General features: G+C 54.8%; 5 protein-coding genes across 6 annotated transcripts in view; 1 reads left to right on the top strand and 4 right to left on the bottom strand.

The window, feature by feature from the left end:
- The window catches only part of ONECUT3 (one cut homeobox 3), a 24,119-nt gene extending 23,201 nt beyond the window's left edge, over positions 1 to 918 (top strand). Inside the window, exon 2 of the mRNA XM_068420743.1 lies at positions 626 to 918. Within this exon, the coding sequence (XP_068276844.1) occupies positions 626 to 918 (293 nt within the window). The remainder of the gene's footprint in view (positions 1 to 625) is intronic.
- Positions 919 to 11,017: 10,099 nt separating this feature from the next.
- ATP8B3 (ATPase phospholipid transporting 8B3) lies at positions 11,018 to 37,743 on the bottom strand. The gene is made up of 29 exons (XM_068420930.1): positions 37,532 to 37,743; positions 36,929 to 36,978; positions 27,834 to 27,908; positions 27,124 to 27,215; positions 26,808 to 26,921; positions 26,227 to 26,325; positions 25,694 to 25,755; positions 25,008 to 25,080; positions 24,834 to 24,904; positions 24,191 to 24,273; positions 23,494 to 23,652; positions 22,896 to 22,984; positions 21,826 to 22,019; positions 20,942 to 21,150; positions 19,103 to 19,137; positions 18,512 to 18,668; positions 17,910 to 18,098; positions 17,348 to 17,460; positions 16,781 to 16,945; positions 16,366 to 16,477; positions 15,962 to 16,037; positions 15,366 to 15,504; positions 14,642 to 14,909; positions 13,913 to 14,136; positions 13,229 to 13,312; positions 12,688 to 12,927; positions 12,330 to 12,468; positions 11,927 to 12,057; positions 11,018 to 11,251 (listed from the first exon to the last, which is right to left on the bottom strand). Exons 1-29 carry the CDS (start codon positions 37,741 to 37,743, stop codon positions 11,018 to 11,020), a joined length of 3,888 nt encoding a protein of 1,295 aa, XP_068277031.1.
- Positions 37,744 to 37,789: 46 nt separating this feature from the next.
- Positions 37,790 to 81,768, bottom strand: REXO1 (RNA exonuclease 1 homolog). 2 transcript variants are annotated; one of them, XM_068420667.1, is made up of 16 exons: positions 81,473 to 81,768; positions 65,971 to 67,376; positions 61,705 to 61,806; positions 59,095 to 59,296; positions 58,255 to 58,418; positions 56,266 to 56,403; positions 55,164 to 55,287; positions 53,952 to 54,065; positions 52,749 to 52,886; positions 50,786 to 50,899; positions 50,062 to 50,135; positions 44,768 to 44,878; positions 44,276 to 44,391; positions 43,964 to 44,102; positions 41,334 to 41,454; positions 37,790 to 40,643 (listed from the first exon to the last, which is right to left on the bottom strand). In XM_068420667.1, the coding sequence occupies exons 1-16, from the start codon at positions 81,651 to 81,653 to the stop codon at positions 40,555 to 40,557; spliced, it is 3,333 nt and encodes a 1,110-aa protein (XP_068276768.1). In that variant the 5' UTR covers positions 81,654 to 81,768; the 3' UTR covers positions 37,790 to 40,554. The 2 variants fall into 2 exon arrangements, with proteins under 2 accessions (XP_068276768.1, XP_068276767.1); XM_068420666.1 differs by having other exon boundaries at positions 65,596 to 67,376.
- A 6,860-nt stretch (positions 81,769 to 88,628) lies between these two features.
- ABHD17A (abhydrolase domain containing 17A, depalmitoylase) lies at positions 88,629 to 95,955 on the bottom strand. The gene is made up of 5 exons (XM_068420543.1): positions 95,820 to 95,955; positions 93,354 to 93,869; positions 91,342 to 91,536; positions 90,497 to 90,676; positions 88,629 to 89,594 (listed from the first exon to the last, which is right to left on the bottom strand). The coding sequence occupies exons 2-5, from the start codon at positions 93,665 to 93,667 to the stop codon at positions 89,369 to 89,371; spliced, it is 915 nt and encodes a 304-aa protein (XP_068276644.1). The 5' UTR covers positions 93,668 to 93,869; positions 95,820 to 95,955; the 3' UTR covers positions 88,629 to 89,368.
- A 2,772-nt stretch (positions 95,956 to 98,727) lies between these two features.
- LOC137674914 (AN1-type zinc finger protein 5-like) lies at positions 98,728 to 109,551 on the bottom strand. The gene is made up of 7 exons (XM_068420727.1): positions 109,450 to 109,551; positions 108,625 to 108,966; positions 107,307 to 107,480; positions 105,211 to 105,304; positions 104,376 to 104,494; positions 102,599 to 102,709; positions 98,728 to 99,494 (listed from the first exon to the last, which is right to left on the bottom strand). Exons 3-7 carry the CDS (start codon positions 107,455 to 107,457, stop codon positions 99,346 to 99,348), a joined length of 624 nt encoding a protein of 207 aa, XP_068276828.1. The 5' UTR covers positions 107,458 to 107,480; positions 108,625 to 108,966; positions 109,450 to 109,551; the 3' UTR covers positions 98,728 to 99,345.
- Positions 109,552 to 121,765: the final 12,214 nt, after the last annotated feature.

Below are 121,765 nucleotides of genomic sequence, written 5' to 3' on the forward strand. Positions count from 1 at the left end.
CTTTCCAGAGCAGGTGGAACCACAAATGGTCGTTCCAGGCTGTCTGCCGTGGGATGTGGTGGCTGCAGACCAGCCTTTTCACAGTGTCCCCATCCCTGGCTCTTCCCTGCATTTCAGAGGTGGCAGCTGGATGTGATGGCCAAGAGAAACCAGTTTCCTGAGTCCTCCAGCGAGATCCACAGAGGTGATGAGGAGGCAAGGGAGACCATGCCAGAGTGCAGCAAGGGAGGGAGGCTGATGGATACCCCCCAAAATTTAGGGCTGGAGCAGGTCCCAGTAGCCAGGCTGTGGGAGCAGAGTCAGCCCAGGAGTTTCCTCAATCTCTAGTCCCAGGGTCAGCTGGAGATGCTGAGGTTTGGGCCTTTCCTGGGCATCTGAAGAGGTGATGGGCTTCACTCAGGCTTTTCTCATACTGATGTCGCAAGAGGCTGTTGTCCCATCTCAGCAGATGCTCAGGAGGCACAGGGAGGAAGAGGAGGGAGGTAGCCTAGGGAGTGGTGGGCAACAAGCCAGCAGGTTTACTGGAGGGAAGGGCCTGGTTTTTGGGAGGCAGCCAGGCAACATGCAAGCGGGCCAGGGTGGTGAGCGCCAGTTAATGGCCCTGTTCTCTCTTTTGAACATCTAGCTTGCAAACGCAAAGAGCAAGAGCAGCAGAAAGACAGGAGCTTGCAGCCCAAGAAGCAGCGGCTGGTCTTCACGGACCTCCAGCGCCGCACCCTGATTGCCATCTTCAAGGAGAACAAGCGCCCATCCAAGGAGATGCAGATGACCATCTCGCAGCAGCTGGGCTTGGAGCTCAACACTGTCAGCAACTTCTTCATGAATGCCCGCCGGCGGTGTATGAACCGCTGGCAGGAGGAGCCAGGCACCAACCCCGGAGTCCCCTCTTCTTCTACAAGCACTTTCTCCAAAGCATGATGTCCCCCAGCCCTCCCTGCCCCTTCCCAGACATCCTCCTCATGACAAAGCCAACCCCAGACTCACACACATGGCCCGAGCTGACCAGGGTGGGTGCTTTTGGATGCTCTGGTCCATCAGCCTCCAAAACCCTCAGCCAGGTGTCACCCCTGGACATGGGCCTTGTGCCACATCCTGCTGCCACATCCTCCCAGCTCGTGGAGCAGGGATAGGGTTTGCAACCAGGTCAGCTCTGTCCCCAGGAGGGCTCAGAGGAAACCCCTGTGGAGCAAGGGATGATATAGGATGGAGGGAGAGGGCAAGGTGCTGTTTGGAAGTATCCCTGGTCTTCGGGGACCACAGAACCTTGTCTTCACCTGCCCACCAAGGTCTTTGGGGAGAGTGGCACATCCTGACCCCCCCATCAACCTCGATCTCTGCCACAGCCACCCTTACGGCTCCCACAGTGGAGGGGTAAAGGTGAGGGAGACACAAGAAGTGGAGTCATGGGTCTGGGCTCTGGCACAACCCCACCGAGCCAGGGCCAAACCCCCCATGGTTCAAAGGGGGACGAGCAGGGAAAATGCTCCCTGTGTGCCTGGAGGGTGACCTCGGGCTCCTGCCAGGCCTCTGGCTGCTGAAGATTTTCCCCTCCTGAGGTGCAGTGGGGTTCCCCAAGGCAGCCAGGCCCTCTCTGCCTTTGACACACGGGTGTTTCTCTCTCTCAAAGGTTTTGAAAACCTTTCAAGGGCATTCCTGTAGCCCCAATATCCTTCATGGGCATCTTCCTCTGTCCCCCCCGGACATCCCCAAAAGCACCCACACTCCCCAGCCCCCCCCACACACACATGCACCCCGACCCACGAGAGCACCCATCCCTGGATCCCTCCCAGAGAACCTCCACGGCAAAGGAGACGCCTCGCCCTGGCCGCCCGCCTCCGTGCACCCGAGCATCCCCCAGCACCACGGCCGAAGGGGGACCGCGGCTGCACCGCGTCGCCTGGCGCCCAAGCAGGTCAAAGAAGCACATTTTAGCTACAGAAATCGGGTATTTAAAAATAATAATTGTTTGAAAGGAGATGGGAGGAGAGACTTGGAGCGAAGGATCTGATCTTTCCTGGTGACTGACTCCACCATTCACTGCTGGGTTTCTGGTTCGCTTTTCGGTTGAGGAATGGACTCAGACAAAGCAGATTTGTTGGCTTTGTGTCTCGCCCCATCCACCCCTCGACACATACTATTGCCCCCTCCCGTCCCCCCTCTTCATCTCTGTTACCAAAGAAAATTAGAAAACCAAAAAACCCAACAACAAAAAAATTCCCTCCTGGGAACCAACGTCGGTGTACGGTGGGAAAAGGAAAATCCGAGGGATCTGGTGGTGAAACCCAGCCCTGGGTGTGAGAAGGGGAAAAACTCCCCGACGAGATCGAAAGGGAAAAAAAAAACAACCCCCAAAAAAAAAGGAATAACAACAGAAACCACAACCAAACAAGCTCAACGCAAAGACCGGCAACTTACCAAAAAGACGCCAGATTTTTTTTTTTGTGCCAATTAACAACCTGCCTTAAAATGCGAATTCCTGGAGCAATGGTACTAGCTTCAAAATGATCATTTCCTCCGAGCTCTCGATGGTGACTTGTGCCATATAAAAAAGCAATCACGAGGCCAAACCCTTACAATCAACCCTCGTCCCAGCCTCCCCGTGGGCTCCTTGCCAGCCTTGGGGTGTCCTTGGGAGGAGCAGGAGGTGCCGCCGGGGACAGGGAAGAGCTGGGAGAGGCTTGGGGATGGTGGGAAGGCAAGGTTCCCTCCTTCCCCCACCTCTTGGGGGGAAAAAGAAAATAAATCCTCCAAAACCAACCATCAACCAACAAAAAAAAAGGGACACTACTGAATTTATGCGGGTAAAATAGTACCATCTGTGTTCTAGCGCTATGGTTTCTTCGATTCACTTTACTTTGAGAGCGATCTGTTGTGTAACAGGAAGGCACCTTGTTGAAAAGAAGGAAAAAAAGGAAAAAAAAAAAAAAGTGTATGCGTTCACCAAAAAAGCACCCCAAAAAAAGAGGAAAGAAAGGACAAAAGAATGAAAGAGAGAAAGAAAGAAAAAAAAAAAAACAAACCCCTGCACATGAAGCCCTGACCGGCCGCAGTCACCGGCAGGGTTAGAGGACGTCCTTAACCAAAGAGCTCCTGGGGTAGGTGGGTGGTGGAGGGGTCGGGGGTGTCAGACCGGTCACGGTCACACCAAACTAAACCAATTTGTTGGTGGAAGGAGAGGGTGGGAGAGAGGGAAGGGGCAGGTGCCACAGCGTATTTTGCCAACCACAACCCAAAAACTAACGGCAAAGCGAATCTCATCCCCCCAGGACCCCACTCCCCGCCACTGATTTTTCCCCCCTAACGTTGTTTCTTCTTGTCTTGTCGTGACGTGGTGACGATGGTGGTGGATTCCTGAACCCCATCGAGTAGTATTCAAGGGCTGAAAAGCCAGGAAGGGGGCCTTGGTTTGGGAAGTGAAAAACACACAGAAAAAAAAATGGGAAAAAAAAAAGGAAAAGAAAGGAAAAAAAAAAAGAAAAGAAATAAAAAGAGTAAACGCCACAGGCCCTCAAGGATGCAAAGACATTTCTAGTGAGAACCCGAGAATAAAGGCTACCTCACTTGAGTTTTCAATTTTTGTGATTTGAAAATCACGTCTGATACCAAAGATTTTGTTGCCTTGTCTGGTCTGTGCTGGAAGCGCCACTTTCCCTGCTCCCCACGGACGGGCCGGCCAAGAGCCCCCCACCCCGGCCGAGAACCCCCCCGCCACCCCCAAACCCCCCCTTCGCAGCCCCATCGAGTCCCCAGAGAGCGAGGGAGAAGGCGAGCGAGCGACCCCGGGATGGCAGCGTGGTAGATGAGTGCCTTTTTCTTGTACCAAAGGTGTGTGGCCATTTCTTTGCTCCTCTGCTTTGATCCTAAAGACTCACTATTACCTCAGCTCTCCAAAGGGATGGATTCTGGCAACTCTTGTAGTCTTGGGGTGTTGAGATGAAGATAAAAAAAAAAACAAACAACCCTTGTCCTAGATGAAGAAAAAGCATCCCCCTTGCGACCCGCTGTGGGAAAGGTGCTGGTTCCCTGGCGTGTCCTCCCTCTCAGATGTCCCTGTGTCCCCCAGCCTGGCGTGGTCCCCAGGATCCCTCCATCCAGCCCCTCTTGGCCCAGGAGCACTGACCTGGTGTCTGGGTTCCTTCTCGTGGGGCATTGCTCCTGGGGAAAGGCTTTGCTCCATGTCCTTTGCCAGACCAGCTTGGTGCAGGAACCTTGCAGAAGCCCACGAGACGAAGACATGGGTTTCATCATGGGGAGTTTCTTCCTTGCTCAGCTCAGACTTGGGCTTTGGTTTCCATTTTTGGTAGCGCAGGGAGGGCTCGTGGCATTGCTGGCTGGGAAGATGAAGGCAGGAGCAGTGGAAAGTCTCACCCTGACCTTTCTCCAAACCCCTTCTTTAGGGAACACTTTGGAGCTGTGAAACCTTTCAGCAGGAACCGTTTCCAAGTCCCCACAGGGGCATTTTTGTCTTGTTGGAGGAGACACTCAGCTTTAGCAAAAGGCAACGGGAGGACCCACTGGAGAAGCTGCTCTTCCACAGCAATCTCCAGAATGTCTAGTTTAGGGAAATCTTGGGTTGAATTGTACCTACTTGGGTTGGGCTCCAGCCAAGGCGGCTCCTTTTGAGTTGGACCAAACTTGCCCAGGGCCAACCCCCCTGGTGACAGCAAGCCCAGCCAGGACCCCTTCAGGGTCCTCCATCCCACTGGGCAACCTGATAGAGCAGGTCAGAGCATCCCCAACCCCATCACCTCCCTGTCCCCCCGTTCCCTCTCCACACTATTGCCTTGGCCAAATCTTGCCCGGCCCCGTGGCCGCGCCACCCCGCTTCTACCCGATACCCACATGGCTTGTGATACCAAAGACGTTCTCTATGCAGGAGAAAGCCTTCTTTTCCACCCAGCACAGACCTTACAAGCCTTTGACAATGTTCTCTGAAATACCTCAAAATATTTAATGTATAGTTTATGTGATAAAAAAAAAAAAAACAGAATTACTTAGCTAGTTTTTGGAATTTGTGACTTGAAGCTTTATACTGTTAAATTATAATTTTGCAGAAGACGGCATGTTCTTATTTCTTTGACGCGTTCAATGGGAGACATATTGAATGTTAAGGAAATGAAAGCTGGATAGTTTCACGATTTAAAAAAAAGAGAGAGAAAGAGAGAGAGAAAGAGAGAGAGAAAGATTTTAAAAAGGACCCTTGGAGTTTACAGATTTCATATTTAAACAAGTCCTTTTAAAAAAAAAAAAGAAAAAAAAGAAAAACTAATAATGATGACGATACCTTTGCGTTCAGATGTGTTTTACTTTTCTCTGAGTCATGTCGTACAAGAGTATTTATTATATGTGTTCTGTGTTCAAATGTAATTTAAAGAAGACAAAAAAAAAGACAAAAAAAAAAAAGACAAGATGAGAATTTGATTTATGCATGGAAAAAATATACTCTTTCTTGAAGTAATGTAATAATTATTCGGGGAGGGGTGGTTGGGTGGGAGCGGGAGGGGACAAACTGTGCTTTTTTTGTCCACGAGTTTTCGGTTGATGAGGACTTCTCTGCATGGATCACTTTTTTTTTTCCAACTCACGCAACCACAGGAGAGTCGTCGTTTATCCCCTCGGTTTCTTCCTTCACCACTTTTCTTCCTTTTCTCACCCTGAGAATTGCGTGGCAGTGATGCGGGAGCTGCTCGGAGGACCCCCGGGGAGGACGGGGCGCACGCCATGGCCCCGTGCCTGGCAAACAGGGTAAGGGTATCTGGGGCCCGGGCCCCCGGCGTGTGCGCCCACCCGTCCCACCTGCTGCCGTGGGGTCCGGCTCCTCGCTGTGCTTCGGGTTTGGGGTTTTTTTTTGTTTTTTTTTTCTTTATCCAGCTCTGTGGGTCAAACCCCAAGTGCAGATGAGAGAAGGAGAGACAATCAGCCACCACGACCTGAGCTGGCAAAGCCGCAGGGCTCCTTGTGTGCTCTGAGACACGGGAAACGGCCCCCAGCCCCCCCAAACCTGCCCCTGGGGCTGAGACCTTTCCAGGTGGTGCTCCCAAGTGCCCATCCCTTAGGGTGACCTCGCAGACCTGCCTCTCCCCCTGCCCTGCATGGGAAGAGGCACTGAAGATGGTGCTGTGTCAATGCCCAACTGGACCCAGGGATGGACTGGAGCGACCCGTTTCCGAGGGTTTTCTCCCCAAGGATGTGGTTTGGGGCAGAGGCACCACCCAGCACACATCTACCCCTGCCAGGCTTTCCTGTACCACCCAGCCCAGCTCTAGCCCTGCACAGAGACACCCGCTCTGGTTGAAGGGTAAGAAGAAGAAGAAGACAAAGAGTTCAACCAGTGGAAGAGGTCCTGGAGGACCCCAGCCTACCAGCAGGTGTCAGGGGACTTTGGAAGGTCTCCCTGCCTGCTCTAGGCAGCCAGAGAGCTTTCTGCAAATGTCCAGAGAGCCACTCCTGAACAGGGCTGCATCCCCTGCTCCTTCCTTCCCCTGCTCCTCCTCCTCCCCTTGCTTAAAGGTGAGAGGAGAGTAGCAGTAAGGAGCCATGACTTTGGAGGTCAGAAAGGTGGTGGGGGCCCAAAGGAGGCAGTGGTGCTGACTTCTTTCTGCTTCCCCACCATTACCAGAGCATTTACCTTAAAATGCTGATTCCTCATCCCTCTCCAGCCTCTTCACCACTCCATCCTTCGCCCCCATCACTAGAGGTGGCCCCAAAGCTCAGCCCACTGCGAGGAAAGACATTTCAGCTTCTTTGGGCCCCACCAAAGTGGCCCTCAAAAGCAAAGTAGGGTTTTTTGTTTTGATCTGCATCTCTTGTCTAATGCGGTGTCTCTGCAGCCTTTGCCTTCTTCATGGCTGCCACAGAGATGCTCAGTACCAGGTGGTGGTGGAAGACATGGGACCCACTTACCTGGGTTGTAGGAAGAGATTATGTTTATTCCAGCAGCACCATCCATCTGCTAACCAACCCTCCTGTCCTCCGGGGAGCTCTGCATCCCCCCTGTCTCCCATTTCCTGCTACAAGACCTTTTCCAGCAAGAGAAGCTTTGGTACTTGGAGGCCAAGACCTCGTTTCCAACCGCAAGAAGATCTCACCAGGCTTGGATGCAACCCACAGTCACAAGTCCTTGGACCTTACAGACACCAGCTAGTTTCCATCACGGGGCATGAACCGAGTGGCCTGGGAAACCCCAGAGAAGCCAAGAGCCAAGCCCTCTCCCCTGTCCCTTAGCCCACCAGGACTTGCTGGATCAACTCGCTCAGATCTGGCCGTGCCCGCTGCCCACAGCTACCAAAACGCCTTGAGGAGCAACTTGCCACGATACCAAAGATTTTTTTTTCCCTGCAGGTAATGACAATCCGAGCTCTGTCCTAAAGACAATTCTCTCAACCAGGGTTGCCCCCGAAGGGTGTTTTTGTGCTGTGGGGAGCAGGAGCAAATCCAGAGCCCCAGGGGCACCTCCAAGGGCGATGGAGAGTGGACTGTTGGAGGGTGAGGAAGAGGAGGGGACCTGGGATCTCCCACTGAGACCTGCTGGTTCAGCCTGGCCACCATGTCCTGCTTCAAGTGTGGATGTTTTCAGGGATTTGGGTCATTTCATCACCTGTGATGCCCCCCGGGCACTCCAGTTCTACCTTGGGTGGAAGTTTTCTACCGATGGCTTTTGTGCTTTGAAAACCCACCATCAGCAGTGGGACAGTGCTGTCCCCATCCCGTCGGGCGAGCAGGAGGAGCGCGCGCTCCTGGAGACACCCGGCTGGGTTTTAGCCATTGTCACCCCACTATGGCACAGCCAGAGCTGAGCTTTTCTTGCTCTAACGATGGCTCCACTGGTGGGACATCAGCACAGAGTGGGCCAAGAGCTGGCGTTCCTCTGTGCTGAGAAATGGCTTTGCAAAAAAAAAATCACCACTTGCCCCTTTTCCTGAGCATCCAAAGTCTGGGTGGGGAAGATGATCGGCTCCTCGTTACTTCTCTCCACAGCCCGCTTTAGGCCCTGTGAAGATGCCAGTGGGCTGGGTTGGCTGCCAGCACCGCACCAGCCAGAATCACAGAATCAATCAGGTTGGAAGAGCCCTCTGGGATCATCAAGTCCAACCACTGCCCTGACACCACCATGTCAACTAGACCAGGGCACTAAGTGCCATGTCCAGTCTTGTCTTAAACCCCTCCAGAGATGGTGACTCCACCACCTCCCTGGGCAGCCCCTTCCAATGGCTAATGACCCTTTCTGAGAAGAAATGCTTCCTGATGCCCAACCTGAACCTCCCCTGGTGAAGCTTGAGGCTGTGTCCTCTTGTCCTATCGCTAGTTGCCTGGGACGAGCTGCCCTTGTCACCACCGTGTGTCCCCAGCACTAAATCATCTCCTTTTCCCTTGTCTCAGAGGACACCCGCAGCTGAGGCAGCGCTGGCAGCCGGTGATGGGGCTGGACCTGCAGACGCTGCCACGCAGAATCCGGTTCCTCTTGTGTCTTTGGTTGGAGTTTTTAAAGAGAGGAAATTAAAAACACAAAGAGCAACATTCAGGTTTTTGTTTGGTTTGGTTTTTTTTTTCTTTTTCCTCTTAAATTTCTAAAGGAAAAAAAAGAAGTCAGACAGAATCAATCCCGGTCAGGAAGAACCCGCAGCCTTGGGTTTGCCAGTCCAGCCACCTCCAGAAAACATTGCTCATTTTTCTGTATAGCAATAGGCAACGCTTGTCCTTGTCCCACACGGTCCGAGGACCACATCTCTGAGTTTTTAAATGACTTTTTCCTTCTAATTAAATTGAATTTTTTTTTTTTTTTGCTGCTGCTTCATTGTTACTCTCATGGGATAGGTTTTACTCTACAGCGAAATGCAATTGTTACTCCTCTGTGTCTTGCAACTATATTTGTTTAAGCTATTTACAAACATTAAAAAAGAAAAAAAAAAATTAAAAAAAAAGAGTCTTATGTGTCAGGCACTTTATCCAAACTGTGCTGTGTGCTCTGGAGTTTGTTCCTTGTTCTTTGCAATGACTCAAGCAGGGGAAGTTACCAGGAAACTTAACTCCAGCCTGTCAACAGGTTTTAAAACAGAGAAAAAAAAAAATTAATCTCTATTTGTTCAACCTCTACTGGTCATGACTGTGTTGTATTTCTGCAGCTTTCTGTTTCTTCAATAAATTATTTTCTAGTCATTCACCCTGGCGTGTGGGTGTGTGTCTGGCAGTGATGCTCGTGGGGCAGTTCCCTCCTGCCCCAGGAGCTGCTCGGGCAGGACTAGGGCTGTTTTGGAGGAGCAGCCCCGTTTTAACCATCTCAGCTCCGCTCTCTAGTCCTGGCCTGAGAGCATCAGGGGGAGATTTGGGGACCGTGCCCAGGCAGCTGGGAAAGGTTTCTCCCCCAAAATTTTCCACCTTGTAGTTGCAGGGGTGAGGGCTTTCCCAGAGGAAGCCTCAGATACTTTTATTTCTTGGCACCATCAGCACCCTTCTGGCCAGAGCCCAAAGAAAACACTTTAATTCTCACAAACGTGGTGCAGATGAGGCCAAAGCACTTGTTAAACAAACCCATCAAGTCGTGTGTGCTGCAGGCAGGTCCAAGCCCTCATGGTTGATTTAATTACCCATCTTTTTACCCAGATATCTTGTCCTACCATGCGTTTTGCCATGGCACAAGTGCTGGCAGGTGGCAAAGAGCTGGTGGCACACACTGAGGGACCTCAGGACCTTTCTGTGCAGCTTTCTCCCTTGGTGGCGCAGCAGAGATTTACAGGAGAGGAGACAAAAGCTAAAGTCGTTTTAATTAAAAAATAAAAACAATAAAAAGGGTGATCCAGTCACCAGTCAGTTGTTCACACACAACTTCTCCAGCAGCTGCGTCTAGATGTGGTGCTTCAGGACATGGTTTAGCGGGCATGGTGGCATTGGGTCGATGGTTGGACTTGTTGATCTTTTAGGTCTTTTCCAACCTTAACAATTCTATGATTCTATGATGTCCCTAAAGCGGGGCTCTGCAGGACGTGTGCTCCCATGCCCGCTGGGCAGAGCTGATGCACGTCATCCCGATGCTTTGCCCTCCCCCCAAAAGTACTTTTCAGGGCTTTGCAGCAAACAAAGGTGTCCCCAAAAGATGGGGTATCAGTCCTGGGGGAGTGGGACATGGCTGCTGCGGAGATGGGGCATGGCACATAGCAGACACCACCGCTGTGTGCACCTCGCGCAGGGATGGTGAAGACAAGGAGGTGGAGATGGCGGGGAGCAATGAGGAGAGGCTGCAAGAATTGGGCTGCTTTGGCTGGAGAAGAAAAACCTGCAGGTAATCAATCATACATAGGTCCTTCTCCAGAAAATCGGAGGCATTTTTAAAATTATACTGCCCGAGTCTGATCTGTTGGGTCGATGCATGTGAAAGCCACAAGGGCCAGGTCCAGCCCTGCATGGGAAGGGTGGCCGGCTCTGCCCTGTGCTCCTTGCAGCCGTGGGAAAACAAGACGAGGGTCTTCATGCAACCTCTGCAGCTCAGCCACGGGCACAGGAGGGAGCGAGCAGGGGCAAGGGGCTGCACCCGCCACCCAGCCCCACCGCTGGTCTTGCATCAGGGCATTTTGTTAATTCAGAGGTGGGATAACGAGCCTGGGGCAGCAGAGTTGGTGCTTGTGGGTCCAGCCTGGAGCAGGATCAGCCTCAGGCAGGAGGAAGCCCCAGCTCCGAGGGGGGTCAGCAGAGCGAAGGGGGCTGGGGTGCCAGCCAGGGAGTCGTGGGGCAATGGGCTGAGGTTGGTGGTTTTCAGAGCTTTACAGGCTCCTGCAAAGCCCACGCACACACTGTGTGGGGGAGATGGAGCTGCTGGTGGGACACGTCCCAGGGCTCAGTGCCCGGACCAGCAGCCCCCCCAGGCTGGGCCAGCCCCTCTGCAGCCACGGGGGCCGCCAATGCTTCAAAACCATCCAAATAAGATTTAAAAAATGCTCATAAAAGGACAGAGGCTGCCAGTTCTGCGCCTTGACAGCACCTCTGCTGTCCCAGCGTGGTGGGAGGTTGACACCGGCCAGGGCAGCTACGCCGAGGGGCTGGGGAGGGAGGACAAAGCCAGGGTCACCTCTGGGTGCAGAGACGGGGTGGTGCTGCGGGTGCCCCCAGCGCGCAGGCTGTCCCCGCGTGTGATGAGGCCGGCGTAGCCCTCCTGGTGGGAGAAGGCATAGCTGGAGCGGTGGTGGAAGGAGCCGCGGGGGACATGGGCACGCAGCTCCACCGAGGGCTCTGGCTCCTGCCTGGCCTTCAGGCGGATCTTCTGCAGGGAGACAGGGAAATCAGGGCTGTGGCCACCTCCCAACCAAGCCCTCACCCCAAGCAGGGACATGCAAGGAGAGCAGGGATGCCCTCTACCAATACACAGCTTGGCTTCCAGCTCCACTATGACCTGAGTTGATGTGATGGGATGCGTAACGTGGGGACCTTCATGGGGGTCTTCAAAGCTCTCAGAGCTCTGGAGCACAATCTCAACCCTGCTCTCATCTGGGACCTCTTTGTACCACCGGCAAGGTATGACCCACAACCCAGATGGGGATGAGCTCTACCAAAGCTGGGGGTGGTACCGAGACCTGCACCAGACTCCAGTGCCTCCTAAGCGGCAGCTCCATGGAGTGCTGGAGGGCAGTTCCCTACTGCAGCCAAAAGCAGACCCTTTCAAGAGCTGGAGCAGGTCTCTTGCCTCAGGGCCTCCTCTCAGGCCATCAATTGATTTGGGGAGAGGGTCCTGGAACCAGACTTGGACACCAGTATCATGAGAGACCACCACCAGCTGCATAGTGCCACCAAGCAGAGAGGTGACATCCCACCGCTACAGCCCAGGCAGTGGCTTCCCTGGGGAACCTCACCCTTCCCCAGCAGCGCCCTGGCCAGCCCCGGACACCGACGCCGGCAGGAGGCAGACCCCTCCCCACACCAGCCCCCATGCAGCCCTCACCTGCTGGATGGTGGTTTTGCCCATGATGGTGCGGTACAAGCGGACAGTGAGCGAGGGGACGGTGTTCACCACCAGCGACAGCAGGACCACGAGCAGGACATAGGGGTCAGTCAGGGTGTTCAGGCTGGCGTCTGTCAATGCAAGAAGTCAGTGGGTGATGTAGGGAAGGTGGAGAGGAGAGAGGGAACAACTGTCAGGGGACAGGCCCCCACCCACAAAGGTGTTGAGGGGTCTAAAGAGGAGATGACACCTAAACTGGAGTCAAAAATCAAGACAGCACGATCAAGAAATGGTGACAAAGAGATGATCTATGAGGTGGGAAATGGCTGGTAGCACCAAGCCCAGGCTGAGCTCCCCTGGCTTGGGGAAGGGAGGGACCATGGGGATCCCTGGGGCATCTGACCTGGGAAGCAGAAGATGGCAGGGGCTAGCCTGAAGGCATCAAAGCTTTGGGTCAGGAAGGAGAAGAGGCAGAACAGCAGCAGGCTGGCTGTGACCATCAGGAAGGACAACACCGTCCAGAACTTGGTTTCCAGGATGATCTGCAGGGACAAGGGCAGAGCACACAGTGTCTCATGGAGGCTGTGGGGACCCTCTTCCATTCAGCCACTTGTCCCAGATTCCTCCCCTACCCCAAGGGAGATCACCCCCCAGCCACAAAGCTGCTGGAGGTGGTGTCAGAGAGGCCAGGGTTGAGCCCAGCTGTGGTCCCTGAACATCTGCCCCAGGGCCAGGATGGAGAAGGGCAGCTCAGCGCTCACCTCCATGAGGACCGACAGCAATGCTGACGTGGCCACCGTGATGGCGAAGGACTCGTAGTCACCGACAACCTTGCTGCCAACGCGGTCCTCAAAGGCCCAGAGCGTGATGTAGAAGCTGGCGAGCGAGGTGCTGACCCCGTGCAGGAGGGTGACACCGAAAACACGGTAGTTGAAGAGCTCATCTTGCTGCCCAAGCACGTAGAGCTCAGGGAACTCCAGGCTCTTCTTGGCACTCACATCCTGCCGGAAGGGCACCAAGCATCACCCTCCCCACGCACAATGGTGAGCAGAATTGGGCCACCCCACCCAACACACCCTTTGGGAGAGCTGCAGCGAGTACCTCTGCTCACTTGCCCTGGGGTGACAGGGAACAGAGGCACCCCAGGACCAGTGCTGAGCTCCAAATGCCCCTCGAGCTGCTTGGTACCACACCTCAGCACACAGAGCCATGATGGAGTGCAGCGACCACCGGGCTGATTCACACCCACTGAGGCTGCAGCCTCTGGGCACAGGGGCTGGATGCAGCCTGGTGAACCCGTACCTGCTCCAGAAGGCCCACGGACAGCACGGGGTAGGCGGTGTAGAAAATGTTGTAGAGTGCAAGGAACCAGCCTTCATACAGAGGCTAAAAGGGAGGAGAAGGAAGTGGCTGTGAGCTCAGTGGTGCTTTGGAAAGACTCAGAAAGGATGCCCAGGCACCAAGGGTGAGTCCAAGAGACTCACATCCAAACCCTGAGGACATCCCCTTGGGCTTGCCCCAGGCTCTGCATCAGCCCCGCTTTGTCTGCAGCGATCGGTGGGGCCGTGCTGCAGACGGAGACAGGGGGCTGGAGGCACACAGTGTGGGTCAAGTCACACTGGTGGCCCTTGGGATAAAAGGTCTCATTTTGGGGGGTAAACAGCTTAATGCCTGTGGGATCTTTCCCTGCGTCTGTCTGGGACTGAGCTGCAGCTCACAAGGACATCCCAAATCTCCCCAGGGTGCTTTTCCCAATCCAGGCAGGTAAAAAGCAGATAACCAGTTGCATCTCAGCCAGGCAGCCCCAAAAAACTGGACAGCCCAATACCAGGACAAGGGAGAAAGGACACCAGGGCAGTGATGTGGACCATCAGGCAGTACCAGGCACGAGCCCTGCAGGGGGTCCTCAGCAGGGGAGGGTTGCAACATGGGCGTGCAAACCTCCGTGGGATGGATGTGACCCTTGCTGATGGCAGCTTCCCTCACCTGAGCCGTGAACCCGCTGTGGAAAGCGAACCAGACCTGGGCCATGAGGCCAGCAAAGGTCTTGTAGAAGAAGTAGCGGAGGAACTTGCAGACGCGCAGGTATGCCCAGCGGCCGTGGACGAGCAGGAGGCGCTGGAGGTGAGAGAACTGCGCCAGGGCGTAGTCGCTGCATTGCACGGCTTGCATGCCCTCCATCCCGCTGATGCCCACCCCGATGTCAGCAGCTGCAGAGGACAGGAGGGTGTGAAACGCAGGTGGGGAGGTTTTGGGGGAGCTGGGCGCTTGATTTCCCTGTGGGTTGCCCCCCAGGCTGATGGGGTGAGGGTGAATCCAGGAGTGACAGCCCCCTCCGTCACACACCACGGCTGCGGGGTGACATGCCAGGCATGGTGGGGCGTGCAAAGAACACAGCCCCATGTCAGGGCTGCTGGAGAGGGGCAGGGACATCTCTGCCAGCTGCCCAGGTTGGGGCTCGAAGCTTCATTAAGGTTCATCGCAGCTGCCAAAGCAAGTGGTGTACCCTGCTCTTGTCCCAGGGTGGTCCTGGTTCTGTGCCTGTCGTTCCCCTCCTGGCACAGCAACGTGGAGAACTGGTTTGGGGGTTCCCCTCCCAGCTCCTCACCTCAAAGGAGAGGGTGAGGTGGTGGAGATGGCAGATGGGACACCACCACTCCCCACCAGCAGGATGCACTGGCTGAAACCCACACTCCCCCCTGCCCTGAGCCTCACTTTTGATCATGTTGACATCGTTGGCCCCATCCCCGATGGCCAGTGTGATGGCCTCCTTGTGCTTCTTCACCAGCTGCACGATGAGGGCTTTCTGCTTGGGGGTCACCCTGCAGCAGATCACCGCCTGGCAGCTGGTGGCCAGGTCCACGAAGGCCTTCTCCACCAGACTGCCCGGCTCCTGCGAGCTCGTAGCCTTGCAGCAAGCCAGCCGCTGCCACAGCCGCCCCTTCTTCTCCTTCAGCACCTCTCCCGTGTGGAGGATTTTGTCCTTAGGGGAGAGCACACATGGTTGGGACCTCACCCATAGCCTTCATAGCATGAAGCCCCAGCTCCTCAACGATGCTCTTAAATATTGGAGATGCTACAAAAAAGCGACCCCAGTTTTCTCCAAGTTCATCATGCAGCAGGCACTGTGACCATGAGACCAGTTTGTCCCAGTATGACCAGAAGAGCATGTGTTTACTTGCCAGCCTGCGTCATCCCAGAAAACCGGTCGGGCAGGTGTGGTCGAAGACCTCCAACACCAAATGATCAGTGCAAGGTTGTCGCCCTCTCCACTCTTCATTCCCCAGCCCAAAAACGGGCTTTTCCCACCCGTTGGACAGGAGGGGCATCACGTCCTCTGCGTGCTGGTGCCACCCAGGACTTTGATAGCACCAGGGCAGAAATAGCCACCTGCCAGGGCAGGCAGGGAGCAGAGAAGAGCATCCAAGTGCCACCTTACCAGGAAGTCCCCGCTGATGATGATAGCTCTCTTCTTGTGGCGTGAAGCCTCTGGGCACTGCTGGGAGAGACGGCTGCTGCACAGGGCTTCCCCGCTGCTGCTGAGGTGGTTGGTCACCCGGTAAGCCTGGAGGATCTCGCTGTGAGAGGAAGGAGTGGTTGGAGCTGAGTTGGGGACAGTGGGCACGCTGCCTGGATTCGACTGAGACCTACAGTTGGCCTTTGCCATCTCAAAGCCAGCTCCAGGGAGACGGGGCTGGTACCCTGTGGTGGCAACAGAGGGGATAGAGAGGAAGCCCCAAGGGCTTACTGATATCAAAAATTAGCGTCTCTCCCTGTAGTTTAGAGACTGGAGAGACAGCTTAAGCACTTCCTGGTCAAAGCCTGCCAAGGAAGAGAATGCTGTAGGGACAGAAACAGATGGGGAGGCCTGGAAAAGCATCAGCAGATAAGGGCCAAGGCCATCCAGGCTGGGACAGGGAAGGAGAAGCATCTCTGGCAGAGTCGAGCTCTGCCCACCCTGCACAGGTTCCTATGCCCTCAGATGTCTTCAGTGGGGACAAAAATGTCCTGAACGAGGAGGTCACGATTCCTCACCTGATCTCCTTCTCCTCCAGGATCTCCATGTCGTCCGTGAGCAGCTTGCACGCGTAGCCAATGTTCATTGCGGTCTCTGCAACACGCAGGTGTCAGTGGCCGATGGCCACATGGTGCTGACCCCCCCCCATCCCAGGGCAGCCCCCAGCCCTCGGGTCCAACAGTCCTTGGTGGGCAGCAGCTGCCGTGGGCTCTGCTCCAGCTCTGGGTCATCACGCAGATGGCTTCCCCTGCTTCAGTTTCCCCATGGGTGACATGATCCATGGGACATGATATTGTTTTATATCAAAGGGAACAGCAGAACCTGGTTGTTGCCCACTCCCAGGACTTCATATCTCTTCTCTGGTCCTGGTTAGGGGAGAAGCTGAAATGTGTTGGTGGGATCTGGGGGTGCCTTCACTGACCTTGTTTGTCTCCTGTCAGCACCCACACTTTAATGTTGCCCAGTTTCAGCAGCTGGATGGTCTCAGGGACTCCATCTTGCAACTTGTCCTCAATGGCCGTGGCCCCAAGCAGCTGGAATGAGGGAGAGTGAGTGTCATGACATGGGGCAGGGCAAGATGTGGAGGTGGGAATTACCCCTGGATCCAACCAGGGGTCCTTGCCCATGGGTGGACACGACCTGACAGATATCTAACCCAGCGTCTACTAGCATGTCACAAAGTCACCCCTCGGGGGGAACTCCACCTGCCCTCCCACCCAGCGGGTGGGTGTTGGGTTGGACAGTTCACCCCCTCATCGCAGAAAGCCGAACCCCACACTCCTGCCCTCTGTGAGACCAGCGCAGCTGGTTCCTCCTAAACCCCGGCCTCATCCCACCTGTAGGTTCTGCTCCATCTCCTCGTACAGCTTGTCCAGCTCCCGTGCGCGGCCCTGCAGCAGGACACTGGCCTCGCGGTGCCTCCTGCTCCACTCGCTGTACTCGGCCTCGCTCACCTCCTTGCTGGCCAGGCATAAAGTCCTCAGTGTCTCCTCTGCAAAGCGCTGCAGAGATGAGACATCAGATCTCCCTTCCCTTGACCAGGATGACTCTCATGGTGGACCAGGGCATCATGCCAGCCAGCCACAATGCTTCCATGGGCAGGGCCAGAGATCCTCCAGGATCTAGAGGTCTCCTTCTGGGTTCTGACTCCCTCCCCCATCCTACAGCAACCTCATGAGCATCCTTGCAATGCGACCGGTCCATGCAGAACACTGAAGGTGGATTTGATGCCCTCTTAGCCCCTGTCCCATATGCAGGTGAGGCTCCTAGAGCAGAAGGAAGAAAGAAGGACCAAAATCCTGAAGCCAGAGGGAGAAAGAGTAGCAGGGGACTCCAGGACACCCGGCCCAAAGCCAGCAGCAGGGACACCAGCCCTTTCCGCCTCAGGCTGGCATGGGACTCACATCCAGTGCCATCTCAGTGAAGGTCTCATTGGGCCCTCGCCTCTGCAGTCTCTCCAGGATGACTGTGTCAGCCCCCTTGGTGTAGAGCCGGATCGTGCCCTGGGGGTCTCGCACTGGGAGGGAGGGGAAGGACAGCTTAGAGAGACCCAGAGAGATGGCTCCCACTCATCGCTGTCCCCATGCGATGGCCATGCTGCAGAAGGCACCGCAGGGATGCCAAGTGCTTTTCTGCTCACGGTCATAGGAAGCACAGGAATGTCCCCAGATCTACACCACCACGAGGCAGGCCTCAAGGGCTGTCAGTTCCTCACACACCTTCTCTAAGGCCCTGATTTACTCGCTCCCTCTTGGCTGCTCAAACCCTTCTTGGATGCCTTCATCAAGGTATCAGGGGGAGCAAACCACAGGGATGACCCTGATGATCCTTAGGAGCCCCTGTGCCAGTTGTGGACAATCACAGCCATCTCAGTGCCATCCCTTGTAGGTCTGAGCATGGAAGGGACCCTCTGTGTTCCTGGGGGGACCCTCTGAGACGTCCCCTGAGATACCCTGTCCCGCTCACCCAGGACAGACATCCTCTTGCGATCGCTGTTGAAGTCCAGCATGGCCAGCACTTTGTACGTCCTCTTCATCCCCAGCTCACTGAGGGTGATGGTGTCTTGCGTTCGGGCCAGAAAGACGTACCCCAAGTTCCTGGCTGCCAACACCAGCGCTTCTTCATCCGGTGAAGCTGCCTGATAAACCAGCTGGGCTGCAGAAGAGGAGTAGGGGGTTAGACAAGGGGACTCCCAGCCAAGCAACACTTGGACATCTGAAACACCCTGTTCTTGCCCAGCACCAACATTATCTAAAGTCCAAGCCACCAGGCTGGGGAAACTCAGTCCTGCTTGTCTCATCTCTTCTGTTCATTGCGCCAGCAGGACAAGTGCCCAGACAGGGACGGATTATCCCCCCTGTGCTTCTGTTTCAACTAATTAGCTTTAAAACAAACCCAAACGTACACATCCGTGATGCCAGGACAGTGGCCCAAAGAACCCCCAGGCTCTCACGCCACCTGCTCCCCACACAGCAGAGTTTTGTGATGGAAAAAGCCTTCGCAGACTCAATGCCTTGAACAGCAGCTCAACCCCACCCCCAGCACGTCAACCACCGCGGCCAACCCACCTCCCTTCTCCTCCACCATGACAGTGTGGCAGAGGGCCAGCAGCCTCAGGAACTCCCTCAGCACGGGGTCGCGGTCCCGCCGGGCAGCTTCCACCAGCGTCGCGTCACAGAAGTCCAACTTCTTCTCTCCATGGTGGTTCCAGGTCAACCCCGAGCCCTGCAAGGCACACAGGCAGGCTACAGGCACCCGAGAGGCCGAGGACAGGCTCTGCACCGGGGCTGCTGCTGGGCTGCGATACAGCAGCCCTGGGCTGGCACGGGCCGATCCAGCTCAGAGCCCGCAAGCCGAGCTCTGCGTTGCCTACAGCAAGGGGATGAGCATAAAAAGGTTGGGAATAAAAAAAAAAATAAAAATCAGAACTGTGTTATTTTATAAACCCAGTTCCTCTGTCCTTAACCAGCAGCTGAGGACCAGTAAACTCGCCAGCCCAAGGAAACTCATGCCACTGTCTTGGAGCAGGGGACCCCGTTGTCAGCAAGCTGTGCTCCAAAACAAAAGGCTGGCTGGCTGCTGGTGTGATCAACAAATGCTTGGGCCCCACGAGGAGCAGCATCTGGCCCCGTGTTACGTGGGAGAGGGGAGTTACGCACCGACGGCTGTTTGTTCGCAGGGCCTGTGCCTGGACCTGCCAAAATAAAAATAATTCGATTAATAGAGAACATCACTAGCGGGGGCATCGGGGAGTTTCTCTAGAAGGGACTGCTGCTTTTGCTGGCCAAAATACTGGCAAAAAGGGACAGGTTTTCAGCATCTGCTCGGTGTCGGTCATGAGCCAGGCTCCGTTGGGTTATCCAGGTTTGATTTATTTGGCTCTTGGACTGTTCAGACTTTCAACATGGTTTTGATGTTAAAAATTCAGGTCTAGCTTTCACTCCGTGCTTCACAGAATCCCAGAGAAGTTAGGGTTGGAAGGGGCCTCTGGAGATCATCCAGCCCAACCCCTGCCCAAGCAGGGTCACCCAGAGCACGTTGCACAGGGTCGTGTCCAGGCGGGTTTGAATATCTCCAGAGAAGGAGACTCCCCACCTCCCTGGGCAGCCTGTGCCCAGGCTCTTTCCTGGGAGACTCTGCAGTTGGCCAAAGACTGGTGGCATTACGGCGATACTGCTGTCACAGAGGTGCAACACGACACATCAGGCAGGGGAATACTGGTTTTATTCCTGCTTAAAAACTTTGCTAGTTTGTGTTTCCCCTCACCCCACCTCTTTGCTTTTATCACTGTCCATTTGTCTCAAGTGCCTGATACTTATCTCAGGAAAAAGGAGCTCCATGCTAAAGCACTGGCCCTCCCTGCTTGCTAAATTTCACTAATTAAGCCCTGAGACAGCTCCCAGAAGCCAGCTGAGAGCTCGACTAAGCATAGCAATAAGAAGAGGAAGGGTCTTGGCAGTTCTTGGGTTTCTAAGGGGAAAAATAAGCAGAATCATTAAAAAAAAAGCAAAGAGCAATTCCATGCATTCGCTGTAAAGAAACAACATAAGGGGAATGATCATTTCTTTTCCTTCTCCACCTGAAAGCCTCAAAGTGCCCAGACTTGGAAACCAAACTGGAGTTTCACCAGAAAACAATACAAAGAAGAAAAGCCAAACCTCCTTTTTCTCTCCAAGATCTTCACAGAAAATATCAATCCATGGGCTTCACTGGCCCATCACCCTGTGGCTCCTCTGCATGCCCTGTCCTGGCCACCTGGGCCAGCATCAGCTACTTATTCCAGGTGGGATCCACCTCACTCAGACTGTGTGTTTGCCATGTAGCTGTGCTGGGTTCCTAACCCCAAGCCTCCTTTTTTTTTTTTTAATCAGGGAAAACCTAGCTGACCTCAGCTGAGTTTGGGGCATGATACATCTCCTGAAAGGCAGGCACCCATTTTAGGAGGGCAGAATTGTGCCCTGACTCCAGGCACTGGGACCATGAGACAAGTGTGACCACAGGCATGGTGGCCCCTGCAAAGCACTGATAACATGGGAGATGATGAGAACAAGCTGAATTCCTACAGCATCTTCTATCTACATGCTGGACCACCAAGATCAATCACAAAATCACAGAATCAACCAGGTTGGAAGAGCCCTCTGGGATCATCGAGTCCAACCATTGCCCTGACACCACCATGTCAACTAGACCATGGCACTAAGTGCCATGTCCAGTCTTTTCTTAAACACCTCCAGAGATGGTGACTCCACCACCTCCCTGGGCAGCCCCTTCCAATGGCTAATGACCCTTGCTGAGAAGAAATGCTTCCTGATGTCCAACCTGAACCTCCCCTGGCGAAGCTTGAGTCTGTGTCCTCTTGTCCTATCGCTAGTTGCCTGGGAGAAGAGGCCAACTCCACATGCCCCAAGCTTCCTAGCAAGCCAGGAGGAGTGGAAAGAACCAAATCAAAGTTTACCTAACTCATGAGTCCCTACAAACTTGCTTCCACCAAAAGTTACCATAGATGGTCCCATTGATACAGCATTTCTTGAAGCTCATGACGTTTTGTGTCAAGGTGCCAGTCTTGTCTGAGAAGATATATTCAATCTGGCCAAGCTGATCGTTGAGGCTGGTGCTTCTGGCTTTTGCTGGAATGTCCTTGACAGCATAATACATTTCCAGATCCCAGTTGATAAAAAAGCTGTTCACCAGATAGATGAATTCCAACCTAGGGAATCCGATAGAAGAAAACTTATGCTGAGGAAGGAGATTACGTTACTCACATCCCAGGGGGTCTTGAGGATCTGACACAGGAAGAAAGGGCAGAGGGGAACTCCCCACCTGGATCCTATTGCTCTGAACTTGGGGCAAGCAAGAGGGTTTTCATTGTTGGTGGCCAGTTTTCCAGAAGGCTCATCACACCAGACTGAGAGCCCACTGGGTCCCAGGTGACTGGGTTCACCTCTGGAAATCTGGCCCTTGATGACAAAATTCATAGATCTGGAGATTCAGTGAAGGGCCTAAAAATTGGGAAACTGCTTCTTCCAGAATAAATTGTGGGCTGTGTCCTTCTCTTCCCCACCCTGCTGCTGCTCAGTGGGGAAATACCACCTTCACCGGTCTCGTCCTCAGCCTGCCCACGATTTCTAACATCAGTACGTGTCTTTGCATCTCTTTTCCATCTTTCCTCTGAGAAGATCTCAAAGCACATCATCAGTGTTTGTAAGATACATGCTCTATCCATCCTTACCCTCTTATGGCTAAGGGAACACGGGAATGACTTGCTCAGGGCCACAGCTGGATCTTTTGTGCAGCCCCATTTTGTGGCTGCAAACTAAGATGCCAAATGATGGCCGACGGCAAGGAGTGAGGTACTGATCTCTGATCACTCTGTTGTTCTTACGTTATATACATGGACATGGGTATGATGATGCTCAGGAGAATCATGAAGCTCCAGAAGCTGAAGAAGGCCTGCTGGGCAGGAGTTGTGTGCTTGTAGAGAGCAGAGAGGTAGCTATGCTTCTCCTGGAACATCCTGGCCCAGAACCCAGAGGCAATGGCGAGGCACAGCGACGTGGCCAACAGCACCAGGAAGATCTGAAGATGGGAAGCCAGGATGAGAACGACCCATCACGCAGAGCCCACCAGACCCTTTTCTAGGACCAACCATTGCCCCTTCCAGATTGATTGTCTCATTTATCTGTAAACCTGCAGAAAGGTGACCTTGTGCCTGAACTGAAGCTGGTTCTCAGAGCTCGTCCTGCGCCGAGGTGAAGGATCACAGCACGTATTTCAGCTTGACACATACACACACACACACACAGAGCAAAACCCAACTTTCCCACCCTCCTAATTGCCTCAGGCACCATCTCCCTGGACAAGGGGTGTCCTGCAACCTTCCTGCTGAAGTTACCAGCAAACAGAGGAACGCTAGTGGCTGAACTGAGAAGTGATGACACTCAACCACCAGGAACCAGAACAAGAGCCATCCAATTCGTTGTTTTATGACACACTGCTTTGCTTCCCACAGAGGAAAGGCTTCTCCTTCCCCTATCCTCCATCTACTCTATGCTGAGCCACAGCCTGCAGGTCCCTCAACACAAACCACCTCCTTGGACCTGCCTGGTTATGGATGAGTAAAGCAGGCCAGGAGGGGTTGGAGATCCTGAATCCTCCAGCTCCCTGGTTTGAAACAGGCTGGTCCAAGGGGCTGCTCTAGAGCTGAGGACTCAGAGCTGCCAGGGTCCAGAGCTGAAGCAACACAACCACCACGCAGACTGCTCCAGACTGCCACTTCCTGGGAACATCACTTGGTATTTGCCCTTAACATGTTAAACCCAAGACACTTTGAGCAAAATATTGCAAGCTTAAGAAAATCAGCATCACCCAAGCAAGCAGCCTCTCATGAGAAGACTTGTGAGCAACCCCAGGAGGCCAGCGGACCAGGGCGGGAGGTGTTTGCACCACACTCACTATGATCACCAGCCGGTCCATCATGCGGTCCAGCTTGGTTTTCTTCCGCTTGATCTTTCCACAGTTCCTCATAATTTTGGAATCAAATCCTGGACAAGAAATATTTTAGAAGTAAAAATGCAACTCCACGGCCCCCAGAAGGTTGACTTGCAGCTAAGTGATGCTGGTTTCCTCCGTAACAACATCTCCCCACCTCTGAAGACTTCAGAGGACCACATCCCTTGAGTAATCAAGCTGTGGCTGTACACTTGGAGAAGTGCTGCTTACACCAGATCTTACCCCTCCCCTCTACCCACAGCTACTCATGGCCAAGCTCTCAGCTGCACTGAGCCACAAAGTGCAAGAAGCCACAGAGTGGAGTGGATCCAGGACGTGAATAACCTGGGATGAGTAGAGGTTTGGTACCACCACATCACCTCCCTGCCAGCAAGCCCAACACAGCAAAGCTTATGACAAACTTCTGGGGGCTTCATTGCAGCGGCAGGTCCTTCTGCTTTGTATCAACTCAGAATGGGACCTGCTGATGCCAGAAGTGCTTGGGCAGCTTAAAATCCCCAGGAACCTGGGGACCCTTCCTGATCTGGGCCTGGACACCCACCTGCGTAGATAACCAAGCCGTAGCAAACATCGGTGTTGCGAAGCTTGCAGCCTCGCAGCAAGATCCTTTCGCTGTCAAGCGAGTAGGTCTCGCCCCTCCACTCCAGCGTGCCGGTGAAGCTGTGCATGCGGCTGTTGGGCTCCTCGCAGGTCACTCTCCCTTGAGCAGAGGGCATGATTCAGGTGATGGCTTTGGGGGAAACGAGAGGACCTTCTTCTCCCCTCACCCTCCATGACTGCCCCCTTCAAAGAGGGGTGCTGGGGGCTTCTTGGGGAGAGTCAGGTTTTGTCAGGGCATCTCCAGATGCAGTTGGGATATGGGTGGCTCAAATTAAGGCTAAGCTGGAGGGCCACCCTGCAGTGCTGGGAGGGTGCTCAGTCCAGGAACCGCATTGGGCTATAAAAATGGAGAAGGTACAAACACAACCCCCTTCATCCCCAGAGCCTCTGAGAGGGGAGTTTGCATCCTGTGGAGGTTGGGTAGGAAGAAGGTGCACAACCCCTGATGGACCCATCACAGAGTCACTCTGCTGGGGAAGGGCCTCCACACATGGACTTTGGCTCCTTGCAGGCAGGAGCAAGTGCAACCTCCCGTTGGACCAATGGCACTTGGTGCCTGAGGGGACAGAGGCTTCCTGAGGCTGAACTCATCCCATCCTGGCAGGATGACCACATCCTCGCCCATCCAGGAGACTCACCATCAAAAGCAGCCATGCTCTCCTCGCTCACCAGCTCCTGGTGGGTTACCAGAAGGGCTTGTCTGAACTTCAGGTTTGTTTCCCTGTGAACAAGAGCCAAGGAGGGAAAGATAAAACAACACTGTGGGGTGACAGAGCTGTTAATTCTGCTGTTGGACCCATGGGACAGAGATGGCCATTAATTATTGGGTGATTACTTGAGTGATGGCAATGAAAAGTGAGATAGGGACCTATCATGCCAGATGTCAAGCACTCATGGAGGGAGAGAGCCCTGGCCTGGAGACGCTGCCATTAAATCATCCTGAAGATGAAGGTAGGAGGGATGGGCAGCCACTGTCCTCTGCCTGGCTGGGAGGGAGCCAAGAGATGCCTGAAGTCACCAGTTGCTTTGTGGAAGCCTCAAAAGTGGTTTTGGACTCCCATTTTCAAAATTTTGGGCTCAAATCCCATTTCTGGGGTGTCTGTAGGTTGAGCTTTTGGAGGATCCCCCACATCCCACAGTTTCTGCTGGACTTGCAGCCCTCCTAGCGTGCCTGACCCCCCAATGCCAGGGAGTCCCAAGACCAGAGGCTTTGGCCATTGGCTGGGAAGTCTCTGCCCCTCTCCCCCCATGGCAATAGCGGTCCCCTGCCCCTCTCCTCACCCATCGATGTCAGCAGTCTCCACGTAGCACAGGCTGCTGGGCTCCGAGCTGCACAGCAAGAGCATGTCGGCCTTGAAGAGCAAAAAGGGGGAAAGAGCACCCGGCTGAGACCCTCCTCACCAAAACTCCCCCCTGCTGGCCCTGACATGCGGCCAGCTCTGGGGCTCCACTCACCGGGACGAAGCTCTCCTTACGCAGGCGGACGATGTCCCCAACACAGATGTCACGCCATTTCTGCCAGTGGAAGCTGCAGGAGAAATAGGAGGGACATTTTTATCCTTGCAGAGCAGTAGGAATGGGGGCCACCACTGTTTCTGTCCTCTGGACCAGCCTGTGTCTGTCTCAGCTTCTTGCATGAATGGGGTCTCCAGATTGTTGGTTCCTCTGCCACCGTGGTACCACTGCATGACCGAAGGACGGCTGAGCACCGAGGATGGCACGGGAGCCATTTGTCACATCCATATCCCCTGTACCTACAGGTGGCAGGGACTTTCAGCCCCCTGGTCACAGGTGGGAAAAGTTGGTCCTTCCCTGGACCAGTGTTTAGCAGGAATATGACTCTGTGGGTTAGATATGAAGACCTGGAGGAACTTCTGTGGCCAAGAAACCCTCCTCCCAGCATATCACAGCAAATTAGGGCTTTTTTTAGACCTGTTGTCTGTGACTGGGATACAGTCATTCCTACAAGGGAACAGCTGGACCTGCAGCAGATTTTGGGAGGTGATGGGAGGTTGCAGAGTCATGGACATTCCCACCAAAACCCTCTCAGCTGCTATGCTCGAGGATGCTCAGCACTTCAGATGAGCCATCATTCCACACAGGCCTGGAAAACATGAGTACAGCTCCCCAAAGGCCCTCACCTCTTCCCAGACAGGATTTCACATGGTCTGCTGTTGATGTTCCTGTCACTTTGGTGACGGCCCTGCACAGAGGAGAGAAAACAAGAGGCCAAAAGAAAGGAATGGGCCATGCCAGACTTCCTTGTCCCAGGAAAACAACCCTCTTAATGCCACAATCTGCCTCCTCAGCCCCAGGGCAAGATCTGCTTTCTGAAGCAATCAATCAGAAGATGTATTCTGATGAATAGAGAGGCAAAATTCCCCCAGGATATTTCTGGGGATCAACCTGGAAATACAGCCATCGGTTAAGATAGTAAAGGTGACAGAGATGGGGGTCTAGGACCCAAGGAGAGCAACCCACCAGTCATATCCTTCCCAAGGGAAAATACAAAGCGTTTTGGACATGGCAGAATTGATGGTACCTCGGGAATGACAAATGCCAGCAACTCCCAAGCTTTTCAGTTCCCCCCACAGCAAAGGGGCCCTTTCTGCTGACTGTTCATCACAGGACCTATGCCCAGCACTCACAGCCTTTCACTCCAACCTGTACTCACAATGTCATCGATCAGGTCTCGTAGACCGCGGATGGTGAGAAGGCAGCTCAGGGGGAACAGCAGAGTGTACCAGGGCACCGTGGAGATCTCAGGGAACGTCTAGAGGAGGAGAATTTTACACCACTGACACAACTTTAATCCCATCTTAGGACACTTTAGGTGACTGAGTAACTCCCACTTGCTTCCAGCTTCCCTCCCCAGCCAGCGCCTGAGGATGGCAGGAACCCATCTAAGATGAATCAAATCAACATCTCTGACTACACGGAACCATTTTTGTTGGATTTCCACCTCTTTTTAAACTGGATGCATGAAATGCATGTGGGTCACTGAATTTGGAGGGTAGGATTTCTGTTTAGGCATGGTCTACATAAGCTTAGCTTACATCCAAATCCAATCAGTTTAAAGTAACCGAACTTAATGTAGGTTAAATCCCTCAGAGTTCATGGAAGACAATGAACACCACTGAAAAGCAGCATCCTTGCCACCATTTTAGACCAAGGTCCCCTACTCTAAACACCAGGCAACCCTCCTTTGCTAGACAGCCTCGCACACACTTGCTCTTACCTTGGTGTCCATCTCACCTGTAAGAGGATGACAAAGACAAAGTAGACATTGGCCATTCGGTGGAACTGCTCGTAGAGGTTCAGCGGCAGGAAGGTGAAGATGTTGTACTTGGCTGTCTTAATGGCATTGCCCTGCAGGAGAAAGGCAAGTCAAAGCCACAGTGGGAGTTCAGCCACGTGATATCAAGGATGTGATTGAAGATTACGTGTGTGACTCTACATCCTACTGGAGATCACTCTGCAGCATCTCTGTCATGTCACCCACAACCACCACCAGCTCAGGAATCAGGGGCTGAGTAAAGAAATGGCCTAGGACTGGCCCAGGCTGACTCACCGCATACTTCTTCTTGGTTAGACAGAAGGCAAATTTCTTCTTGAACTGCGTGTGGTAGTTTCGGTCGTTGGCCCTCACCTCCCAGGTGAAAGCTGGAAAAGCAAGTGGATATCCACCAGCTCTAATCAGAGCGAGGCCCTGGCCATCAGCCTCTGGCCTCCAAGGACACAAGGACCAGTGATGGTGCCACTGGACTCATGGTGACCCACTGCTGGCAAATGGGCTTTCCATAGTGCATCTACAGCTTGAGAGCAGCTGGAGGTACAACTGGGGCAGAGCTGGATCTTTGGGGTCAGCTGCGTCACAGACTGGACAGAGTGGGCAGGAGGCCAGAAGCTTTCAGAGATGTAGGACTGCTGCATGCACTTCCCCTCTGAGCCCCAGGCTAACCGTGTGGGCTCAGGTTTTGGTTCAACAGTATAATCAGCCCAGGTGAAGGACAACTCCTCCAAGCACAGTCTTTGCTAGTCTGAAGGATGGTTGTTCCTCTCCTAATTTCATTTTTGCTATCCCAGTGCAGACACTGCCAAGCAAAGGACATCCCAGCCATATTCCCCTGCTCTTGCACCCCAGCTGATGGTCAATCCTTCCAGACCATTTCACCCCAAATCTGCTTCTTCCCCATCTCACAACCCTGTCCCACATTCAACTTTCTTATAAACTGTCCAAAAAAAAGGGAAAACCCTGAAACACACTCATTGCACACTGACCTGGCAGCTGCTTCTTTTCATGCAGGCAGCCTGAGGCTGGGTCTTGCGCAGCCATGCTGGCGCCGCTACCAGGGTCTAGGAACAAGGACAACCAAAGACAGTTGTAACGCTGAGCTATGACAGCGTGATCCCACCGGGATGCTCCAACATCCCAAAGCTGGGCCCTCCACCTCTCCAAGGCAGGACATCATGCAGGAGGGACACTCTTCTGGGCACAGCTGGGGATAAGTGTCTTTCCTGAAGCTGCAAACTGACTTAGACCTTTTGACTACCCCAGAGATGTAAAACCCCACGTTGACACGCAGTCCTCTGTAGCCATCTGAATGTCACGGATCGGTGACATCAGGCTGAATATTTGTCACCAGAAAATGTCTTTCTCCCTTTGGCTCCTGATGTTCTTTGCCCTGCCGTTTGCAGGACCAGCCACAGCTCAGATCTGAGTTGAAATCCACTCCACCCTGGTGTTTTTTTTCCAACAGTCACAGATTTGCCCTTCACGGGTGCCTTACGCTTACTCAAACCTTGGGTGGGCATTGGCACTGCAGGTTGCCCGGCCTTCTCAATGTCCTCAGGGATCCTCAACAGCTTTGATGTGTGTCATCATTCAGACCCACCTTCACCCAGTCCCAGCTGCCCATGACAACTCAAAGACATTTTTCCTCTCTGAGGAAGTTATGGGAAATCATTTGAAGTCATCAGCGAGGAAGAGAAACTCTCCCTGTCTTGCCATCACACCCGAGCATCCGTCGTGCCTAGAGAGCAGCCACCTTCGTCAATGACAAGGTTTCCCTTACGCTCAGAAGCTCAGTGACCTTCCCTGCAGGGATGGTAGGGAAGATTAATTAATGTTTGTGAAGCGCTTTGTGATCCTGACATGAAAGGAGTCAGTGAGGTACAAAGCATTAGTTACCTTATTATTAAATAATCCCACACAGAAGTCTGTCCCTGCCATTATTTTTTATCTCACTCCTTTGATCACTTCTTTTTTCCATTCTTTCACCAAAGTGTCTACTTCTCTCCCTATTGCTCCTCATGGTACAAGGCAAGTTTGATATTGGTTTGCCCCGACACCCGACGCTGCCCTGAGACGCTCTCGGATGCCACCAGCTGAGCCAGAGCTGTCACCTCATCCCAGGTCAGAGACTCTGAACAGCAACATGGGCAGCACTTTGGCTTCTGAGTCCAAGAGCTTGCCCAAAAAAAGCTTTGATCCACAACATCATCCTTCTTTACGACTAAGGACTCAACAGTTGTCACTGTACTTGGATCCTAAATGACACCCCTGAACTCAACACATCTGTATTTTCACAGCATGGCTGAGGAGGAAGGAAAGGTTGGAGGGAGCAGCTGTGTGTGGTGGGACACTCGTGCTACATCCCATGGCTCCAGCTACCGTTTGTCCCACAGATGAGAGGGAGTGGGAAGAGCAGGGATACCTGGAGGGATGAGATTTCTTCCATACCCAGCTGCACAGAAGCCCCTGGGTGCCCAGACTGGCTGTTCCCACTTTGGGCAAAATAAGGTGGCAAAGGTTTTGACACAGAGAAATGCAGATCTCCCATCTTCCTCCCTGTTGTGATCCCACTCATGTCCTTGGCCCAGTGAAGTTGTCAGCTTGGGACATCTTTCCCTGCAGACAGCCAGTTCTACGCTGCAGCTGGTTTCAGAGAGACAAAGGGGGGGACACCAAGCTGCCCTCCATCTCCTGCTCCTGGCAGGCACGTTTCCCTGCCTCCTCCTAACAGAGGGGTGGGCTCCCGCGACCATGCAGGGGCACCTCCTCCTCATGGACCATAAACGGGCCAAGGGATGCGGGCTAAATGGAGGTACCTACACTGTAGGGAACATCTAACAGGAGACAAGATGAACCTCAGGGTATCCAGAATGGGGAAAACTGAACCACCTGCTCACACCCCTCTAAACCACCCAGTGCCCCTTGGCTCGTACAGGTGGAGGTAACCAGCCCTGCCGTGACTCCATCCCCAACACTGGGCCAGGACACAGCAAGGTCCTCACCAGCCCATCCATCCTGGGGCCCCCAACCGTGGGCAAGCAGGGCAGAGCCAGAGATGGCAGCCAGGGTCAGCCCCAAGCCCAGATCTACAGTCAAGCTTATAATGATCAGATAGGTCCAGATTCAAGTCAGGAAGTCAACATGCAGGTCAAGATCAGGTCTGGTGACAAAGGCCAAGGTGAGACACAGCCCTGTGGTTGCTGGCCAGGTCCACTGGGACAAGACAGCTCCAAGGCCAAGCCAGAAAGTCAGTCTATGGGTAGAGGGCTGGGTCCATGGCCAGGCACAGGCATATGGCCAAGCTGGAGACAGACCGACCTGCAATAAAGCTTAGGCTAGGACTAAGCCCCAGGGCTGAGCTTAAATAGAGCCCTGTGCCCATGGGTGGGTGTGGGAGAGGTCCCAGGTGAGGCTGCTCAGGGCCACTAATGCCTGTTAGTGCCCTCAGGGCCCTGACCCATTGCTCAAAGCATCTTCTGACCTTGCTCCTTGCTCCAGGACATTAATATTAAAGCTGAGGCTGGCAGTGGTGTGTGCCAAGATGTTTGCTTGAGCTCACAGCTTCCAAACCAGCAAGTGGTGCAACCACTTTAGTCAGTGTCTAACCCTGCCCTGCCCCGAGTCTCACCGAGATGCACTGGAAGACCTTAGGTTTGCCTGTGGTCATCCTTTCAGAAGGTCCCTCTGGCGCTCAGGATCAGGCCTGAAGTTGACCATCCATCATGTCCCCGCTGTGTTTGGCATCTCTAAGCCCCATCATACCCAGTAGCGATCGCCATTACCCACCCTCTGTGCGCTGCTCATCAGCTCCAGAGCACCCCTGCTCCTGGGCGATGCCAAACGAAGGTACGGCTAATTAAGCACCTGCAGTTGGCAGATGCAGGATGTTCTGTGGAGCTGAGCGTTGTGCAAGGGCAGCTGGGAAAACAGCCCCTTGCCAGAGCCGAGGAGCAGGGGGAAAGGGGAAAAAAGGAAATAATAATAAAAAAAGAGTCATTCAAAGCACTGGAGAAATACTTCCAAGGAGGTATCAGCTCTGGGGCCCCCAATAGAAGAAGGACATGGAGCTGTTGGAGTGAGTCCAGAGGAGGCCACGAAGGTGCTCAGAGGGCTGGAGCCCCTCTGCTCTGGAGACAGACTGAGAGAGTTGGGGCTGTTCAGCCTGGAGAAGAGAAGGCTCCGGGGAGACCTTCTAGCACCTTCCAGCACCTGAAGGGGCTACAGGAAAGCAGGAGAGGGACTTTTGACAAGGGCATGGAGTGACAGGACGAGGGTGAACGGTTTTAAACTGAAAGAGGGGAGATTGAGATGAGATATTAGGAAGAAATTCTTTGCTGTGAGGGTGGTGAGACCCTGGCCCAGGCTGCCCAGAGAAGCTGTGGCTGCCCCCTCCCTGGCAGTGTTCAAGGCCAGCTTGGATGGGGCTTGGAGCAGCCTGGTCTAGTGGAAGGTGTCCCTGCCCGGGGCAGGGGGGTTGGAACCAGATGGTCTTTAAGGTCCCTTTCAACCCAAACTACTCTGTGATTCTGTGATTCTGCCCAAGAACCCTCGGTTCCAAGAACCCTCTCTACAAACCTCACTCATTGCCTCAACAATTAGAAATCAAAATTGCACTTTGGGTAGGCGGGAACAGGCTGGAAGCGGTGCCAGGGCTCCTTGCCAGCCCCAGCCGGGCAGGCAGGCGGCCAAACCGGCCCCCACCCCAAGCTTCCCCGGGGCCAGAAAAGGGCCAGCAGTAGCCAAAGGCACGAGACATCCTCTGACTGCTGCTCCACACCTCACCCAGAGCGACAGCGATTTATTAACCCACGGGATGTTCCTCCAAGTCAATGCCCAGGATGAACCAGCCGGTCCACCCAGCCCAGCAGGGAACGTCCCGTCCCGCTGGTCCCTGCCTGTAAAGCAGCAATGTGGTGCTGCTGGGTGCCAACGAGACCCAAAGCAGGGCTTTCTCACCCCAAAAAAAAAAAACCCAAACAAAAAAAGGTGGTTTTAGGCTAGCGGAGGTTTGCGTGGCTGAACAGAAACAAACCAGTTTTAAGCAGGAACGGGCACCGCGCCACAAGGGCTTGGCCTGGGTTAGTGAAACACGCGGAGATTTATGTCAGTCACTGATCCGACCCGCTGCTCCAGGGGTTTGTGAAGGGTTTTGTTTCTGAAATCTCCGGATAAATGCTGAGGGGCTGCTCATACAGGAATGTGTTGGGCTCCCTGGGAGCGCCCAGCGCAGCCAGCGCTCATGGCTGGGGGCTTCTGGTCACCTTTCTGCCCCTCCTGCTCCCTCCCAGACAAAAATAAGGGGGGGCACAGGACCAGCCTGACCCCCCCATCCCCGCTCGGGGCTGCCATAACCAGCCTTGTGAGCGCTGCTGGTGTTCACCTGAGCGCAGCATCCCCGTGGGACCCCAACTGCTGCCCTGCCACCCCGGGGACCCCCCCCCGCCTCCAGCCCCCGGTTGCTGCAGCTCCAGTATCGCCCCAGTTTCAGCCCCATCACGACAGCTGTCGGTGCCACCGGCCCGAGGCCAGGCGATGAGCGGGTGGGTGGGTGCGTGTGGCAGCGCCCGGCTCGTGCCTCCTCCTGCCCTCGTCACGCCGGAAACGCCCCCGCGATCCGGCCGGGTGGATCATGACCCATTAAAGCCTCTCGGGGTTTTTTTTTTTCCCCCGCTCTGAGGACATGCCTAGGCCATGACTTGCCCTCCACTTGCCCTATTTTTTCCCACCTGTTTTGATGTGACTCCAGGTGAAAAGGCGGCTCCCCCATTCCCATCCCCATCCCCGAAACGCTCCTCCGGACCCAGAAGCCAACCTCAGTGTTGCTGGAAGGGGGGGGCTGCCCTGGGCTCCCCCCTCTCCCCAGGGCCCGCAGGGGTTGATGCAGCTCCCAGGAGAGGCCCGAAGCACCCGCCGGCAATGAACCCCCCCCCACCCGCACCCACTACCCACTCAGGGCCCGGTTGGCACCCATGGGTGCCCTGAAGCGAGCAGGAGGAGGAGGATGGCAGCTCTGGGGACCTGCTGCCCTGAGGTGGGGGGATCCCGTGCCACGCACCCCCCTGGGTCCCCATACCTGCACCAGTCCTGCCCGCAGCCCTGCCGACAGCTCTGGGCAGCCGTCGAGCTTCTGCCACCCGTCCTGCCCCACACAGGGACTGTGGGGACAGCCCATGCCACACCTCCAGCCCTGGCCTCCGCAGGGACCTGCCTCCCCTCCTGGCCGCCTGCCTCTCCCTGCTTGCTGCCGGGGCACCCTCGCTGGGCACCCCCCAGGGCTCCCCCTCCTTGCTGGCAGCCGGGCACAGCTCAAAACCTGCCCTGATTTATCGTCTTGGCACCGTTTGGTTCAAAACAACCCGGAGCTGCTGCTGCGGGAGCCGTTCCCGTGGGATCTGCCAGGGGATGGGGACACAGTGTCACAGCCGGGGCGTCCCCGTCACCATCCCAGTGGAGAGGCAGGTGGTCCCAAACTGGGTCTGAGGGCAACGGGTGGGTACGAGCATCTCCGGGGCGGTGTTTGGGCAGAGAGCAGGCAGATTTGGGCAGCGGGGATGCTGGGATGTGCCAAGGCTGAACTGGTTTCACTGGGGAGTGCTCAGCCCCCCCCAGAGCCCCTGGGATCTGGCAGCAGCTCAGGTTGTGCCTTGAAGGCAGAGGAAGGTGGGAGCAGGGGCCAGCTGAGGAAGAGGAGGCCGAAGGCACAAATGAACCGCGCCGCCTCCGAGCAGTCCCGAGGTGACAGCGCCGGGGCTGCAAACCCAGCTGGGGACAGAGGCCACCTCGTTAGTGGTGGCAGCTAATGAGACGAGCGCCAGCCTGGTGTCTTCCAGCTCTCCCATCCCGCCCCGCACGCATCCTGCACACCCGCAGAGAGGCCCCACCGTCGTGGTCCTGTGTTAGCCGTCATTAGATTAATTGCTCGCTGCAATTAACCACAGAAACCCGTAGGCAATTAACCAAGCGCTGGCCCGACAGTCCATAAAGCATTTACTGCGCAGTCAGGAATAACTTGTTGGAGGTCCATAAACAACGTGGCTGCGCCGTGTCCCCATAATGTCCCCGTGGGGCACTGGGTGACACCAGCCAGCACCCGACCTGCCGCCGTGGGCATGGATTTGGGGGCATCCCCACGCCGGGGGGCTGCTCCTCACCTCCTGAAGAGGGAAGGGAAAACCTCTCCCAAGCCTTGCCCGAGGGGCTGGTGCTGGGGATGAGCCAAATTAACGAGCATTTTCGCAGCCTCGGATAACGACCATTGACGTTAACCCAACTCCTCTCTCCAAATACAAGCGGAGTTTCTCCCTTCCCGCGCCCCGAGCCCATCACCTGCCTCTCGCGCCCGCTCTCCCCCGGCAGCTCCCGCGGGGCTGATGCCCGACCCCGGAGCAACACCCATGAGGAAATTCGGTGTTTTGGCCCTCACCTGCCATCTCCTACCTGCTGCCCCGGCCCTGCCGCTCCCTCTGCACCCGTGACAAGCGCCGGAGCCCCACGAAGACCCTCGGGTGAAGGCGGCACCCGCCCCAGTGGCCACTTGGGCATGGTGGGGACAAGCCCCGGCCCCAAACCTCCGCGTGCCCCCGGCTTTCGCAGCCACTCGCTGTTTCCAGAGGAAGGAAAGCAATTTCCACACCCCACCCCGGCGTCCTCCCCGCGGGGACACGTGGCGGGTGGCTTCGGGCACCCATCGCACCGGCAGAGAACGGCCGAGGTCACCCTGGTAACCGCGGCGGGCGGAGATGACATTTTTACTAATCAATCGCCCCCTGCAATTAGCTGACACCCCCCTCCCCGTGCAATTAAGCGAGTGCTGGGAGGCTGCGCACAGCCCAGCGCCGGGGCAGAGGATGCTCCTCCGGGAGCCGCAATGCCCGTCCTGGCGCGTGGACGGAGGGGACCCCGGGGGGGGCTGCGCCACGGCAGCGGTGGCTGGATCCTGTGTGCAGCCTCCCACGAGTTAAACCTAAGAGTTAAACCTTTGAGTCTGGTTTTTCCCTTCGCTCGTGGCCCGAGCAGCTCCAGGTGCCCCGTTCCGATTGGCCGAGCAGCTACAAAGCCCCGTTTGTTCGGAGAAAATAATAATAATAATAATTTAGAAACGTTTCCCTGTGGGATGGGGGCTGTTTCTCAGCCTGGGAGCAACCCCACACGCAGCCCCCCAGTCTCGAGCCCCCGTTAATGCCCCAAATGTTGGTCCTGGGTGACTGCGGGGGCCATCACGAGCCCTCGGACCAGAACTGGCTCCCAGCACCCTGCTCCAACACCCAAAAACTCACCCTCTCCCCAAAACTTGCCCAACCAGTCGGCTGCTGCCCTCGTTCCTGCTCAGCCCCTGCACCCTCATCTTCCTCCTCCTCTGCTCCCGGCCACGCTGCAGCCATCTCAGGCCAGGGGACAGCGCTGGTCACTGGTGGTGACCCTCTTTGTCCCTCACCACCAGCCTCTGCTCCCCAGTCTGGCCAGTTCCCCTCTCTCAACAGTGATTGGAGGGTGCAGGAGAACCCTGGTCCCTGCGGTGACACTGCTGTCACCCACCTCTCCCTGCTGCAGGTTTAGGGCTGGGAACAGGGACCCCCATGTCAGGGGAGCCCCACAGCCCCCCCCTGCAGGGCACTTCGGGGGTCCAGGGCCATGGCGGGGGCACAGGCATCCCCCACTGCTACCCCGGGGGAAACTGAGGCACAGAGGGGAGCAGCTGGGGTGCCCGGGCTCGGGGCACCGACCTCGGGTCCTGCCAAGCAAAAGGCTGGAGCGAGGAGTGCGGAGGAGCAGATGCACTGGGAGCTGCCACCAGGTCCCTGTCCCCATCGACCGTGGCAGAAAGGGTCTCACCGCACCGATGTCACGGCGTCAGGAGCTTTCCTGCCCGCACACGCAAGCCACAGGACCCCCAGCGCATGATGGATACTTGCCCCCCTGCCTCGACCCCGGCCCTCGCCCTCCAGGAGGGTCCAGACAAACTGTAGTAAAAAGCTTTTTAAAGAGAGGATCGATGACCTCGGTCACCTCTGACCCGCGCCAGGCGGCTCGGTGGCAGGGGGTGACACACAGACGCCCCGTGGATGCCCCTCGCTGGGGCACGATGCTGCAGGATGAGACGGGCCCCGGCACAAACCCTGCTCACCCCTGGAAATGCAGGGTCGCATGTGATGAGCTGCCCGGTCTCAGCTGCAGAAGAGGGACACGTACTGATCCCACGAGCCCAACTGGCCCCCAGCGCTGCCCAAAACCTCTCCCCAGCTTCGGGGCTGATGCTGCTTTGCTTCAGGTTTGGAAATTCCCTCCCGGCGTGGGAAAGCGAAGCCGCGGGCAGGGGGGAGCGGCCGTGCAAAGCCGAGCTGCAACCGGCGCAGCAGAGGCAGGAGCAGGGCAGGGACCCCCCCTCCCTGCTGCCCCTGCACCAAACAAGCTCTCACAGCACCCTCAGGGACCCAGCGGGTCACTGGATCCGTGACAGCTCTGAGGACGCGGCCAGCCCAGCGCCACCGATTTGCTGGTGAAGAGCTGAGACTGGTTTCGGGACCGGAGGCTGTTTCCACGGATCGATACGGGCACAGTGTGCGGGGCCGGGGGCCGGACCCCCAGCAAGGGGGGACAAAGGGGGGGTATTTGTGACACCCTAAGCCTCTGAGCTGGGGGGGAAATCAAGTTGGTGGGTTTTTTTCCCCAGCCAAGCTCCTTCGCTTCCTTCCCCTCCCTCCATTTCAGCTCGCCCCGAGGGAGCCAGCTGTGCCCGTCCCTGCACGGGTGTCGGAAGCAAGGGACCAGGATCACGGCTCAGAGGGTCCCTCTGCTCATTCACTTCCTCGGATTCAGCTGCAGCATCCGAAAGCCGAGGGGGTGGCAGGGGGAGAGGCAGGGCCAAGGCCTGGGGCTACACTTTGAGTTGGAAGCGAAGGACCCCCAAGGAGCAAAGGTTTCAGCCCCTCGCTGTGGTTCCCGTCGGCGATGCCCCAGCGCCCGCAGTGCCACAAGGTCTGCCAGTGAAAAACGGGGGTCTCGGACCTTTGCGACAGATACTGAACACGACCCTGCAGCACCGGTGGCCGTGGGTCTGTCTCTGTGTCCATCCAGTGCTCACCTGGGACCAGGTCTCTCAGAACCCCAAAAAACTGCCCCACAGCAGGTGACCTGCAAGAGGGGGACAGCGTGGGAGGAGAGGGGCCAACCACCCCCAGGGGCAGGGGATGGCACCCCGGGACGGTAACGCCCGACACCTCAGAGGCCAATAAAGGCGGCTGAGAACACGGGTCAGCCGTGACTTTTATAGCATCCTGAGTAACCGCTGCCAGCGCCAAGCCGTCACCAGCACGTTAAATAAAACACATTGCCAGTGAGGTCATCTAATAGCCTATTATTTTTTTATCTGAACTTTTTACCTTCACCTCTTCCTCCGTGCTGAATCAGCTCCTTCACTTGGCACTTTAATTCCTGCCCCATTTGTGAGATTGATCGGGGCTCTCCTGGGGAGCCTGGTCAGGGCGGTGGGAGGACGCCCAAGTGGGCACCGGTGCTTTCGCCCCAGCTCCAGGACAGGGGCAAGAGGAGCCAGGACCTGCCCCGCTGCTGCCCAGCAGCTCAGGGCACCATGTGGGGGGCGAGGAGGGTTTGCAGAGAGCAAGGATACGGCTCACATCACCCCAGGCACCGCGGGCATCACCTCGTCTCGCAGTCCCAGTCTCACCCCCTTCCCTCCAGCCCCTCGGCTCGCCCCGGCAGGCTGATGTGCCACGGAGAAGCTGCGAAGCCGGTGAGAGGTGCTGGAGGAAGGCCGGGCTCGGCCGCAGAGCCGCTTCGTGAGGACATGGAGGAACCAACAACGGCTGCAAGGTGGAGGGATGCTCCAGGGGAGCCTGCCCGGGCCCTCCCCGCCTCCGGGATGGCTCCAGCACCCATCGTGCCCGATGCGGCCGCAGGCAGAGCAGACCCGGACTCGGGAGCATGCGTCTAGTCAACACCCTTTTATTAAAAACAATTACAAAAAGTTACAGGTTACAATAGTTATGTACAAGCCAAAAATCCTCTTACCAACCACAAACCTCTGGGTTTACAGCGTTACGGTGCCTGGGGGTGGAGGCAACGGCAGCCCGGAGGGTCTGACGCTCGCTCTGACCCACGCCGTGGGTGGAAGTGGTTTCCTTTCCCACTAACATCCCACAAGACCCTCCCACACACACGCCCCCCTCACTCCAAAAACCTCATTTTAAGTGGTCTCAGCTGAACCGTGGGGAAAAGAAGGGGAAATGCCCGAGGTGCCCTGGGTGGGCAGGACTCACGCCTGGAGGAAGGTGCCCTGCAGCGATGCTCTGCCTTCCCCCAGCCCCAGGCGGTGGGATCAAGCGGAGCAACCCCAGCAGGACACCAGCACACCCGGGTCCGTGTTGGAAACGTGCTGGCTCTTCCAGGAGAGGGCTGGGGAGCTGGGATGGCCTGTACTGGGGGAAGGAACCTCGAGGCACGAGCTGGCTTTGACATCTACCATGGCTGCAGGGTAGGTTGGGGGGCTGCTCCAGGTACTCCAACCAGGGGTGAAGATAAACGAGGGGATAAACAAAGGGAAGAGGCAGAAGCGGGAACAAACCTTCCTGGTTAGGAAGCACTGAACTTTCTCTCCGTCTCTCCCACAACCTGGGCAGGAACAGAACAGCATCGTTCCCTGCAGGCCATGGGAGAGGGGGGACAAGACAAGGTGTCCCGAGGGTGCTTCACGTGGAAGCCCCGTGGCAGGGAAGGAGGTGGCTGCGACGGCTGCAGGAGAGCCTGAAAATTTGGGGTAATGAACAGGCTGGGAGCCCGTGGCACTGCCTGCCCGAGGAAACACAGAAGGGCTCAGCAAGAACAGGAGCCTTTACAGTCCCCCCTGAAGTCTGGTGGCTTCAGGAGAGGCTGGGACAGGTCAGGCGCTGGAAGCCACATCCTCGCCTCCGAGGACAGCAGCGGGACAGGGCTCACGCGCATACCAGCACCCTCCGGCCCACGCAGAGGGGCCCGAGCAGGACACCCCTGCCCGTGGCACACAGCCCAGCCCCGCGCTCCTCCCCATGGCCACGGAGGGGGGGACAGGTCAGCAGGACATGCCGGGGGACACACAGCTCGGAGCCCACCGCCACCAGCGGGGGTACAAAGGAGCGAGCTGCACCCAGCTCCAGCAGAAACCGAAACCAGCAGCTCCCCTGCCCTGCTCACCAGAGCAACACAGCCAGCCCGTGCCAGGGTCACCACAGCAGCCCGCTGGGACGCGATGCCAGTCCTGCCTGGGAGGGGCGAGGCCATCGCTGGCCTAGTAACGGGGCTGAGCTGCTGCCTGGAGCTCAGCTAAAAGACCTCATCTCTGAGGGAGCGTTTCCATCAGCTCTGTGCCCACCACAGCAACAGAGCCTGGGCAGAGAGAGCCCGGCAGAGCCTGGGCAGAGCCTCAGCAGAGAGAGCCCAGCAGAGCCGTCCGCTCTGCCTGCACTCCTGCCCCAGCCGCTCCAAGTGCCACACAGACACGCTCCTGACAGCCGTGCAGGGGGTCAGACAAACAGTAACTGGGTCTTTTGCTCTTCTTAAGACACCCAACATGTAAACTAGTTTAAAAGAATCGTTTGTAACTATTGCTTTTGCTCTTGCCCGCATCAAGTCCCTCCTATCAGGGACAGACTGGTGGGGAGGCCTGCAGACTGCTAAGGGCCACCATCAGATGCAATCTCAGCCGCACCCAGGTACCCCCAAAAACCTTGATCCCTACATACAAGCTCGCTGGACACTCCGGAAGCTCAGGGTCGGGGTCAGGACAGCTTGTCCTAATCCACATGCCTGCTCTTACCGCTGTCCTCCCCAACACAGCTCCTCCCTGCAAGGCTGCAAGTTGCTGCTCGGCTCCGGGAGCCCAGTTTGTCCCAGCCCCGCTGGCCCTTGCCTCACTACTCCACACACGGCTCCCTGAGGTCTGGGCAAGGTCTGACACTTGTGGCTTCTGCCTTTTGCAGCAATTGCAGGACCAGGGTGCCAGCCCTGACTGGAGAGGTCACCTGGGTCGCAGCAGGCGGTAACTCCGCTGACCCACCTCATTCCTCTCCGACCTGCTGCTCCCCACAGCCTCCCTCTCTCACAGCTCTGGCTTTCTCCTCCACAGCGGGTCTGCACTAGGATCTCCCCCCAGAAGGCTCAGTCCTCGGCTCTCACCTCGGTTCACACACCAGCTACACAATCCACTTACTTTACAGCTTCCTGCCCAACTTTCTTCCATTTCCCCCCCCATCTCCAAACACTGCAGGAATCTCCCAGCTCTGGAGTACAGAGGCAATTTAAGTTACATTTGAAAAAAAAAAAAAAAGAAAAGCATCTACCTTTAACTGAACCAGAAAGATCCTTCTGCACGTATCCAACCTACCTCTAAAAGCTTCTCCTAGGAACCAAGTTCTCTCTGCTTGAGCTACTCAAAACCACCTTGTCATGCCTCCAAGGCAATTGTGGTACCACAGAATATCCCTCAGGTGGAGTCAAGAGGATCTGAGAGCCGCTACCTGGACGCAGGGACCTGCAAGCGGTGAGCTGGTGCCGTTCAGCTGCGCCAGCAGCAGTCCTTGAGTCCCACAGGTACCTGCGAGTGCACGGGGATCTGGGGTAGCATGCTGCTGCGTACAGGTGGACAGTGTTACTCTGAGCATTTATTGCACTGCTTCAAAGAGGTGGAGGAGGAAGAGGAGAGAGAGAAAGCGCAAGTCATCGTTTCACTTTAGCGTCTTCTTTGATCTTCCAGACCATCAGCTCCATGCAAGCTCTGGCATCCTCGCTGGAGTCGTGCCCTTCCACTGGGGACAGAAAGACAAGGACGGCAGTCAGCACCTCAGCTCACAGCACAAAGCACAGAGGAGGACGAGGTCCTGCCTGACGCTGCTGGCCCAGCTGCTCACTGCCCTCTGCCACAGCAGCATCTGTGATCACCACGAACCACAGTCATGGATTTAAAGTAGAAGAATTTCCACTAAACGTATTTTTTGCTGGACTTAAGCCTGACACCGTTCCCTTGTTTAAATTAAGGGCTGAAGTCCTGCTAGTCTGTAGGCCCTCGGGCTATGGCGTAAGCAGGTCAGAGTGGCCTCAATGTCCCCAGCACCATGTTTACAATGGGCTCAAGGAAGACAGAAAGGAACATGCCGTGCTTCAAACTGAAAGGTCAATCTCAGTTTGCCAAAGAGAGAAGGGAGGGCATGACAGAGCCTTGACAGAGCCACCTCTGACCTCCTCACACCACTTCTCTGGTCCCCACTTAGCACAGAGAGGGCAGAAGCAAGTGCTGCTGGCCCTGAGAACAGGGTGCAAACTGAAACTGTCTGTCCAGAGACTTCATACGCTGGCCCATTCGCAGCTACTACCAGACACTACGCAGGGAAAAAAAAAGGTTAGGAGCAAGAGGATGGGGCTTGGGGAGAGCAGAGGAAGGCAGGAGCCCACATCCAGGTGGGATGGGACAGGAGACCCTCACTCCTCCTTGGTCTCACCGTTGTCCTGGATGATGCGCTTGAGGTAGTCTGCCATCAGCGTCCGGAGAGCCCGTTTGTAAGGCAAACCCAGCCGGTGGGGAAAGACGATGGCGGTGTCCACCACTGTGCCGTGGATCAGCTGGAGGGAGGGAGCAGGGAAGAAACATGCTTATTTTCCCTCTCCCACAGGGACAGACACTCCTTAGGATTAACTACCCTAAAGCAATCTTCTGGTCAGCCCCTCTGCGTAACGCTGTCGCCAAGCTCCAACCCAACCAGTCCTGCAAGAGGCTCTGGCTGAATCAAAGATGACTCCCCCGTGAAGGGCACGTGCACACAGGCTTCCCAGTGCTCTGCCAGCCAACACACCTGCCCTCAAAGCCTGGCCTGGCTGCACACTCAGAGCAGCAGGAATTCAGGGCTGATTTCAGTTTGGATAACTCAAATGACAGGACAGGTCAATCCTTAATACTGTGGCCTGGAGAAGGTGGCACACCTCAGAGAGGGTCTTTCACAACAAAAAACTAAGCCGAGGAACCAAAGCTTGTAACAGCCTTTCAACTGCTTCTCAAGATGTGAACTGAAGCGGGAAGGATGTGCAAGCCAAAGCTGTACCTAACCCATTGGACATCACACTGTTTCTACAGAAAAGGCCTCGCCTTCAAGGTGCAAACCGACCTGAAACCTCCAGTCTGTCAGCAATGAGTCAACAGGAAGTTTTTAACCAGCACGTGCTTAGCGAGGATGAGATGGGACAAGGAGATCTTGTACTTCTGGGTATGAGGAACTACACAGTGGATAGAAGGGAGGCCCTGGCCAGTCCCATGTCCGGGTCAAAGTGCCTGGGCACACAGGAAAGGCAAGAGGTTTGCTGTCCTCTAGGTATGAAGTGTCATCACGCTGGAGGAACTGAAGATGCTGAACAGGTCAACATCCTACCTGCCCTGCACCAAGGAGCCCAAAAGGCCCCATCTCACATAGGGTAACCTGGCTTTTTTAAACTACTGATTTCTTACTCTCAGGCTAAGACAAGATTAATCCTCTGTTGCCAAGAACACATGTTCAGCGAGAGCTGAAGGAACGTGGATGAAGGCAGTCCCCCACCTCGAGTACAGGAGTAAAACGCAAGGTCTGAGAGATAACCCTGTACGCCTGACCAAAGACAGCTCTGCAAGTCTCGACATGGGAGGACTCAGGCAGGACCCTGATAATCCAGTCTCCTCATCTGCCTCGACTCTTCCTAGGCACGAGCTAATGTTGTGTGACGATCCGTAACTTCGTCATTAATAGTTCCGTAGCCCAGCTCCGTAAACGCCTGAGAACAGCTGCACTTTAACAGAAACAACCTGCTACGCTCTTCGGCGTATAAAACTGCCAACATTATGGATAATCTCTCTTAGACTGCAGTCAAGTTTGGCACCCACCCAGGCACAATGATAATTACTTATGTAGATCAGGAAGACTGAGGAAACAGGATAATATAGCTTTAAATAAAAATTGAAATGCCATCAACCATTTGGAGCTTGCCATGGCCATTAGCGAGATGTCGACTTTACTGCCACAGCCTTCAGATATTATGACTTGACGTGCCACCGCCTGTCACGCTCTGCTATATTGCTCTGGGGTTCGTTCTCTTGGCAGTGTCTGCGATGCTGAGAGAAAATCATGCCTCTAAGAGGCCAACGCAGTCATCCTGTGCTGATAAAATTGTAAATAATTTTTTTATGATGATGATGAACTCTCTGAGAGGCTGGGATAAAGGGTGCCACGGAGAGGTAAAGCGCTTTGCAAGCATTAAAACCTCCTGCTTCCAACCCATCGCCGTGAGTTGGCAGCCACAGGCTCTTCATCAAAGAAGCTGCGTGGATAAAGAATGGCTGGAGGAAGTTCTGGCGTGTGAGCACAGACTGAAGACTCAGCTCCTGCCTACCACACGCTTTCTTGGTGACCCTGGACAAGCCCCTGGGGATCTATGTTCAGAGTGCAAGGGGAGAGGACAGCCAAGATGGTTGACTGACGAGGGCCAGGCAGGAAACGAGACAGATGAAAGGTCAAAATGGCTTGATCAAAGTAACACCACAAATCACAGCAAAACAGGCCGAGAACATCACTCAGAGAAAACAGACACCTTAACATGAGGTGAGAGAAACATGAGAATTATCTTCAGTGGCAGAGACAACGCAGAGGCTTGCCCTGTTTCTAAAATAGTTACTGTGGACATCCAGAGAGCACAGGGGACCCCAGAGCCTCCCTTGTTCAGGCCCTGACCCTGGCTGAGCACATCTTCAAGCCAGTCAAAGGATGCTGACACCAACAGAGGATTCCTGACTATATGGCAGGGGTGAAAGGCAAACAATTCGAGATCAGTCCTGCTCTATTCACCCTCCCCAGTCACCTCTAGATAGGTCTGTCACCCTAGGAGCATCAGTCACTAAAAGCTGGGCTGACACCATGAGTGACACACATGACCCACACTCTTGCTCTTCCACCACAGACAGTTTCCCACTGGCTCAGAGACAAGACAGATCTACTGTGTCCTCCTGGTTCTTGGGAAAAAAAAACAGTTCCTAAATTTAAAGGAGACATATAACACACACCAGGGTGGGGAAGAACCAGGGGGAGATGTAAACGCAAGACATGCGAGTTACCTTTAGTGCAAATAAATCGCTTTCCAAGCTGTGCCCTATCAATATGGTATCTGCACTGAACATGTTCAGTAGGACGGCTTGGACATCCCGCAGGGTGATACTAGTGTTCTCCAGGTCTTCTTTTGTCACACCTGAGAATCTGCAGAGCAAGAGCAGATAGGAGGGCTTCCCTCACTAAAGGAACACCTCAAGGCCCAAGCGTCTCAGCCATTAGGAAGTGGTGGTCAACGGAGTTAACGAGGGCTCCCAGCCATTCCCCCTAATTCCTGGTTCTGAGCACACAACCTCTGACCCAAGGAAGCCCATCCTTACCGGGTGTTATAGTCCACCACCTTGGTGTCTGGTTTGACGAAGGTGTCGTATACCACTTTCAGGTCAGAGTTGATCACGGTTACTCTTGTCAGCTCCAGTCCTTGCTTAGTGTAGCACTGCAAGCAACAGAGCAGACATGAAGACAAGTGCATGCCAACCACAGCACGTACCAATGGAGCCGCTCACCAAAGTGCTGCAGCTCCCAAAATGCAGCACAACTCCTGTAGCAAGGCCGGCCAGCAAAGACTGCTCAATATTGGCCAGTTAGCTACAGCCTTTCAAAGGTGCACGTAGCCCCCAAATGAAGCACACATTGCTAAAACTTATTAATAAGAGCTAATTTAAATGTACAGGACCAATATGAATTAGAGTCCACAGCAGAAAGGAAAGAAGATGGTAAGGAAATAGAGCTTTCCTTTAGCCACTTGTGTCACACCCTTCCTCAAAAAGCTTTATGCTGCTTGTGCATTGCCCCTGTCATCAGGGACCCACCATTTCACAGTCTAACGCGTAGATTCCAGGGTAGCCATCAGTCGTAGGTAACTTCTCAAAAGTCTTCACAAAGCCATCAAGGCTCTCCTTTCGCCCGTCGTGGACATGTTGCTTAAAGAAAGAAAGAAAAAAAAAGGGAAAAATGTTGATGGTAGGAACAAGAATCCAAAAAGTCCACTTCAACAGAACCTCCCACTTAAACAAAATTAATTTTTTTTATCATTTTCAAAGTTTAATGAGGAATAAGTTTTGCCTACCAGTCGGTTTGAGAAGTTTACCATGTGCAACCCTGCTTCCAAGCCAGACCAGGGCTAGTGGCATCACATTGACAGCTCACATAGGCACAACACATCCCACACCTAGGGACAAGTAGCTTTCAACATTCAATGTAGAGTAGAATTACTCAGACGGGGTCACACTGAGGTTCTTACACTGAGCTAACTCCAGCTGCTGGTTCCTGGTTTAGCTTGTGGCTGAGACATGCCAGGATTCCAATCCCAGACATCCCTGGTCGAGCATTAACATCAGCTGTATCACAGCCCACGGACAGCAGGAGAAACTGGTTGTCGTGGCTTAACCCCAGCAACTGCACCCCACACAGCCGCTCGCTCACTCCACCCCGGTGGGATGGGGGAGAGAATCGGAAAAGTGAGAAAACTCGTGGGTTGAGATAAAGACAGTTTAACAGGTAAAGCAAAACAAGGAATTCATTCACCACTCCCCACTGGCAGGCAGGTGTTCAGCCATCTCCAGGAAAGCAGGGCTCCATCCCACGTAACGGCTACTTGGGAAGGCAAACGCCATCACTCCCAACGTCCCCTGCTTCCTTTCTTCTTCCCCCAGCTTTATACGCTGAGCGTGATGTCTCATGGTGTGGGATATCCCTTTGGCCAGCTGGGGTCAGCTGTCCCAGCTGTGTCCCCTCCCAACGCCTTGTGCACCCCCAGCCTGCTCGCTGGTGGGGTGGTGTGAGGAGCAGAGGCGGCCTTGGCTCTGTGCAAGCATGGCTCAGCAGTAATGAAAACATCTCTGTGTTATCAACACTGTCCTTAGCACCAATCCAAAACACAGCCCCACACCAGCTACCATGAAGAAAATTAACTCTGTCTCAGCCAAAATCCACACACTGATGTAATGAGGCACCTGAAAATGGCAATGTGTGCATACACGTTGTGGGAGGGGGACTTTTGACAAGGGCATGGAGGGACAGGACAAGGGGGAACGGTTTTAAACTGAAAGAGGGGAGATTGAGATGAGATATTAGGAAGAAATTCTTTGCTGTGAGGGTGGTGAGACCCTGGCCCAGGTTGCCCAGAGAAGCTGTGGCTGCCCCCTCCCTGGCAGTGTTCAAGGCCAGGTTGGATGGGGCTTGGAGCAACCTGGGCTGGTGGAAGGTGTCCCTGCCCGTGGCTGGGGGGTTGGGACTAGATGGTCTTTGAGGTCCCTTCTAACCCAAACCAGTCTGTGATTCTGTGAAATAAAAGCCCCTGTATTCCAAAAATCAGACAGTTCGCAGACAAACAGGAGCTACTGCCTACCAGCCCTCGAGGCACTAAACGGAGAGTATTTCCAACCACTCTTCATTATCCCCAGCTAAAGCTTTAGGGTCAACAAGATCCAGCACAGAAGAGCTCCCCGAGCTAGCAGGAAAACCCAGGGAGCGATTTCACAAGTGGCTTAAGCCAATGCAAGACTAAGACGCTGTTGCAACAGGCACTCCCACTCTCCACAGCCACTGATCCCACCCGACGTGGTCAGCCCAAAAGCCTTCTTTGCAGGGGGAGTTGATCCAGTTACCTGCACCACTGGGGAAGCAGGAACACGTAATTGAGGGCACGGCAGATGTTGTGACTGCTCTTGTGCCCACTAACATGATTTTAGGTCAAATTAAACTTCTGCACACACCCAGAGATGACGCTCTCTCTCCCTTATTCCCCAGTGGGGTTTTTTGGTTTGTTTTAAGTTTTGTCTATCCCTAAATCTTAACGTACTTGCACACAATCACAGCAGCCTGTGTGCAGCCTCCTTCATCATGCTTCTCACAGACCTCAACCCTACAAGGAATCAAACTGTACTTGTTCGTCTCAGGATAGAAAGGATGGAGAGATGAGGAACTGAGGCACTTGTAAAGCTGAAACCCTGCAGCAGAGGGATAAGCAAAGCAAGGATTTGCATATTTTCCTGCACAGGTTATTACTGCAGGTGCAGCCAGAGTACCGAGAACTGCATCGTTTGAAGTTAACAAGGCAGCTGGGCCAACACTGAGTCCAATCTCTCCCTGTATCCAAAGCCAGCACTTGCTTAAAGACCGCATGGTTTGTTGCTTCCCAGGAGCAAGAGGCCACAGTTGTCCATTTTGCATCCCATGAATCTAACCGTTTTGCTAAAGAAATGGGTAGAGCAGATAACCAGGCCAACAGATGGCAAACATGTCTCTCCCTTAGAGCTTGATCCCTTCCCTCCCTCTGTAATATAATATAACTGGGCGGCGAAGGAAAATAAAAAAAAATAAATTAGGTGTTTTCCTACACTAGTTGATGTTCTGCAACTGTCCAATTCTTCCTTGCTGAGAAGAGGGCAGAAAAGTCGCTTCTGTTTTTCAGACCAGAGAAAGCAGCAGACTCAGTTATCACAAAGAACAGCAGCTCCAGATTCCTTCGCTCCTGGGGAGCGGTAGGTAGGAGCACAGCTCCATCCTGCCATCTCCTGCCACGCTGGCTCACTGCAGCATAACCAGACAGGCACATCGCAAATTTATGTGGAAGGAAAAGACAGACGTGCTTTTCTAACCAGCTACGGATCTAGTTACTTAGAACAGTTTCTGATTACAAATATTTGCCATCCAGAGGGACCTGGACAGGCTGGAGAGGTGGGTCTGTGCAAACCGCATGAAGTTCAACAAGGCCAAGTGCAAGGTCCTGCACGTGGGTCGGGGCAATCCCAAGCACAAATCCAGGCTGGGCGGAGAATGGGTTGAGAGCAGCCCTGAGGAGAAGGACTTGGGGTGATGGGTGACGAGAAGCTCACCATGAGCCGGCAACGTGTGCTGGCAGCCCAGAAAGCCAACCGTGTCCTGGGCTGCATCCCCAGCAGCGTGGCCAGCAGGGCGAGGGAGGGGATTCTGCCCCTCTGCTCCGCTCTCCTGAGACCCCCCCTGCAGTGCTGCATCCAGCTCTGGGGGCACCAACAGAAGAAGGACACGGAGCTGTTGGAGCGAGTCCAGAGGAGGCCACGAAGATGCTCAGAGGGCTGGAGCCCCTCTGCTCTGGAGACAGGCTGGGAGAGTTGGGGCTGTTCAGCCTGGAGAAGAGAAGGCTCCGGGGAGACCTTCTAGCACCTTCCAGTACCTGAAGGGGCTACAGGAAAGCTGGAGAGGGGCTTTTGACAAGGGCATGGAGTGATGGGACGAGGGGGTACGGGTTTAAACTGAAAGAGGGGAGATTGAGATGAAATATTAGGGAGAAATTGTTGACTGTGAGGGTGGTGAGACCCTGGCCCAGGTTGCCCAGAGAAGCTGTGGCTGCCCCCTCCCTGGCAGTGTTCAAGGCCAGGCTGGACGGGGCTGGGAACAACCTGGTCTGGTGGAAGGTGTCCCTGCCCGTGGCAGGGGGGTTGGAACTGGATGGTCTGTAAGGTCCCTTCCAACCCAAACCAGTCTGTGATTCTGTGATTCTATTTGCTGTTTTCAATGCCCTCTTTCAAAGCTGAAAGATGCTGTGGCTCCCCAGTAGCCCAAACACCCCAATATCTCATTGCATACTGGGGAGGCTGTAGACTCCAACCTTAAATCTACCAAAGGATGCTGTGAAACTCGCTCACTTGGATGAGAAAACCAAGAAAGCCAGAACATGGTGATCTGTAGCAGCACACCAACCAGGAGGCAGATGTGAAAGGATGCCTGAGCCCTGGAGCACTGGCGGCATGCTTCATTGAGTAAGAGGCTATTAGAGAGATTGTATGTTTCTTAAAAGGCCATGAGGTTTTATGGTCTACAACAGACATGCAAAACCGTACAGAGAAGTCATGTTTTTATAGCCCCATCAATTTCTCCCCCCTTCCCTGCCAGATGATTTTTGGCACACCGATTAAAAAGGGATCCTAATTTCACATGAAAAAGAAATAGGAGAAGCAGCAGCCTGCCTAATCCTGCGCAGGGCAGGCTTTTAGGGTGCTCATACAGACAATTCCTCCTATTTCAACAAGCCTTGAATTTTGCCCCAGAATTCACTTCCTAACTTTTGGCCACAACAAGACGGGCACACACTTCTCCAGAACCTACAGCCAGCCTTGCTGGTCCTGTATGGCTCCAGGTCTTTCAAACAGTGGGACAAGAAGATGCCTCATAACAGATCTGTTCCAGTATCCCCTTCCACTGGATGTGACCCTTTTACATCCTCTCTCACTTGGTTATGCATCTTGCTCCTCTCCCCTGCGTGGCAGCTGCCAAATATAAAAATGCCACTGAAACCAGTGACGAGGAGCATCCCCAGAGACCTGAGGCAAAAGATGGATTGCTCCCTTCAGTCAGTGGTTCGAGAGGACCAGTGATGCCAGCCTGGGAAGCCAACTCTCCTGTTGCCTAAGGAAAAAAAAACAAAGCACCTGTGCAAAGGTGTCCCAAGCATGTTCAGCTCTATCAAAGGGCCAAAACTCCCTTCCTGAGCAGGTTTTTCATTCTGCTTTCTAGTGCTGTGATCCCTTCTCCCTCTTCCTCCTCAAGAGAAGTAATGTTTATTCATGAGTTACAACATGCTCCTTGGGAAGGTTCTTCCCCTTACTACAACAAAGGGCACACAGTAAACAGAAAACTAAGAAAACATTTGGCCTACAGGATAAATTTACCTTAGCACGGGCATCTGGGAAAGGAAAAAAATAGGAAAAGGGTTTTGGCACACTGTTGTCAAGGCCCTGAGACTGTTCCTTAAAAAGAAATCCCTTATTTCTCACTTCTTCAATGTTTCCCCTAAAGAAGCCTGTATATGAGCTTTTGCTGGGCAGCTTAATCCAGTGGCATTTGCTTACAACAAATGAAACCACCTCACTGCAGACAGCTGAGTCTCCTCCTTCCTGCAAAACACTGATTTTTCCTACCTTTGCAGAGCAAAAAGATATTTAAGAAGTACTCATTTTCCCCCCTTAAGGGGGGAAATTACCATTCTTCTAAATGAAATTACCATTCTTCTAAATGAAATTACCATTCTTCTAAAGGCTTAAGCAACAATTACACAGCCATCACCCCTGTAAGCAGAGGAGAAATGTCAGTGAGAATAAAAAGGTGTTGCTCAATCACTTACTTTAGCAACCTGGCAGCCTGGTGAACCCACAGCTCCTGAGCAGCAGCTGTAATGAGTTTCCCATCCACCCGGCACTGAAAGAGCAAGAGATAACAGTCAAAGAGTCCTGTTAACAGAGAGACCTAAACTTTAGCTCTCACATGCAGAGATACCCAGGATGAGCACAGCAACAATAACGTGTCAGACAAAGGGGAAAGAGAAGTATGGATTCACACGCAGTGATCTGAAGTGTTTTAAGTCTCTCCTACTCAGCCAGACAAACTCCAGAAGCCACCTAGATACTCTGATGGAAAACCACAGCAGAGCTCAAACTAGGTTAGTGTCTTGCTGCAAATGAATCCAACCAAGACCAGTAAACTCTCCTGGACAGTGACAGACATCTAGAGTTCCCAAGTCAGCCTCCTAAAAAGACTGATTTTTTTTTTCAAAAGGCACAGGAAGGTTTGTTTTTTCTTTTACTTTTTTTTTTTAAACTGAAAGATGAACAACCTCTGCTCCAGCCCCATTGTCCCATTTTCAGGACCATCCCACTACTTCCCAGCAGCTCTTTGCAAGGCTATTTCAGCAGCAGCAGGGCCACCCAGTGACAAAACTGGGAACTGTCACAACCTGTCAGCGTGACAAGCCACAAAATGTTCCACAGCAACTCAAACCCGAGGCAGACTCTGTGTTCGGAGTTAGAGCACAGCTAGGATGTGTCTAAGCCCTCTTTGAGGAGATGTACCTCTCTGCTTGCGTAGCCTTCCCCAGTGATGGACACACTCCTCTTTGCGAATGCAGTTTCCAGAGGCTGAGACCATGTACTCAGTGCCACAGCGACAACAAATCCTGCAGGAGGCTTTAAGAGAGAGAAAGAAACAAGAGTCAGGTCACTCGAAATCCTTCACCTGTTAAACTTGGCCAAAGCACAAGGAAATCAGAACCACTCACAAGCCCCAAACGCCGGTGAAACAACTTTTCCTGTTAAAAAGGATTCCAAATGTTGTTTTAAACTCCCATAAAGACACAGCAATCCCTCTGAAAATGCAGTCCTGTAGCATTTGCCCCCCGAGAACTTCTCAGAGGCAAACATAAGGCTCCCTAGCATTTTTGGTGCACAAAATCCGTTTCAACACAGTTCACATCAACGTTTGCTGCATTGTTTCTTCATCCACAGCAAATTACATTGTACTCTAACAGAGTTATTTTAAGGAACAGGATAAATAAGTCATTCTTTGGACATCAGAGCTAACGAAGCCTGGTTTCCAGGGGTTCTGTGCCTTGTCACTTCCAAATGACATTAGAGTTCTTCCTGGGCACAGCTTTTCTGTAAGGATTATCCAGCATCTAAACCCAGGAACGCTTACAGCATGCAGTTACGGACTTCTCCCTCCTGTCATCTGTGCTTGTACTGCCCCCAATTCCGAGAAGGGAGATGCAAAAAGCCCCAGTAAAGGAGCTGATTGTCAGGCTGCTTGATCTCCACACAATTCCCTGAGTTCTAGTGGGAGCAGTTAAGCTGATAAGCACATTCTCAGCTCTGCATAACACCAGTCCAGACCGTTTTTTGTCCACTGACCATGGTCACAGCATTAACATACTAGCAATAGCTTTAGTTAAATAAGAACAAATTCAAAGATCCTGCAACGTCTGCAGGAAACTACAGAAACAGAATCAAGAACACGATCTCAGAATCGTATAAAGGAGCTGGCTGGATAACTGGAGAAAAGGGCTCTAACAAATACAGTACTTGACAGTGTTAATGCAAGAGAGCTTTCGCACAGGTTGCTTCAGCAACCACAGGACAAATGTAGACACAAGGTGTTAACATGGATGAGCACTTCACACACTTCAGCAAGGTCTCTCCAAAGAGATGCTCAGAGGAGTGTGGCAAGGCACCTCCAAATATATCCTAAGTACGTGGTTTATCCCTGCTGCACCACAGCCTGCTCTCATCAGCGTTTGAGAAGCATAAATCCTGCTACAGGAGTTCAGAAAATTCAGAGGAGAACTCCGCCTTGTCCTGAGGAAACCTGGGGGGATCATGTTGTCCAGCTGCTAAAAGAGTTTTTGGGAACTACTTGGCCCAGCGCTGTCAAGAGAACAAGCAGAAAACTGGGCAATCCAAACCAGCAAGGCATGACCCACTGCAAAACCAGCCTGGCCCAATGTTGGTCCATATCCCACCAAAACAGCAGTTCATACACACTGAGACACAGAAAAAACCTTCCCCTGGAAGAGGGGAGCACCATCAGATACTGAACAGGAGCCTCTCTCCAACCATTTCCCTTGCAACAGCAGCAGGCAGCCTTCAAGTTAGTGCAATGAACTTGGGCTAAGTGAGCAAGTGCAAACCACGTGCCCTCACAGGGGGCGGCCGAAGGCAGCTTGTCCAGGGAGCCAACCTGACCAATTCATATTCGTTGGCAGCAATCAGAAACCTCACTCAGCCTCACACGCCACAAACTATAAACCTTGTGTCAAAAATAACATTCTTGTGACAGGCAAACTGAAGAAACTCATCCAAGAAAGGCAGCAGACTTCTACAGACACCTTCCTCTCCTCTGCAACCGGCTGGCCTGCAGAGACAGAGGTCACAGCCAAGGAGACTCATCACAACCGAAGCAAACGGCTCCACGCTGCGACCAAGAACATTTTTTTGCATAAAGAGCAGTTGCAAGCAGGATGAAAGAGCCAGCAGAGCTTACAGTCAAGTGTTTTCTTCTCCTCTGCAGTGAAGAGGACAGCACGGCCGGGCTTCTCCGGGTGAGGCATTGGGTAACCATTTTCCTTTAGCTGCTCCTCAGTCATGAGATACTCCTTTAGTCGCCGGTACAAGGCAGCTCCTGCACACAAAGACAGTGCTGAAGCCAGAACACTTAAGTAGGGGCTGTTTCTCTTACTGTTTTTTGCTTTATCAAGCCTCCCGGCAGGGACTCCCACTATTTTGAACTTGCTTCCACTGCCTTTGTTCAGGATTCACAGGGAAATGGGTGTCTGGCCAGTATTTTTTAAAATCTGGTCATTGGTGCACAAACTGATTTTTAACCTCTTCAACAATCAGCATTAAGTCTGGAAAATCCAGCTGAAACAGAATTCCTCCAAAGGGCTCATCTTCAGGCCTTTTTGTTCCCAACGTGAGACTTCTCCCACTTTTAATGTTTTAAATACTTTAACTGATAATTTGTAACACAGCCCAAAGAATATCCCGCAAAGGCCACCCACAGCTTGCTAAAAAATTCATTACCAGAAGCTTTCTTCCTGCTGTTGATTTCAGGCTGCTCATTTCATTTCACAGAATAATTATAACTTCTTGCACTCTGCTCAATATCTCTTCTTTTGCTGCTACGTGAAACCCTTCCAATATTGCTGTGGACCCTTTGATGTTGCTCAGCTGAGCTACAGAGGCCCTTTTAAGCTTTCTCCATGTCAATTCCTTCTGCTCCGTGGCCTCCCTGTCTCTTCTCTGATCTCCTCAACAATCTGCCTACATCTCTTGGCAACCAAAATACCCATAACCGATTTGAGCCAACATGAATAATGCTCGTGGCACAATCCTTTGGCTACGATATGACCTTCCTATGACATTCGTAAACGTGAAAATAAGCCCTGCAGAGCAGATGGAGATATTTGTAACTTTGCCTTCTAATCTGACAGGCACATTGTAAAGTCCTGCTTCAGGGCAAGAAAGTTAAAATAAAATCCAGACAGAAATAAAAGCCCAAAAGTCAGTAACACGCACAACACGAGCGGCAGCTCTGGACAGTTACTGATGCTACATCAAAGCCACGCAGATTACATCAGTGAACTCACAGCACTTCATGCACCAGCCAGCTCCTGCTCTCCCAGTCACAGCGTTGTACCTCCAGCTACCATTTACAGGTGACAGCCTCGCAGGAGCAGGGTCTTACCTGTTAAATCCTCTGCTCTCAAGCTCCCTGAGCGGTTTAGAGTAAAGCTTGTCTTAGCAGCAAGCTTCCCTCCCAGCACAGCTTCATGGGACACCACTTTCTTGTTACTTGTCTCTGCAGCGAGAAGAGGGAAGAAGCAAAACAGGACAGAGATCAGGTACCCAGCTGAGTACGAGTAAGTGACTTCAGTCCTACAGTTTGGGCCTACATACAGGCAAAAAAGGACTGCATTTATCCTCTGGAATTCTTGCTCTGCTCCAGAAATTGGCACGGGTAAGGTGGTGGCCTGGCATTTTTATTCCAGCACTACGAGGAGCTTTCTTGTTTGCACTGTCAGCCCAAAGCAATTTTTTTTTAAGGGCAGCAAGGACATTTTTACAGTTCCCCTGGAAACTCTGGTAGCTCTACCTGCTTACTCCGCAGAGCAAGCCCTTCTACTGACCAAAAGCAAGAGAGGACTAAGCACAGAAGCAACTCGACCCAGTCAGGTGCTGCATGGTGGCATCCCCCACCCACAGCGAGCAGCTTTGTTGTTAGGTCCCTGCAGACCAGACTCCCACGTTGAATCTTTCAACTTCTTTTAGAAAGGAGCTTCAGAGGCTCTAGAATATGCTCAGCACATCAGATAATGGCAGATAGGTGCTTTTTACTAATCATTAACTGGCAGCCCTCTCCTAAAGGCCAGCCTCCCAAGTTCAGCTGCTCTGACTAATGGCCATGAAGGTAATGAAGACAGAGGGGAGAAAAGGGAAGAGACCAGGGAAAAAAAATTCACAAGAACAGCACAAATTGATTGTTTAATGTACCCTCTCGAGAGCCAATAATGAAATGTCTTAACCCTCTTCGTTTCTCTCTTGAAGCTTAATGTGTGTAACAGATTTCTGCAGTGATGGACGAGTCTATCACTTTGAAGGCATCATGTGAAAGTTACTCCATTAGCGGGGCTTTTCATTTTAAAGAACTTGTGCTAAAAAAAAAAAAAAAAATCTATGTGGCATTATCTCCATTTAGGTTCAGACAGCCAACAAAGCATTGCAGGACTTGCCTCTCGAAGGCCCATTAAAGCTTGCCAGACTATAAAAAGCTAACTGGAGTTGTTTGCCTTTCAGCATAATGCTTCTGAGAAATGGGGTTGTCTTTTTAACAAGTTTCTCTCCGTGGCTTCTAATCCAAGCAAGGCTCCGATTATTAAACCACAAGCGTGGTACGTACTGTTCGTACTGGACGGGGAATTGGGCACTAGGCTTCGGAGCTTCTTTAAGGTGTTCACTGCCACGTTCAGGTAGATGTTGCGACTGGTGCTACGTTCATAAGCCACCTTCTCTTCTGACAGAGCCTGCAAACAATGCAATTCATTACTACATACTCTCTTTCCACTACTGCTTTTGGAGAAAAGAAACCTTTGGCTCTTAAAATACAGAATCCAAGTATGATAGCAAAAAAAAAATTGCCTGTCGAGGAATCGAGCGGAACATGGCACAAATATATAGTGGTTCTGGGGCCTGCTTAGGCGAGTAAGAGAAAAAAAATAACTGAATTTTAAACAAAGTGCTGGAAGAAGCATTTTTGTGTGAAAACTTCCCTGACAGATTAACAACGCAGTTCTGGAACAGCCTGGGAAAGGCTGTTTTCCCCACTTTGGTGGCAGTGCAAGATTTTAACGGGCAAAAAAAGAAGTTTAGCAAACGGTCACTCCTTGGATGCAACAGGAACATTCTCTCTAGGGGGCTGTGAAGGTGAAATCCCACAAAAGAAATCCTCGTGGCATCTGTTTTGGTTACAAAACACACCACAATGTCCCATATTTACCCAAGTAACATTAATGTCCAAAGTTTTCCAACAAAACGCATTACTTTCTCAACTTTGCTTCTGGAAATCCTACTGTACTATTCCGTACTGCTAGAAGGCTCCCTAAAAGCCTTGCAGTTCGTCAGCAGCAAGTTTTACCAATTATATTTACCTCAAACACCTACCTCTGCTGAACACTTAGATTCCAGGAGGTGTTTGCTGCTGTACCAGAGGCAAAAGGCCCTTTTGTCCAAGGAAAATACACACTCCCCTAAGTCTCTCTTCTGGAGTTATTAAAAAGATCACGCCTGCTTTCTGAATGCAGGGAAAGATGAGAATTCCCCCTGGAAACCCTCACTGAACTACACTCCCTGTTGTCCAGTCTGGAATTATTGAATGTCAGTCTCCTCTACAGAATTGTACGTGGATCAGAGAGTTTTCTGGGTTTGCTGCAATTTTGGAAGGTCTCAGCCATATTATTCTCTAGTGCAGACTTTATTCAGAAGAAGCAAGCACCAGTACAGACCTTGTCAAACGCTTCCTGGGAGGAGGAGCAGAATTTCAGGCACTCATCAATGAAGAGATTGAGATATCTTTGACGAATGTTTGTTGGGACTTTAGCACCAAATTCTGTGGGAATAACAGGCCTCTGTAAGCTGGCGCTCTAGAGATGAGACAGAGAGAGAAAGAGGCTATTCAGGGTTTAAGAAGTATGTTGCTTTGAGACTCTCGCATTTCCTGCTGTGTTATTAATAGTGGCATGACTTCCTTTCTGAAAATCTGCCCAAAGCTAAACATAACACGTATCATTTTTGGTACTAAAAACACCACTTGAAGCTTTTGTGCCGCCTTCATATTTGAACTACTTCAAAAAAACAACCATGTTTCATTATGCAACTCACCCAGCAGCCAAGGACTCCCAGGGGCCTTAGGCACAACACTACACTTACACATACGAGCATTCCAGACCACGCAGATGATATTTACATTAAGAGATTCAAGATTAGGATGGTACCAAGCACCACACTTGGAATTGGAGACGTGAACACATGACACCAGTTATGTGCACAACAGACATGGTTTTCTTTTCAGTGCTCTGGCTGTAAAGAGACAATGGGAGGCCTGCTCCTACCAGGCTGGCAGCCAGTAAATCATCACACTTTCTGGGGGATTCCTGTAACTTTACTGCATTGGGGTTTTTTCTTCCTTTTTTTTAATGCTACCCATGATGCTCCTGAAAGGATTTCCCTCTTAAATTGAACGACATGTTCTTCATGCATAAAAAACACATGTTGGACTGAGTTATGACCGACCACTGCAGTTTTCTATTTAATACCAGTTTATCTCCCCAAATCACACAATTTGCCTCTTTTTCAGAGAAGACACTGTACATTCACCTCTAAAGCACCCATTTTTTTTGTCAGTCGTTCTCCATCCTGCCCAAGAGATATCCATAAACCAAACCATCTGCTGCAATCTGTAATAAAAAGAGCTCTATGGAAGACCTGAGCACATTCAAAGGGAGCAACTGGTCCTGTCTCAATGGGAAGAGCATTCATTTTCCTCAGGAGACTTCCACTTTGATGCCCTGTTCAAGGGGATTTAGTCCTTTTCATTACATATAGATATTTTCTCAACTTCTAATATGATGCCCTTAAGCACCTCTGTAACACTGGTAAATATTTTATCCTTTCAGTTGTTTCTTTTAGTATTAATCAGCTTCAAGTTATACGTTACTATTGTGGCTTTTTGTGTGGGAAAGGAAGAAAATGACTTTTCACCCCTACAGAAATAATCAGAGTATGTTATGACATATCTTGACACAAGATATCTTCAATCAAGTCCTGGCACTAACCACATTCCTTGCCATCCACTCCAGCAAACAGCTTCTTACGCCGTCCACACGCTGCTGCATGAGGAACTCTTTCTGAATTGTCTTAGCAAGTGACCTGTTCCCCAGCGCTCACGGGGAAAGGAGGGACTTCTTTGCTAAGGAACTCATAGCAAAAGTACCCAAAGGCTGGGCAAGTATCCCAGAAAAAAAAAAAAAGAGAGAGAGAGATTTTCCCCCAAATATTAACAGCAGCACGAAGTTTAAATGATCGCATTTTAACTATACAGGTCACCGTGGGACATTATGCAAAACCACCTTCGTCAGTACGGCCCACAAAGCCCAGCAAGGCCATTAATCCAGCCGTGCCTTTCGAACACGAGAGGCTCCAAGTCCCTGACACACCTAGCCAGACAGCACAACAGAAGACTCAAACTGAACGTAAGCGATCAATATTCAAAGAGATCAGAGCAGCACTTCAGTATTTCTACCTTTTTAAGCTCCTACCCCTCAAGTGTTTAATTTTTTTATACAACGCTGTCGAGGAAAACCACAGGAAGAAACAAACCCATTTAACCAACCTAATCAAACACCGCTCTTCAGAGAGTGCTAAGTTTGGAGCAGCACGGTTAAACATACCACCCTCAACGGCGAACAACCAGAAAGATTTCAAACATCTCTTACCTGTAAGGAGGGAACATGTGCTATCCTTTTCGGCACGATGGTACTGGTGGTCTTTGAAGCCATCCCAGATAAGGTGCAAGCCTTCAGAGAAAGGGTGGGTGCTTCAGAGTCATTGGAAGGGGTGACGCTCCTGCCAGCAACAGCCGTCTTACTACTCACGAGGCCTGTAAGAAACAGAAAACATTTTTAGGTAGAAATCCTACCAGTGGGCTTCAAGTTGCCAGAATGAACTTACTGTAAAAAGGCCCATGCTGCAAGCTGTGATTTTTTCAAGTGGAAGCCTCCAAAGGGATACAAATTGGGTAATTTTACCACCTTCCAGGCAAGGATGAAGGGACCTTCTGCCAGGAAACGTGCTTCATTTCTGTTTGTTTTGGGGTAACTGAGTCAGCAGAGTGTGAAGAGGTAACCCTGTCAGCTACAATGCACTGAGTACCCACCACGTCAGCTCTGAGTCCTTCCAACTACAAAGGGATACCAATGAGCAATAATTAGTACTTCCCTCCTGTTCGTGCCACCTCTGAAGGCTTGAATGGAAGAGCGAATGAGGAGCAAACAGGCTCCAAGGAAGAAACAGAAAAAGAACAGGTTGAAGCGAGGGAAGCTGGGTGAGACAGATGGAGGAACGGGGCTGTACGTCTAGTCTGTTGCTTTTCAGAACAGGATGGAATTTCTCAGGGGAAAGACCTTCCACTGGTCATTATCAGCAACGATTCCAGTCATGGCCAATGCCATCTCCTGATAGTTTCGTATCTGGTCGGGAGAAAATTAAATAGAAGGCAGTGTCTTTTAACAGGGGGGAGGACAGGATAGCGATCACAAATAACGCTGCTGGCTTACTTTGTTTGGCTGCTGCAGCCAGGGCTACATTTGGCACGTGAGCAATCCTCTTCTTCTCTCCTGGCAAAGAAAGAGAGGCCTTTTGAACGGCCACAGCCAGCTGTGCCGCCTGCTGCTGAGCCAGCTGGATCCTCTGGTAACAGACCTCCTGAGCGGTGGGGGGACGGTACGGCCGGATTACGGGCTTGCTCGGGACCTCTGCCTGCACAGACAAAGAAGTTTTAGAGCCAGAACACTTGCCTGCTCAATCCCCACCCTCTGGCTCCCATTCATCCAAGAAAGGTCTCTTTTCCTCAACCCCTCTCTGTTAGCAAATACAGGTTTTTGAGAGGAGAAGATCCCAACCGTCTTCCAGAACAAAATACTTACGAGTCACACGCTAAAAACCATGACATTAATGATTCACCCTCTGGCAAGGCCTCCCAGCACTCTGGCATGTTCCTAAATTGGTAGGTGGTATTTGAACTGCTTGTTTAATGGCATGACGTTCCCCATCACTGTGCCTAACCCACTTCTGGACTCCATCAATACTCTCAGCTCTATAGTCTTGCACTAGAAAACGAATCTAGCCCCGCACTGCTGCCTCCTGCACGCTTCTTTAGTTTATATTGCAATGAAAAAGTGACCAACTATTCTCCATTCCCCTTTGCTACACAATGCTGAGTTTTACAGCTCTCTCCCCGCCGTGTCTTTCCCATGCTGAAGAACCAGTGCCATCTACCCTTGCATTACAGCAGCTCTCTCCACCTCTCAGCAGCCTTGTTTCAGGTCCCTAATTCCTGTAACTACATATATGTGTAATTTTTAAGTATTTATGCATTAGAACTTTACATAAACTGAGCTCTGAATTTTCAACAAGCTCTGCCCCTGCCTACCTCTGGAGGCATTTCACTATTTCAGTCGTTACCGGCACAAACAAGTTACACATGCATTTTCTTTGATGTCCAAATTTAGATTGCAGGAAAGATGCCAGAAATTATGTCAGCAAAGAGAGAAGTTTTCTAGCAGAAACAGAAGTACAAGAGAAGCAGCAGTAGTACAAACTTCTCCCCACTGCTTAATAACCTTTGAAATCTGAGGAACAGGCCTTCCCTCCCACAACGTCTTCAGCAAAGGGTGCACAATTTGCGTTTCTGAGACCGCAAATTGTGGGCAAGCTGGTACCTCCCGCATTCCTGGTCCCTGATGCTGACAGCAGCTTCTGGATACCAAACTGAGCGCAGTCAGCCATTAAATAATAATTACAGCCTTCCAAGCAGGACGGGACACTCATCTTCTGCCTCACCTTCCATTCCTTTGGCCAACATTTCTCCCAAGAACTAAACTAGAACTCGGCTCCTTCCCCTTCTGTTTGCTCAGTCCTTGAGCTATAAATCACAAGCAAGACTGAGCAAATATTCGACTTGGAGCAACATGGCAAAGCACAAGCCTCAACTCTGTGTGTAAAAGCAGTAGTTCAGGTCTCACGGCACCTCCTGAACAGACTTGGCAGCGGCAGCAGCGAGCTGAGACACTCCGGGGAACGCACGTCCCAGTGCGTGCGTACGGCAGCTGCTGCTGAGCACACCAGACCGGCTCTGTTTGCCCATGCAATGGCTCTGCTGGGCCTCACACCTCTGGAAAGCATTTGGGGATCAGCTGTCACATTAAGAAAATGTATTTAAAGATTTGTACATGTCTAAAAGGCACCTATTTACAATAAATATTTGAGTTAATGAATTTCCAACCCATTTGCTTCAGTCTCTTATCTCTTCACTTTGGAAGAAAGGGCCCTTATCAAAACACATGAACTGGCTGAAGATATGTAGTTAAATAAAACGCATTGTATTGACCTCAGGGCTTCAAATTATTAAAAGCAAAGAAATCTCTTCTAGGCAGAGAGGAAAGGAAGAACAATTAATTTGGACTACCCAGCTCAAATCAGGGCGTAAGTCTCCACTCTTATCCTGCTGAAACATAAAACTGACTAATCTGTGCTCAGCACCTGGAGGGAAACACATTAAAACCCTCAGAGAAAACATGAATTAAATCCCAGTGAGAAAGAAATTAAAAAATCAGAATGTCTTCCTTGCCTTTTTTTTTTTTTCATTCTTCTCCTCTGTATTTAGAGTATTTTCACAATCGTGAAAGAAGAGTATCAAACAAGATACTGTTGATATCTTGGCTGATCCAAACCAGATATGAGGTAACAGTTTTAAACATCTGACAAAATTCCTACAGCTATCTTTTAGGTCTACAAGACAAAGAAAAGTACCATTAGACACAGCTAATTTTTATCTAAGTGATTGAATGAAGCTATACTGGAGAAAAATGAACAGCCCAAGCTAACCCAAAGAGTTCCAAGGTGCAGAATCCATTTACTCTTCTGCAGCTTACGCCTGGTTTTATGAAAGTTTATGAGAGTTTTGCTGCCATTTTTAACAGATGCTTAATCATGTTTTGCAGAAATCAGAAAGGGGAGGAAAGAAACCTGACACAGACGGATTCCAGCACAAACAACTCGTATGCTACTGCCTGAACCTGGGACTGCACCATTTTCCAGTATCGTAACAGGACAGAAGATCCTGACTTTAGACAATCTAAACTTTGGCTCCTAAAAGCTGCACTTACATTTCCTTGTTTGACAAGATGAGAGATCCTTCTTTTTTGGCCAGGAAACAAGGTAGTTAAATTATCTTCTGTCTTTTCTTCATTTCCTTCCTCTTTGGATAGCTGGAAAAGAAAAGAACAAGCTTCCAAAATTGAACAAACTTGAAGATCCCTCTCAACGAGGAGATCTGAAAAGTCTCCTTTTGGGTTTACAGGAACTCCTTGCAGGTGGCAGGTGAGAAACACATGTGGCCAGCTGCTGGGCTACTAACACAAACCTTGTTTTGAACCCAAGAGCCACCAACGAAGCCAACGAACAGCAGCATTACAGTTCCTACCCAAGCTTGCTCCACGAGCTGTGCGTTAGGCAGCATCAGCATGATTCAGGACAGCCTCTATCCACCATGAGAGACTTGAACACCCTTCTCCTGCCAGCCGCTCACACACCTCCCCTTCCACAGCATTCTTAAAATCCAGGAGGTTTGGGGTTTTTTTGGTAAGAATTTGGGAGCTGACTCCTTTCTGCCCCTGTATAACGCGCTGCTAGAGCAGGTCCTGAGAACCTGCTCGACACTAAACCACAGTGCCACCACTCCACATTTAAGGAATCTCTGCAGTTTTATCCACAGACACATCTGCAGAAAGACAGCGGGGACAAATCCCCAGGTGACACGTTTGTACAGCCAGAAACGCAGGAGAAAATCACAGCACCCCTCCAGCTAAAGCTCCTTCTGAGCTGACATCTCAAGCTCGCTCCTGGAGGGGGGAAACCACTTTAAAATCTTCTTTGAATTTGCCTCAGCTGTTCATTTATACAAAACACACTTCACAAGTATATTTTTCAAACCTCTACCTTCTCTCCAGTCAATCTTGCGTTCAGTTTTCCAGCACAGCCTCTGGCAAAGCTCTGAGCAGAGACGAGCCTGACAATCTCTTAGAAATTCGGCGACAGAGCGGAAGGCTGGATTTGGGGATGAGCTCAGACTCCACTTAGGCTGAGCTCGTGTTCATCACCACAAGGGCATTCTGGATGAGCACTTCACACTGAATCACTTTGCTCTCTAGGAACTCAATAAGTCTATTAATTCAGTTACATCCCTAATAAACTCTCTCACAAAGCAATCCTTCCCGATGGAGAAGCACCGCTCTGCCCACACGTACCTTCCCTCCGGACTAGCACATTACTGAGACCAAACAACACGGGCTCATTCTACAAAATTATTCCATACACAAAAAAAATTCCCTGTGACCAACCCCACCCACGGGAAATGCAGCGGGGAAGCAGGTACCACAAACCCACCTCACAAAGAAGGACCTCTCTGCTGCAATGCTTGTTCCTCCCTTTCCAAAATAGGGGGAAATTAAATTTTAAAGCAGGGATATAAGGTAAAAGCACGTGCAAAGGGAACACACACGGCTGCTGAGAGCTGAACATCGCCACTCCACGCCAGAGTTAACTGTTTGCAGCGAGTGGCAGCCCCTGGTTCAGCACTTTCTGAATTCAACCCATTTTGAATCATCCTGTATTTGGAAAGCTCTAAATGGATCCGTTTTTCCCCACTATAGATTGCATGCCCTTATACTATTTTCACTTAAACCAGGCAATTTGAAGAAACAAAGCCAAAAATAAAGCGCTCATTCCTAGCTGGGAATTACACTAAACACTGGAGAAAGCTGAATTTTAAACAAGCAAAATCAAGTAATGCTTAATAGTTCAGAAGAAAATCATTACACTCAACTGCTTTATATAGTTTCTTCTACCAAGGCATTTCCTACGAGTGTAAAAAAGGTCTTTACTCATCAGCAACACAGACTTCTCTCAGAATAGATCAGGGACATTACTGCAACAGATAGTTCAGCAAAAAAGCTTTAATAGTCCAGCTCTTGTTTTCAAAAGACGAGCTCTCCTCCCCACGCTGCGGATCCTGGCTCACTTTGTCCTCCACAGACAGATGGTCATGAATGGAAGAATTTTGTTCACGGCCACTTCACCCACCCAACTAACCAAAGCCTGAAAACCAGCACCAATTCCCGATGCCATTTTTAGACTAAAAGTCAACAACCAGCCATACCAGGAGAAACTGGCTTTCCACCATGCAGTTGCACGGTTCCTGCTGCACTCGCCCTGCCCCTCTTTCAGACCAATAATCCCAAAGGGAGTCTTGCTGTGTGTGAAGGGGTCTAAACTGGAACATGCTGGAAGCCCTGATGGAGGATGTAGTGAGGTGTTGGAGCGAGTGCAGAGGAGGGCGACCAAGCTGGGGAAGGGTCTGGAGGAACGGTGGAGTGAGCTGGGGGTGTTTAGCCTGGAGAAGAGGAGGCTCAGAGGTGACCTTAGTGCAGTCTACAACTACCTGAAGGGAGGTTGGAGCGCAGTGGGAGTCGGCCTCTTCTCCCAGGCAACCAGCAATAGGACAAGAGGACACAGCCTCAGGCTTCGCCAGGGGAGGTTCAGGTTGGACATTAGGAAGAATTTCTGCTCAGCAAGGGTCATTAGACATTGGAAGGGGCTGCCCAGGGAGGTGGTGGAGTCACCATCTCTGGAGGTGTTTAAAAAAAGAGTGGACATGGCTCTTAGTGCCATGGTCTAGTTGCCATGGTGGTGTCAGGGCAATGGTTGGACTCGATGATCCCAGAGGGCTCTTCCAACCTGATTGATTCTGTGATTCTGTGAGTCCTAGTACCTCCATTATTATCTGGACACAGGACAGCTGCAGCTGAAGCCACTCGGTAACTCCTTGGGTAGACTCACTTGTCCTTTGGTACCCCGTGTCCCCCAGCACACAGAGGGCACCTGATTTTGTCACCTTGCCCCACTAAGCCTCACAGCTCCTACAGCTGACTCAGTGACCCCAATACCTCCACACTGCAATCAGATGTGCCAGACCGGTAACACTGGAGACAGCTTTGGGGGGTGTTTTCTCAATGTAGCCAAATTTCTCACCTTTTTCTTTTTTTCAAAACTCTTCCCAATCCAATTCCCTGAACACCTGCTCTGTACGCAAGCAAAATCATCCCAACCAGAAAACCTGGGCGTGCTGGGCTGGACAGCAAGTCAAACAATCTTGCCCATGCACAGGCTCGCTCCTGGGATGGAGGGTTTGTTCTTGCTGCCCACTCGAACTCGGATGTCTGAAGATGAAGGATGAGTTTTGTCTGCTCCTACTTCCCTGCCTCAGAGGCTGTTAGAGGATCGCTGCCACCACCTGCTTTCTAGCCTTTTACACTTGCTCCACTCTGTTTTAATCTTCGAAACGAGGGTCTTGCATCCTCTGGGGACCACCTCATAGTCACCGTCAGAAGCCTTTTTATGTAAATGCTTTTTACCTCCTTATTCTGAACCCCTTGTACCTTCTGAAGACATTTTACCCTCCATTTCTTCTTTGTGCCACCTACAAGGTATCCAGAGATCCTCAAAATATCTGCAGTATGCATTTGAAAGAGGAAACAGTAATTTGAGGAGTCTCCGAAGCGTCCAGTGCCAACTACATTGACTTGCTTGCACCAACACATTGTCCTGATTCTACCTGCCATCGCCCAGATTAGCAAACTTGGATTCGCTCTGAAACATCCACAACATACTGTCTGAAGCCTTTTCTCCAGCCATCCAGGTCACCATGGTTCTTAGGCCAGATGGAGACAGAAGTAACTGATAACCCTGAAAAGTAAAAGCCTTCCATACCAAAGGGAATTGAACCCTTACATTTCAAAGCAGCTTTCAATTCAGCAGGTAAATTCAGGTGCAAACTCTTCAAAGCACTCAGTCATGACAAGGGTGATTCTTCCAACATATGGAGTCTCCCTCCGTAGCCCTCTTCAGCTACTTGAAATAAGCAACACCGCTGAACTAAACCAGAATCTTTTCACATTTAGATGTGAGAGAACCAACCAACCAACCCAAACCAGGATTACCTGTTTCCCCAGCCTTCCCTTGTCTTCAGTTTTCACATCTGTAGATTCATTAAAAATCCTGAGACACTCTTCCATTGGATCGGACTCAAAGTCCAAGTCTTTCTCAAGGATGGAATAATCAATGTCATCAGATGTTGAGGAAGACGACGACTTTGACAATTTAGAGCGCTTCACTTTCTTTGTCCCTTCATTTTCACTCTCGGAGTCTGAACCACAGCCATCACCATCCGAGTCTGAGCTCACGTCAAGTAACGTGGGTGGCAAAGGTCGGCCTTTGTCATCATCATCCCCACTCTCATCGCCAAACAGGTCAACATGACTCAAACCCTGCTGCTTCCGACCCTTCTTTGGATCTCGTTTTTCTGTAGGACTCACCTTTTCTTTCTTTCGCTCCTGTGCTGAAGTCTTGGTCCCTTTCTCTTTGCTTTTATGACCAGAGGTTTCCTTACCATTTTTCAAGTCAGCTGCTTTCAGTTTGGAGTCTTTCTTGCTGCTTCCCAGCTTCTCCGTACTAGAGCTTTTGACGACACCCTCACCCTTGCTTTTCCCTGAACTACTGCTGGGGGACTTGGATTTTTCTTTCTTAAGCCCATCTACTTTTTCTGACTTTTGTTTTTCAGGTTTCTTTAAATTCCCATCAGTTTTTACTTTGACACTTTTATCTTTACAGTTTTTCTGTTCGTTCTTGGTTTTTAGTTTTTCTTCTTTCTTGAGCACTTTGTCTTTTTCTGTATTTTTACTCTTCTCCTTCTTACCAACCTCACTGAGGCCGGGTGTTTTACTAACATCTGATTTCTTCTTTTTTGTTTTGTCTTTTGAGTCTTTGTTTTTATTTTCCATTTCCTGGTCATTCTTACCAGAACACAACTTTGCTGCTTTTGCATCCTTGTCTGACAAGTTTTTGGCAAGTTTTTTCTGCAAACTTGGAAGGTTCTCCACGCCATATTGCGCTGCAGCTTCTTTGCTATCCTTGGAAGCAAAGTCATCCACTTTGCTGCTCCCCTCTTTGTTGGATAACCCATCATTTGACTCACTTTCAGAACCAGGTTTTGTTTGTGAACTACCAGAAGTTGGCTTATATTCCACATCAGCCTCATCTTCAGAGGAAGAGAACCTGGCATACACTTCATCGTCACTGGTTTCTTCACAGAGCTTCTTCCGCGATGGAGAATAAGACTCCTCATAACTAGACACCCTACCCCTTTTAGACCCCTTTGGCTCCTTTGTTGTGGCTTTGCTCAGAAGCCTGGCTGAGTAATTTGAAAGCGGGTCATATTCCAAGTCTGTAGAAGGCTTAGAGTCATCAATCACGTATTTATTGTTAGTGACGGTGCTACTGTATTTTTTATTCTGTACCACAGCCTTGGGAACATACTCCAGAGAGCTACCTTTAGAGCGGGAAGTGTCCAAAGTGTATTTACTCGACTGGCTAGCAGCAGCGAGAGGCGTAGGGTTGTAGTCCGAGTTATTATTAAAGTTGTAGCTACCTGGATTATATTCTAAGGAGGGAAATGAATCATTTTGTGTCCCAGCAGCTGACACAGGTGAATTCGAAATGAGCGAGGAGGCCTCTGAAGCACTGAACTCCTTTGTCGTTTCTAGTAGCTCCTCATACTTTTTCTGCTCTCTCTCAACTTCATTTTTGACTGCCTCAATGGCCTTGTTGACCAGCTCCAGCTCCAAAATACCAGGGGTCACATCCGTAATGTCAGCCAGAGCACCATCCTCCTCCTCCAGCGAGGGCCTTGGAAGCTCTGGATTGTAGGGATCGTAGCCTCGCTCTGCAAGAGAAGGGAAAAATAATTTATTGATAGCAATTTAGTTAAAGTTTTCTTTGGAGAATAATTTTAAAAAGGTCTTTTTAAGGTCTGCTCTCATCAAAACCCAATACTGAAAGACGCTACCAAAAGCCATGCTCTTGTCACCAAGACACCAAAAGCCACCAGTGATGTTCCCTGGCCAGCGGCAGGTGTGTGGCTAGACTAGATTTTACAAACTACTCACAGGCCTTAAGGACTAAAGATCTATTAACAAAGTGCTTTTATTAGTCATGGAAAAGCTCTATAAATTAAGTATTCTTCAGGGCACTAAAGAATAATCACTGTATTAAAACCAAGAGGAGCTGAGTATGCGCAGAATGATCTGCTTAATTCAATGAAGCGAGCAAGGGAGGAAAGAGGATTCCAGTAGGAAAACTGTGGATTAGGTTCTCATTTATTGATGCCAATGCCCAAAGCCTCCAATATTCCTCAAAGCTCGGTATTTCTCACGGCAGCTCCAGGAAAAGCAGTCTTATTTGGACTGACAAACTGAGTGCTGCTACTAAGAAAAAACTACAAGTCCAAAGGCAACACAACCCAACCGCGTAGAACAACCACCAAGAGAAGAACATTAAACACCCAGAACTCCAACGTGACATGTCTCTTTTCAGACAAGTCCCTTCAGTGGCCTTCTAGGCATTTCTAGGGCTACGAACAGAGGATACGCTTTGACCACGCTGCACGGCGCTTCCAACCACAGCTCTACAGGACAGCTTCTGGGGAGTGATGGTCCACCCTAAGGAACTATATGGAAATGCCAAAGCAACCTGTCCAAGGGAAAACTTACAACTGGAGAGTCCATTAAAGCTCATCTTGTAACGTTCGTCTTGAAAAGGCCACGGGAGAAGTTGTCACAAGCATAAATGCTCTCTACTTTCTGCCATGGTATCCCAAACTCTCCCACCTACCTTTCCAACTCGTGGTGAAAAGGAAGGGAAGAGGAAGTCGTTCACACGCATGTGCAGAGTGACAGGCACCCTGCTTGCCAAAGAACAGGCAGGAAAATAACTTCACCTTGAAAAATACTGGTGCTGTTTAATGCCTTTGTCAGCGACACGGACAGTGGGACTGAGCGCGCCCTCAGCATGTTTGCTGATGACACCAAGCTGTGCGGTGCGGTGACACGCTGGAGGGAATGGATGGCATCCAGAGGGACCTTGACAGGCTGGAGAGGTGGGTCTGTGCAAATCACATGAAGTTCAACAAGGCCAAGTGCAAGGTCCTGCACGTGGGTCGGGGCAATCCCAAGCACAAATCCAGGCTGGGCGGAGAATGGATTGAGAGCAGCCCTGAGGAGAAGAACTTGGGGTGATGGGTGACGAGAAGCTCACCATGAGCCGGCAACGTGCGCTGGCAGCCCAGAAAGCCAACGGTATCCTGGGCTGCATCCCCAGCAGCGTGGCCAGCAGGGTGAGGGAGGGGATTCTGCCCCTCTGCTCCGCTCTCCTGAGACCGCCCCCTTCAGTGCTGCGTCCAGCTCTGGGGCCCCCAGCACAAGAAGGACACGGAGCTGTTGGAGAGAGTCCAGAGGAGGCCACGGAGATGCTCAGAGGGCTGGAGCCCCTCTGCTCTGGAGACAGGCTGAGAGAGCTGGGGCTGTTCAGCCTGGAGAAGAGAAGGCTCCAGGAGACCTTCTAGCACCTTCCAGTACCTGAAGGGGCTACAGGAAAACAAGAGAGGGGCTTTTGACAAGGGCATGGAGTGATAGGACGAGGGGGAATAGTTTTAAACTGAAAGAGGGGAGATTGAGATGAGATATTAGGAAGAAATTCTTTGCTGTGAGGGTGGTGAGACCCTGGGCCAGGTTGCCCAGAGAAGCTGTGGCTGCCCCCTCCCTGGCAGTGTTCAAGGCCAGGCTGGATGGGGCTTGGAGCAACCTGGTCTAGTGGAAGGTGTCCCTGCCTGTGGCAGGGGGTTGGAACTGGATGTTCTTTAAGGTCCCTTCCAACCCAAACCCGTCCGTGATTCTATGATAAATTACAATAGTAATGGAGGGACCCTGCAGTAAAGACGGGGGCACTCAGCAAGCCAACAGAAGCTACGGGTCAGTTAATGGTTGCGTTTTGACTTTGAGCAGTTTTCAGTCCTGGTTTTATCATAGTGTCTCTGGATGCTGCTATTCCAGAGGAACTTTTTGTTCTTTGCTAGAGGGATAGTAGCAAAACTGGCTTCCCAACATGAATGTGTAGAAGAACAAAACAGCAAGCAGAGAGATAAAAGACAGAAGAAAATCCCCAAACACCACAAACTCTCAGGTCTAACAGGGATGAGAGAGTTTCTTATAACAGCCAGAAACGCACAGTGTTTACAGGAGTTATTTCTACCTATATCCTCTCAGAAGACTGAGGGTTTTTTTGATTTTTCTTTTTTTTGTTTTCCAAAGGATCCACGACTGCAGAGCTCCCTTTGGTAATAAGAAAAGAACCTGGCAGAATTAGCCTCCAAACAGGCAGAATAATAGAGATTGGGTTAAAAAAAAAAAAGACACTGGTTTCATAAAACACTTTTTACCCCCTTGGGTTTGCAAAGTTTTTTTCCAAAGCAATTAGCTGCTGATTGAGCAGGGACTCTGGGCAACGGCAGCATGATGTCACCATCTTCTAAAGGACAGTCAGAGCTGTGCTCAGGACCAGAAATGTGGGAAAAAGGAACAAGGTGATATATTTCTGTAACTAGCTCTCCCTCCACCTATTGCAAAGTGCTTTATAACCAAGACACAAAGAGCATTTCTGAAACTCATGTCTGCTCTTCCCCATCACGATGCCCAGCACAGCTCACACCCTGGGAGAGAGAGGGAGGGAAAGGTGGCAAACCAGAGCATCACAGCAGATGGTGTACACCGGACAAACTGACATCCAGAGCCTAGCTGGAAAAATAAACCATGAAGAAATGCAGATAAGAAGGAAAAAAACAGGAACAAAGCTAGGTGCAAACAGCATCACAGACTGGTTTGGGTTGGAAGGGACCTTAAAGATCACCTAGTTCCAATCCCCCTGCCACAGGCAGGGACACCTTCCACTAGACCAGGTTGTTCCAAGCCCCATCCAACCTGGCCTTGAACAGCCACAGCTTCCCTGAGCAATCTGGGCCAGGGTCTCACCACCCTCACAGTCAACAATTTCTTCCTCATATCTCATCTCAATCTCCCCTCTTTCAGTTTAAAACCATTCCCCCTCATCCTGTCACTCCATGCCCTTGTCAAAAGTCCCTCTCCAGCTTTCCTGTAGCCCCTTCAGGTGCTGGAAGGTGCTAGAAGGTCTCCCCGGAGCCTTCTCTTCTCCAGGCTGAACAGCCCCAACTCTCTCAGCCTGAACCATCATGAAGGCTAGTATATATAAACAGATTAAGAACATAATTAGATATAAATATTAGCCCAACAACTGATAAAGAACAGAGCGCCCTCTGCACCCATTGCCTAATTTCTCACCACTTTGTGAAACATCAGCTCCAGAGTGATAGAGCAGACCAGCAGAGTGAAGTCTGGAGGAGTCAGCTATTACCCTCTAACTCAAGATGGAGCCCCAAAATTTAGCACATTGTTAGGGAAACAGCTGAAAGTCTCGTGAGGAAAGGGTCTCTGGGCGACTGAGCTCACCCTCACACAGGCAGGCACCCACCTACACCCACACCCCCCCTCTTACAACCTGGATACAAGTTCAAAAAGAGTCTTCTTCAGCTTCTGCCTTTATTCCTCTCCGTTTCGCACACTAATACGAATACCCATGGTGTAAAGAAAGATTGCTACGAGATGAATGACACCAGTTTTGCTATTCTCATATACAAGATGCCTGCAGTATTTCTGCTGAAGTGAAACGAGTGAGAGGCACCACGTAGTGGAAGAACTCTTTTGGGTGGATGTAAGACAGAGTCTGCACCGTCCTTTGAGAATCACGAGATAATGAGACTTGGGATGACAATTCCTTATAGGATTGTGAACTGAACTGCTATCAGGACACTCTTTAAAATACAAACTACTTTAATAATGTACCTCAGACATATGCAATAGTCCTTCTGAGACACAAAAAGGCGAAGTTAACATCAACACTACACAAAAATTATTAATAATTTCCACAGGACCTCAGTGAACAATCTCTTTAACCTAGAACGACTTTAGAATATACCAAAATGAACTGCACTTAAATCAGCCATCTCAGCACAGCTTATACAGAAGCGTAAAACAAGATTCTTCCAAAAAACTAAGGTTGATGCTTTTTTTTTCCTGGTTACAGTCACCTTGGTTCTGGGAAACGAAGCCTCAGTTCTGAGGTGGAGGTGGTTTATTACAGAGCTTCTCTAAGCTAACGACTCCTTGCTGTACGCTGGTCCTTCTAGTTTGTGCAGGAGGCGAAGGCGGTAAACAAAGGCTGACATTACATGAATAATGGGAGTACAAGGTCACCTGTTTGATGTTCAAACTTATTTTACAGTGAATCATTCTGGAGAATAAGATGTCTTTTTTTTTTCTCCCCAAGCACCCTACCACAACACATACTTCAGATGCTTTAAATAGAGAAAAGCCCGAACGTATGATGGGTATTGGTCATTGTAAACCTGCAGGTTTTGGAAGAGGAGTCAAGCTCTTGCACACGTGTGGGATGTGGATGACAACTACCTTCCTTCCAGGTATAGCAGCAGCTGCTGCTAAACAAAAGGGAGGCAAAAATGAGAAACTTTCACATTTACAACGATTAGTGTCTCCAAATGGGAGGGTCTGCTGGCCAAGCTGCAGAGGGACCAGCACAGACCAAAAGACAGCAAATATTTCAAGACCCACTGCTGAAGTCACCCATTTTCCTGGGTCACCTGGAGCTGGCAACAAAAGGTTCATTCAGCAGGAGGTGGAGAAGGTGGAAGCTGTTGGGAGACCTCTTTGGAGTGGGGGGAAAAAAAAAAAAGGCATTTTTATTTTCACGTCACCAGACCAGCTTTGTTAGCTTAACAGCTTGCCTGTGTTTACAGTGCCAGTACTTAGCAAATGCACAACCTGTGCGATTACAGAAAAATTATCACCATTGGAAAATTATTTTAAGCTTTTCATTTTAATGCTTCCCAGAAAAGACAGTGGTTTCTCAAGAACAAAATGTTTCAAACAGGCTTTACCAGCAGGCTGGGTTTTGCTACTCTTCAGAATTAAACAGCACAAAAGAAATGGCAGGTTTTGGCACAGACCTCATTTGCGAGTATCCAAAGCAAATTTCCAACAATTAATTTAACAATAATATCCAACCACTTGGAAATAATTAACACTGAGATTTAAAATAGTACATTTCAAATAATTATCCAGAGTAAATGGGTTAGGAGGACAGGTAAGAGGAGCTAAGAGAAATGTTTCTTCAACTTTAAATATAACCCTAATCCTCATGATTTTTTTTTGCTCCTTCTTTTTAAATCGTAAATTGAATTATTAAAATTAAGTATTAAAAGCATAGATAACCTTGTGCTGGTCTAAGAATAGCAGGGAAGCAAGGTTTGAGGGGTATTACAGCCAGCTGGCCTCTCCCTATGCACCCCACTCCTTGCATTTATTACTCCAAGAGAGGTACTTGATGCCACGGCGTCAAAGCACACCATGAACCACCACAGTCATTTCTTTAGTGGAAAAAAGGCAGCAAATATGAGAAAAGAAAGTCTTATATTAGTAAGGTTGAAAAAGGTTTGAACAGTCACCTGTCACACTGTGGTATTTTTAACCCTGCTGTGACAAAGCCTGCTCGAGTTCAGGGTATGGTTTCACCAGATGTTGTCAGCCAACGCAATCGCTCGGTGCCACCAAAGGACCGTCTCAGTGGGCTGAACTGGTTGCCTGAGGGTGTCACAGCCAGCACAGGGATGGCTGGATCCCAGCACCTAATAATTTCATTCAAGAAAACCCAACTTTGTGCAGTTTTGCCTCTGGCTCAGCACAAGAGGCATCTAAAAGGTCCTCCAGCCTACTAAACATGGCAGCTCCACCCTCTGGACAGCCTCACAGACAGTCCTGGAGGACAGCCAGGACCGCCACTGCTTCACACAGCAACACGAGTTAAATCCAAGGATGCAAAAGCCACAACAAGACGGTCTGGCCCACACAAAAGCCATCACTTACACTCCTCTGTGGACACAGCGATTTACAGTCCCACCTGCTCTGGGGCTAAAACAACAGCGGTAGGCAAAGAGCATCAGAGGCATGTCAAGATCTGTGATAAATGTCATGTTTCCTAAGAGGAAATCCCACCATCGGTACATTTCTCCCATAACCTAGGAAAGAAGGTGAGAAACATAACTGGTGTGTTTGCCAGGACAGGGGCAGGAAGCAAAGGTTGGCATCCAAAACTACCACAATTGCTCCCCAGGCTGCTACCGCGACCCCACAGCCTGTCATCACACAGGCTAGAAGGCGTCTCACCGTTTTAAAATCGATGATATATTAATCTGGATATTCAATGTTTGGATTCTTTGGAGATCTTTCCATTCCCTCTCTCATTTTAGCTTTAAAGTTAATCCTCAATATACAAGAAAAGCTGAAATTCTGTTTGGGGAGGAGGGAAAAATTAACAGAGACTTATTTTTTCTGTTTCTGAGAAAAAGACAGAATCAGGAAATGTTTCCACAGCTCCTGTGTAAGTGCTAGGTAAAACTAAGGATCTACTCCATGTAATTAGTAGAGCAAGTCTTCTTTTTTAAGAAGCAGAAGAAAAAAAAAATAAATACTTCATGTATTTTGGTGTTTTCTTTTCTCTCTATTCAACTCTGCCTTGAAAACTTACTTTGACCAGCACCCTCACAAGCAGTAACACCACTCCTCACCCACCAGTCCCTTAATTTTCCACCCTTTCTCTGGCTTGCTCAAGATAAGTTATCTTCTCCACACCTGTCTTATTTCTTTAACTATTTCGGGTGAAGAATTCGCATATAAGAAAAAAAAAACGCAACAATATTTCACTAGTCACAACTGGACACTTTGAAAAAACAAATTCAAACCTAAAGCTTGAAAGGTGCTTTTCTATATTACATTGAAAAACTTCAGCTGTGACTTATGAAGGGCTAAAAACAAAACTTAAACTGGTTTTAAAACCTGTCTGGCTTTAGTTAACTCAAAAGCTGGAGTTAATACTTTGCAACTCCTTTACAACAGACACCTGCAGCTCCGCAGGCTCCTTTAACCACCCAACCCAACACACTCCCCGATCCTCAGCGCAGATCCTCTCGTGAATAAAAAGGCCAGATCTCACAGGGAAATTAAAATCCTTGCTCAACTAAACCCCCCAGAGCAGAGCTGAGGGGTTTTTTTTTGTGTAGTCCATATATTTCAGAGGCAGATGCAACCCTGAGGACCAAATTCTCAGGTTAAATGACTGGCTGACACGTGAAAGCCTCTCTGGAGAAGGCACTTCTCTCGCAGCTGCTTCTTCACATGCTACAACCCACAGAAAGACACGAGTTCACTCCACAGTAAGTCAAAAACTTCAAAGAATTACCTGAGCTCCCCGCGGTTAATAAATATTGCAGATATTTGTTCATGCTCTACTACTTGAGGCTTTTAACATCTGCTTGGGACAGCTAAGACACCCCGGCACAGGCTTATGGCACAATACCGCTGACCACGTGCTGACACAGCACTTTCTGGGCTGCGGAGATAATTAGGGCAGGACTTACCAACCCAAAGTCCCGCCTTCACCCTCATTTACTCCCAAGTCAGATTGGGTTTTACTCGAGTGTCTGCAGGGGCTTTTTTGACTGTTTTCTTCTCTCCTAGCACTACTACTAGCATCTTGGGGAATTTTTTGACATCATATTTTCCCCACTCCCCAACTGTACACAAGTGCACACATTTCTTGCAGCCCAGAAAGCCAACGGTATCCTGGGCTGCATCCCCAGCAGTGTGGCCAGCAGGGCGAGGGAGGGGATTCTGCCCCTCTGCTCCACTCTCCTGAGACCCCCCCTGCAGTGCTGCGTCCAGCTCTGGGGCCCCCAACACAAGAAGGACACGGAGCTGTTGGAGCGAGTCCAGAGGAGGCCACAGAGATGCTCAGAGGGCTGGAGCCCCTCTGCTCTGGAGACAGGCTGAGAGAGCTGGGGCTGTTCAGCCTGGAGAAGAGAAGGCTCTGGGGAGACCTTCTAGCACCTTCCAGTACCTGAAGGGGCTACAGGAAAGCTGAAGAGGGGCTTTAGACAAGGGCATGGAGTGATAGGACGAGGGGGAAGGGTTTTAAACTGAAAGAGGGGAGATTGAGATGAGATATTAGGAAGAAATTGTTGACTGTGAGGGTGGTGAGACCCTGGCCCAGGTTGCCCAGAGAAGCTGTGGCTGCCCCCTCCCTGGCAGTGTTCAAGGCCAGGCTGGATGAGGCTTGGAGCAACCTGGTCTGGTGGAAGGTGTCCCTGGCCGTGGCAGGGGGGTTGGAACTGGATTGTCTTTAAGGTCCCTCCCAACGGTGGGTGATCCCCAGGGCCGTGCTAAGCGATCCCCTCGTCCCACCAGAGGCCCCCAGCAGCACACTCCGCAGCCAGAGCCCAACACCACCCCAATTCTCCAGCCCCGCAGCCCACGCTCAGTCCCAGCGGGGAAGGGAGATGCCCCAGCCCTGCCTGTTGCTGCGTGTCTGCCTGCAGCCCAGCGCTGCCGCCTCTCCGGTATGACGTGAGCCGACACGCCGCCCCGGCGCCTCCGATCCGCCTCGCCCAGCACAGGGCGATGCGGGGAAAGTGGTTCAGGGCAACCCTGGACTAGTGAATTGGGCTTTCCACTTCTTAAGTGCTAACGCAGCACTGTGGCGTGTGACTAGAGGAAAATAATCAGAGGAAGTGTTTAAATGTCAGGTAAGATATTCCACACTGGAGAGAGAGAAATGAATTAAGAGCACACGAAGGGCTCTTGTGGTGGGCAGAGGGGAGCCCGTGGAGCTCGCAAACACCAGCACAAGGCTAGTGCCTCCGACACCCAAGCAGGTCGCTGCACTTTTAGCCTTCAAAATCCTTCTGGCTTGACAGAGAAGATTTGCTCCCACCTCCTGCTTTTCACATGTCTGTAACTGGAGCGAGGAAGAGCCTCATGCAAGCTCAGGGCTGAGTCCCCACAGCCACACTACTGCTCACAGAAAGACCAACACTCAGAAGTGCCCGGCCAGCCCACACTGAAATCCCGACACACAAAGCAGCTGCACCTGCCCACCCACAGGCAAACTGCCATAACTGACAAGGCAGTTAAATGACCAGAAATCCCTAACCGCTGGAAAGCCACGACGTTGATTTACATGACGAGACACGTCCTGACCTTACCGTCACGTGGGTTTTCTATTCTTCATTTCAAAACTCAAGTTAAAAAAACATCCACCAGCGATATTTTGGTAATTACTGCCCTAAATACAAATGTGGGGGGGGGGGAAAGCAGTCTTAGCAATGTCCCACACACGCCGTTCACACACTAGAGCCCCCGACGCCGAACCACCCGATTTCCTCTCTCGGTAAAGAAATACCAAAGGCAGTTCAGAAGTGCCCATTTCCACTCATTCCTTTTCCCTGTAGCAAATACAGTAATAAAAGCTCTTTCCTACAAGAAGCTGATCTTGCACAACATCAACCACAGGAAGGAAAACGCATCTGTAAAGACTTTTTCTTCATCCTTTCTACCCATGGCGTGAACCTGCACTGCAAGGTAAGCAACACACCGGCAACCCCAGAGAGGCTGCTCCCACCAAACACAGCCGAGTTCAACGTGCAGCCCCTCAACGATGTGTTGGATGAGGAACCTGACCGGTGAAGAAGACAACGGCCTCAATCCTATGGAGACACATGGGCTAAGGATGATTAAAGTTGGGTTTTAACATTTAACGAGCCTCTTTTAGGTTTCACCAAGTATCATTTTGCACAGCGTTTTGTATACGAGTCACAGTGCCCACGTGGTTGCTTTTTGGCTGAAGACGTTGAATGAAGGGAGAGGTGAAGCGCATTCCTGCATCAGTGAGAGGATCAACGGAGTTAAAGCTGGGGAGATAAGCCCAAGGATTTCCCCGCACCTGACGCAGGCCAACAGGAACCAAACAGTGTCACAGCAGCTTGTGGGCTGGGTAGCATAAATCACACAGAGGTGAAACACTCTGTCGCTGGACGGCACCACACGAACCCAGCCAGTCACCTTTCAAAGATGCCATGTAGATTTAACCTGCAAAGCCTTGCCCATCCCACTAGAAAATCCACACAGCAAGAGAACCGCTCCACAAGCTTCGGACCGTAGCAGAAAACAGCCAAGCAACTGTTAGTGTGCACCACTCCAGAAGAAAGCACCTCAAGGGCGGGTGCTGAAAGCCTTGCTCTTCCCATCTCACGCTAACACAAGGATCAGAGCAGACAAAGAGGACCTCAGACCTCCAGACCTGGGCACAGCTTTTTGCTCTGGGTTCAAAAAATATCCACCTCCCAAGCATCTCCTGACAGCTGCTATCAAACCCAGCAAACCAAAGAGCTGGTTTCCTTAAGATATTTATGAAGAGATGTATTACGCTGCTTTTGTGTCTTTCAGATACTCAGGACCTAGACTTTAAAGAGAGACTTGTTTTTTCTCCTCTACAGCTCTCGAAGAGATGCTTTTAGGACTGAAGGCAGTTCTCCCCTCCTACCTACACAGCACGCTTTCAAAGCACTTTACACACATTCAATAACCTTTTCATCCCGCTCTGAAGCAGGTGGGTTTTGGTCATTTTATAAATGGAAAAAGCACTTCAGCCAAGTCAGGATTAGAATTTGCAATCTCCACATTCCCAGTCCTGCACAGGCTCATGTCCCGTTTCTCAGCCCACCAACACCGCCGTGGACATCCCACATCAGTGCATGATACCACCCCAGCACCTTCCTCAGCTTTCAGCCAGCACTGAATTTCTGCAAGCCTCCAGGTAGCCACACACTTTTACCACGCAGGCAAATACTTGCAGTAAAGACACTGGAATGGATTTCCCACATGAATATCATACATTTCAGAACCCAGTTCAAACGTGCCCTACGGACCAGACACACCACGCCGGTTCCCTCCTCACCCAACAAGTTTGTATTTACAGAGCTGCTTTCAGAGGGGAAGAGAAGGGAACACCGGGCACATGCCAACAGCAGCAGATGGGGGAAAACTCAGTCCTCCTGCTGCTGCTGATCCCCTAACAGGCACGGAGGCCTCTTCACCAGTCTCTCAGTGGCTGGGACCTTAAGAGTACTGTATGAAAAATAAGAATCATCTATTAGGACCATCTGAACGCCACACTCCTCAGGAAGTTTGGAATGGTGAGGAGGGCAAAGAAAAGGGGACCAGTGCTACGTCTCACTAATTCCTCTTTTCATCTCCTCTCTGCTCCATCTGGCACACGTCCACAGCCTCCTCCCTCCACGACCCGGCAAGGCCAGCTCCACTCCTCTACTTTTCAAAAGCGACTTTCAAGGCTACGGAGGGTCTGCGAAGAGTTTTGGGGTTACTGCCAGTCCTACGGTGATCGTCAAACATCAAAGTCAACATCAGCCTCGGATCAATATCCTTAGCAGGTCGGTTCTTTAGATGTTGTCCTTTTTTCTAGGCACTATCCCAGAAAACACAGATCTGCACTGTAGCTCTTGGTGCAGATAACCACCTGCTTTGGCAAAAAAAATTATGCTTTTAAAGCTTATTTATCGAGTGACATGATTAAATAGGTCAGATATGCCCAAGTGCACCGTTATAAGGCTACTTTAAAACAAGACAGACAGTTTCACTGACACGGAGCAACTTATGCTGGATCGAGAACCTGCTTTCAAGAAGATGGTTGCCTCGTTGCTAGCTAAACTACTACACCCTCTAGTGTAAATCTTAAATACGTCCTTCCAGACTAGACGAGCTTCAGGCAGACAGAGGAAAAGGCAGGAGCACTTCAACCTGAACCCTTCAGATGAAGCTAAGCCATAGCACTGCGTACAAAATAACCACAAAAGGGTCTTCTGCTCCTATAGAAATCAGGCACCTTACGCAACCCCCGCTGAACGACACCGTTTTGCAGCAGGTTCATCACTCATTTTCCACTTCTCAATCCAAATCAACACAGAAAAAACCGCTGCAGTCCAACACTAAGCTGAGGCAGGATTTACAGGTCCCTGGTTACGACAGCCGTGCCGTGCGTTAGATGCCAAGGGTTTGGGAAAGAGGGCAGGAACCCACGCCGAGCCGGCTGGGGGGAGTGGGAGGCAGCGGGCTGGAAGTTAAGCCTTGTGATCTTGCTTCTTTTGCAAATGGCAGACACTTCACCTAGGAAACTAGACCCACGCTATAGCTTTTATTTTTCAAAAGCCAGAGCTTCTCTAGGAGCCACAATACAGTAAATAAACTGCTCTCACTCCCTGAAACACAAGTTTTCCTCCTGGGTCACTAAGACATCCAAGCTAGGCCTAACAAGTCATTGGGATAATTTCTTTCTTGTCATTCACACTCAGCTCTTACATTAACGCTTTTTCAACTGGTATTAGAAGCTGCACACACTTTCCAGGTGCACCAAGAGGTTTTACTAAAGACCAGCCTTCCTGTCCCCATTTCGAAAATCAAAACCAGCACCAGCTTTTTATTTAGTCCATCAGTATCTGTTTCAGGTGGCAGAGCAAAATGAGCAAATCTAGTTCCAAAACTGATACTTGACAGATATTTAAAGACAAACAGGAATAGTACACTGAAAGATAATTATAATAACAAGCATCTAAAGGCCCATCCTAAGGGGTTCTAGGGAGTTTTTCAAATTCAAAAGAACACTGAAAGAATACTAATACGGCATCTGTCTGCCTGTGACAGCCCTGAACGTGTTTCCTTTATTTTAAACTAAACCACACTCACGGTAAGTTGACCTGGTAACCAGGAGACATAAAGAATTCATGACCTTCCAAACTTGTGAATAAGCCAAAGTTAAGCAAGCACATAAAAAAACATGACAAGTTGTGCTTTATTTTGACACCTTCTGCTTCAGGTTGTTAGAGACCATCCATACCAGCAAGTACACCTGACTGAAATAACAAAGCTTTAACAAAAAGAAAGCAAGCAGCATTCTTCTAGGGAGAAGAATGCAAGCTTTTCCCTCCAAATAAAATAAGTAGATCAGCAAATAATGTAAGTAAAACAAGAGTTGCTGAAAGAACGGAGGAGAACAATAGCTCACTAGTTTTTTCATAGCCAAGCTTCATTTGAGAAACCTGGCAGCACTCCATGCCTGACTCAAGTCCCTCATCGGGAGGGGGCCCAGCTCACCACAGCCCCCTCCCCGTGACACCTCACCAGCAGGACCTGCCTCGCAGCACTGGACTAGAGAACACATCACCTCCAGCTCCCCAAACCCATGCACCTCCTGAAGGGTTGTGACGGCACCAGCAATTCTTCACGGAGGTTTGAAATGTTGCCCTGACACCTCATCGCCGCGTGAGCTAGAGTGCCTGGAGGGACAAAGAAAGGGATCAGAACGGAGCTGCCCTTCTGCAGCCTCCATCCTTGTGACAAGACAGGCTGTCCTCAGGCAATCGGACATGTTGGAAAGCTGCTCCCACCACCCCCGTGTCGGACGGCAACTGTGGGATCCGACTGATGATGAGGAGGAGGAGACATCCATCTCTCTCTCACCCAGTGGGGCAGAAAAGGCCCTTCAGATCCTCCTTCAGAGGGAACAAGAGGTGACAACCAGGGGCCCAGAGCCTGGACAGGGCTGAGCACAAGCAGACACAAGAGCTCGAGGGCGAGGAGGACCCATTTGTCCCACCTGGATGCTGACAGAGCCCCCTGGGGACACCCCACTCGAGAGGGGTTTGAGGGGGAAACACCTGAGCCCTGGAAGCAAGTGGGATTTGGAGGAGTCAGAGGCAGATGTAGGCCCTGAAGGGCGGGCAGGCGTGAGAAGGACGAAGGGCGCGGGCCTGTCCTTGCCAGGGGAAGGACACGCTGCTGCTGGGGGGGCAGGACCGGGGTGGTGAGGGGCAGGACCGGGGGGCGAGAGCGGCGCAGGGCCGGGACCAGCCACAGCCCGGGGAGGGAGAGAGGCGGGGGAAGGAGAAGGAGGTACCGCGACCCGGCGAGCCGGGCTGGGCCGGGGCCGTACCTGCGCCGTGGCCGAGAGCGACCCCCGCGCCGGGGCCGCCGGAGGCTCCGCACCGCGCTGCCGCCACCGGGGGGTGCCGGAAGTGGCAGTAGGGCCGGCGGCAGGGCGGGCCCCGGCCCGGCCCCCCGGCGCTCAGGAAAGGGCAGTCGATGCCGCGGAAGTAGCCGGTGGATCTCAGCATTCCGCCGGCTGCGGGGCCGGGCCGCGGGGCGCCGGGGAGGGGAAGAGGAGACGCGGGCGGCGGCGACGCTCCCCCCCCTCACACCGCCGGCACCAGCCCCGCCGCCATCTTGGAACCGCCAGGCCCGGCCGCGAGGCCCCCGCGACGCCGGTGCCCGCACAGGGCTGCCCGCGGCGCGCCTGAGCGGAGCGCGGGGCGGGGCTGAGGGCAGTGGGCGGGGCCAAGGGGAAACGGCGGGAACGTGGGGAAAATGGCGGCCGGCGGGAGGCGCTGGCGCTGCGGCGGGCCCGGCCCCGCTGCCCTCAGCCGCCCCCCGCGGGGTGCCGGGGCCTGCCTGGCTCTTGGCCGGCGGCTGCAGGCCTGAGGGCACCGGGGTGCCAGCGGGAGGAGCCCGACGCGGGTCTCCCCCTCAGGAAGGGACCTGGGGTGGTCCCGGGCCCCCGCGGCCGCAGGGGGACAAACCCCCGGGGCTGGAGGTCGGTCGCCCGTGGCCTTCCCGAAGCCACAACTGGTGTGTGACCGGTTTGTAGGAGATGCCATTGAGAGTATCTCCAAGTTCATCTGGTTTGGGGCCTGGCGCTGGACCCGCTGCCCTCAAAACGGCCGCAGAGCGAGGGGAAGGCGCTGGGGAAGGAGGGTGCAGGCCCTGGTGCTATGGCCGCCCCGTCCTGCTGCCTCACACTGGGCTGGGCCACCTCTGCTCCACCCGAACACCGCTGGATCCCTCCTGCTGCTGCCAGAGGGATGGCCCTGGGCTCCTTGCGCTGTGGCCCACGGCCCCCAGCACGGCCCATGGCCCTCAGCATGGCTCAGCGCCTCAGCATGGCTCAGTGCCTCAGCATGGCTCAGCACCTCAGCACTGCCTCGGCCTTCTGGAAAGCAAAACACCAGCCAGGTTTTGGTAGAAGGATCCGAGGCACAAATAATTCCCCTGAGGCCATGCAGAGGAGTGAACTAGCTCTGTGCTGACCCCCGCGACGAAGGCCCGGCCCTCCCTCCTTTCCCCAGGCAATCGTCACACCTGTATTTACCAGTGGGGAAACTGAGGCGCTCGGTAACAGCAATTTGTCTGTGCCAAGTCGGCGCCGGAGCAAGGACTCAAGAGTCGGCCCTGGGGGGGTTCAAGCAAGCGAGAGGTGTCCACAGCTCCTGGGAATCACCTGGCGCTGCCCCTACCTTGAGTTTTCAGAGGAGTGACTCTGCCTTCAGCAGATGAGGCCGTTTTGGGACAACAGTGAGCAACCAAGCCCTTCAAGGAGAAATCCCATTACCTGGAGCCAGAAGCCCCAGCCCAGAGAGAAGGGATGATCCAGGAAAGCCTCATCGCTTGTGAAAGGAGAGATGGGAGAGAGGGTGGAAAGCGCTGGGGCAGTGCAGGGAGCCAGCGAGATGATGTAAAGAAAGGTGCACAAGGAGGAGTCGTCCTTGGCCCCAAGGAAGGCCAAGGGAAAGATCACAGAAGTCACGTTTCGTAGCAGGCTTTAAAAAAAACCAAACCCAACTTTATTTTCAAATACAGCACCGCAACAAGGCAACGATGCTGCCTCCTCCCGCCCCATCGCTCCCCCACTGCGCCCCAGCAGAGCGAGTCCAGGGGCTGAGGACGTCGGGAGTGGAACCCACCACCGCACCTGGCCAACGTGCAGGGGGGAGCGAGCAGGAGACCGACGCCCCAGCACTGCTGAGGTTTTGGGGCAAGAACCTGCCAGCCCCGGGAAACTTGAATAATGGATAAAAAGCTTTTAAAAAGCAGGAAACACCAGGAGATCGACAGCCTTAGCTCCGGCAGAAACACGCAAGGTGCTTCACAAGGTGTCCAGGGAGGGCTCGTGCTGAGCATCCCCACCCACACTCCTGCCTCCCACGAGTGCTAGAAAAGCGAGCTGTTCTTTCCCCCCCCCAAAAAAGAAAGCATTTTTATTTTTATGATATAGATAAATCTATTAAATATAACTTCAGCTGTAATAGTGAGGACTCTGTAGGAAGACCACGCACGTAGACACACGCTGAGTAACGTTCTTCCCCTTCCTTACGCTTCTTGCCCTGTGCTTACTCAACTCACAAGCTGGCAAAATAAAATAAAACCATATAAAATAAAGCATTCATTTCTGTCCACTCCTGGAGGACCTCACAGGGCAAAAAATGCCCCAAATCTAATCAGGCCTCACTTGGCTCCGCTTCTGCTTCCCCACATGGGAAGGGGCAGCTCGGTTAACTGGGATGCCCACTCAGTTCCCAGTTAGCAGCACTGGAAAAGGTCCCGAGGGTCTCTGTGCACACCGAGGCAGCCTCTCTGAGTACAGAGACCCCCAAATTCACCCATCCTGGTGGATCCAAGCCCCTGTCCCCCAGCTCAGCACCCCAAACAAGTCCCTCCAACCCTGCCAAGGACCTAAACCCCCCACCGCAGCCTCTCAGATCGACTGATGGCTCCCCAAGACCCACCTCATCTTCCCCCACCCCAACCTGGGGACAGGTTCCAGGCACATGGCAGGGTTGTGACAGCACCTCGGGTCTGCCAGCTCCAGCCCGGGGGTGGCTGGGGCTTGGGGGTGTCCCCAAAACCTTATTCCCACCCACCAGCCCAGGCCCAGCCACAGGCAAAGCAGCTCCTGCGGGGAGGGAGTCTCTGCCTCTCCGCAGCCGATCCCCACCCCAGGATAAGCCCACGGCCGGGTGAACTGGGTTGAGATTTTGGGGGGGAAAGAGCCAAAAAAAAGGTTTTTTGCATCACTGTAAAAATCCACCTCCCGGGGCACATTTCCACTCCCCACGGTGAGGGTTCAGCTTTTCTCTGCATCCACACCGGAACCTTCCCGTTGTCCCGGCATGGCCCCGGCACGAGGCACCAGCCAGGAGTTTGTGAAGGCAGAATCGGGGCGGTGGGAGCACAGGGGCTTCCCCAACGTGGCTAAAACCTCCTCTCGAAGGGTCGTCATCACAGGGTTGAGCTGTTCGGTGCGCAGGGGGACACCCCTCCCGGTCCCCCATCCTGGCACCACCCCACACACATCCCACCATGGTCCACGTCCCCCATGGCAGCCCCTCCCCAGCCCTGCTGCAGCACCCGCTCACCCCCAGCCCCCCCATAGCCAGGGGTGCTCCGTGACACCCCAGAACCCCACCCACAGCCTGGGGCAAGGGCATCCCACGCTGCCCCAACCCCCGGGGTATCGGCCAACCCCAGGGAGGATGCTCCAGCCCCCCAAGAGTGCTCCCAGTCCCCGAGGGCGCTCCTGGCCTCCCAAGGGGATGTTCCAACCCCCAAAGAGGATGCTCCAGCCCCCCAGGGTGCTCCTGGCCCCCCAAGGGGATGCTTCAACCCCCCAAGGTTGCTCCCATCTCCCCCCTGTCCCCCGTCAGGACTCAGTCCCTGGGTGCGTGGTCCCGCATGTGCCATCCAGGCGTCGTCACCGCGGGGCTGTGGCAGCCCGTGGGCCTCCCTTCAGCGTCCCAGCCTCCAGACATGGCTCAGGCATAGGATGACAAAGGGAAGCTCACAGGGGGCAGGGGACCGTGTCCCCGCACTCCTCCAGCCGTGTCCCCGCACTCCTCCAGCCGTGTCCCCGCACTCCTCCGGTCGAGCGCTCCTGCAGACGGAGGAGAGATGGGAGGCAGGAGGGGAGGGAAGGGGGCAGAAGCCCGGGGGAGCTGGGGGATCTGCAGGAGGTGAAAAACCAGCCCACGGATCTCCCCAGTGCAACTCACCAGCCTCGGTGCTGCTTGTCCCCTCCCTGGGGACAGTTTGGGACGCGGCGGGTGTGAGCGGGGCCGCACGCTCGGGCAGCGCTGGCCTTTGCGGGGGGGTTGTAGGTGAACGTGTGGGTTTGCGGGTGCAAACTGGAGGGGGTGATGCAGCACCAAAAGGGCGCGTGGGGGTACATGGGTGTGCGTGCGCACTCACACGCGTGCAGGTGTGTGCACACGCGTGTGGGTGTGAAGGAGCGTGCGAGCCCTGCGTGTGCGCGTTGCTGTGTGCTCGGGTGTGTGAGTGTGAGCGCGTGCGTGCGTGTCTGCGGGCACACGCATCTCTGTGCACACACATGTGTGCGTGACCACGCGCGTGGGGGTGTGCACACGTATGTGCACAGCGCAGAGCCGGGTGGGTCCATCCCGCCGTTGCCCACCCGCAGAGGCCAGGCCCGGGCACCCTTCCCAGGCCCCAACCCGGCACCGGGGGACCCCGGGGACCGCTGGGGACCCGCCACCCCCATCCCCCTCCCAGCCGTCACTCCCTCCTCCCCGTGACGGGTGTCTGGGCATCGGGCATCCGTGCTGCCTGGGGAGCGGGGGCAGACGGGCTCTGCTCCCCCACCCCTGCCGCCAGCCCTGTCCCCAGCTGTCCCCCGCCGGCCCCAGGTCGCTGCCCCACTCACCTGGCGGGGCAGAGCCAGGGGCTGCTGCCAGCGCATCCTCTCCTCGTCTTTTCCTCTCCCCTTCCCTCCATCTTAGCCAGCGCCGTGCAGAGCCCCTCACCCTGGCATCCCTCCTCCGGCACCCTCCCCTCTCCCCAGCCCGACCACAGACGGGATCCTTCCCCTCTGCCCTTTTATACCATCTTCGTTCATATGACAAGCACGTGAAAAAAACAGAGCAGAGCTCGGAAAAAAGCTCCTTAAGACGCTTTAATTCAGTTTCCTGGATCCCATGACTGAGCTCGGCCTCTCAGCGGGGTCTCATGACTGTGGCACGCAGGCCCCGGCCATCAAAAGCCTCATTTATGCCCCAAAAGAGACTTAAACCCCTCTTGGCCGGTCACCTGCTGAGCCTGACGTCCCCCGTGCCCGGCCTCGGCCGCAGCCCCGTCCGCAACGGCATCGCACCTCTGCCGAGGGCTCCTCGCAGCCGGTGTCCTCTCCTTGGCCCCGCGGGATCCCTGAACATCCAGTCGTCCCCTTTCGCAGCCATCACACGCAGCCACACGCGTGCACACACACGTGCACACACACATGCACACGCAGACACCCCCCAGCCCAGCCCACGTGCCTGCAGCAACGGGAGCAGGAGCCGCCTGTGCCCCTGCTCTTCTGGCTGGGGACTTCAAAACGATCCAGGGGGGGACACACCTGCCCTGTCCCCTCTGTGTGGCTGCTGGGCGGGACTTTGGGGACACTCGGAGGCCTGACTCTGTCTTTCCCCTCCTCCATGCCCTGCTGAGACCGTGGTGCCGGCAGAGTCCCCCTCCGGGCACCAAACCCCATCCAGGTCCAGCCCCAGCCCAGCCCCTTTCCTTCCCCGTCCCCTCCTGGCGCTCCCAACCCACCATGGCACCAGCAGTGGGGACATCCTGGTGGCGCATGGCCCAGTTTGGCACCAGCGGTGGGGACATCCTGGTGGCTCATGGCCCAGTTTGGCCCCGCTGCGGGGGATGCTGCGCCCAGCACCCCCAGGGCAGGTCTGGCTCATGCATTTTGGGGACCCCACAGCTCACATAAGGGTTAGTGCTTCTCCCTCCTCACTCCTGCTCGTGCCCGGCGAGGCCGGAGGCTGAGCCCTCTCGGGCCAGGGGCAGGGAAGGATCCAGACCCAAAAAGCTCCGATCCCCGACGGTGACGGATCACAGCCCTTCCCGGGCCACGGCTCCCCGTCACGGGGGCAGCAGCCGGACATGCCCAGCTCACCGGGACCCCACAGACCTGAGCTGGGTCTAAATTTTGGGGATCAAGCTGAACTTTTCTGTCCTTTTGCCTTGTAGGTTTTTTTTTTTAAACCAAGACAAACTGAAGCCACCCCGACACCCCCCTGAACCCAACCACCGGCCCCAAGACATCCCGCCGGCGACGCCGAGCCGCTCTAAAGCATCCGCAGCTCAACAGGAAACAGGCTGTAAGAGGATAAAAATACCCTTGGTGCAAACAAAACGTCTCTGTGTCGGGATTAGGGTGCCGTGGGCTGCTCCAGCCCTGCTAATCGGGGCCGGGGCCAGAGGGGAGCCTGGCTGGGTGACCGCGGTGGCTTTGGCTTCCAGCACACGCGTGAGCTTAAGGCTCTAAAACCACCCAGCAGCTGGATGCGGCGAGCTGGGGAAGGGGAGGGAGGGCTGGGGGAGAAGCCAAGACATCCCAGCTCCCCAAACCCACCCCCCAAAATGGGGGAGACCCCCCAGAGCCCCAACACCCAAATCCTCTTCTAGCTCCTGCAGAGCCCCAGCGTCAAGGAAGGGTCCCCCCCTCCATGGGAGGACCCTGCCTTGGTCCCCGGGGGGAGGCGAGGGATGTGTGGGGCAGAGGGGGGTCCCGTGCCCCCCGCCTCGGCCCCGCCATGGCTCCCAGCCCCAAACAATAGGTGCATTTGAGCGCTCCAGGCGTGGGGCCGCAGCGAGGCCCCGCCAGGAGGCCCCTGAGCCCCTCCGAGAGCCGCCTAAGGAGCTTATCGCTCCTCACATGAGCCAGCCAGGCCCCACGGCCTCACACCGGGGAGGAGGGGACGTGAGGGTGACAAGGACAGGGGAACCAGCGCCTGGGAGCCCTGCGAGGGTCCCCGTGGGCACGGGAAGGGGGAGAGTGGGGCTTTGCTGTTTGGGTTGGGGCAAGGGGTGCCCCAGGGGCAGGAAAACACATGGTCCCTCATGATGCTGGCCATGGGGATGTCCCCCTTCCCCTGGGACACACATGAGCCCCTCGTGCCACCGCTCCGGGGAGGTTGTGGCCATCCTCCCCCTCTGCCCCCACCGTGCTGCCAGAGGGATCCCCTAATGAGACAGGACAGGGGCTGGCAAGGGAACGGGCCCCCGCTGTGCCCATGGCCCGACTCAAAGAGACAGACCTTTGCAGCCCCTCTCGGGGGGACAACGGCTCCTTCTCCACCTGCTGCCACCCTGGGGCTGCCCAGCACCCGGAGGAGGGTGACAAGCGTGCGGGATCCAGCCAAGTGCAATTCACCCGAGGCATCGGCCAAGGGGCTGGGGCTGGTACCCCCAGCTGGGTGACAGGGAGGCAGCTCCAGCCGTACCCCGGGAAAGGGCGCACACGGGTGAAACGTTAAACCTCTGCTCTTTATTCAGTGCCCGGTTTCCTCGCCCCGCTGCCCGAGCGCATCACGAGCGAGCGGCACGGAGGAGCTTTTCCAGGGGTGACCTGAACGCGGGGCGTGCGTTGAGAAGGCAGAGCAGGGCCAGACTGGAGGCGGTGAGGGGCAGGGGGGCACCTCCTCCATGCGTCCCTGAACTCCCCTTGGGGACACGGCTCTGCCCTGGCTGCGGGGCGAACACCAGGCACCCCGTGGCCACCAGCTCCGATCCCAGGCAAGCTCCCGTTGAGAGCAGGAACCTGCCACCTCCTCCATCCCACCCCGCAGCGATGCCAGGGAGGGGGCCGGGCCCCCAGCCCCTCTCCAACTCGCCTTATTGCTATAGTCAGAGCAGCAGAGAGGCCAGGAGGAACTTGGGAGTTTGTTGTTTTAGGAGAGGGGACAAGGACATGTCCTAAGCTGAGGATTCGCCATCGTGAGAGCGGGCTCTCATCTTTCTGGGGAAGGGGGAAGGAGGGAGCTGCCATCTCTTGCCAGCCCGGCCAGTGGTGCCAGCAGCGCCAGGGCTGACACCGGGAGGGAGGAGAGTTGCGCTCGTGTCCAAGAGGAAAAGCACCGTCCGCTCCAGGGCTTCCCGCCCGCTCCTGAGGCCGAGGCTGTACAAACTCATTGCACCTCCAGCAGCAGGGACTGGAGAAGGGCACTGGGAGAACTGGAGAAACAGGCAGAAACCCCCTGTCCCACAGCTAGTTGCGTTGGCTGGCCAGCTCCTGGGAGATGAATTTCCGAAGGCGCTCGAGGTACTGGCTGTAGAGTTCAATGTCATTGTGTCCGGCCCCGTCCACCCACAGCGGCTCCACAGCCTTGGGGCAGCGTTCGAAGAGCGCCAGGCCGTGGGAGAAGTCGATGACTTCGTCCTCCGTGCCGTGGATGATGAGGACGGGAGAGGTGATTTTGGAGATCTTCTCAATGCTGTCAAGAAGGTGGGTGGGGAAGAGATGAGAGAGGGGGGGTAAGGACAGGGATCAAGGCACCCCCCATTCCTCCTGCCCCCCAAAACACATCCCCTTGGGGACAGGGACCAGGAAACACTCTTTGATCACAGCAGAGCATGGGGACACGGAGCTTCTGCCAAGGATGAGCTCCAGGACAAGATCTCTCCCAGCGTGACAGATGAGGACCAGACAGCAGTGACAACAGTCCCGTGGGACCTAGGCAGGGCCAGGACAGCGGGAGCCCAGGCCCTCCCCGCGTCGGGATCAGCCGTGCCGAGCCCTGAGGAGGGGAAGCAGGGCTGTTCTCAGCCCGGCCCCAAAGGCCAAGCGAGGCCATCGGGACGCTGAGCGTGGGCTGGTGGCTCCCAGCCACGGCTTCCGGCTCGGGGACTGTCCCTCGGGTCCCGCTGGCCTGGCTGCAAGGGAGAGGCGAAACAAGAGCTCGTCCCACCTCAGCGCTGCCGCTGCCCCTGCCCTCTGCAGGGGGTGGGGAAAGCCCAAGAAATTACCCTCGGGGGAGAGAGGGGTCCCAGGGACCCCCAGAGCTTGGGAAACCTGACAAGGGGCCAGTGGTGACAGCCCCAAAGCTGACAGGCAAAGACACTGCGACAGAATGTGATGCTCCCAGGGGACGTGGGGTGCACACGTGGCACAGTGAGGAGAGGACACGGTGTCCCCAGGGAGGGGTACGATCCCCTGCAGGGGACCAAACACAAGCAGGAGGATCCCGACGGGCACGTTTCAGCCTATCGTGGGAAATGGGTCCATGGTTTTCACCATAACCCTCCTTCATGGCCAGGGTGGGTGTCCAGGACAGAGCTGGGCTGGCACTGCCCCCCCACAGCTGTCCCCTGTGTCCCTTCTCCTCAGGCCACTCACTTGGGGAAGGCATCGAACCAGTAGGTCTTCTTGGTCTCGGGGAAGGCGACTCTCATGCCGGAGGTGAGCGGGGAGTGGAGCACGATAGCAGCGCACTCGTAACGGGAGGCGAGATCGACCGTGGGCACCGTGCCGATGCTCTGTCCGTACAAAATGATGTTCTCCGGGCTGATCCCATACCTGGGAGAGGAGAGGGCAGGTCAGCACCCAAGCACCCAGAGTCAGGAGATAGGAGATACAGTCCAGAGGGTCACCCTGCTCTGACCACAGCACCCTGCAAGGCTTCCTGGGGTGGGGTGCGGGGGAAACGGGGCTCTGTCCCCCCTCTGCCCACCCCCAGCTCTTCGCAGCTGGGCCCAAAGCAGCTGCCCTGCACCCCCGGCAGCACCAGGCAGCAGCCAGGGCTGAGCTGCTGGATGAGTTGTGGGGGGGTGTCAAGGCTCACCCCTGCCAGGAGCAGGGTTACAGAGGGGTTTGTGGACCCCGGGTCGCAGCCCCACAGGGCAGCCCCCCGTTCCTGGGGCACACTGCGAGCCAGGCGGAGCAGGCAGAGCCCGTCACGGGGCTGCACCTTGAGCCTGGCTGGGGAACCGGGGCTGAGCACAGCCAGGGGACAGCCTGGGAACAGCAAGACGGGGAGCACAGCTCGTGCCAGCACCCCAAAGCAAGGTCAGAGCCCCCCAGCACCCCTGCCCCTCCAGGTCCTGCTCCCCCTGCAGCTGCTTTCCGGCCACCCCTTCCCGTTAGGAGCAGCCTGGGTTCCCTCTCCGGGAGATTTCCTGTTTTCCAGACCCAGCAGGGTTTTCCAGGACATCCTCCCTCCCCCTGCCCGGCGCCCCGCTCACCGCGTCCGCAGCGCCTGCCACGCAGCGTCAATGTCGGAGTAGAGGTTCCTCTCCGAGGGTTTGCCCGTGCTCACGCCGTAGCCCGAGTAGTCGTAAGAGAAGATGTTGCAGTTGATGCGGGTGCCCAACCCGATGTAGAAGCTGCTCATCTGCCCCAGGTCCACGGCGTTGCCGTGCGAGAAGAGCACCGTGTACCTGCAGCACCGGGGAGAGACGGGCACGGCGGGTTCATCGGGGACTCTGCCCATGTGGCCACCAGAGAAGGTGCTTGTGACACCCCTGGTCCAACCCCAGAGACACCCAGACCCTCCTCGTGCCCCAGGGCCAGGGGCTCGCTCCCAGCAGAAATGGGCAGCCCGAAGGCAGGATGATTCTGTTCAAGTTTTTGAGTCTATTTTTGGTAAAAAAAGCTCAGGATTTGGGGCCGTTTGCCCAACGGGGATTTCAATAAGAATTCTGACAGCGGAGGTTTTTTTCTCCCCTGAGTCTGGCAAGACACCAGCCGCTGGGAGAGAAGTGAATTGTGGGAGTGCCAAGGCACAAGAAATTTCCACCATAAGGGAGGAAAAAACAATGTTAATCATAAAAATTCACACTAATAGCGCATCGATGGAGGCCTGGTGCTCTTCTGCCAGAGGGAGGGCGCAGGACCCGCTCCCTGCTGAGCCCCCATGGTTGGTCTAAGAGGCCTGCGGCCAGGTCGAGCCTCCATGTCCCAGCCTGGATGGCCCAGAAAGCCCCAGAAAGCAGGAAGGTGGCGGCAGGACGAGCTGCAGGAAGGACAGACAAGCTGGGGGGATGACAGACGGCAAGTGAGACCTGATGCCCGGGGAGGTTTGGGATGGCCAGATCCCCCCTCAGCCTGGGCCCTTCCCTCCAGCCCCACAGCCTGGGCACACAGGGCCGCTCTCGCGGGCCGGCTGGGAGCGGGGCTGGCGCCGAGCCTCGCCGCGGCAGGGCGGATGCGCCGGCACCGCAATCTCACCGACGGCTTCCTCTCCTCGGGGACCTGCGACGCACGCAGGGACGGAGCGGACGTCCCTCCCAGGCAGCCTGTCAGGTCTGTAACGCAGCTCTCCAACCCCTGCCAGAGCCATCTCCCCTCGCCCCAAGCCCACTCGAAGCCCTTGGCAAGCCGAGGGCAGGCCTGGGCTGCCTTCCCCCGCGCAGAGGTCCCTGCGGACGCCGCTCCTCGGAGGGCAGGTGGCTCCCGGGAGGATGCTGGTGGGGGGGTCAGCTGGGGTGCTGCAGGCTTTGGGACCTGGCCTCCCTCTGCACCTGAACCCCCAAGCTGTGCCACCGGCTCGGGGAGCAGCTGCCGCATCCCCTCCGGTGCCCATGCCATCCCGGGAGGGGGTCTCCATCCCACAGCCCCTCTCCAGCTTCCCAGTTTACGGACCCATGGGAGTGACCAGTAGCACGTTGTGCCTAAACCCCTCCGGGCTTTCACTCCCATCGCTCTTGAGGAATCAAACACACCCGTGAATTAGACCAAACGTGCAGACCCGGTTCACTGCAGGCATCTCCTGCCCGGCACAGGCTCTTGCCCATCCACGTGGGGATGGGGACGGAGGGCGAGCGGCCAGCATGGACCCCCCCGCTGCTCCCCGAGAGCCTCGCGCAGACGCTGGGTTCACAGCCGGAACGTCACATCACCAGCATGACATCAGAGGGGATCTGCGGGGCGGCCGAGGGAATCCCTACGGCCCGACAGCCTCCGGCTTTGTCTCCGCTCCCTGTTTAACCTCATTCCCAGCTGCAGCCACAAGCCAGACCGGTCCCGGGAGCTGAGCTCACCCGCGCCGCAGGACGCCTCCAAACCCCCCGCGGCAGGGCCAGCTCCTTCGGCAAGATGCCGGGTCAAGCCAGGGCAAGGAGGTGGCACTCAGCTGAGGGAGAGGAAGAGGCAGGACGGCCCCATGGCCCCCAGCGCTTCACCAGCCCGACGCTGAGCAGGCCAGGGTCAAACCGCCAGCAGCAGCGCCGCGTTGGCACGTCCATGGGCGACTCACCTGGCACCCGGCACACAGCGGACGTACATGCAGCCGACGCGGTTCCCTCGGCTGCTTTTGGTGACGAAGACCTCGATGTTGTCCAGCTCCCGCTGGGAATACTGGAAATCCGCCCGGTCCTTCAAGTGCAGCTTCCAGCGCCCCGCGGCACCGCCGCGCAGGGAGCCGGTGCTGGTGCTGCCCACGGGCTCCGGCTCGGGGACCACGGCGTAGGTGGGCTCCGGGGGTAGGAAGGCCAGTTTGGCGGCAATGCGGCTGGGGCAGGGAGGGCAGCAGAAGAGGCAGCAGAGTTGGCTGATGGACAGCCCGTTCATGACAGCGGCGAGGCGAAAGGCAGCCGTGCCCGGAGCAAGGGAGGATCCAAATCAGACAGAGGCCGGGAACAACGACGGCCCGGAGAGGCCCCGTCCTCAGCCGGCCCTTGGCACGGCCGCCGCCGGCAGCCCACCGCGGGCCGGGGCGCTGGTCGGGGCTGGGGCGGCCGCCATCCGTCCGTCTGCGGGCAGCAGCGGTGACCTGCGGGCAGGGCAGGCAGCAGTGAGGGCTCTGCACCCCAGACAGGCAGCACCCGCGGCTGGGGACAAACACACACCTCCCCAGCACCCCCCCACACCGAGGGGCACACCATCCCCCCCCCCCACCGCTCACAGCCCCCGTGCTCGCACCGAACCCACGCGCCCCCCCCAAAACCAAGCTTCCTTCCACACTTCCCAGCCCACGCAGCCCCTCACCACGCGCCGCAGCCCCCGCGCAGGCCCACGCCGCGGAGGCGAGGACGGCGGGCGCGGGATCGCACGCGGACACACACACACACGCTCCACAACGGCCGCACGGTTGGTGCTACAAAGGACACAGACCCCCCAGGACACCCCCCCACCCCAGACACCGGCACAGGCCTGGCTGTATGGGGGGGTGGGAGCACCGAGCTGCTGGAGAAAAAAGGGGAGAGGGGGAGAAAGGGGGGAAAAAAAAAAAAAAGCAACTATTTTCTGCAAGTTTGGGCACAGGCTCGCGCTGAGGAATGTCAAACCAGCCCACACCCCGAGGAATCCGCTCCATCTGCTCCCGAAGGGCTGGGAAAGGGGAGGAAAGGGTGGAAGGGGGGAGGCCGCCCGCCCACCCGGCACCCAAATATGCCGAAATATTGGGAGGGAAGGGGTGCCCTGTGCCCCGGCCCCGCTGCAGGCCTGGGCTGAATCTGGGTCCCCCTCGGGCTGGTGGCCAGCCACAGCGGTGCCGGGGCCGGCATCGCACCCAGCACACGGCAGCGCCGGGTTTGGCACCCGCGTGCCGGCGGGAGCACGCGCACCCGCGGCGGGCGAGGGTGTCCGGCGGCTGCACACCCGCACGGGCACGTCGGGGCGTGGGGCCGCGTGGGCAGAGGCACGCAGCTGCCGGCGGCTCGCGCCGTGTGTCATGTTCCGTGTGTCACGCTCGCGCCGTGTGTCACGCTCGCCCTGGGCCGAACCCCGGCACCGGCCGGGGACACGCACCCCTGTGGGCAGGCAGCCCTCGCCCCACCGCCAGCACAGGGGCTGGATCCACACCACCCCCCCCGCCCTGACCCCACACCGGCGTGGGGGCCGGATCCACGCCACGCACTGACCCCCCCCCCAGCCAGGGTGGGGGGATCCCCGCTGCACCCACTCACTCACCTGAGTGGGACACAGACACACTGACCCGTGTGGGACCCCCCCCCCCCCAATGACTGGTGGGTGCCCCCCCACCCTGACCAGCGTGGGCCTCCCACCTCCCCTGACAGCCATGGGACCCCCCACCCCACACACACTGATCCATGTGGGTGCCCACCCCCCCCCCCGACTGCTGTGGGACCCCCTCCCACACACACACTGACCCATGTAGGACCCTCCCCACTGACCAGTGGTTCCCCCCCCCCCAGCACTGACCAGCAGGGGCCTCCCCCCCCCCGAGACAGGCGCAGGCCCCCCCACCCCACACACACTGATCCATGTGGGTGCTCCCTCCTCCACTGGCTGGGGGGCCCCCCCCGACTGCTGTGAGCCTCCCTCCCCCCACTGACTGCTGTGGAACCCCCCCCGCACACACTAACCGTGTGGGACCCCCCTCCACTGACCAGTGGGTGCCCCCCCACCCCCGCTGACCAGCGTGGGCCTCCCCCCCCCCCCACTGTCAGCCATGGGACCCCCCCCACCCCACACACACACTGGCCAGCGTGGGCCCCCCCCCCGGCTGCTGCGGGCCTCACTCCCCCACTGACCGATGTGGGACTGTGGGACCCCCCCACGATCACTGTGGGCCCCACACACCCCCCACTGCCCTGCGTGGCCCCCCCCGCACTGACCGCTGTGGGCCTCCCCACACACTGACCGGTGTGAGACCCCCCCACCCCCGCCGCAGGACCCGTCCCCCCCCGCCCACACCCCCAGCCCCCACTCGTGACCCCCCCAGCCGAGGCAGAGACCCACGTCCCCCCCCCACTCGTACCTGGCCATGTTCCGCCGCGGCCCGACCGGGGCCCGCCCCCCCCCCCGCTCCGCACTCGGGGCTACCGGAGAGACGGAGCGGCCGCTGCGGGACCTCCGAGGCGGGGGCGGCGCTGCACAACGCCCGCCTGGCCCCACCCTCTCCTCTCCCGGAAGTGACGCTCTCGCCACCCCCCCCCTCTCGTTGCCAAGGGAACGGCGCGGCCCTGCCCTGAGGCCGCTTCCACCTCACGGCTGCCCGAGGGGCGGAGCGGGACGAGCCCCACGCACGGCGGCCACGCGTGACCAGGATATTCCGCCCCCCCCCCATAAATTCAGATGCCAAAGGCAGCCCGGCTTCCCCCAAAATGGACACGGGGGGTTTAGGCTCAGGCCTAGGCCCACAATAGATGCTGGGGTGAGGTCCCACCCGGGTCCTGGGCCTGGGCCCAAACCCCCCGCCAAGGTCACAAGCACCGCGGGGTCCCGCTCCAGCCCCGCAAATGCGGGTGCACCTGAGCCAGCGCGGGTGCGTGACACATCCACGCCCATAATGAACCATCCACAGCAAACTAGACTGGATTAATATTTACTCTGATGAAGAAGAAGGAAATAAAAGGGGAAACGTAAGTGGTGGAGAAGCAGGCGGCTGCCCTTTTGCCGTGTGGGCTTTCCCGTTGCATCCCCCACCTACACTACACCTGGAGTATCTGTGTGCGGTTCTGGGCCCCCCAGTTCAAGAAAGACAAGGAGCTACTGGAGAGAGTCCAGCGGAGGGGTACGGAGATGGTCAGAGGGCTGGAGCATCTCTGCTCTGAGGAGAGGCTGAGGGAGCTGGGGCTGTTCAGCTGGAGAAGAGCAGACTGAGGGGGGATCTTATCAATGCTCACAAATACCTCAGGGGCGGGTGTCAAGGGGATGGGGCCAGACTCTTCCCAGTGGTGCCCAGTGACAGGACAAGGGGCAACGGGCACAAACTGAGACATGGGAAGTTCCATCTGAAAATGAGGAAAAACTCCTTTCCTGTGAGGGTGCCAGAGCCCTGGGACAGGCTGCCCAGGGAGGGTGGGGAGTCTCCTTCTCTGGAGATATTCAAACCCGCCTGGACGTGACCCTGTGCAACGTGCTCTGGGTGCCCCTGCTTTGGCAGGGGTTGGGCTGGATGATCTCCAGAGGTGCCTTCCAACCCCAACCAGGCTGGGATTCTGTGATCCATGGGAGCTGCTTCACCTCCCCAGGGGCTTGTGACCCTCATATGAACACAAGGCAAGGGGTGGTTGTAACTTCTCACACCTTCCCCCCCACCAAGAGTGATGTCTCGTTCTCAGCCAAAACCTCAACAGTGAAACCCGGCCTCACCACGCACCCCAGCACCGCACTTACAGCCCGGGTGTGTCCCAGCACTAAAACGTGCCGCCACTCGCGTGCTCCAGACCTGACGTGGATCTACCCAGAAGCAAAAACCTCAGGAAAAGGCTGGCAAGAGCCAACCTCGTTTCCGCTCCGCGCTGGCAGGGGATTTGCATCGTTTTTGGAGGCCCGAACCCTCTCAGCAACACCGTATGGCGGTCGCTGCCGCAGGGCGCAGGCCGCTTTGGCTGAAATCGGATAGGAAAAACGAATGATCCCCCCGCAATCACCGGGGCAGAACTGCCATAAATGGGGAGGAAACCAGCACTTGAAAGAAGCTGCTGTGATCTTTCCCCGATTGCCGGTTCAGCCTCTGCAGCTCCGCTCTCCGACACCCTTCTACAAGCCGATGCTGAGGGAAACGCTTCCAAAGCGTGGGATGGCCAGAAGTGGGGCAGAAGCTGCTGCTTTTCCACCAGGACTCATCCGGGTTCCTCTGCTTGTGAGGCTGCCGGGAGCCCCATGGCAGCAGCAGCCCTGCTCCCGGCGCTCCCAGGGCCGAGAGCCCCTCCCGGGGTGCTCCGGCACGGGCGCAGCCCCTGCGTGGTGCAGAGGTGGCTTTCGGTGCACCTCAGGAGCCTCCGCCTGCCTTTTGCTGCATAACCCAGCCCCATGTTTTCCTCTCTAACAGCCCCAGAGCCCTCCACAGGTTTTTTTCTGGAGTGCTACCGAGCCCGGCATTGGGCTTTCCCTGCACCCCAGAGCCCTCCACGTGTGTGTGTGTGTCTCCCAGAGCCCTCCAAGTGCCTTTTAGGGTGCTCGAGTCCTCTGAGTGCTTTCAGTGTACCCCAAAGCTCTCCTCTTGCCTTGCCTTGCACCCTGGAGCCCCCCCCTGAGTATTCCAGCACCCCCAAGACTTCTACAAGTCTTTTAGTGGGCCCAGGGCTCCCTGTGGGCTTTTCTGAAAGCCCCTACATGCATTTCTGGGCACCCCAGGACCCTCCCTGTGACCTTCCACGCACCCTGCAGCCCTCCACATACCTTTCCCCGTGCCCCAGATCCCTCTGTCCAGCTTTCAGAGTGTCTCCTGGGGACCTGGCCCTGCCTCTAACCCCATGGGGACAAGCAGCGAGGCAGGAGAGCGCGGTGGTTGGTGGGCTTCCCAAGATGTGCTCAGAGGGGAGGAAGGCTCTCACCGAGTATCAGCGAGGCCCACGGCGGGAGGAAGGGTCCCCATCACCCGCCCGCGCGCAGGGACAGGAAAGGAAGCGGAGGTTTGGCAATCAGAGCTTTGTGCACAACCCTGACGAGAAAGAATCGCGTAAGGCAGAAGGCGGGGAGCGGAGGGGAGAGGTGCAGGCGCCGCTGTGTTACATCAAACCTCGCCCGGGAAGCGGCCAGCGGTTACTCAGGGGGTGGTGAAGCACGGGAGGCTGGTGCAAGGGTGTCCCTCAGCCCAGGCACGGCCCTGGATGCAGCAAGGCCGGCAGGATCGCTCCCTCCCTGCGGCGAGAGGCACGAGGCAGCGAGCGGTACTCTCCTAAAGGTCCTGACCTGCGGCTGGAGTGTATCTATGTCGCTTCAAGCCACAAAATTAACTTTACTGTAACTCTTGCTGCTTAACCACCTCGGTGCTTCAACAACAGTGTCTCGAAGGGATGGGAGGGCTTATTTGGGGTGTTAAAACTACAGAATCATCTCTTCTGCATCTGAGACCAAACACCTCTCAGGGAGCAGGAGGCAGCCATGCTGCTGGGATTCCCCAGCTCCCAGTTTGACATCCGCCACAAAGAGACAGATGGAAAGAGGGAACCAAGTCCAGCGGCAGCTCGCGGGCTCCAGCTGCGAGTCCTGGGTGGTTCGCAGGACTCGGAGCTGCTGGCAAACCGCCCTGGCAGAAGACAAGTCCGGAGGTCTCAGCACTGCAGCGGTGGGGCAGGACGGTCCCTTCTCCTTTGGGAAGCTGGTTGAGAACAGATCGGCTGAGCTGTGGGGGTTGGACGGGCAGGAAGGGAGAGAAGGAACAGCAACTGTCTGCCAAAGGGGTGCGAGGAGTTCCCATGGCCAGGTGCTGGTTCGTGTGTGCTGCTGGAGTCCCCATCGCACCACTGATGGGGCTGGGAGGAAGAGGAGGAAGGCTGGGAGGAAGGGGAGGAGCACCAGGCCACCTGGCTGCAGTTCGAGCTGCTCAGCCCCCTTCACAACTTCTGGATTTTCTCAGCGATGACGACGGGGTTCTCCTTACGGATCTTCTCGGCAGCTTCCGCCTTGTAGTCGTAGGGGCAGGCGTGCATGTCGGAGTACCGGTGGATGGCACAGAACAGGTTCCCGCAGCGGCAGTCGAAGCCTGAAGGGAAGAAAAGCAGAGACAAAACCGTGTTAGTCCCCATCCAGCCTGACAGGAAGGCGGCAGGGCCCCCCCTGCTCTTTCCTGCCAGGCCAGGAAGCACCACTAAGGCAGAAAGAGACAAGGGAGGGGGCCGCTGTCCCTGAGAGGCGAAAGGGAGTCTCAGCGCGGGGGAAGACCACCGGTGGCTCTTCAGTTTCCTCTGGCTTAGCTGCTCCCATGAGCACACACGTGCTCTGGGCAGCCCCAGCTGTCACGGCAGTGGGAAACGCTCCCAGAGCAGCTGCTCTCCGCGTTCCTCAGGGACAAGGGACATACTGGGAACTGCAGAGTGCCAGATTGCTAATCCAGACCAGGCTCCCCAGGCAGCCTGAGCTGGAGTCGAGTCCTCCGAGCCAGCCTGGCTCCCCAGGCATCACGCAGCAGCATCTGGACTGACCAGCAGTAAGCCAGCAAGCAGCAAAACCTTCACCTCATTAGAATCACTTTCAAGCTATTTAGGCTTCAAAATTAATAATTTAGTCACTTCACTTGGAGACAAAGCTGTTCAGAAGCGCTACCACTATCACAGCACACTGGGAAACTGAGGCAGGGAGCAGGGAGTTTGCTGCAGGACAGCAGATCAGCTCCCCGTCGCGCTGGAGGTGAATCACGCTCTTTCCTTCTCACGTCTTTCCAGCTACAGGTTGTAAAGACCACAAACACCTTGCTACAAGGTGCCAGTTTACTCCTATTGGAGAAAACCCATTTTATCCTAAATGCCCTGAATTCACGGGTGTTCTCTGTAAGTTCATTCCTAAAGGAGAGGAAACTTCTCTCAGTTTGAAGCTCTTAAGGAAACACTCATCCAGGCAAACAATCCTCCCTGCAGACCTGAAGGCTGGGCACTGAGTACCCTGCCAGTCCCAGGCTTAGAAACCCACATTTGTTCTATGACGGCGCCCTCAAATACCCAGGCAAGCTTGAGCTCCACAGTGCCAGGTGCTGGGCAGACCTCCCGGGCCAGACTCTGCCAAAGCAGCGTACACCGATGAAAAAAGAAGTGTGTGTGCAGTCCTGGGCTGGTGAACGCACCAAGGAGGCTCCGCTAAACCAGCGAGACCTGCACGGCTCGGGGGTTAACTTTTTCCAGGGAAAGAACTAAATGCTAGAGTCAATTTAGAGGAATGATGTTTTTATTAACAACCCACAGCCAAGTTGATTGCTTCATGAACTGCCTTTCCAGGGCCAGTTTTCCCATGGATACCAGCCACCTGACAGCATCTCAGCACCTCTCTCTCCTCAGCTTTACAGCCTGAACACCGAGAGCCATCCTGCTCTCAGGAAGCTGACGGCAGAAGTCACAGAATCACAGAATCACAGAATGTTAGGGATTGGAAGGGACCTCGAAAGATCATCTAGTCCAATCCCCCTGCCGGGGCAGGATTGCCTAGACCATATCACACAGGAACGCGTCCAGGCGGGTTTTGAATGTCTCTAGAGAAGGAGACTCCACAACCTCTCTGGGCAGCCTGTTCCAGTGTTCAGTCACCCTCACCGTAAAGAAGTTTTTCCTCAAATTTAAGTGGAACCTCCTGTGCTCCAGCTTGCACCCATTGCCCCTTGTCCTGTCGAGGGATGTCACTGAGAAGAGCCTGGCTCCATCCTCTTGACACTTGCCCTTTACATATTTATAAACATTAATGAGGTCACCCCTCAGTCTCCTCTTCTCTAAGCTAAAGAGACCCAACTCCCTCAGCCTCTCCTCATAAGGGAGATGTTCCACTCCCTTAATCATCTTCGTGGCTCTGCGCTGGACTCTCTCTAGCAGTTCCCTGTCCTTCTTGAACTGAGGGGCCCAGAACTGGACACAATACTCCAGATGCGGCCTCACCAGGGCAGAGTAGAGGGGGAGGAGAACCTCTCTCGACCTGCTGACCACACCCCTTCTAATACACCCCAGGATGCCATTGGCCTTCTTGGCCACAAGGGCACACTGCTGGCTCATGGTCATCCTGTTGTCCACTAGGACCCCCAGGTCCCTTTCTCCTACGCTGGTCTCCAACAGCTCTGTCCCCAACTTGTACTGGTACATGGGGTTGTTCTTGCCCAGATGCAGGACTCTACACTTGCCCTTGTTATATTTCATTAAATTTCTCCCCGCCCAACTCTCCAGCCTGTCCAGGTCTCTCTGAATGGCTGCGCAGCCTTCCGGGATCTCAGCCACTCCTCCCAGTTTTGTGTCATCAGCGAACTTGCTGACAGCACACTCTAATCCCTCATCCAAGTCATTAATGAATATATTGAATAGAACTGGTCCCAGAACCGACCCTTGCGGAACTCCGCTAGACACAGACCTCCAACTGGACTCTGTCCCGCTGACCACTACTCTCTGGCTTCTTTCCTTCAGCCAGTTTACAATCCACCTCACTACCCGATCATCCAGACCACACTTCCCCAGTTTAGCTGCGAGGATGCTGTGGGAGACCGTGTCAAACGCTTTACTGAAATCGAGATAGACCACATCCACAGCTTTACCATCATCTATCCACCGGGTAACATCCTCATAAAAGGCTATCAAGTTGGTTGAGCAAGACTTCCCCTTGGTGAAGCCATGCTGAGTGCCCCTAATGATCCCCCTATCCTTGATGTGCCTAGAGACAGCACCAAGGACAAGTTAGCATTAACAAATGGGATGAGTCTTGGAGTGGGATTTTCAGTTTGGGTCTAACTCAGTTCCTGTCACTATTGAGAAAGCTTTATCGCCAGCTTAAATAGGAGAATTAGATCCACAGTGAGCGCTGCCTTTGCTTCTACAAGCAGCTTTTGCCGAGCAACAAGAAATAACCCAAGGCACAGCTCCATCCAGTTCTGCATCCAAGGGCTGGCAGGGACCCTGACAGCAAGCGGCAGACTCCCCAGGCGCAGGTCGGAGCTCCCCTCCCACCTCCCCTGCAGCACCACGTCTTGCGGGTGTAAAGTACTTTTTGGAGGGGTACCTCCAACCACTGGCCCACGCCGACCCTCTGAACCCAGGCAATCACAGAGCAAGATCTGTTTGCAGCGCTACAAAACTCAGGGCTACTGAGGCCCCAGGCAGGTTTACCCCCCAGCCAGGCTCTTACCAGTTAGCCCTATCTTCTTCCTGCAAGTGAAGCAGCGATTCTTCTTCTGTTTCGGTTTCTCTGAAGCTGTCTTGCCCTCAGTTGTGTTCTGGGATATTTCAAGCAGGGTACCTGAAACAGAGGCAAGAGTTTTGCTCCCCTTCTTGATAAACCAAGCAACACATCTGTTTTATTACAGGAGCTGCTTGAGGCCCTGCTGATTCTGGGTTTGTGCCATACACCTCTGTGTGCACATTGCCCTGGCTGACATAGCCCAGCCTGCGAGATTTGCCTTCTTCCACAGAGATCTACACCTCACACAGCCGCCTGTTTTCTCTCTGTTTCAAATTCCTCAAGTTCAAGGCTCAAAAACACCAAGGAGATATTAGTTTAGCTAAGGCAGACGTGAGGTAACGTGACGCCGTTTAGCTCCTGCTGAGACAAGGTAATACTGAGTAGAACTGCCTGGTGCTTGCCGTAGGTTAAGCATGTGTCTGGACAGTCACTACAGCTTAGCTGAATTACAGTAACTCAACTGCACAGCCGAGCCCAGAGTTAATCTTTGCATGAAAAAAAAAAAGTTAACCCCTTGTAAGTCCTACTAATTATTTTTGCTGACTCTTATGTAAGTGTTCCTCGTATGTAGGTCTCAGAATGCTTTACACAGATACTCATCGCTGTCTCTAATCTACCAAAAGGAAAACTGAGCCCTGAAAGCCAGATTGTTAAAGGTCACTGACGCTCAGCAGGATTTCCTACAGTACCTAAGCAGGTTAGAGAAGTCAACAGGAGGGAAGAGCTCCAACTGCTCGCAGATACACACCTGCAGCGCACACTGCTCTGAAAATCAGGCTAAAGAGACAAACAGTCCGAGGCAGAGCTACCTTTGTGGATCTGACCCTGAACAACTTTCTAAAAACCCCACGATCAGAAGAAAGGGGCAGGCTCTTCCAAGCCCCTCTTTCACCAAATAGTCTCTCACCTGCCTGTTGTAAATTGTCTCCTGGGCTTGCAGGCCACGGATTACCAAATCCAAAATGCACAGTCATGTGTGGTGACTAGAGCCTGGTTTTTTTTTTAGCAACCAACAGATCTTGGGGGGTTTTTAGCTTTGAATGCAAGCAAACTGTCAGCTGAACTAAAGGAGGGTGTCTCCAACGCAGTGTCACTTGGTTACAGCTCCGCTGCAACACAACAGCTCACCCTGAACTCATCAACTGGAGGATGTACCCTGCTGGGCAATGACACCCGTGCTCCTCTGTTGCTCCAAGGTACCCACTTTGCAAACAAAGCGAGAGCGTTCACACTCCCCTCGGAGGGGCAGGTATCCCATCACCCACGATGGCAACCACCTGCCCCTGGGCACCGTCACAAACACGTCTCCTCTCTCCCAAGACCACACTGGATCCGTCTCCTTTCCTCCCTCAAGAGATGGCAGGGAACTGCAGCCAACAACAGCCATGCAGCAGGCCGTGGGACGCTTCGGGCTTGCTGCCATTCACTAGGAAAGGCGTCATGGAAGATTATCCTCCTGCCAGCCAGTCGAGGGCTGGCAGCTACTCAGCCCTCAGCCCACAAAGCAATCTCTATCGGCCTGCCCTCAGGCACAGCGTTCTCTCTCCTCACTGTTTCAGAAACAAACCGTTTGCTCCTTAGCTCTCTCGCTCGGTGTACCTTCCCTGCCAGGAGGTAACAACTACCCCCTGGAGTTACTGACCACTATTGTACTTGTTGCTCAAACCAACTTGCAAGATTGGTGTTGTTCAGACTCATGCAAAGGCCAAACCAATCGGTCTACCTGATGAGGAAGACGCCGACGAGGCTTCTTCTGTCTTAATGAATTCTTCTGTCTCACTGTTGTTCTCTTCTCTGGATATGCTCATGGCCGTCATCTGATGCGTCACAGGAGTCTGAGCACTGGGAGCATTTGCAACAAACAAACAAACAAACAAAGCAGAGAGCAAACACAAGTATTTTCTTTTGATGAACAGTTGCGTGGGAGAGATCTTCAGCCCATAAAGTTAATTTCATTATACTCAGAGGTAGCTCAGCAGTACAGCAGGCCAATTCCCCTTGAAATTTGGGATCAAAGTTCTTTATAGACACAAATGGAATGAATCTGTGATGACCTCAGTTTCTTTTTCCACCCAATGATATCTCAAAGCCAAGGCAACAGCCCATCCAAACAAGTCCAGGGACAGGGAAACAGTTATGAGTCAGGACTGTAATGCAGTGGTACAGCTCAATGCAGTAATATCTTCCTTCCTGTCAAACATGACCAAGGTCCCTAACCCTGCTGTCGCAGCTTCCACACTGGATCATCACCAGGTGCCTTCACTTCAGACTGAGTTGAAACCCAACAATTTAACACAGCTAGTGACAGACAAGGTGCACTGGCTCTAAGAGAACCAGGATGCTACAGGTTTTAATTTACTACTGACCTTCTGGTACCTGACTCTACGCATCAGTCATCATCATCAGGGACAATCTCAATCAAGATAAACCAGGGTCACGATGAACAGTGTTTGATCCAGCCTGCGTTACAGATCCCCTTGGCCATATGAAGGATGAGAGCCTACCCCTTGTGTCCCAGGGCTGTAGATCCCCCCCGACCCCGTAGACTATCCCCCTACCTGGCTTTCGCATCCTCAGGTGTGGAGTCTCCCTCTGCACGCTGCCCCGCAATTGAATCTGAAGCCATGGGGCTGCTGTTGGGACCACTGGGTGCTACGAGACAAGATCACAGTCTTGGTAAACTCTTAAATCAGCAAGTTCCTCGTGTGCTTGACAGCCAAGGAGAAAGCAGGTTGAGTGCTTTCAGCTGGCTTTAACCTCCTGCTCCCTACCAGGAGCTGGGAGGGCACACCCTGGTTGGGATCACTCCTGGATCCCCTATTCTTATACTCTCCCCTCCAAATTTGTGCATAGGTCTCTGTGGGGATGACACCTCCAGGCTGGCCGGACCTCCCTGTGACCCGGGGCAGCTATTCTTAGATTAGATCAGGAATGAGTCCTTGTACCAGGATCATAACATCCCTCTGAGATGAGCTGCTCGTCTTCCTGAGGACTGCAGGCCTCGTTTAGGGAGATCTGCTCAGCTCCCCAGGATCTGCGAGTTCCCGTTTGAGGGATGAGAGTTTATTTGCAGGAGTTACGTGCTGAATGCCTGTCATTACTGTGTGTTTTTTTAATATCTGGTAAAATCTGACTTCAGTCACTCATGACACCTCTGTCATTCTTTGATTTCCCTTCTTTTCCTCAGCGTTGCAAAGCAAACTCCACATCAGCATCAATATTCTCCTGTCAGTTACCAACACACCTTGAATCCAACGTTACTTTGCAACTCCTCCAAGGTGTAAGAACCAGTTCCTCATCTGCTGAAAGCAACTGGTTTCGATAGAAACATGTTGGTTTATGTCAGCCGAGGAGCTAAGTCAGGGTCTTTAGAAAAACCCTTGGTCAGGAAGAGCTGTGCTCCCAACGTGTATTTTGGGAATTCAAGGAAAGCCGTTATTACACTCAGGAACGGAACTGCAGGCGGCCTCTAGAAGACCTCTCCCCCTGTACTTGGCACTAGTGAGGCTGCACCTTGAACACTGTGCTCAGTCTTGGGCCCCTGACTAAAAGACCTTGAGGTGCTGGAGCGAGTCCAGAGAAGGGCAACGGGGCTGGTGAAGGGTCTGGAGCACAAGTGTGATGAGGAGCGGCTGAGGGACCTGGGGGTGTTTAGCCTGGAGAGAAGGAGGCTGAGGGGAGACCTTCTGGCTCTCTACAACTGCCTGAAAGGAGGGTGTAGCGGGGTGGGGGTTGGTCCCTTCTCCCAGGTAACAAGTGATGGGACAAGAGGAAATGGACTCAAGTTGTGCCAGGGGAGGTTTAGATTGGAGATCAGGAACAATTTCATCCCCAAAAGGGTTGTCAAGCACTGGCACAGGCTGCCCAGGGCAGTGGTGGAGTCCCCATCCCTGGAGGGATTCAAAAGCCGTGTAGATGTGGTGCTGAGGGCCATGGGTTAGTGGTGGCCTTGGCAGTGCTGGGTTAACGGTTGGACTCGATGACCTTAAAGGTCCTTCCCAACCTAAAAGTTTCTACGATTCTATAAGGCGTTTCTCACTACTATTGCACAGCCTGCATGTGGGGCGTTTGCACAACCTGACAGCAAATGAAAATCCTGCTAACGATGGAAAGAGCATCCTCTCTGTGCACCCGCTGCCTCCCAGCTCGGTGGTGTCACCTCTGTTTAGCTGCAAGAGCCAAACCTTTTATTTCATTGTTTCTGATGGTCAACGCTGTTAAGATGAGAAAATTACGCAAACCCAAAAGGCCAAATTCTTCCCAAGTAAAATTTCATTTCAGGGATCTGTCACGGTTCCCAGCAGTCAGCACGTAACTCAGGGGAGCAGGTAATAGCTAAAAATTCAGGCCACTGTTAGTGCAAGTGAAGTTTTACAGTTTACTGGAACGTGCTGACTGGGCCAGGGCTTCACAAACAGCTGGGACTGGAAAGAAAACAACTGACCCCCCTACAGGGAACAGAAGCACTCAAAGGTTCAGGTCTTTGATTTAGAGGTTTGGGTCTACACAGAAAGGGAAAGACATGAGTTTTCCAGGAGGGAATAAATCTGCTGGTGCCCAGTACCATGCTCTGTCCCAGTTGCTTAACACAGTTTGTATCCAGGCACCCATTTAAGATAGACTGAAGCCAGATTAAGATAGAAAAATCCTCTACCTGAGGGGCTGATCCGGTCACTGCTCTGCTGTCTCTGTAGAAACTCCTTATAGCAAACGGAGCACATCCCGTTGGTGCGGGGGCTGCCATAAAATCCACAGCCTGTGGTACACAACAGAGGCACCTGCGTCTGGTTTGTCTCCTGAGCCATCCTCTCTCCTCCAAGGCCTCAAGCTACAAACAGGAATAAAAACAAGGGAGCCGTTAGGGCCAGAGCGCTCATTCATTGTACGCTGCAGCTGATCAGGAAGGAGCACAAAGGATCCCGAGAGAGCCCGGTTCCTGCACGTGCACAACAACACGATTCAAGTCGCTTGAGCAAGGGGTACCCGGGGCTCGTAACCAGCCACAGGATTGGGGTCCTGGGGCCTTGAGCCATCCAGAGCTCAGCTGCCCGGAGGCTGCCCAGGGTCAGACTGAAACGCCGACAGGAACCGGCTCCCCGTACCCCCTCCTCGCGCCGTGAGGGCCCTAAACTCCCGGTGAAAGACGCGCACGTAAAGATCTGCAGGAGCCACTCTCCAACGGTAACAAGAAGTGCCACTGCAGTGTGACAAATTACTCCTGCAAACACTGAAACAAAGAATGCCACTCCAACGGCCAGAGTCCAGCCTAATCAGTTACATTTTGCGCTTAGTGGCTTTTGTTTTCGTTTCCAGCCTGTTTCACTTTTTTAGTTCTCAGGAAGATGACGTAAGTGATGCAAAAAGAACCCACTGACTCTCAGTTTTGACATATTCATGTATTTTCTGACATACGCTGGCTGATATGGGGACCGTTAGCACAGTTAGGCTGGAAATAAGAATAAAGTTTCTTTCCAGCAGTAAGATGCGATTCTGGAACACCTTCCTGAGGGAAATCGCAGACACGGTGAAATCTACTTTTAAAATGAATCTTAATAATTCCTCTCTGGATCACACACAGTTGCCTCCAGACCTGGGAACTGGCCCCTTCCAGCCACACATGGTGTAGCATTTACACAGCCAAACCGCACTGCACCCCTTTAAACCAGAACCATAAGCAGTAACTCCCGGCAACAACAAACACCAGTTCAGATGTGTGCGAGCACCGTGGCTGTGGCGACTCCAGCTTTGACAGAGGACAAGGGGAGAGGACGTTTGCGGGACCGTGGCGGCACAGGTGGGTCCATCTCAGGCGCAACGACACAACGTTGCTACCGGGAGTCCCCAGCCGCGATTCCCTTTGTGGGACGCACAAAGTATCCACCACTTCACAACTAACTTCGCCGCTTTCTTTCACGCTCTTACAAAACCTGCTCCACCGAGGGAATAAAACAACAGGAACGTGAAATAATTACCCTCCCAGGAGCGCTCCTGTGGGATGGACGTGGATCAGCTCTGGTTTGTTCCTCCTTGTCCTCAGCTGGGTGATGTGAATCTCTGCTCTGCGCTCGGGGCTCCCCTTGCAGAGCTTAGACCGTTATTCCTGTTACCAGACCACGAGTCCTCGCTGGCCCAAACCAACCTCTCCTTCGGCACCAGTAGCCAACGGAGCCTCCTTCGCACCGGACCCTCTGGGGAGCGGCTGTGGCTAACGCAGAGTGGACCTGGCAGGCTGAATCCCCGTGGATGGTAACCGGGTGGTAACCACGGCCACGCACAGGCAAATATTCAGGAGTTGCTTCTGATTTTGAGCGTCCCTGGAGAGAGAAGGCGATGACCGCTGTGACTTTGGACGAGTTCAGCTCTCCCTTAGGAAACAGCCTCAGCCAGCAGTGACGTGCAGCGGGAGCCAAGCAGCACAAGGCTTTATGCAAACCCAGCTGAAATGAAGAACCCTGGGGAAAACCGAACCGCTCCCTCTCCCTTTCGGGCTGCTCTGCCCCTGCACCCCGAGCGCGGGCAGGCCAGGGCGAGCCGGGCAACCCACCGCCTGGCCAGGGAAAGCCACAGGCCACCCGCCCACCCCGGCACCCTCCGGCCGAGCTGCCCCAGCTCAAAGGCCGGCGTTGCCCCGGAGGGGGATCTCTCCCCGTGCACCCCCCACCCCACCCCGCCGCGGCCGGGCCCCGCGCCCCTCTCCCCGCCCGCGGTGGAAATCGAGGCCGAGGCTTTGCGGCCTGCTCGGCGGCGGGCAGGGCCGGGCCGGGCCGGGGCGCTGGGCCGCGCCGGGCCCCACTCACCGGCGGCGGAGGCGGGCGGCCGCCGGGCCGGGCTAAGCCGGGCCGGGCCGGGCCGGCCGCCGGCAGGCTCAGACGGGCGGCGGACAGGGCGGGCTGCCGGGAAACATGGCGGGCGCTGCCGGCGGGACCGCGGCCCCCGAGCGCCCTCCCCCGGGGAGGGCCCGGCCCGGGCGGGACGGGACGGTGCCGCCGCCTGCAGCCGGGGCCGGACAGGCCTGGCCTATAGCTGGGGTACGGGTGTGCTCTGGCTATAGAGCAGGGGTCAGAGACCTCCCCTGGCTATAGGGGCTAGAGTATAGGTGTGCCTGTGCTATAGGGGAGGGATTTGTGATCCCCTTAGCTATATGGGACCCCCCCCACCTATAGCTGGGGGGCTGAGACCCCCCTGTGGGTATAAGGGGTGGGATACAGCCAGACCCCACTATAGAGAGGGGATCTGGGAGCCCCTGCTATAGGAGCTGGGACACAGTTGGACCCAGGCTATAGGAGAGGGGGTGAGACCCGTGTCCCCCCAGGCTATAGGGGCTGGGACATAGATATTCCTTGACTGTAGGGAAGGGAGCTGGGACCTTCCTCCCCAGCTATAGGGGCTGAGACATGGGAGAGGACTGGGGACACCCCCTTCTCTAGCCGCTGGAGGAGAGGGTGGGCAATGCTCTTCCCCCCCCAGCTATAGTGACCAGGACACAGCTGACTCTACCACAGCTATAGGAGCGGGGCTGGGAACACCAACCCCCAGCCCTTGGGGCCATACCCCATCTATAGGGGCTGAGCCGGCAGGTCGTGGTGCCCCTCGAATTAATCGACCCAAGCGCATGCTCGTTCTCAGCCTCCCCCCAGACGGGTTCCCCGCAGCCCCAAGGCCCACAGGGCATCACTGCTGACCTGAGGGTCAACCCCACCATCCCAAACAGAAATGGAGGGTGGGATGCTCCGGGCGATTCTCTGGCTGGAAGGGCCCCCTGGCTGCAAACCTTTCCTGCTGCTCTTCTCCGAGCCCTGGATGATTTTTTTTTGTTGTTTTTAATCAAAGTTTTGCTCAGGTGTTGTCATGACACAGCTTGTCACGGGGCTGATTCATCTCCAAGCCCACTGGCCCATGCCCAGCGTCCAGGCCTCCTCCCTGCTCTTGTGAATCAGTGATCATAGGGTGCCTGGGGCAGATCACCCCAGGAGAAAGTGCCCGTTGCTCAGCCGTGCTGGGGCTCAGGGAACACCCAGGAGCAAAACCCTTGAGAAGCCACCACAAAGCTCTGCTCCAGTGACTCCCCACCGTCTCCCTGGCCCAGAGGGGCTATGTAAAACTTTGTGCGTTAGCCCTAAGCCTTGGCAGGCTGTTGGAGAGGGGTTTCTGCTTGTCTTTGGTTTGGGGCCGAGGTGCAGACGGGGCTTTGCTCTCAGGGCGCCTTTCGGGGCCAGCTCTGGCCGTGCAAAGGCACCTTTTGGGGCAGTTTGATTTGTTTGTGCCAGCTGGCGTGGGACATGCACTCAGCTGAGGGGCTGGGCAGGCCACTGCCTGAGCACCCCCGGCTCCCCAAGCACCCCCGGCTCCCCGAGCATCCCCACCTCCCCGAACATCCCCATCACATAGTTCCCCGGGGCCAGCACCGGCGACAACCAGTGGCCACGGCCGCGTGGCCACCAGATGGCACCAGGCCCCCACGGCAAGGCGGGCACACGGGCCTCCACGCACTCATCCAGCCCCCCACCCCTGTACCCTCCCTGCCATGTGCCCTTCACCCTCCCGGGCACCCCTTGCTCGCTACCAGCCCTGCAGAGCGGAGTGGGTCCCTCTCTAGCACTGGGGCCCAGCTTCGCTAATGAGGGTCCCTTGGCTAATGAGGGTCACTTGGCTAACGAGGATCCCTTGGCTAACGAGGATCCCTTGGCTAATAGAGACCAGGGGCCCTGAGGCCACCAGCACCAGCCCAGGGTGTCCGTGGCCCCCAGGAGCTCTCAGTGCTGCTCCACCCTCCAGTGCTGCCATCCTGCTCCCCAGGCCCTTTGGCTTTGCGCCGGGATGGGAGAGGGGTCAGGGCAGCTTTTTGGGGGGCAGAAGCTCCAGCAGCCCCGGCTGGGCGAGTGAAGCACAAGGGCTGCTCTGCGAGGGCGGCTGCGAGGAGACTGGGAGCTCCTGGACGGCTGGGGCAGAGCGGGGGGCACCTTGCTGGGGGGGGACAAGGCTATGGGGCGAGGGCGGTGGTGGGGAGAGCAGGGCAGGCCGAGCTGCGGGGTTATTAATACACATTATCCCGTGATGCTCTGGCACAATTTTCAGAGCCAAAGCCGGAGGCAGCTCCCGGCCCATGCAGCCTGGGTTTGTCCCTTCCCTGCTCTGCTCTCCCCTTGTCCCCAGGACCGCCGCGGTCACCCACCACTGTCACTCCCACAGCACCGGGACGCGCTGCTGGAGCATCATCTCCATCCACCCTCGAGCTGTGGCAGTGGAGAGGGGAGCTGCCTCCATCTCTGCCTGGCTGCAGCGGCCCTCTCCTAAGCATCTTCTCTGCCTGGGTTATCTAACGACCATGGCAGAGCCCTTAAACATCACTCCGCTGAAGGGAGCGAGGTGTCCGAGGAGGGGAGGGCTGGGGGAGCCAGGAGCAAACCAGTATCGATTGCCGGCCAATTCTCACTGTTATCAGCGCAGCGTAATTAAAGGATGAGGACGCATCGCCCATACCCTGCCTGCCCCTGCGAGACCAGGCACCAGCTCATCGGCTCAGCCGCATGCACGCGTCTGCACACACGCAAGGACTGCACGTCTGCACACGCGTGCCCGCGGACGCTCGCAGCACATGCGTGTGCATGCAGACGCACAGGCGCAGCCGCGCAGGCGTCCTCGGCTCGCCAGCGTCTGCTGAGCTTGTTTTCCCTGCGGAGTTAATCTCCCCAGCCCGCTTTGCTGCCTCGTTTTTCTCTGCAGCCAAGATGTGCCTCCATCTGGCTCTGGCTGAGCCCGGGGAGGGTGGAGGGCTCTGGGGATGGCTGGCAAAACACTGCCGGGGGCTCTCGCCCAAAGACGAGCTGGAGCCATGGGAACTTGGCCCATTTCTCATCCTCAGGGTCCTCCATAAAATATTTTCTCCCCACATGCCCATCCCTCCTTCTCCCTCCTCCTCCCTGCTACCCCAGCACGCAGGGGCTGGGTCCAACCCTGCTGCACCCCAGGGCTCTCCCAAGCTGCCAGTTGGACGCTTGCCCTACGGGCATTTGGTTTCTGATGCTCTTGCAGGAGGAGCATCAGGGTCACACAGCTCTGAATTACACTGTTTACATCCCATCGCTGGCGGGCAGTGTTTGGGAGCACCAAAGATGCCAGCAGGGATCAGACCCCCCGCTCAGAACGTGCGTTGTGGCCCAGTGTGGTAACGTGGATTAGAGAATCACAGAATTCCAGCCTGGTTGGGGTTGGAAGGGGCCTCTGGAGATCACGCAGTCCAACCCCTGCCAAAGCAGGGTCACCCAGAGCATGTTGCACAGAGTTGTGTCCAGGCGGGTTTGAATATCTCCAGAGAAGGAGACTCCCCACCCTCCCTGGGCAGCCTGTCCCAGGGCTCTGGCACCCTCACAGGAAAGAAGTTTTTCCTCATATTGGGATGGAACTTCCCGTTATGCACGGGCAATACCCGCACGGTGGGCCTTGAGACATGGCAGGAGCTTTGCACGTGGTTTCCATCATCAGGAAGCTCAAACGCCTCCACCCTCAGAAGTAAACCCAAAGTCAGGATCAATCCCTGGTCGAGCAGACCCCAAATCACCCCCATCCCAGCCTTGTCCCCATGAGCTGTGCTACCCGCTGTCTGGCAGTGCAGCTTGAGAGCAGCATCTGCTTGCAGCCCAAAAGGCCAACCGTGTCCTGGGCTGCAACCCCAGCAGCGTGGCCAGCAGGGCGAGGGAGGGGATTCTGCCCCTCTGCTCCGCTCTCCTGAGACCCCCCCTGCAGTGCTGCGTCCAGCTCTGGGGCCCCCAACGCAAGAAGGACACGGAGCTGTTGGAGTGAGTCCAGAGGAGGCCACGAAGATGCTCAGAGGGCTGGAGCCCCTCTGCTCTGGAGACAGGCTGGGAGAGTTGGGGCTGTTCAGCCTGGAGAAGAGAAGGCTCCGGGGAGACCTTCTAGCACCTTCCAGCACCTGAAGGGGCTACAGAAAAGCAAGAGAGGGACTTTTGACAAGGGCATGGAGTGATGGGACGAGGGGGAATGGTTTTAAACTGAAAGAGGTGAGACTGAGATGAGATATTAGGAAGAAATTCTTTGCTGTGAGGGTGGTGAGACCCTGGCCCAGGTTGCCCAGAGAAGCTGTGGCTGCCCCCTCCCTGGCAGTGTTCAAGGCCAGGTTGGATGGGGCTTGGAGCAACCTGGTCTGGTGGAAGGTGTCCCTGCCCGTGGCAGGGGGTTGGAACTGGATGGTCTTTAAGGTCCCTTCCAACCCAAACCAGTCTGTGATTCTGTGATTCTGTTTCCAGTGGCTGCCCCAGGAGATGCTCCCAGAGCGGTGGGGAAGGAAGGAGAGTGTCTGGGCTCAGGTTGTATCACCTGGGGGGGAGTTTAAGCAGAAAACCACGGAGGTTGACAATGGCAGGAGCCCTGTTCTCCCCACCCCACCGGCCACTCTCCTCCCACAGTTCGGGAGCCCCGTGCCAGCTCTCACTGCTGAGCATCGCCCCTTCCCCAGGAGAGGAGCAGGACTGAGCCCCGACACCCTGCCCTGCCCACTGGACATCACCGCTTCCCTCTCCCGCAGCGCCCGGCCCTGCTCCGGTCCAGCCCTGCACAGCTAACACATTAACCCAGTGCTCCCAGTGCTGCACCAGCCCCCGGCGCAGCGTCCCGCACTCCCTGCCTGCGTGACACACATCTGGGGAAGAAGAGAGGTGGAAAGGGGGGGGGGGGCATAAAATCCTTTTAATAGGCTCAGTGGGCTAGAAACCCCCTTGCAATTACCACCTTCTCCTTGTCCGGCGCACACAAAGGACTCGCCGGGGTGCTGAGCATGTTCCTGACAAACCCGACGCGACCGCGGGAGCCGGGAGGAAGGAGCGGACGCGGGAGCCCTTTCAGACGCTGCTATTTGGTTGCAAACTGCTTAATTTCCTGAACAAAATGATATTTTTGTTGTTGTTGTTGTTTTGATGGAAGGACGGCACTTTTTTGGCATGGTACAATCCCAGGGCTATTCATCCGTCGCCACAGCAACGAGCTCCATCAATGGCCATCTGAGATTGCGGATGATTAGAGACAACATGTAAAAGGTGGAAGATGCTGGGCACCTCGCAAACCTCATCTTCCCAAATGACTTGAATTATCCTCATTATTTCTCCCCGGCCAATTCTCTCCCCGATCTGCGGGAGATGTTGCTGTTATATAAACACGGGAAGAGCCGAGTTATGAGAGCAGGTGGAGGAGAAGGGAACGGTCCCTTCTGGTGGGGATTGACCTGGAAAGCTCATGACATGGAGGATGAAACCCTCTGAGATGCTCAGGGAGCTGCAAACATCTTCCTGCACTGCTCAGGGCTGCGGAGGAGCGAGGCCACGCTGCTGTCGGAGCAGTGGGGAGCGTGGCCGAGCTTTGGGGTGGAATATCCATGATCTCTGCTTGTCCCTGGTCCTCCAGGATCTCGCACCCTCCTTCAGCTCTGCCTTGATCTGTGCTGCTCCTTCCCGGGGACACGGCGGGGAGTTTCGAGTCTCTTTGCTCTTGTTCAGGGACCCAACCCGTCACCACCACCTGTTTTGGGGGTAAACCAGAGGGAAACAGGTCGCTGGCGAAGGCACAACGCATCCCAGCGGAGGGGCTTCCCGCGGTAGCGGTGTCAGCAGGGCTGCGCCGAAGCGGGGCAGCCGTGAAACTTTAATGCCCGCTTGCAATATTCATGGTGCGTTCGACGGCGAGGGGGGAGTCGCACCGAACGGCCTGAATATTTCATGGGTGGCTCCGCGCCGGGATTTTGGGGAGGGTTTCCTCCGCTGCCGCCGCATCCCCACCCCACTGCGAAGTCTGAGCCGTCCAGTGTGGAAAAAGGGGAATGACACCCCAATGTACAGCCAAAGAGTCCCACAAAAATAATCCAGGGGCTTTAAGGCCCCTGCCCAGGGTGGGAGGAGTGGATGTGTCCTTTGGGGTGTCCCTCTGCTCCGGGGAGGGATGGGAGACCCCCAGTGCAGGGCTGTGGGGTCTCTGGTGTGACCTCCCAAACTGCCTTGGGTGGATGCCCCCCACCCCGGGTCCCAAAGCACCGTGTGGGTGACCTGGAGTGTCCCCCCCCCGGGGCTGGGCTGTCCTGGGGCCACCATGAGGGATGGGGACAGCAGCCATCCCTCCAGACACTTTGTAGGGACTCACGGCCACCCTCCAGGGCCACGGCCAAGAGGATGGGATACGGGTGAAATCCTGACCCCCACCAAGGCACAGACCCCAGCCCTGAGCACGCTGACGGGAAGGGTGGCCAAGGGACACATTCGTCCATCGTTTTCTCCATCAAACGGAGAGGCAGGAGGGTGTGGGTGCTCCCCCCCGGCTCAGCACCCCAGGGGCCAGCACCAGGCAGGATCAGCTTTGCCTCACCTCTCTGGAAGGATGCTGGGGCTTGTCCTTGGAGCAGGGGACCAAGGACCGCTGTCACCTCCCCTGAACAGCTCCAGGGGAGCAGGGACATGAGGGACAGCTCTGCCCTGACGTGGGAAGGTGGCTGTCCTTGGGGCAGGGGGTGGTCCCGGGCAGCGGACCCTGCACTGTGTTTTGTCCCCACGCTCTTCCGCTGCCAGAGCTGGCTGCCACCGCAGAGCCACCGTCCCCGCTCCACATCGTCACATTGGATGTGAGATGCTGACACCTCCGAGCTGGGACATTCGTGCCCTTGGAGGGGGCCACATGCTGGCTCCTGGCTTGGGCTCATCCCCTGCCATGGGTCCCCACCATGTCCCAGGTCCCCCCACTCAGGGAGCACCCCCCGGCTGGGATGCTCACCCCAAACCCTCGCCAGCAGCCCCAGCACCGCGTTGGGGACAACGGCCAAAACTGGGACAGGCCCTTTGCAGGGACCCGCGGCTCTGATCAGGCTAAATTGGAGCTGATAATTAACAGCAGGAGAGGAGATCGATTAGGGAAGCGGCTGGCGCTGCAGACAGGGCCAGGGACAGCCGGGCTGGGACCCCTCCTGCTGCCTGAGGTCCCTGCTCTTGTCCTGCGTCCTCAGAGGAGGAGGATGGGACGTGCACGTGCGAAGGCTCAGCCAGGTCCCGCAGGGAGCCCATCGCCAGGCTGGGGGTGACGATGGAGGGGAACCTCCCCCACCTCGCAGAGCCCAGGCCACGCGGGTGACGGAGCCAGAGCCACCGCTCCAGGTCGGGGAGCTCCAGGGTGGGAGAAGGAGTTAATTCCTACACCGAAAAGCTCTTTGCCGGCATCTCGTCTCTAATGGAAGAGTCATGTCGGATTAGCGGGCGGCTGCGCGAGACGCGGAACGAGCGCCCTGCCTGCCGGCACCCGGCCCCGGGGGAGCGCCGGGGAAGCCATGCGGAATGGCAGATCTGGGCCACTGTGCCAGCGCCGGCGGGGGACACGCAGGGACCGCGGCCAAGGACGGGCACGAGGGCTCCGCTGCAGCGAGCTTTCACGCGAGTTTGTGTCCCCATCACGGTGTCTCGGCGTCCAGCCATGATGCACCCACGGTGCCTGGGGATGCTTTTCCTCTATTCCCAACCAGCCCGGAGAAAATGGGGTTCAGAAGCAAGGACACCCCAAACCCTGCGGCACGGCAGCTCCGGTTGTTCGCAGCCGCTCTCCCCGCGCCTCCGCCGCTGCAATCCAATAGCCGAGGGCGAGCGACGCCCGAGCGGTGGAAAAGTGGGTCAGGCACATTGGACACCATGTGCTTCGCCTCCCCTTTCACACTCCTTATCGCAGCCCTGATGGTAAATAAACCAGCCTGTCTCCCCAGCAACCCAGCCGGCTGCCGGGCCGTGCCGGGAGCGGAGTCCAAGGTGAACCGCGGTGCCGACGATGGGAGTCAACCCAGCCAGGACCCAAGGGATGAGCGATAACCCCCAGCCCATCGGCACAGGACGGGGAGTGGGGACTGTTCGGCAGCCCAGAAGCACCATCCCGGGCACCAGTGTGGTGGGTGGGATGGGAAAGGTGGGAAGACCCATAGCCGAGTTCCCTGCAGAGCCCAAGGTGGGAAAACTCTAGAAAATGGGAATATTTGCCATCAAAAAGTGCAGTGAGGTGTTTGGGGCACCTTTAGGGTGAGCGTGTCTCCGCACCTTGCTCCCTCGGGTCCCCTGCAGCAGGAGCAATGGCTGAAAGCATCCCAGCATCCCTGACCCACTGACCCATAAAAACGAGGTGTGCCGGAGGGGCCGCACCCCGTATCACCCAGCTGAGCATCCCCCTGCCACAGGTAACCCCAGCGGCACCCCCCGGGCAGGGCTGGGCCACCCTGACCCCCCTTCTCCCTTCTGCTTAAATCAAGCAGAGCCCTTTGTTTCGTGCTTTCATGTTATTTAATTCTCCTCTCCTCACTTGCACTGCAGGGGCAGCGGCTAAGCCCGAGGCTTTGCTAAGCCGGGATCGTATTAAAAGAACAGAGAGGAAGAGAGTTTGTGGCTCTAAGCTGCTTGTGATAACAGAGATGGATTTAAGGAAACTGCTCCCAGAGCGATATTACTGCCCAAAACCACCCAGCCCCGGGGAAGGCGGTTGGGGACGCGGGGAAAAGCCCCGGGCTGGTCCCCATTGGGATGTGCCGGCACCGCTGGGCTGGGGAGGGTCTTGCCTGAGCCCCCCCGGGGCTGGGACCCGCAGCCGGGGCTGGAAGCGGCCCGTTTGGTGCCCGCCGGCAGCGATGGGTGCCTCACCTGGGTGCATTAAAAGCTAAGTCCTCCGGCACGGCTTTTTCCAGAGCGGCAGCCAAAAAGGTGCTTACGGGGCCGAGGCGGGAGGCTGCCAAGCCCTAATTAGAGCCGCTCAGCGGTGCAGCGCGTTAATACACAACCTTTCGCCTCCGGAGGCCGGGATTTAAACCGCAGCGAAACTGTCTCGGGGATGCGAGCGCTGGGGTTGGGGTGTTTGGGTGAGAGGGGAAAAACTCCCTTCGCTCCCCAAACCCCGGCAGACCGGGAGCTGCCCCTCGGCCCGTGGGTGCTTGGTGTCCCCATCCCCGGCGGGACGCGGGGTGACCTGAGCCTGGGCACGGGGAGAAGCCAGAGCAGCTCCTCGAGCGCTTTCCTCTCCCCTGCTCTTTCTTTCCACATTAACGTGTTGACTTTGGCCAAGAGCTTTTCCCACTGACCTACTGATCTTTCCTATTTCGGGCCCTGGAATTAAGGGATTGCTGGGATTAACTCGGGCTAAAGCCTCCAGATCGGCTCTGGAGCGGGACGCCCAGGTACGGGTGCGGCGGGGGGCACCGGCGGCAGGAGGAGGGAGCCAAGCAGCGTGGGTGGGTGCAGCACCCCATGCTCAAGCAGCTCGGGTGCTCCCAGCTCCTGCTTCTCCCCTCCCCGGGGTTTTGGACCCGCTGCAGTCAGGGCTGAGCACCCGCCCAGGCAATGGGGAGGGCGAGGGTGCCCAGAAGCCCCACCCCGGGGCTGGATGGGGCATGGATGGTGCTCTGAGCACCACCCTGTGCCCAGCCTCTCAGGCGCTGTCCCAGCAATGCCATCGAGGGTCCGGAGCCGGCCAGGGCTGTGCGAGGCTGCAGACACGGCTGCGGTGGCTACCAAGCCCCTTCCCCGGGAAGCAACTGGTTCCCACAGCAGAGTCCTGAGGGAGCAGCTGGGACGGGGTCCCACAGCCAGCAGCATCCTCCTGCCACCACCCCGGGGTCCCACAGCCATCCCCAGGAGGATGGTCCCGGCCTCCGGGGCAGCTGCCTGCATCCCAACTCCTCTGCCTGTCCCCCAGGGTGACACCTCAGTGTCACCGGGTCCCCAAAGCCCTCGTTGTCGGCAGCAAAGAGAGGTCCGGCCATCATCTCAGCTGAGCCATGGGGATGGGGATGGGGACAGGGTTGGGGATGGGGATGGGGACAGGGATTTTTTGCAGCATAACCACAATATCCTAATTTAGGGGTGCAAAAAAAATCCCCAAATAGCCCCTTTTCACCCCAGTTTAGAAACTCCCCCCAAAGACAGGCTGCCTGGAGGGACAACCCCGGCGAGTCCCCATCCCACATCCCTGCCCCAGCCCTGGGGACCGTGTCCCCCCCAGGTGCCCCAGGTCCCCCCTCGCTCCCCGCTGGGAGAAGCGGCATCACATGAAACTCGACATTTTTGGGGCTGGGAAGTTCAAAAAGATGGAGGCGAAGGGAGAGGGGTGGGGGGGACACGGAGGGGGGCCAGGACCAACCCGGCTTTGAAGGTGCCTGGAGATTAACTCAAGGCCGCGGCGGAGACTCGGAGACTTTTACAGCAAAACCTCATTAAGGCGAGAGCTGGGGGGGCCGGGGGGAGCAGGGAAATCTTCTAAGCAGGAGGAAAAATGTTTGATTCAGCAGAAACAAGTGGGAAAAAAAGCCCTCTCGTGCCCCCCCCCCCCCGCTTTTATGTGTCTCGGGGGGATCGGGGTGGAATATGAAATCGGCCCCTTCCCTCTTTCCTGTTTATCTCCTAATTACGACGCTGGAGATTCGGCAGCGCCGAGCGGTGCCCGGGCTGGTGCTGGGCGGAGGCAGCGCTGCCTGAGCCAGGGGCGAGAGCCAGGGGAGCTGCCCGGGGAGCCCCTCTGTGCCCCAGCGCTGCCAGGCTGAGCCCCCCGGGGCAGCGAGGAGGGAGGGGGGGTGTGGGGGGGCCCAGCACCCTCCTTCAGGCGCCGTTATTTGGGGATCATGGGTGCAGCGAGTGCGCCAGGACTCTGCAGCTCGGCCCCGGGGCACACTGCCTCTGCCCCTCAGCCTGGGGAGCCCGGCGGGGCGAGCGGAGCCACGGGCTCGGTGGAGGGGCGGAGGGGGGGGGTGGAAGGCGAGCCCCCCCAGAGTGACCCCCGAGGGGCGGGTGCTGCGGTCGCCCACCTCGGCACCTCGGCCCACTGACCTACTTTGGGCATCGCTGCGAGGCGGGCGTGTGGGGGGGGGGGACGGGGATGGGGATGGGGACGGGGATGGGATGGGGATGGGGATGGGGATGGGGACAGGGATGGGGATGGGGATGGGGAAGGGGATGGGGATGGGGATGGGGATGGGGATGGGGATGGGGATGGGGACAGGGATGGGACGGGGACGGGGATGGGGACGGGGATGGGGACGGGGATGGAGACAGGGATGGGACGGGGATGGGGAGGGGATGGGGATAGGGATGGAGATGGGGATGGGGACAGGGATGGGGAAGGGGATGGGGAAGTGGATGGGGATGGGGATGGGGATGGGGACAGGGGTGGGGATGGGGACAGGGATGGGGATGCCACGCTCCAGCCAAGCAGCAGGGAGATGCCCTGTCCCACCCCACGGGCACCCACAGCCCCAGCCCGGGGCACAGTGGGGTCCAGCTCGGCCACCCCCAGCCCCTAACAAAGGGCTCAGCAGCCACTAATTGCTTGGGGCCCCCCTCGGGATGCAGGGTGAGACCCCAGGCCCCTTCCCCAGCCTGCCGGCAGCTCTACTGCCATGCCTCCAATTAGCCTCGTTATCCCGCGTCGCCGCTGATTAAGGGCCGGGTCATTGCGGTGGCGTTGGATGTCCCTTATGGCTGCGCGGCAGCAGCTATTGCATAAGCGGGTGTTACGTGAGCGGGTCAGGCCGGCGCGGGGGCTCCGGTTACACGGGGGGGGACAGGGACAGGGATGGCCCCACACGGGCTGCGGGACTCGGCGGCCCAGCCCACTGCTGCCTCAGTTTCCCCTTTCTCCACGCTCTGCTTTGCACCCACCACCTGCCCTGGTGTGCCTGGACAGTGCCCACCCCACCCCACGGCCCCACACCACACCCCCACACCACACCCCCACCCTACAGCCCCACACCACAGCCCCACACCTCGGCCCCACGCCACGGCCCCACGCCACGGCCCGCTGCCAGCCGTTGCATAACGCGTGCCGTGGGGCAGTGACTCGCGCCGTGGGGCAGGGCCACGTGCCCAGCGCGGTGCCGGCTCGGGCGGCTGCCGGGTGTCGGCGCGGGCGGCAAAGCCATGTCTGGTTGCTGTGGTCCGAGGGCACCGGCCCCGTCCGGCGCAGCTGGGGGACCCTCGTCCTGCACCACCGGAGCGCTTTGGCGGTGGCTTGGCAGGAAGGGTGACGCTGATGCCATGGAGGGGACAAAGCGGTGGCCGCCTGTCCCCAAGCGGGGGGTCTCTGTGCCCTGGGGGAGGTCACGTTAGG

The sequence above is a fragment of the Nyctibius grandis genome, chromosome 31 (assembly GCF_013368605.1).
Source record: "Nyctibius grandis isolate bNycGra1 chromosome 31, bNycGra1.pri, whole genome shotgun sequence".
Taxonomy (NCBI): domain Eukaryota; kingdom Metazoa; phylum Chordata; class Aves; order Nyctibiiformes; family Nyctibiidae; genus Nyctibius; species Nyctibius grandis.

Excerpts from the sequence above, each read along its gene's own strand:
- REXO1 (XM_068420666.1), bottom strand. The coding sequence starts at position 81,653 with ATGCTGAGATCCACCGGCTACTTCCGCGGCATCGACTGCCCTTTCCTG. Across the intron at positions 54,066-55,163 it reads TTCCCCGTCCAGTACGAACA|AGACAAGTAACAAGAAAGTG; the intron begins GTACGTACCACG and ends TTCTCGCTGCAG. Across the intron at positions 52,887-53,951 it reads GAGAGCAGAGGATTTAACAG|GAGCTGCCTTGTACCGGCGA; the intron begins GTAAGACCCTGC and ends CTTTGTGTGCAG.
- ATP8B3 (XM_068420930.1), bottom strand. The coding sequence starts at position 37,743 with ATGGGTGCTGGAGCCATCCCGGAGGCGGGGAGGGCCCGGGCAGGCTCC. Across the intron at positions 36,979-37,531 it reads GAGGGGCTGGAGGGAAGGGG|GTCACCTGCTGTGGGGCAGT; the intron begins GTGAGACTGGGA and ends CCCCTCTTGCAG. Across the intron at positions 22,985-23,493 it reads CGGCTTGGTTATCTACGCAG|GATTTGATTCCAAAATTATG; the intron begins GTGGGTGTCCAG and ends TTTCTTGTCCAG.
- LOC137674914 (XM_068420727.1), bottom strand. The coding sequence starts at position 107,457 with ATGGCTCAGGAGACAAACCAGACGCAGGTGCCTCTGTTGTGTACCACA. Across the intron at positions 105,305-107,306 it reads TGACCGGATCAGCCCCTCAG|CACCCAGTGGTCCCAACAGC; the intron begins GTAGAGGATTTT and ends CTTGTCTCGTAG. Across the intron at positions 102,710-104,375 it reads GTCGGCGTCTTCCTCATCAG|GTACCCTGCTTGAAATATCC; the intron begins GTAGACCGATTG and ends CCTCTGTTTCAG.
- ABHD17A (XM_068420543.1), bottom strand. The coding sequence starts at position 93,667 with ATGAACGGGCTGTCCATCAGCCAACTCTGCTGCCTCTTCTGCTGCCCT. Across the intron at positions 90,677-91,341 it reads TGGCAGGCGCTGCGGACGCG|GTATGGGATCAGCCCGGAGA; the intron begins GTGAGCGGGGCG and ends CTCCTCTCCCAG. Across the intron at positions 89,595-90,496 it reads TGGTTCGATGCCTTCCCCAA|CATTGAGAAGATCTCCAAAA; the intron begins GTGAGTGGCCTG and ends CCTTCTTGACAG.